Consider the following 121060-nt stretch of genomic DNA (forward strand, 5'->3'; position numbering starts at 1 on the left):
AATTTATACTGAAATTTGTAACATGATATTTATAAAGTACTTTGTTTCAAAAACTTATGTCAAACATTTCGTTATTATGGAACGCCATTACTGCATTGTATTGTTATGTATAAATTTATATGGCAAGTCTAGTACCATGTATATATTATTGTAATATGAAATTGTGTGACAGTCTATTGCATACACATACAATGTCCGTTTTAGTGTATGGCATTAGATATTATATGGATGCCAACTATCATATAACGTTTGATTTACATTGAATTTTGTTAATTTGTAGTTGTAAATAATGGCTGCAGTTTATCATGTCCGTATCTATAATGTTTCATCATATACTTTTCATATTTTTCTCATACTTTAACTTTAGTCTTTTAAGTAAGTAATTTTTGTAATAATGGAAGTAATAAGTGACGTATTTTAATCATGTGACGTTTGAACTTAGTAGCACATATATTTTGTATAAGTAGCACGTATTATTTATGGGAGCCTACGGAGGTATGGTGTACCCAAAGGAGCAGTTTTATGCCCTGACTTTTTGTGTTGCTATGGTGCTTACCATATGTTATATATTTTAGCTTCTTCCGCCAGACGATTTTACCTGGTGATGTCATAACCCGGAAGTACAATGCCCGAGGTTCACTTGTCTTCACTCGCCTGGATGTGATATTCCCAGCGCAGAGCTTTCGTCCCATGGTTGTGCCGTAAACCGCAAAGACGATGATTTTTGTTATCCTCTGAAGTCAGCTCAGGGATGCAATCACCTACCACCATAGGGAGCCAATACGGAATCAACGTATTCACGGTTTAAAGGGACTGTATTTTGAATTTAGAAGCTATGTTTTGTTTGTGCTACTTAAAGTTCACAATTACATTAAAGACCTGTGTCACGTCAGATTAGAATGGACTATAAGAACTTTTGTATCTAGAGATACTGAACTTTCTTTTTTTTTCTTTCTTCTAATCAGTTTTTTTTTCTTTTCATATCTATTCATTGTTAATAATCATCTTATGTAAATAAATTTGTAAATATTGTAAAGGGTGTTGATTTGTTCTGATGGTTACTGTCGCCGGTACGGCCTTTCCTGTCACACAAAGAAACCGTCACTACTGTCACCCAAAATGGAAACTGTGCTGTCCGCATTTGAGTGATATAGCGTTACGCCTTTAAATGATACGCAAGTGTTTTACTTACAAGTTTAGGATACGGCACTAAAACAGTATATCATTCAGTAATTTCTTTATTTATTTTTTTTTTCATTCATGGTATTATATTTATTTTTTGTTTTCATTTGTAAATAAAATTGTGAATATTTTTGAGTGTTGTTGATATTGAACCGATTTGCTGTTGTGGTCTGTTTGTACGTCTATCTTCCGTCCACCCGTCCTGTGTCAGTAACCACAGATCAATACTGTAGTCTGTTACGGTCCTTATCGCACTTCAGTCACTTTTCAAAACAACTCATGCTTAGGTGCGGCGTTTTTAATTGTTGATATTTAAATCAACTGTGCATTTGTACAAAAGTTTAACATTTAGCCTGCTGGCGGCATATGATTCTGGCTTTGTTGCCAATGCAGACCAAGATCACCAAAATAAAATAGATAGCCGTATACATGCAAAAACATCGTTTAGACATGCAGTGCCTTCAAGTATATAATTTTTCCACTCAGCAATAAATAAAATAAGCATCCATATCGTTTCACAACAGATATGAACTAGCACCTGTTTGTTACTGTTCGTTGATATGCGTTGACAACAACCAAAGATTTATTTTTGTTCTGGTTTAAGGTAGAATTTTATTAATTTGCTTACGTAAAGAAGAATAAATTGAATTTCCTTGTGATCGTATTGTAGTCCGTCACAAAGTTGTTAAACACTAGATCTATATGTATTGGCAATATTGCGTTCTTTTGTATATAGTTACCCAATACATGTACTAATAATCGATTGGGTTTATCATGTTTATATTAGGGTAGATTACTCCAACATAATATGAATTATCAACCATATGCGAATTACTCCTCATTGATTGAAACTCATTTCACGATGAGTAAGTTCAACCATTTCTAAAAGAAATTCTAGAAAGAAAATGTTTAAAGTATCAAACCCGAGAGATTTATCATAAACGAACGAAAGAAGAAGGTGGAGTAGATCTAGTACTATTTTTCAGAAAGGATGTCGGTCATTCTTCCTGCTTCGTGCCCAGACTTTCTTTGAATTTGATCAACAGCTTCTTAAAATTATTCACAGAGCACGTCTTCTTCCTTTCTCATATTTAGCTGGCAAATCCTAACAATATCCTCAAACGGTCATGATATCAAATTTTAAATATCTTAAATTCATTGAACGATATCACACAATTGTTTTATTTTGTGATATCACACAATTGTTTTATTTTGTGATATCCTTTAATTTTCTTTACTAGGACCGTAAATTCATTTTGTGATATAAAACCCCCAACTTTTAAGTATGTTAATTTGCTTAAATTTTTACTTTTCTTAATTAAGCAAGGTAACGTACCTGAATCAATTAACAAACTTAAGTATTTTCGTGAAATCGGGACCTAGATATCAACGTCCAGTTATATCTATATTTCTTGCATACAAGACTGGGGTTTCTGGTGATTTCACCGATGCTGGAAAACTCCATCTTAAGATGACTCTCGTGCTGTAAATGATGTATAACGAACTACATATGTACAGAAAATTTGTGTAGTAATATTAATGTTTTACGTAAAACGGGATAAAAATAAATACTTTGATAGTTTCTTTTTGTTCCTTATAACATATTCCTCGTTTAAAAAAAACCTCATTTTACGGAAATAACATAACGTGTCAATGCAGACGATTAAACAAAACCGGAACTATTAAGTTGTTTTCGACTTTGTAACGTCATGACGTACTTCCTGTTTACGGACGTAAAGTTTGTTAGTAGGCCCTACGATACAATAAGAAAAAAAGTGCTATGAGAAAATAATTTGTTTGTACTTCCTGTTTACGGACGTAAAGTTTGTTAGTAGGCCCTACGATACAATAAGAAAAAAAGTGCTATGAGAAAATAATTTGTTTGAATTTATTTTTACTATTATTTGTTGAATATGGCATGCAAGAAAAAGATTCAATCACTGGTTGTAGGTGCAGATGGGAATATCTGGCTCTCGGGTAACTGTTAACGCGGTAACTCGGCAGGAGCCTCGTTACCGCTTAAACAGTTACCCTGAGCCATATATTCCCATCTGCTCCTACAACTAGTGAAAGAATCTTATATATCTGTATTTCATTTTGTGATATCTTAGATGTATTTGATGGTATCTAAAAATAATGAATAATTTTATAAAATCAATTTGAGATATAAATGCACGAATGAATTAATGTTATCACACACAAAAAAATGAATTTATGATCTAGATTCTATTCATAAATTAATTTAGTAGAATTTAGGCCTATATCACAAAATGTAGCGAATAATAGTCAACTGCACACGTTACTAATTGGCCGTTACAATACAAAATTTAATCGCAATGCCATGGAAAACAAAATACATTTGAAGATAGATGTACGTGATATATGATTTTATCATTATCATTAAATTACCAAAGGTTTGTTTTAAACACTAAGGGGCATGTCACGTGTCATGAATACGTTCCCGATTATTGGTTATTGCTGTTGTCTCCCCTGCATTGTGTCGTCAGAGCGTGCACAGTGACGTAATCATTGTGTGTTGTATTTTGAGCATACATATTTTGTGGCGGCCATTACAAACGAGAAAGTTCGATGAGGTAGATTATATAAGTTTTTTTGGCATTCTTCTATTTCTTATGCCTTTAAACTAGTGAAGTAAGTTAATGCACAATTATTTCATCATTTTTGAATTGTTTTGGAGATTGTTTAAACTCTTGACATGTTACAGATATAGAATCAAATAACGTTTCGTTTGTGAAAAATGTTACAGTGTAATGTACTCGTTTAACTTCGCTTAATAATCTAGTTCATCAGTGAGTAGCTACCAGGATAAGTAGAACCAGAACTTGGGTTGAAGAGGTATTTTCATTCTTAGCGTATCAGATATCACGCTTTCTGAAATTTTACTCGTTAAAATCTTCATTGACTTCAAAGGTGTTTTCTTTCTGCTGTAGGCTAGCCTACTAGAAATTATACACACATGTACGTTTAGGGAATGCCTTCAACATTGGTCAGTGTCTCTATAGCTATAAAAAGAATAAAAGTATGAAATGGTGGGCTCTCGAGTCTGGTGCATTTTGTTATCTAAATTTTGAGGTACGGGAGGTGGGGTGGGGTGGGGGAGGGCGGGGAGGGGGGGGTAATTCTATCATTTTTAGGGGGGTCAGAGTGGTCTCCCTCTAGAAAAAAAAATGAAAAATCGGTAAGAAGCGGTGGCCTCTGCACTGGTGCATTTTTTGTCTTATATTTGAGGTTGTGGCAGAGGGTACTCTTAAACTTAAGGTGTGTAATTTGTGATATGCTGTCTATAGACTATGTATAAATACCAGTTTTAAAGATCAGATATCAAATCTATTAAAAAGAATTCGGTCTGGTAAAATATCAGACAGGCTGTCCTGTGAATTTTCAGGGTCTTTCGTGAACGTTGTCTTGTGCATTTTTTGTCTATATTTAGAGGTACTGGAGGGATACTCCCATCGTTTTATGTGGGTCAATGCACCCTTGTTATCCGGATAATACGAAATGCTGTGATAATTCCAAAATGCTAGAAACTGGATGAAATGTCAAACTTGGAAAAGACATCGTTTTTTTCAATATTTTCTAATTACTCATTCTGATTGTTCAAAGTATTATAACTGATTCAACATGTTTTAGAAGCTGTACCATTTGGACTAAACAATTTGCATGTGGGACATATTGTTCACTATGGAAAGCCCTATACAATGTGTACATTTTGCTTTTGAGAATGAGTTTGGCGATTCAAAGAGTTATCAACATCATTTAATGGAGTTTCGGTAATGAATATTATTTTTTTTTTATTTTTCAGTTATTATATAACCACTGATATGAACATGTTCAGAAGATTTTATTTTAGATTAAATAACCCACATTGACAAATATATTAGCATATGTAGTAGTCGATAGATACTGACCCAAGTGTTCATAGAAGTTTCGAAGATAAAGCCCGAAATGTTAGTGGATAATAGCAAATATTGTAATTTGCAATTTTGCATATGCTGTTCTAAAGATACCGATTGTTGTATATTGAAGAAGTATACTCGTAAAATGTGGTAACTAATTGCTGTAGCATGCCCACGGTAATGTATTATACACGTAGTCAGTACCAGATGTTCCTGAAAAATATTATCAAAAGGGTAAATGTCTATATCTTTGTAAAATGTGTAGTGTTTTAAATCAAGTCAGCTGTCAGAAGGTTCTAAAGTTTATACGTCTGTATTTTTTCTGCCAGATTTTGGTAAAAATTTAAACAAGCCAGAACAGGTAAATTTAACACATGAAATGTGCAGATTCCACAGGAGGAGGGGGTACACCCATATTTACAAATTAAGTATGCTAGGGGCCTGTTAGCATTTTAAGAGTGTGAAAATAATGGCACTTTAACAGGTCAGTTTTGCTGGACTATGTTGAATACTGCTGTGAATTCATAGAAGTACACTCCCTTAGCTGATAGTAGTTTGATACTGTACTTAATTTAGTACACTTGTTAACTTTTCCATACAAAGTTGTCCCCCTTAGAATGTTTACCCCACCAAAGTTTCATCTGCAATACAAGACTGTTATCACATACATTTCTATACTGAAATATAAAGAGTTGGTCCCAGAGATGTATAGGAAGATCTACATTCATTCACTTTTATTTTATTTTTTTTATTAGTTTTTTTTTGAACCACGTTTAAGACCCGTTTATTTGTCACAATATATACAGTATATATTTACATTACATTTCAATATTATACAAATATCTTGTACTATTTTTAACATGTACATATAGTAGTTGTTGGCCTTTAAAGGAACGTAAAACTTAGTACACTTATTAACTTTTCCATACAAAATTGTCCCCCTTAGAATGTTTACCCCACCAAAGTTTCATCTGCAATACAAGACTGTTATCACATACATTTCTATACTGAAATATAAAGAGTTGGTCCCAGAGATGTATAGGAAGATCTACATTCATTAACTTTTTTTTTTTTTTTTTTTTTTGGACCACGTTTAAGGCCCGTTTATTTGTCACAATATATATTTACATTACATTTCAATAATATACAAATATCTTGTACTATTTTTAACATGTACATATAGTAGTTGTTGGCCTTTTAAGGAACGTAAAATTTAGTACACTTGTTAACTTTTCCATACAAAGTTGTCCCCCTTAGAATGTTTACCCCACCAAAGTTTCGTCTGCAATACAAGACTGTTATCACATACATTTCTATACTGAAATATAAAGAGTTGGTCCCAGAGATGTATAGGAAGATCTACATTCATTAACTTTTTTTTTCATTTCTTTTTTTTTTTTTTTTTTTTTTTGAACCACGTTTAAGGCCCGTTTATTTGTCACAATAATTTTATATATTTACATTACATTTCAATAATATATAAATATCTTGTACTATTTTAACATGTACATATAGTAGTTGTTGGCCATTTTAAGGAACGTAATGGTTAAAAATAATAATAATATGTTAGTAGGTGAGAGAAGAAAAAAAGAACAAAAGAAAAGAAAAGTAAGAAGACTACCGTGGTATGTAGATTTTGCTGTTTCAAGTATAGGGAGGAAACATTTCCAATCGTTATTGAAATTATCAAGACGATCGTTACGGAACGCTGTATATTTTTCTAGTTTTTTTTTTTAATTATCTATTCAATATCCCCTTCCCTCTTCTTCTGTAAGTTCAATACATTAAGTTGATGTTATGAATTGTAATTGAGATCAGCTTTTTTGCTTTGTTTCTTGGGCTATAATAACCATAGTATTTTTGACTGCTGTTCAAAATCTGTGGTATAATTTTTAGTGGTGTTGAAAATCCTGGGTATTTTTGAAGACCGTATTATACGTCTCGTAGATCTCGGTAGGTTGAAGAGAACCTCCAGCCAAACTCCAAACTCTAGGCATTAAGAACGTGAACAGGGTTTGTGATATCAGTGATTATAAAAGGTAGTTGACAATTAAATAAATGCATGTATTTTATGAATATGGAAACCTTGGGGTAAAATGGGACAGTGAGGGAAAATAATATTTTTGCACATGTCTGCTTAATACCAGGAAGATGCAAATTGTACGCTGTGCCTGTTACCAGTATAAAAATCGTTAACAGGTTCATATCATGATTATCATCATGTTGTTACAAACTCATTCACCAAAACATGTCCACACACACAAAACTGGTCAATGTGTAATGGAATGTAAATGAAAAAAAAGAATGACGGCTATTATCCACTTTCAAAGACAACGCATGTAGGGTATTATCCATGGTCATTTTTGGCTATTATCCATTTTTCACACAAGTATCAATATAAATGGTTTTGACATAAAAACGGCAAACGTAAACAACTTACTCAAAACTATGTCAGTTATGAAATGGTAGAGCCGTATATACAGTGAATTACAAGCATAAAAAACAACTCTAAATATTTTTATGAATTTTCAAACTAAACTTACATGGATTTTGTAAACTGTTTAACATTTTGTGTATTGTATTCACAAAAATACGGTAAAATAGTTTGAGTTCCATGGAAACAAATCACCATTCGTTCTTTTTGCAACATGGTGGTTAAAATCTCTTATCAAACGACAGCAACTTACCGAAAAACCTGAAATAATCAGAATCGTTCATCTGCCATTTTGTAGCATTTTGGAATTATCACAGTATTTCGTATTATCCGGATAACAAGGGTGCCAGTGGTCTCCCCCTGGAAAATTTTGAAAAATAGGTATGAAATGGCCAGTGGTGCATTTTTTGGGTCTAAATTGTGAGAATATATAATTCCTTTGCCTCAACTTTTCCTCAACATTGATGAGTATATGTCACTCCTCAGCATACTGCGAGGGGGCGGGGGAGGGGTGCACGCCGCCCCCCCCCCCCCCCCGGATCCGGGCCTGACTTACTCTGACGGCCCGTCTACAGATAGACTTACATGAAACTGTAAATTACGTCAGTCAGTTGTCAAGTCTGACTACCAAAAGTTATACATATACCTCTTTTTATATATGATTATGTTATTCACTGCCTGGGCACACCCTATAAACGACTGTAGCCCCCCTCTTCCTCTTGCGAGTGATCAAAACAATAAACAGACACGCGAAAGGTAAGAATCGTCTTCAAATTCATTATTTTGCTTTACACTGTATGTGTATTAAAGTTTAACGTTAAGTCTAACATAAATATGTGTATATGGTGATATAATAGATGAAACTGACAGGTAATGTTTACAAAATATTGACTGATCACACTCATTGCATGAAAATTCACTCGACCAAGTCACGAAACTGATGAATATCACGCCAAATTGACCTGTAATCCAATTATGCATGATGCTTTCTGTAATATGTATGCATACTCCATAAATATATGTAAATAAAATGTTTCGTATTTATTGCGTTTTTGAATGAAATTGATATTTATCTAGTCAGTGTAAAATCATTAACTGTATGCCGACTTGCCAATTTTGATATTTGATCTGAACGCGTATTTGCGAGTGATACTGTATTCCATCTTGCGAGTACAGTAGGCGATTTATGTCCTTTAAAGGCGTAAATGAAATTTTAAAAAAAAATGCATACAAAATTGTCTCTTTTAATCAGTCGTCATGTTTATAATGTCATTTAATGTCGAACCCCTCGTGCGATGCTTGTACTAATCCATTGGAGGCGGGGATGGAGTGTCTGTGACTCGCTATCCTGCTTAATTAAATAATTAATTGAATGCTTCAGCGTCGTTTACATGCAAGTACTCAGTGTTGGTTTTACACACATATGTCACAAACTGACATACGGGCCTCAATGTATCTGTAGTGTAAATACAGGTATTGCATCATCTTTTCGTAAATTTTTGAGTTATTGAGGTAAATGTCAGATTTTACGCATAAAATACCTCTCATGTTTTTCTGTATTTCATAACGGCATAGCCAAGATAAAGGGTACCCCTGATGTTGCACATATGGTGAATTTTAAACTCAATCAAAATTTCATATCTTATCATGCGATTTCAAGGTACATCCTTTGCGCACAAGAATCTATCAGGGTTTTCTTCAATTATGCGAAATAAAAAAGTTACGGATGCTCAAGGAACCACATCTCTTAGGGCCTACGGACTCTACATGCCAAAGCATAACATACCTAGATAACACAGAAAAAGTTATTCATAGTGTTGAAAATAAGTTAAATAGTTGCATTAAGATGTTTTCAATATTGCTTTATGGAATATAAAGTTGATTTTATGAATTTCATAATATATCCAGAGCTGGATTTCAAAGTACCATCAAATGAGACAATATGCGCAGCCTTCCAATTTACATTCTGAACAGAAAACTAAGAAGAGTATGGCAAGCTTCCTTGAAACCTATTAAGAAATATGTATATAAATTGAACTAAAGGTTTCAGATAATAACTTTAAACACTTTTCTGATACAGAACCCAATACAAATTGATATCATGGCCTACGGACTCTACATCCATGTATGGTTACTAGTAAAATAGTTGCTGCAGTATAATATTTCATAGTCAGTTTCCAGAATTAGTGATATTTTCTGACAGTTTTATAATTCTTAGACCATTTAAGAGCATTATTAACTAACAGTTTTATTTTATTTCTTTTTTTTTTTTGCATTTTGATTATTTAAACTTTGTAAAGACACAAGTGAAGAAACTGTTTCATCATAAGAAGAACATGAACAAATCATTGAAATGTGTCAGTGTACCTCACTTTTGGTTTTAACAGGAAGATTAATCACATTCTAATATGACTAACAATGCTTTAATCATCACAACGATATTATGTTGACGTCTCGTCAATGTGATATTTAGCGCCGTGTGCCCATCAAGAAATAGCACTTTCAAATGTCATGAAATATTTAATTTAATAATATGTTTTAAACAAAATGTCACATTGCACAAATGTGTTGATTAATTTACAAACATACTTAGTTATTCGCTTTGCTGAATAATTCACAATAATTTTCATCCGAATTGAACTCTACCGCAAGACTTATTACCATTTCCGGTCCTGGCGTGTATAAACAAAGACCTACTTTTGGCGCCATGCTTGCACGAAGAAACAGTTCCATTATGATTATATTTGATATAATTTTTACAATAAAGAAATTATTAGAATCGAAATTAAATTATAGCAAAACAGTGCTTTATCAATATCACTATTTATACACTCGGGCGGTTATACGTCGTCCAAAATAATTTCACTTGGGCTGTGCCCTCGTAAAATTAATATGTTCGACGTATAACCGCCCATCTTGTATAAATAGTGATAAAGCACTGTTTTGCTATAAATATTTCTTAAATAAAACATGTTTAAACCTGGAAAAGAAGTTCCTGAATTCAAATATAGAATGGTTGCATATTTAAAACATAGACTAATATAGGGCTACGGACTCTACACAATATGTTTCATCCCTGCTTCAGTCAACAGTACACAAAATTATGCAAAAAATTGCTCTCTTCAGCTATTTGGTTCCTTGTTACAGGTCTCATGTTTGATATGTTTGTTTCTTTAAATTATCTGGAAATAGACTGGTAAATGTAACAGAAACGACACTCGTTATGGAAGTGTAGAGTCCGTAGGCCCCTTGTATAACATTTTAACTTGTATTTATTATCAATATATAAATACTTTGTTAATGCAATTTTTATTATAAGTCTGATACAGTGTATCCTTAACCGTACTTTATGATACTAAACAAACATCAATATGCATTAGATCTGGAAATTGGCAAAAATGTAATTAATTTATTACAATTATCTTTTTTCCCATTATACTGTTTACTATCAACATCTTAGATGTTTGAAAGAATGAAGCTCTTTTGATATATCATAAATGAGAAAAAATATTAGTATTAGATATGATTATTGCATAAAAAATTCTGATTTAGTTGCATGAATATGGTGGGGCTACGGACTCTACAGGGCTACGGACAACCATTTTTTGTTCAAAACTTTTTTCTGCTTCTTCTCTGAAGAAATGTCTTTTCTGTAGTTAGTATGTAGGATAACCCGAAAATAATCAAAGGTTCATTTTTATATTGCTCTTGTTTTTGTGCAAGTGGTACACTGTTGAAAATAGGGCTACGGACTCTACATAAAAATGTCAAGATTCAGCTATCATTTTTCAGAAAATAATGTAGTGCAAATCAATATCTTGCTTTTAGATGCTGGCAAATGTGTTTCTTTTTCATGATTATAATGATTATATCTGCCAGTTCAAAGAATAACTTTGGTATTCCCTTTGTAGAAACAGAGCAGGTAAAAACCATCAACGCATAACGAAGTGATGGATTTAGTTACTTACAAATATCTTGAATATTTTCGGACCAATTTCAAATCTGTAAAAAATATGTCTTACCTGAATGCCAGTTGAAGTTTGAAAACTTGAAATAAAAACTGTAACAAACTAAAATAGTAATTAAATAAATGGTCAAAAAAGTAATGAATTTTTCGTGCAACAGCATAACGATTAAAAATGAGCCATTTTTCGACTCTCCAGCCCTTGTAAATAGAAAAAACCTGAACAAAAGTATGATAAACCATACATCACCAGAAAGCCCTAACAAATATCTTTTTAAAAAAGAATAAGATGATATTGTATTCCTTAAATGTTGTCAGAAAGCAACATATAACACAGGGGAATATGAAAGTGCCCATTTATCTTGGCTTTGCCGATAAGTTAAATTTCCATGTAAACTTCATTAAATTCGGTTCAGTAACAAGAAAGTTGATATTTTATAAACTTTAATAATTCATGTTTTTATCCCCAAAACCACTATAACGGGCCTTAAATTGTAAATTTCAATCCGCGCCAAAGTAGTCAGATTTCCTGGCTATATCGTGATTCCCGTGAAAATGCAAATAGTCAGAGTACACGCATAAGCCGTGAGTCCCATGAAATTTAGTATTTGGCGGGACATTACCGTACAAATAGACTGGACTAGAGACGCCTAGTGCACACCACTTTCGACATTAGACGAATTTACGTCAAATTGATATTATATTCATGCTAACTTTTGTATTACGTTTATTTCGAATTGCATCGTATTAATTTGTGATTGTAAATAATAGCTGCAGTTTATCATTTCCTTATCTATAATTTTTCACTATAAACTTTTTATATCTTTTCCATACTTTAACTTTAGACTTGTTAGTAATTTTAGAAATAATGGAAGTAATAAGTGACGTATTTTAATCACGTGACGTATGAACTTAGTAGCACATATATTTTGTATAAGTAGCACGTATCATTTATGGGGGCCAGTGGAGGTATGGTGTACCCAAAGGAGCAGTTTTATGCCCTGACTTATTTGTTTTGCTATGGTGCTTACCATATGTTATATACATGTATTTTAGCTTCTTCCACCAGACGACTTTTACCTGGTGATGCTGTCACGACCCGGAAGAACAATACCCGAGGTTCATTTGTCTTCACTCGCCTGGATGTGATTTTCCTAGCGCAGAGCTTTTGTCCCATGGTTGTGCCAAAAACCGTGAAGTCAGTTCAGGGATGCAATCACCTACCATCATAGGGAGCCAAAACGGAGTCAACGTATTCACGGTTTAAAGGGACTTTACTTGAAGATATGTTGTAATTTTGTGCTACTTAAAGTTCAAAGTTAACGGAAACATCTGTGTCAACGAACAGTCAGTATTAGAACTTTATACTTCATAAAAGAGTTACTGAGCTCAGATTTTTTTCTTTCTTTCTTATAATAAGATTTTCTTTTTCACTTTTCATTTATTCATTGTAAATAATCATTTTCTGTAAATAAATTTTTAAATACGGTAATGGGTGTTGATTTGTTCTGATAGTTATTGTCCCCGGTACGTCCATCCTGTCACAACATATACTACCATAAAATACGAATAAGAAACTGAAAGTATAAACAGGGTCCCTGCTATTTCATGCAAGAAATTAACCGTCGATTCCCTACGGAAATCACGGTTACCTGACGATTTTAAAATAAATATGAGATGAGACAGAAGGGGACTATAGGTTGACACCCGTCTGTCTGTCCGTCTGCTACAAAATGATCCTCTGATTTTTAAAAAAATACTATTTCACCCGCAAGTATCCTGCGAATAAACGTATATATAGAAATGGATAACGAAAACATTACCGGAAAAGTCGATTAAGTCCTTATTAGTAATTCAGAGTTTACTTCATGGTAAACCAGTCAACATGATTCAAAAGTAGTACAATTATTTTGTCACGAATGGCCTAATGGTTGAACTACCTGATTCTCCCTTCCTCAATAATAACATAAACATGTTATCGTTACAAATACCGTGCGCGAGTAGTACAGCCGTCATGATTACTACCTGTCAAGATTTACTGCTATTTCTCAGGTTAGAAATAATTTATATTTGATAGTGATAACACGTCAGGAATCTGTCCTTGCGGATTTGACCTGGTGACCTAGCTTTTGAGCCCAGATGACCCAATATCAAACTCGTCCAAGATTCTATTGATGGTAACATTATGACCAAGTTTCATTAAGATTGGACCAAAAGTGTGACCTCTCAGTGTTAACAGTCAAATTGTTGACGACGGACAAGGACGACGGACGACGGACACAGGGTGATCACAAAAGCTCACACTGAGCACTTCTTGCTCGGGTGAGGTAATAAACCCTCATTTTTTCCTCTAATGGCACTTCTACTTGTAAAATGGGAACTTATTTCATTCGCAGAATGTATTTTCAGTAAAATAAGACAAGTTTCATGTTAAAGTTCGTGTGTTTATGGCAAATACAAAGAAAAAACTAAAATAATGTTGTTTACTGTGCGACGCTGTCAAGAAAGCGATCCACAAAGGATTAGTGGATTCAGTCTGGCGCCGTTTCACTCCAAATCACCCCCTTCACTGTTCATATTTTCACACCGTATTAATTGTAGTTGCAATTATATACTGGTTTCAATGGTTTGAAATTCTAGAAAGTATAGAATTGTATGCGACACATCGTCTAATTATGGTCTCATGATGGTGAACATTTATGCCAAGTTATTTTAAAATCCCTTAATGCATAAAGAAGTTACGGCACTGACACAAAAATGTAGACCATGTTTCACCTTAAAGTGTTACTTTAAAAAGAAAAAGGAAAATAATAAGATGGACATTAAGTATATATTGCCGATGTTTGTACGTAATCTTTGAGAGAGGTAGGTGTAATAGCATCGAAGTAATTGCACAACCAAATATATGAGGACACATATATAAACAGACCGAACAGACAAACCGCATGTTGCCTGCTATATTCCACCCTCTTTCAAACTTTGTTTGCGGGTTATAATTATGAAGAAGTACTACAGGAGCATAGGAAACGACGATATTTTATAAAGAAGTCACTCACAAACAGGCATACATTCTTTTTACGAAACTCGCAAGGACTTGTACAGTATTTAAGCAAGCATGCATACAATCAGGAAATAACATCAAATCTTCTTTCATTGACGGTTATAAACAAATTGGAGAATTTATCAATGATTTTATTTTATTTTACCAAACTAGTACTGTTTCTTTATCCATGAAAAAGTGAAATTTACATGTAGGTCATTCTTCAAGCAAGAAAATAAGTACTTTTGACGCCGACAATTTACAATTCTGGACAAAATCAGTGATCAATCGGGTTTTTTGCTACAATTCTACCTGTCATCAGACTAACACATTATATACAGAAACAAATCATGTTCAGCTTCCAATAAAATGTAGATATACATACCTTCAAAGCAAATCAGTCACTTTAAAATGTTATTTTTTAACTTTTAGCTGTCAGTTTATTGTTTTGATCACTCGCAAGAGGAAGAGGGGGCTACAGTCGTTTATAGGGTGTGCTGGGTAGAACCATGTTACAAAAATAACTGTACCAAAAGGTCATACAAATGAAACAAATCTTTCTTTTTTATTCAAATATTTCGACTCAGTTCCCCCATGCAGGGGCTGGTGTATAAAATGCAGTAAAAAATCGGTATGGGGGATTACACCTACCTGGACCCTAGCAATAAGCTTTCATCAATGTATATGTATTCTAACTATCAAAAGTACATGTTTAAGGTACGGTACCAAGCTTTAGTTTCTACCATTTAAATGCATCATATATTAAGTGCATATTTAATTGATTGTAGCATCTAGAAAATATACAATATGAACAATGCTTACTGTCATGTAATATATACAACTGATACAAACAGTAAGCATTATACATGTATTAAGCACTTCAGTCTCTTAATCAGATAATATTAATACAGATTAAAACATACATTTTGTAGATAGTGGCATATTACTTTATTAAATACATGTACTAGAAACATATCATGTAAACTTGCATATATGTTTATTATTTAGAATTAGTTCTTTATTTCTTATACATAACAAACACCTAGTTGTGCTTACCAAGTGATGGACTATATGCAATAACACTCTAGCGTAACTCTACCTTAGTGTTTGCAAGCGTTATCTTTCCTGTGGTTGTTGCTAGTAAAAGAAATAAATGGGATAAATGCGATTTTGTAGAGCTTGAAAATGTGGAAAAAATCCTTGAAAAGTACTTGAATTTTGTTTTGAAAGTTCTGTATGAACCATGACCTATTTAGTTCCAAAAGCATGTCCGCTCTCTAAGTCGAACAGTTTTCATCCGATCTTCACCAATCTTGGTGACAATGTTTGTAGGCATAATATCTCGGCCATGTTTGATAACCAGCAAAATCACCCCAGACACTCCTGGATTATGGCTCTTTAATCACTCAAAATCTGCAAATTTAGCCTTGTCCGCCCTCTAAGGCAAACAGTTTTAATCCGATCTTCACCAAACTTGGTGATAATGTTTGTGGCGATTTTGTAGAGCTTGGCCAAGTTCGATAACCAGCAAAATCGCCCCAGGAATTCTTGGATTATGGCCGTTAAATAACTCGAAAAACTGCAAATTTAGCCTTGTCCGCTCTCTAAGTCGAACAGTTTTTATCCGATCTTCCACAAACTTGCAGATAATGTTTGTGGGCATAATATCTCAGCAAAGTTTGATAACCAGCAAAATCGCCCCAGACACGCTTGGGTTATGGCCCTTGAATTACTCGAAATCAGCGAATTTAGCATTGTCCGCTGTTTAAGTCACTTGCTGACAATGTATGTGGACATTATAATATCTCGGCCAAGTTCGATAACCAGCCAGATCGCCCCAGGCACTCTTGGATTATGGCCCTTGAATTAGACCAAGTTCGATGATTGGCGTATTTTGTGACAGTCTGCCACTCTTGTTATATTTTATTTATTTAAAAAAAGCACGGAATAAAAATAATCCAATACCCTGACAGTTTCTCTTTGTTCCTGGATTCAAAAAATGTTATTTTATAAAAAATTCATAACGTTACGCTGCAACTGATAAAACAAAACCGGAAGTAGACATTTTTCTTTTTCTTTGAAAAGCCACTGTGTTCCTTTGTTTGTTCGTTTTGTCCTCGTGTGTTGACTTTGTGTGCGAGTGTGTGTGTGTGTGTGTGTGTGTGTGTGTGTGTGTGTGTGTGCGCGCGCGCGCGCGTGTGTGCGTGCGTGCGTGCGTGCGTGCGTGCGTGTGTGTGTGTGTGGTTTGTACGTCTGTGTGCTGTGGGTTTCGTTTTGGGGAGGGTGCGTTTTTGATACGTGGCATTCCGTTTGATATTTGTCTTTGTGTTTTTTTCCTGTTTACGGACGTTGGTTTCCCGCTTTTTGTTTAAATACGCTGCTATAAGAAATAGTAATAAGAAAGCCGTTCGATTGATTTTATTATTATTATTATTATTTCTTGAATATGGTATGCAAGAAAAAGATTCTATCACTGGTTGTAGGTTCAGATGAGAATATCCGACTCTCGGGTAACTGTTTAAACAGTTACCCTCGAGACCGGAAATTCCCATCTGCACCTACTACTAGTGAAAGAATCTTATGTCGAAATAATTAATTAGAAAAACACTATTTTTAATATTGCACATGAACTGTTATAGTTAGGGCCATAAAGTGAGGACTTCAATAAAACATTGTAGTATATTCAGCAATATTCAAACCTTTACAAATGTTAAAGAAAGTAATTATCAGAAATTTAACAAGAAATCAATGTATTTTATGTTCATAACGAAAACTATGGCAACCACATTTTAAACAAAGGCATTATGAGCCTTTAATAATTAATGTTAAATTGATAGGTAGACCTATATCGTTATACAGAAACAAAAACAAGCTTTTGTTCCGAGGCATAATCGCAGTGTAAATCCAGTTCTTTCCGTTCACTCAAAATTAAGCACATGTTACATGTAACTCAGTCGACATCGATAATAAAAGAAATCGGGGCGTGGCAAAACACATATTTTGGCATGTCGTAATTTCACCTCGTTGGTTTTCGAACTAGCCTCGATCTCCTTCTTATTGAATTACAGCCAATATTCAGTTTTTTGTCTTCATTTCGCAAGCAGCAGTGGATATAAAAATAACAATAGATTTCAGTCACTTATTGAATATACTGGCAAATTAAGATCCTAAGTCAATGAGTGTTTATTTTCAGGTTACTTTCATGCAGAAACTTGTCAGGCGAGACGTACCATTCTCCGCCCAGATATCTTTAAAATGCATTCAAAATTTCAAAATGATGACATTGAGGTCGTAGCTAGACGAATAAGCAAACTACTGATAGGCCAGAAGACACCTATCTCAGTGGACCATATATGTCAGAAATTGAAAGATGTAGAAAGCGATATGCTGAAAAAGGTCATTGACAAGTATCAAAACCATTTTCATGTTTTCCAGCAGCCAGTGGTAAAACTTATGACAAAAATTGACATCTGTAAAATTCATTGCTCTAAAAATAGAACTTGCCCAGGTACAGAACCTCTTTGCACCGGTTTGCACATCTGTAAATATTACATTTTGTCAAGCAAATGTCACTTTGACAAACATTGCACATTCGGCCATGATGTAAGAACTGATCATAATATGAAAATTCTACAAGAAAACCTCTTGGCCGATATTACAGTGGATGAGTTGAAATTCTTGCTATCAAGTGCAGACAATAGGACATCGTTAACTGTCCCAAGAATTTGTAAGTTCTACAATGTAGAAAATGATAAATGTAGACATTCTGAAAGAGGATCTCTCTGCCCAGATATACATATTTGCAAACATTTTGTACTGGGTACATGCAAGTTTGGCAAGGATTGTCTCAGAAGTCATGGTGTACTAGAGAAGAGAAATGGTGAAATACTAAGTAAACACGGGATTGATGTAAACAAAACAGAGACAGAGATCGTCAAAGACCTTCGGAAAGGTATTTCTGGAATAGCAAGCAGGTATTATTTATAACGATGTAATTTATGCAAGTTGTAATTTGTTTAAACAAAAACGCTATCCGTCTAGTCCCATACCTTGTAAGTTCCATATACAAATTGTTTGCTTTTTTTTATTCGGTAATGTTTAGTGTTGTGACTGAAAAAAGATCTGGTGCGCCTGTGATATATTACAGACTCCGGTGTAAATACCGAATGTCTAGTATTTTTAACGTATATACATGTATTTTGTAACCATTGTGATACTAGCCCTAACCTTTTGTCGCGCGCACCGATGGACAATCACTTCCGGACATGCGCAGAACGACTGCACAAGATCTGTAATGAGAAATATCAAATGTTCAGAGCCAACTAATGTTATTGCGAAACAAAATCATACCAATATTGACAATACGACCAGGAATTAATGAATTCAGCAGAATATTCTAGAGCATGGTCTTTACTATTTCTGTGGTACTAGTCTGTGATTGACTTTAGCCTTTTAATATTTTTTCATAGTATGGCAGAAACGGAAGGTATAAGGCTCTTCGACCTGAAGTCTGAAAGTGTTGCCAGCACTTCTGTGGAAACAGTGTCTGAAATAGGTATAGTAGTAAAGTCTTTTCAAAACTTGCATTGGAAATTCTTTAAACACATTTAGTCAAGCCTAAATAAAGTTTCAGATGCGAAGGATTTTTTACAACCAGTGAAAGAGTCTCAGATTTATAAGTGATTTTAGTATACGGGTTTCAAATGTTCAAAATAGATTTTTGTAGTAAAGGTAATCTCTCCCCCTCTCTGTCTGTCTGTCTGTCTCCCATCACTAATGTATTTTTTCATTACATTCAGCAAAATCAATTAGTTGTCTAGAGCTTGAGTTAGAAGTGACAAAGAAAGAAGAATCTTTCAGAGAAGAGACTATTCACCGGGAAGCGGACATCCCACAAATACGTGTGAATCTAGCTGTTGATAATGTACAGTTCCGATACATGTCCGAAATTACCGAGAAGAAGAAGAAGAAATCGAGGCAAAACAGTGTAGCAGACGTCATGGTAATGCTAGTGTTTTTCAAATTTTAAAAATTACATTTTTGTTCAAAATGAATTTTCTGGAGAAGAAGATTCACTGAATGGTGTATGTTAGAGTATATGGAGTTTTCGGAATCTTAAATAAATAATTTAGGTAGTTTATGTGTTTCGAAGTTCCATTTACATGTAGCCTTCGCCATTATTTCCTGATAAATCTCATTTTAGATTTGATTAAATCGTCCTTATATATGGAAGCGCCTAGGTGACAAGTGCATGCATTTTTTTAAATCTCATAGCCACAAGGTACTAATCCGTGGGAATTTAATACGGGCCACGAGACTTTACAACTTGGCACCTCGGAGCTTTCGTGTCCCAGGGTAGACGCAAAACTTTTAGATGTGCATAATTTTAGTAACATAACACTTGGTTATGAATAAGGTACTTCGTAAAGCGTTCGCTCTTTGTTGTATATGTGCATATATTTCTGCCTCAGTTTGAAAACTACCATGGTTATGCCACGGTCATTGCTTACTGTGTTGACTGCGATGATAAAGTACACCCATACTACCTTTATGGGGACAACTGCAAAGACGGTGTATATGTCAAAACCAGCAAACTTGAACAAGAAAAATCTGTCATGTAAGTAATATATATGTATAGATATATAAAGCATGTTTAAATTGTTCAGTACTGAATTTTTAGAACAAAATGGATAAATCAATACAAGTGAGCTATATATGTCTGCCCTGATGATTATGATATGAAACGGGTAGGCAGACAAAAAAATATATAAAGGAAACCCATTGGATATATATATATATATATATATATATGTATATATATTCCGAATGCAATCAATTCAGCTGTAAAAATAATAGAATTTTCAATTCTTTTACATGTAATAACATTTACACTGAAATTCCGAGGGCAAAAGCAACCCTGTCAGGTAGGAAAGACCTTGTACTCCTTGAACTGTCTAGTGACCTGAATTTATGGCGGAAAATCGTTTTTATCTAAGACGGCAAATCTGCAGACCCCCTAGCTATGATAGGCACATCCAATTTGCAGACCCCTCTATGATAGACAAAGCTGCAGAAAGTTTATGCGCATTGATTCACGTTTTCTATTGCGTATGACTTTGTCCAGGCTCGTTTGCGTAATGCGGATGTCGCTATCATTTTACAGAGCTGGAAATATTAAAACATTGCGAATCAACTCCATTGTTTTTCATTTTAATTATTTGTCTGATTTTTATGGGGTATCACTGGCCTATGAATTAATTATATTTTTTTGTTGTACGACACACTTTGTAGGATTCAAGGAGTATATGTGTGCACACCAAGGATAGTTGACTACCAAACCCGCATAGACAGTACTCGGTCAAAATTGGTTGAGAATGGAATCACCGACGTCGAAAAATGTGAGTTTAAGTTTTATTTCTATATACATAAATTCACAAGACAGTGTATCTATTCACGGCATTACTTAGTCTATAATTGTACCCCCCGACAACAAAGTTGTAAGGGGGTGGGTATACTGGTTTCAGGTTGTCTGTCTGTCTGTCCGTCTGTCCGTAGACGCAATCTTGTGCGCACCATCTCTCCTTATCCCCTTGACAGAATTTAATGAAACTTCACACAAGTGATCAGTACCAACAGTAATTGTGCATGGGGCATGTTAGGTTCTTTTAGAAAAAAAATTTGCAGAGTTATGGGACTTTGTTTTTTTTGTTACTATACTATATACATAGACACAATCTTGTGCGCACCACGGTGACCATCTCTCCTCATCCCTTTGACACAATATAATGAAACTTCACACAAGTGATCAGTAACAACAGTAGTTGTGCATGGGGCATGTTAGGTTCTTTCAGCGACAAAAATTGCAGAGTTATGGGACTTTGTTTCTTGTTAACATACTATGTACATACAATCTGCATATGCAATCTTGTGCGCGCCTAATCTTTAAAACCCTTGCACACAACTTAATGAAACTTCACACAAGTGATCAGTGCCAACCCTAGTTGTGCATGGTGCATGTTACGTTCTTTTAGATAAATATTCTGCATAGTTATGGCACTTTGTTTTTGTTACTATACTGTATACATACAGTCTATATACATAAAGTCCACATAATTATGCAATCTTGTGCGTCAAATTGCAATGTACTGTGTCAGTGCATGCGGGGGGTACATTCATCACTTTTAGTGATAGCTCTAGTTTGTTATGCCTCAGAATACATAGAGGTATTGAGCAGTCATTGTAATTTCTTTTAAGGGAATGATGCGGATTTTAATGGACGTAAATTAAGACTTGCACGGGATTAATAGGGACTAAAACAAATTAAATGGAATAAAAGGTACACGTGCTTTAAAAAAGTACAGGTGCGCATGCATCAAACGCAGCAGGTATCTATAAAAGAAATAAACAACAATTTATCTTGGTTAGTTTGTGATGAAAGCTTGACGCTCATTTTAATCAGTCTGAAGCCTGTACAATATACCTCCAAATACCAGTACAAATGAATATGAGAAGTTGTAGTCGGGACTCCAGTGGGTGATGTACGTGAAACGAGTTGGCGCATTTGTTTTACTATTAAAAAGAACGAGTTTATATTTCTACATGCAAAGCTGATAATCTTTTTTATTACATACGTATCTTCATGTATAAATATTATATCAAAATCATGAACTTGTTCAATAGCCTGAATAAAACTGACAGTACTGACTTAAATAGAAATACAAATGCAACGACATGCATTAAAATGACGTCACGCTCCCAGTATGAAATTTAGACGTCAATATGGCAAAGTATTGACGTTCCGGTTCTATTGTAATCGAACCAAAAAATAAACACGAGTATGTAGTAAAACGCACATCAATATTAACTTAATGTTTATGATGTGGTCAAGCTTGAACATATCATAAATACTATTTCAGGTGACGAGAAGACTGTTGACAAGCAGTGTGTATATTTGAAGGTTGTTGTCGTTCTCGGAGAGTCCACAAAGAAATTAAGTGTGACAACTACAGCATTGCAGAACAAAAGTACATATTCTGTCATATATCTCACCAAAGTCTGTAAAACTTGTGTTTAACTTATTAATGTAGCCTATTACTGCTTTTGATATAAAAATCATATGGGCAAAATGTTGCACCACTTAGAATATCTGTCTCGTCGAATTGACCGATAACACCCTTGACAAGTCATATGATGCAATACTGTCCAACGTGACAAGCATACATAATACCACAGTCACACATACGGCGCGGATAGCTACGTCAAGCTACGGATAGAAACGTAGTAATCCATATCGATCCGTACCTGAGCCGTACGGATTGGCACGGATTGATACGGATTACTACTTTAAGGTACGGCTCAGGTACGGATCGATACGGATTACTACGTTTGGTGTCGGCCCAGTACAATTTCCCCTTCTTTGCTGTATAGTAAAACAAGCACTTTTGGACATGGACTGTGAATTTCACAACAAAATTGCAGCATTGACAGCTCTGTATTTTTGAAGAGTAATACTATCCCAGTCAATACATCACAGAAAAACACCACCATCAACAATGAACTTTTTTGCTACACATCAAAGTATCTAGTCCATGTTTAAATTTCCCACTGACATCTGTCATGGCCGCCAGTCTGATGTAGTTTTTTAATCCTTCCGCACAGAAATGTAGTCCTGAAAAACACATAAAACAACTGTTAAAGACATCAGAAATGACAAAAAATGTACACAGTATCAATAAATACATTTGGAATTTAACATGTCAAAGTAGGGATAGCGTTAAATTGGGAACTTCAAAATTTCAAAGAACTACTTCCTAGGATACAACGACCCGGAAGTACTTCAATACCGGGGTGACACCGTTTCTATCCATGGCTGGACGTAGCTATCTGCGCCGTATGTGTGACTGGGGTATAAGGCTCAAGTGAGAAAGTGGGAATCCAGGAACTATTTACAACTGCTAGTATTTACAACACTGTTCTAATGTTTTTGCTATATAAACATTGTTTTGCTGATTGTCTCCATGTCATATGCTGTTTGAAATATTTAAGGTTTCATTTTCTGATAGGGATGTTATTCTTCTTTCCAGAGAATCTAAAAGTAAAGGATGTACAGTCGGATCATGCTACGATTCCTGGACAAAAGAGGACGTCGTTTGATTGCAGCCAGAAAAATGATGTTAAACGAAGACGAAAATCGATTGCTAACAACAAAGGCGGTCAGTAATACATTGCTTAGTCGTTAAAAATAAATTTTAGTTAATCTTCATTGCTAGCATTGTGACAGTAACTCAAACTCTTTCGAGAAAAAAAAACAACAAGAACAAAATTTGAATCAGACGATTTATAATTGCTTGTTTATTGTGTTGTACTTAATGAGTTTATACGGAGGCATTGCTGCTTAGCCGGTGGAGGAAGACTGCGGATGTCTCTGTGGATATTTCCGGCACAGGTGGGTGGATGCACGGATAAAACACCGACAAGTAAGTCAACTGCATTTTTCTCACACTTAAATTCTATATTCCAAATGGGGCTTCGGACTTACAGTGGAAAGGGACAAGAAAGTGTCTGGTGATTTTATGCACAGAGAAGACGAGATTTAAGGCTACAGTACTGTAATCTATATTGAACTATCATTGGTTATCATATTTTTCAATTTTTATAATGTATTTGTGTTATGTAAGAACTAAATACATACTAATCTTAAAGTGAAGTGATCAGATAAGAAAAATTAATTTGTTAGATTATGATGCACAAATGACGAATATATACTTGTCCTAAAAGATAAAAGGTAAGGGTAGATTTCCTGGAAGCACAGAAGCAGCGTTCTTTCTTATATTTTGGTTCATTGATTCCTTTCAGATAAATGAGCCGTGTCATGAGAAAACCAACGTAGTGGCTTTGCGACCAGCATGAATACAGACCAGCATGGATCCAGACCAGCCTGCGCATCCGCGCAGTCTTGTCAGGATCAATGCTGTTCGCTTTCAAAGCCTATAGCAATTAGAGAAACCGTTAGCGAACAGCATGGATCCTGACCAGACTGCGCGGACGTGCAGGCTGGTCTGGATCCATGCTGGTCGCAAACCCACTATGTTGGTTTTCTCATGGCACGGCTCAAATGTTTTAAATATTTTATTACGTTATTGTTCACCAAGTGGTCCCACGTTGTGCGAAGATTTTGGCTTTGTTATTTTCTTTCTGATTGTCTGTTGAACTGTCATAGCCTATATTCATGATAATAATCATTTTAGTTCAATATCTGTTCATGTAATTATCTCCATTTCGTTTAACACTTCAGATGCCCAACCACGTTTTTTCCAACGGTTTTATAGTAGACCAGACACGGAGCAACCTTGGGGTAATTTTATTGACACAGCAGGGTATCAAGAATCAGCGCTGACATGGAAAGCCCAAGGTGAAGCGCTACATTCTGTTTGCATGATATGCTACCCTGGTGGATGTGCTACAGGGTTTAGAGTCGGCACTGGCAAAAATTACATAATGACTGCAGCACACGTCTGTAGATTCATTTTACAGTCAGGTTAGTCTCATTGTTACAGTTACATTTTCAAAAGCAATTTAAAGTTTCCCCATATCGCAACAGATTAAAAGAGATTATAAATCACTTTCGATGATAGCAAAACTCGGCTTTATAAACCTGGAGAAAATATTTGCTCTTAATTCAGTTCTTAAATTAAATCATTAGTGGCACTGAGTTTGAATTTTGATAAGATGTTTTAACTAGAATGAGCTATGAACCACTTCACGAGTCCGCCCGATTCCTAAAAAATAGCCCCCCCCCCCCACACACACACACAAACACACAAAAACTACCGACATACATATTTTAATATCCATTCACAAGTTAACCATGTCATGGACAAAATAGAACAATACAAGTAACATAAACAGGGAATGGAGAAGTAAAGAAATGCGTATTTTTCTATTCAATTACAGAACGCGGTCGTGTTGGATGGACAACACGAAACGCACTGAAGAATCCCGATGTCTTTGCGGCCTTTGACTATCTGAAGGAAGGAGAACTTAAAGAGAAGAAAAAGTTCCATTTTAAGGAGCAGGTTCATTTCACAAATGATGAGTTAGATACAGCGGTGCTCGAACTTGAAGAACATCCAGATGGTACTCCAATGCCACCGCCACTCAAATACTTCCAACAGCCGGACTTTACTAAAGAGTTCTTCTTCATTGGTCATTCGGAAGGAAAACCTTTGGCAATAAACAAAGTTGACAAAGTTGTAGATATGCAAAGTGACAATGCTAAACAAGATATTATAAATATTAGAAACTTAAGTCTACTACATACTGTATCTCAAGAATATCCTAATGGAAGAGGATACGAACTGGAACCATATCACACTTTAGAAAATCAACATAGATATCTTTTCCATTGTAAATTTACGCAAGGCGCATCCGGATCGCCAGGTTTGGTTTTTCTGAATGACGGTCGGAAGGTTGTTGTGAGCATGTTACTGTGTGGATATCCGGTGTGGTATTATGATCCAGATATGGAAAAGTTTCGAACCAACTGGTCAAAGGATTGTCACTGCGTGGAACAAGGCGTTAACCTTTCATCAGTACATGCATTGATGTCTAAAGAGAATCCAGAACTTTGTAATGATATATTTTGTCAATAAATAGACACAAGAAAGGACAAAACGAAAGGTGCAACAGCGAGGTCCCCTTAATGTATCATATGTTTGTCGCATGCAAAGTCAAAAATATTTATGAAATAACAATTGTGTACAAGAGAAGCTTTTGAATGATAAGATATCTTTCATTCTAAAGCTTTAGGGAGATACCATAATTCGTATTAAGACATAGTTGTCCGTCGGATCTTGGAATTATATTTCAGTAAACAGTTTAGTATGAAGATACAAAAATTATTTTTGTTAATATTCAAATGTAATGGATATTTTATTTCTTAAATGTTAATGAATTGATAAGTTATAAACTTAATTTTAAATTTTAAAAATTGCAAATTTTACGCATTTTGTAATATATTGAGAGAATAAACGATGTGATTTTAGCGTATGTTCATTGTATGTTGTTTTTTTCAGCACACTCTAAAATGACGAATAATCAATACGTGTCCAGACTTTATATTGCCAGTGCAAAAATACAAATCATGGGTCCCCATATCTACCCCATATTCATCAATGTTTCAAGTCTGAAGTAAATACCTAGACTTTAAAATTCAATTTTTCCCCTGGCATTTTCAAATAAGCATAGACTGCAAAGGAAGTTTGCAGCGATGGAATCTTTATTTTGTAGCTATAGGTGACTCAGTAAAATGTTTGCAGACGAAATAGCAAACTATATAGTTGCTCTTTTCAGGTCGCAAGTTCAAAACTTTAAACGATGATGAATATGGACCCTGTTTTTATTTATTTATTACACGTTTGACGCCGTGGGAATGAAATAAAGCCTTTACACAAATTTGGCAGAAATGTAATAAAACTTAGACGTTGACGCCATTTTGAGCATGGAGACGTAATAGGTAAAGAAAGAAGAAAATTTGATGTTTTAGTAGGAAAAGCTAATATGTGATAAACATTACATATGTGCCATTCCACTTCAAAGTTATCGAATTGTTTGAATAAAATTGCCTCGCATTTCATCAACTTTATTCAGCTCGTTTAATAACTTGGTATGAAAAGACACTCGTGTAACAGCCTTTATATAATTATCTGTTTTAAGCAGTAATCAGTAAAACTTTAGTAACCATAATACATATCACTGCCATAAAAAAACGTTGATGCTTGTGCCCAGTTATTCTCTATGTCGGAGAAAGGACGTGAAATACATACACGTCCATAGTTATGGTTTGGAAGATAATCACAGTTGACAATATGAAAATGTACAAGTATTTGTCAGCAGCTTGTAAAAGTAACGAATAGAATGTGCCACGGAAAGAAGAAACTTTGCATGAAATGGTTGTTTGTTAAAACTCTGTCGAATGAGAAATCTTCCTTTTTATGATTTAAATGATAAGACTCGCAAGGAACTAAATATCTCACTAGGACGAAAGTCCTTTTTCTCGTAATCCACAAGTCACAAGTACCACCTTCACTGGAAATGGTCGCTTCCTCAGCCCCACAGAGAACAATTTAAAGAAGTAACTTGTTATATCTGTTTATTTTGGATTGTTAGAGTGCGTTTATTATCTCTCATAAACAGACTCCAACAAACCGAGTCTGTTGAGTGTTCTATGCTTCTAATGGTCATTTTAAGTTTGATTCAAAAAAAATAAATACTGCATCTAAGCTAAACGAGATGACCAGAAAGAGACCTTGATTTTCAGCTAAAGTAACTCTATGCATTTGAGATACATTTGAAGTGAAAGATCATTTCTTCTGTACCGCCAGTTCTGTAAAATGACAAAGATGACATGTATAAAGACAAAACTGGATCTTATTTTAAAGAGCTAAGGGCATCTTAAATGTTAATAAATATTATAAAGTTGTTAAAAGGGTTTGACCTTAAAACAACGTGTTTTGGCGGCCCTTTGTTCGGGCCTCAAAAAAGTACTTGACCTTATTTTAGAAGTAAACAAATTAGCTCTTTAGTTGGGAGGGGAACCTAACTTTGTTCATGTGAAATTTCAAGCACTAGATATATCTTTTACCCGAGTTATCCTGAAAAATATTCCAAAAGTGTCCGATTGTAGGACGCTAGCCAGTAACAGGCTGAAAAATACTTCAGGCCTGACCGTGAATCGAACCCGGGACCTCTCACACCTAATGCGGACACTCTACCACGTTGCTATAAAAGCTTACTCAATAGCAAGGAAGTATAAGTGCACCCTTATACTCGACCCTACTACATACACCCCCTCCATTTTATCATTCGTCCTCGAATTCCAGGAGTTTGAACCTTTGTGGGGCGTTCAAGCTGTCCATTGATATCTACTCGTGAGTTATATACGCTGGGTGCCAAATGTAACAGGCTGAAAATACTGAAAAACGGGATGTATTATGTGATGGCATGTCCGTGTATCCTTCTATCCGTCATATTTCGTGGCCGGAGCATAACTTTAAAACCATTCAAGGTATTGACATTTATCTTGGCATATAGGCAGTCTGGCGATGGGAAGAGCGCATAATCTGGGTTGATAGAGGTAAGATTAAGGTCACTCATTGAGATCAAATCTCAAATCGGACTTAATATTTCGTTTCCGGAGCATAACTTAACCCATTTTCATGCCTGAATTTTTGTGCTCCCGCCCCCCACCCCACCTCGTTTGTGGTGGGGACATATAGATTTGCTCTTGTCCGTCCGTCCGTCCTTCCGAGAATGTTGTGTCGCGCCTAGCTCCCAAAGTATTTGACGTAGAGTCACAAAACTTTACAGGAATGTTGGTCAGCATGTGTAGTTATGCACCTGGGCTTTCGCGTCCGGATTCATTCAGTCGTGTAGGAGTAATGGCCCCTGACTTTGTAAAAATTGGTCATTTTAGTGTCATGTCGCGCCTAGCTCCAAAAGTATTTGACGCAGAGTCACGAAACTTTACAGGAATGTTGGTCAGCATGTGTAGTTGTGCACCTGGGGTTTCGCGTCCGAATTCATTCAGTCATGTAGGAGTTATGGCCCCTGACCTGGAAAAAAATTGTCATTTTAATGTTTTGTCGCGCGTAGCTCCGAAAATATTTTACCTACAATCATTATTTCTCTACACAAGACCAGACTTCTTGTCCAGACTTACTCAAAAAAAAAAAGTTTGTGAAACATGTATGTAAAATGTACTTGACCTAGAATCATAAAATATTAGAAGATTGTTTTATAGCCTGTGGAGTGTACTATTTAGGATTTTACTCAGCTAGGCCAGAGTTATGGCCAACTAAGTGAAAAATACACATAAGGTTCTTAAAAGTTTGTGTTGCAAACATCTTAAAAATTGTTTTAACCTGAGTCATTAAACCATGTTACAGTGGCAGGAGTTGGGGCACCTGTGTCCTATGGACACACATCTAGTTATTTTAGGGGAAACTTTAAGCGTAAAAAATGTTTGTTTCCGGTAACATGCTCAAAAATATTAGAGTAGGTAGGTCGGTATTTTTTCTTTATTTTTTTTTTCTTTTTGGAATTTGTTTTTATCAAATGGGATTTTTTGGAAATTATTTTTAGTCAAAAATGAATACAAATAAGGGGGTTATGCCTTAAGAGCATTAGTAAGTTGATTTCTAACATTTCTGTCCGTGTTAAAAGCATAAAAAGTGCAGTTTTGAAAAAAAAAACATTCTTCAAGACCACAGAAACATTAATTTTAGTGTCGGGTCAAAGTTTAGGGTAGGTCGGGATACCGGAAACATTTTTGTCAGAATAATTTGTATATTTGATGTATTGCTAACATAACACATAAGCACAGTTATTGCTCGACTCCCTTTTCATGCTATCTTTGTTACAATTATTGTTGAATTGCTGTTAATAATAGACTTTGGGTCATTTGTGCCTGATTTGGGTTCATTATATGGATAGCTGGGTCCCAGCTTCGCACATTATGTCATTTACAAAAGTTAAAGGGAACCAGATATTTGATACAGCAAGTACTCGTTGTAAACTGTTATGTTTAAATTTGGACCAATCAGAAACAAGTTCTAAAAATAGCACGTCTGCTGGGGTATAAATAAGTAGATGGATGACAGAGAGTGCATTCAGTGTCCAGCGGTAGAAGAAGATACATCGAGGATTCAACTAATAATTTATCCCAGTAACTTGATAAGGAGACTATTGCAGTTACCCTGTCAGAGCGGATAAATTATTAAAAAGAAGACTTAAGAAGTTCATAGACTAAAGAAGAGTTGCAGAATTTCAACAAGTTTTCGAGCTATAGGGCCAGCGCATAGGAGTTTTACCTTAAGGGTAGTTTAATGTTATAGACGACAGCAGGCTGAGCATCGGAACGCTGAGACAGAGACCCATAGTTTGATAATCTACTGAGATAGTAGGAGAGTTCCAGCTTATAGACGGTTCAGCGTTATTGGCGAAGTACAGCCAAGGCATCGGAGATATACCTATATGGTAGTTGAATTCTACATATGATAGCATATAGGCGCTGAGCATCCAGGAGTCAGGGCAATCATATAGAGTTGAGAGGACAGAGGCCGAGCATCTATGCGATATGACTCGTATTTTGTTGATTCAAAGACATTGTCTCACAGGAACTTCAACAAAAAGACCAGTCAAGTATAGAGTCTCCAGCTTATAGGAATTTGAGCTAATTATTTTAAATTGAAGATTGTTAGTTTGAAACATTTAGTGATTTGCCTGATCCCTGAAATCGACTAGCTCATAAAAGAAATCATTTACGAATCATTGGTTCACGTATCATCTAGGCAAGGTAGCCAGAGGAAAATTCTATATACGAGATATTTGGTCTCACCAGCTCTACGTTTTAACAAAGGACATTCTACATCGTTTGTCAGCTAGTCTAAGCCATAGTCACCTTAGCGATTGGACCCAAACCATTGTTCAAGATACTAAAGGCGTAGGCACTTCCCTGGGTCATATAACCAGTATCCTGGCAATATTGTTACGCCTTACATAGAACTGAGCGAAACAATTAAATATGAGTGTATCAGAGTTTATTTTCTTTAGATAACAAGATTTATTGACAAGCAGGCAACTTTTATGTGCGTCCCCAAAAGGGGACGCTAGGTACGAGGGTTGTCAAAATACTTTTTATGGCATGTCCATGATGATTATTGTTGATCATTAACTGATAATAAATTAAGTGCAAGTCCATTGAATAATATTTCCTTATATAGTGAATGTACAGTTATGATATACATGTATTTGTGTAAAACATGTTATCTGTTGCAAGCTCAGTTAGATCTCGTATACAACTCTGGTCTCAGTCTCAAAATATTTGTAGTGCAGTCTGACATCGCATTTCGTACAAGCAAGTATGCAATGTTTCTTACACAGGGTTCATCTTCTTTGTTTTGATGGTGTTCCATAATGGTCTTTTATATCGTAGCGAATGCTGTCTAGAACACGCTTGACTTACAGCAACTCGGTGCCTTTTAGGGCGATCGACAGGAACTCGTCTAGTTCATCGTAAAAAGGACTTTGACAATGGCTCTGCGCACTCCAAAGAGATCTAAAGAAACAGCTTTGCCAGTTTCTGTGGCTCTGTACAAATACCATGTCTGCTGTACGGCTATGTCAAGGCAATACGCAAAGATCGACCACCACCACTTCTTGGAACGGATCGCAACTTGTACTTTTCAACATTCTGATCTATACGCCTGGTTGATGCGTATCCTCTGTCTGTCAGTACGAGACCATCGTGATGCTGACAAAACGTTTTAACTGAACTACAGGAATATCGCGTTTTAGGCTTTTACTATTGGTTGGTGGAGGACGTTGTGCGGACTTGTTTGCTTGGTTTGACTCGGGGCAATGAATACGTATGGGTCTTGTCCCCGTCGATGTTCCAGCAACTGGTATGTTACTTGGTATCTCATAGGTGTCTGTGTCAGATCCTGATGTATCTGCATCATCCTAAAGTATAAATAAGCCATATCGTGACAAAATCAACGATCAGGATCCATACTGTTCGTCTGTCAGTCAGCATGGGTGCGATGATGTGTTCAGCGAACAGTATGGGTCCTGATCAGACTGCACACAGATTTTTCTATGCAAATGCACATTTACATGTAAGGACATCCAGTATGAATACTTTTCTTACGGTACAGGAATAAACAACATATTGTGTTGTATAAATTATACATCTTTGATCAATTTAATCAAACAAACGTCAGACTGCAACATTACTTCGGAAAAACGTATTCACATTACCGTGGACAGGACAGTTTCATCGTCTGACAATGACAGTTCGTCCCTCAGGTCGAATAAGTGTAACTTACGCATCAAGTTGTCTCCCTGGAAGATTGTTTATATCCACTTTTCCATCCTCTCCAACACTATCTTCATCTGTATTGTTGCAACCGGTGGTGGTTCTATATGTGTTTCAGCTCTCTGCAATGACTGGTCATCCTCCAGCATTGATAACACTTGATCCAAATTAAAACGCCTACAAAGTAATATGAAACAATAAATACAAGTAATAAAAAGCGTGTACCCACTTACTCCTAGCGTCCCATTTTAGAGACGACTTTCCAAGGAAATTATACTGTTGATTCTTTAAGTAACTGTTTTTAAATTAAGTAACTAATATAAAACAATGTTGTTGTTTTTTTATTACATGCTAGTATATTATTTAAAACTGTCATAAGGTTATATGAAAAATTCACTTACCTTTTATTTCTAGCCAATTTTAAGTACATTTTCTCTAAAAATAGTCTATTTGCTCACTGTATTTACTAATTAGTGGCAAAATCATCATTTCCCACATTCTGATGGCTCAAGTGTCTGCTGATGAGCCTGTCAGTTATCATAAACATAAACATACAGCACTAATAATTGTCCACAGTTGCGGAAAATAGCCATAAAAGTGCAACAACTAACATTGCTGTCCCATTTTTCGTCCACCGTGCCACAACAACTCCCATATTAAATTACATTTTTACATTTTCAGTTTCTTGTGCCTCAGTATCCCTTCACCGCCGCCACACAGAACCCAGCCACCACCCAAATGCCACCCACCACTACATTACCACCCCCTCCGAAAAACACCAAAATATTTTTACTTCATTGTGCACATATTACACAGAAAACAAGATGTGCTCGATTGGCAGGTAAATTCACTATGAATACTTAGTTGATGAGTTATATTATATTAGACATTGTGCGTTTCATTAATTGGTCAAATAAATTCTATGCTAATAATTCAACTTAGCTTGGATATATGGCTACGTCCTCGTCGTTGTCCATGACCTTCCTTGATCTAAAACTTGGGCCGTACATTGTCCTGCATTGAGTTACTCCTGTTCTGAAGTTACCGACCGTTCAAGGGCGACATCCCTTTCAGTTGCAAACTAGTTTTATCCACACCGTTCAATATGCATTCTGTCTGTTATGTATTTGGAAGAGTCGTGGTTTGTGGTGTGTGACTTCTATATAATGTTTGTGCTAAACGTTTCAATAGTTTCTACTTAATAGCAGTGGAATCACCGGAATCATTAAGCACAGCAGCAAGCGCATCCAGAGTGAGAGTCAACGTACGTCCAGTCATTCACGAACATGCACTATAATTGAGTGCTTCCTGTACCCATCAGGTAAGATTGTTGACCAACACCGGGTTGTACAAAAATAAAACGTTCAGATTCGCAAATAATTACACACTCCGATTACCACTGAATTGAACAGATTGAATGAAATGCGTGCAAATGCCCATATGTCAGTTTACAAATGTGTCATAAATGCATATAAAACTCCTATTTTGAAAATGTGTTTCATCAGTTTTTAGCTCGACTATTCGAAGAATATGGGAGATATCCTACTCGCCCCGGCGTCGGCGTTATCGTTAGTGTGAGCGTCACACAAATGTTAAAGTTTGCGTACCACCCCAAATATTTTCAAAGTCCATTGAGATATTGCTTTGATATTTTGCATACTTGTTTACCATCATGACCCCAGTCTGTAAAAAGGAGGAGGCAACTCTATCAAGAATTTTGACTGAATTATGGCCCCTTTTCAACTTAGAATATGCTTATTGTAATGTTAAAGTTTTACTCATAGCTTATATTATACTATCAAGCACTGAGAATAGTCGAGCGCGCTGTCCACTGACAGCTCTTGTTTTAAATACTGTTATTATATCAAAGACTCTTTCATTTTACTACAACAGTATTTACACTGATATGATATTAATATACTGCTAACATTCTTAAATTATGCCGTACTGATGTACAAAACAAATATGTTCACTATATTGTATGAAAAATCAATTTACATCCATTGAAAAGGTAACAAATTCTGTGAAAAGTCTTGCAAATATTCAACGTACTCGTTCGTTTATATTTGACGCATATATTCTGCTCTTTTGCCAACTTGATTTATAACTCCAAGGAACGACAGTGCGATAATACGATGCAAAATCGTATTGACGGTTTTGGATGCAGTGTTTTACGAATGAAAAAATATTTTTATGCGTTTAAATGGGTATAAATCACACTGGGACTTTTTTGTAAGTCCATAAATCGCGCTAGTTCTGTTTGCCTATCTAGAAGTATTGGGACTGCGACATAGGTCAAGATTTCTTTAAGACGGATCGATGGAGTTTTGTTTATTGCACTCGACATAAGGAAATATAATTTCATGAAATATGTCATTAATATGAACTTTAAAAATTCAGAATGGTATGAAATATCTTCTCGGTGTACATTAGAATTAAGAGTTCTTTTTGTCCTCGCGGAGCGGATGAATTTTCAAATCCGTAAAATATGAATTTATTTATTTATTGCTTCAGAAGTCAATTTTACAAATTAAGAGGTGAGAAGTATGTTGTTCTAGGCAGGTTGTGTGAGCTTCATCATAAACAGAATAATTAACAGACAACTGCCTTTTGATATCAATGTTATCAGGCTCGGCAGATATGGACGAACTTTTCGTAATTTTGAATGCATATCCTATACAATCAGTTCATATCCTGTCTTCAAATGGGCCAGTTATACATTGACTGAACCCGCAAATGTATTGAACGGCCCAAATGAAAAAGATCAATGAAATTAATATTCTCGTATTAAGGCAAAAATGATAAATAACATCAGATGAATTATTATTTATTCAAATAAAACAATCGTACCAAATATTTTCGTTTGCCTAATATACAAATTCAGATATAGCCTGTGAATTTCAACTTTCGGTTTCAGTCAAATAAAATAACGACTTTCGGTTTCCGAGGTATTCAGTATGAGTTTATTAACAAAGCATAAATGATCAGCTTATCCAGATTTTAAAAAATACACTCGTCTGATCCGCGGAGTTAAAAAACATAATTCAAAACAAACGCTTTTTATCTCCAGCGAATCATGCAGTCGCCTTTCCAAAATTATTAACGGAGCATGCGCAGTAATGTAGTTTGCATTTGGTGGCCATTACAAACGACACAAAATCCTGAGGTAAGCATTTATCATCCTGTCTACAGTTAAAACGTCTACTGCTCACATTTGATTTTTTACTAGTACGGAAGCATGTTCATGAAAGCTGGGCAGTTTAAGAAGATACTTATGTAAGTGGAATACTTGCTGTTTCAAGTTTACATACAGATAAAATTTACTTGTTTGTGACGAACTTGTATACTATGACTACCGAAATATCCACAGATACGATGTATAAGAACAAGACAGTAATCAATTAATTTCAACACAAACTTGTGCGACTGCGGATTAACATTATGTTACAAATGTTACATAACATGTACTTCTCAAACTGTTGCAAAAGTGAAAGTAGAACTTTCAATAAACATGATAAATGTAGTAGGATCAGCTTTGAAAATCAAACTGGTCCTGACACAAAGTTCACCAAGTCTAAAAATATCACAAGAGTTTTTAAGAGTCTGACACTTTTCATCTACTGACATGTTGTAGTTAAGATTCTATTACCGTTATATTATTATAGTTACAAAATGCTTTATTGACCTCTGAAATACAGCTGTTAATCAGTCCATACCAAACTGATCTGATGTGGTAGATGTCTTTAACCATTTTCCAAAAAAAGCATTAGTGTTCTTTTTCAAGTCAGTGTTTTAACCTATATTTGCTTTTATAGTTTTTAGACACAGGCCAAGATTAACAGATGCATTCAAGGTTTAACCATTTTTGTATGTATAACTCGTGTATTCCAGTGATTTGCTAATGTTGTAACTTTATTTAATAGGTACACTTTTATTATGTTATTAAATATACTTTTGTTATTTATATCGGTCAATAGCTATACATAGCTGATGTTGTCTATACCGATTATAGAGAATAATAGGTTAGTGCCGTAGATGAGAAAGTTTATCTGGCGAGGTGGAGGCGGTTATCGGGTGAGCCGAAGGCGAACCTGATAACGTCCGGAGCCGAGCCAGATAAACTTTCTCCATCTTAGGCACTAACCTATTATTCTATTTATCTTGTCATTACTTCATTTTCCGATATTTGGCAATTTATTTTACGAAAATAAGTGTGCGACAACCGCTTTAATGACGTCATATTCGTAATGACGTCACTTATATAATGACGTGATTATCGGCAAAATCGCAATAATTTCTTCGTTTTTGAATAAAAACTCATTATTTGACCACTCATTTTCTTAGTTCGGACATTTCCAACACAATGATGATGGTTTCGTTGCAAAATTTCTTATGACAACAATATCGATCATAAGGTCACATGATCAACTGACCGTATATCACTGGTCACATGATCAACTGACGGTATATCAAGAAAGATATACGGCACCCTGATATCGGGTCGAAAATACTGCAAGTGACAGGATAAATATCTGTATCTGAACTGAGTTAAAAATACCAAATACATATAATTTTTTTAAACTTGTTTTTTTTTAACAAGTTGTATGACTAGTGTTTTTTTTCTGTTGTATAGAACACTTGTGGTGAAGGTGTATGTTACAAGAAAAGAAAATTTATAATTTCAAACAATTGTTCTAAAACGTTTTATATATACATGTTTTCAATATATGCTGTATACAATTTATGAAGATGTTTTACGAAAAACACACTTTAAGCTGTCATATAAGCAAAGTATTCAAAGTCAGACTTATATACGTTATAAAGGCAGCCATGTAAGAAACTTATTTGAATGGGTACGTTAACTTTTTTGTTTCAAGTCTGATTACGACCAAACAGTTCACTTAGCTTCTAAGTCTAGCTATGGCTGTGTATATTTCTGTCCTCTAAAGTTTATATGTAGTATCATTTAATGGACATGTATCAGTCTCATAAAAGTCATGCCCTGTTCAAAGGGGTCACAACCGTTGGTCAATTGTTAAACATATACTTACATAGGAAATATCTTAAAAAAAAGACTTCAATCTAAACCCCGAATGGCATGAAATAATGTATTTGGTTTGTAGCAATGGACTTGTATCAAATTAGGGTCACTTATTTTACAAAGACTTACACTAAAAAAATATTTTTCTCCGAAATAATTATTGTTGGGTCTTAGAATCTATGTCCTGTGGCATCATTAAACCTATACAAATCGGTACCCCTGAGCCAACAGTGACAGTGTCCTGTGGTTCACTTGTTATAAAGGAAAACTTTTATGATCTTTTCCTTGAAACCACAACAGCTGGAGGTAGATCTAATATATTTTGTATGTAGTATCATCTTATGGACAAATATCAACCTCATACAATTCATGGCAATGAGTTCAGCAAACTTATACCAATCTGTATTCTTGGTCAAAAGAGTAACCTGTTAAACATTGAGTTATAAAGGAAGTACGTTAACAATCTTCTTTTTTAAACCCACAATAGCTGGAAATAAGATGGTTGGTATGTCATCAAATGGACCTCTTTCAAACTCATACTAATCGCAACACTTGCAATATGGTTAAAAGTTGTCAGCAAGTAGAGTTTGTTTTTATTTTACACAACTTTATATTTGGTAGACATAACATTTTATTAACTGAAGGAAAAATAGTTGGATATTTTTTAGTTAGCCTGTATATCCTGATCATTTATTAGGTCAAAGGTGACAGTACCCCTGTGGTCACTTGCTTAACATACACTTTCATAGGAAAATATTTATAAACTTATAGACCTGTATCAAACGTCATAAACCTTGGGACAAATATGTCCCTGTCCTGTAACTATTTGGGTCACTCGTATTACACATACATATACAAGTCATATAGAACGTCTATTTTTGTGAGAATATTTTATTAGTAAAATGAGCAACGTACTAAGTCAAGCTAAGAAGTTGATACAAAAATAGCAAATGCTTAGTCCTGCTCCTAAGTGCTGTTGTTACTATGTAAGCAGTTAATTGATCTATGTTTATACTGCATATTTGGTAAATCTCAGCTGATTTGGGAGTGTGCATCCAGAAACGTTTTTGTATGTCATTATTTCAAATTATCATGTTCTGAACATTATACTTTATGTAATACATTCTATCTTAATATTTGAATTATGTCTCCCAATTCCAATGGTGGGATTTGACTGAAACTACATGGGAATGATCAGTAGCAAGCCTATTTACTTATATATTATGGGTATTACAGCTGCAAGTGTTATAACCATTTTATTTTTATATCGCACCATTCATAATGCTCAGCATATATTTCCCTACATGAGTTAACACTTACGTCTACGTTCTTTTTCTATAATAACTGCCTTATCAAGATTGGGGAAAGCATGGGGAAACATATAATTGTTTAACCCAAAACACCTATCTAGTTTCTTACTATATTGAAAAAAAAGGTATATCTAACTATACATTTTGATCATATCTTTTAAATCTTTAAACTGATCATAACGCTTACTACAGGAAACAAAATGATTTAAACATCATTTATATTGTATACAGTATTCCCTGTTGCAGTGTTATATAGTTTTGATACCTGTCTCCAACTTTTGTTTATGCAGTGACAGATAGTTATATCTCTTAGTCATACAACAGGTCGTAAAATTGAAACAAATATTCTTTTTTCCTTTTAACATGGTTCCCTTAATTTGTTATTCTTTTTGTCTTAATTTGGCTCAGGAACAATCTGTTTCAGATTCGTGCAGAATAATATAATAGATTATGTTGATATTTCAACTATACTTTACAGGTTTACTTCTGTTTCTAGTGTTAATGTTTTTGCTATGCAGGACTGCATGAAGCATGGCTGGAAAAGACGGTTCCAGTTTAGTAATGCATCAAAACGAAGGACAAAATGATGACACCGACGTTGTCAGGAAAATTACAAGCATAATCTTAAAAGAAAAAAAACCTGTGTCGCTGGCATATATTTGTCAGAGTATCAAAGATGCAGAATTCAAACAGATATACTCTGTCATTTCAAAATATCAAGATAATTTCTGCATCCTTACAACAACCATTTGTTCATCTTACTACAAAAGTTGTAATTTGCGAAACGCATTGCTCGAAGCAAAGTTGTGACGGTGTTAAACCCCATTGCTCAGGTTTGCACATTTGTAAATACTACCTACTGTCCGGAAACTGCCGATTTGGTAGAAGATGCTCTTTTGGTCATGATTTGAACACAGATCATAACAGAAAGCTTCTAGAAGAAAGTCATTTGAACAACATTACAGTTAATGATCTCAATTTCCTGTTAAAACAAGTAAATAACAGGACAACGCTGACTAGTCCAGGAATTTGTAAATTTTACAATATAGAAAATGATAAATGTAGACATTCAGAACATGGTACAGTATGTCCACTTTTGCATATATGTAGACATTATGTTAACGGCGATTGCATGTATGGTAAAAAATGCCGAAGAAGCCATAATATACTTGACGATGCCAGTGTGCTTATACTGCAAAAGCACGGTATAGATACACGCAGGAGGCCAGCAGAAATACTGAAGGAACTAAGAAGCCTGGATGTACAAAACCGAGCAAAAGATGGACTTGAAGCGGATATCAAAGAAAGGTTAAAATATTTTATAGTCTTCATAAACTTAAACTATTTGTCGTCATGATGCATGATGTATGAATGTTAAAGTGTTAACAGAAGCATAAATTTAAATACATACATGAAATAACTTTCAATATTTATGTCACAAACATTTTCAATTTCTTCTTGCGATATAGTTGTAACCTATCAAAGTAAGCATACATCAGTTTATAAAACGACAGTATCCTATAGAAACAATTCAACCTTATTAGAATTTGAAAGGTCACCTTCATGAAAAATAAATATGCATGTTTTTATACATGGTCATTTTACTTATACGGCAATTTTTATGAAAACTGTAATTTTTAATAGGGAGTATTGTAAAAACTTTCTAATATGAGTTAGGCTTCAGTGGACATAAACATTTATATCTTAGAGTTACATCTTGAAAATGTTATTATCTTCTTCTTCGTTCGCCAAAATATCTTGTTATAAAAATTATACTTTTGCAGATCAGCTAGGCCTACACAGGAGAAGAATGGCTTACAGTCTGAGCAAAACATTTACCAAGAAACAATCCTTTCTTCAGGTTAATTAGTTAACATGTTACTGTAGATATTCCTCTGTCTTATACTCTTCGTATCTGAGCGGCTTAGGGCATGTGGGTTCCTTTATCTACTGCAATGAAGTCCCATTCCTTTATTAAAATTACATCAGACTTATTTTCATATTCGGTTGGTAGTTATAGCTGTAACTGTTAATTATGTCCATGTCTACTGATGCATCTACCTTTATTCATATGCATAGTTTTTCAAATCGATCAGGTCAAACATTGTTTTGAATATGAACGGTTTTCATACACTTTATCTATTAGATAATACATATTGCTGTCGCTTGGTATTATTTTTTAATTGAAAGATGATTTACTGTGAAATTGATAGTTAATAGGATGTACAATATTACAGATGAAGGTGCCAATTCATCAGATGATGCCTTGTCAGTAAAAAAGGAAGAAATTGTCGATGAAGAAAATCCATATCAAGAAGTATATACTCCTCAATTGCATGTAACTGTTTTATCTGATCATGTGCCATTTCGTTACATGTCAGCTATTACTGCCAGTGAAAAAAGAGCCAAGGGTAAACGAGACAAACTGAAAAACGCTGACATAGGAAGTCTCGTAGAAGTTCATGTGAGTTGTTGAGCTAATAATTTTTACCTCCAAACACATGATTATATTTCCAGGTACCTTAATTATTGAAAGTACCACACTTTATTCTGATGCAAAACGTAGCGAAATTATTGAAAGAGATAACGTTATAGATACTCATTCTAAAATGCTAAACTAAACGTGTTTTTCTTTCATTTTTGTTTCATTCAACAGTTCCCTAAAAAGATATATTAAGATAACTGAACAAATTGTACACTTAAGAACCGATTCAATGCATTATTGGCAGGAGACAGAATTGAACTTTATGTTTCTTATGATATAACAAGGAATGTATCGTTCTTAAAGCATATAAAATCATCTTAAAGGCAAAAGATAAGATCAAACATTATTTAAGCCCGCCCGCTTAGCTCAGTAGGAAGGCGTTGGTCTACGGATCGTGGGGTCGTGCGTTTAATCCCTGGGCGGGGCGTATGTTCTCCGTGACGATTTGATAAAAGGCATTGTGTCTGAAATCATTCGTCCTCCATCTATGATTTATGTGGGGAAGTAGGCAGTTACTTGCGGAGAACAGGTTTGTACTGGACAGAATCCAGGAACACTGGTTAGGTTGACTGCCCGCCGTTACATGACTGTTGAAAAATGGTGTTAAAACCCAAAACAAACAAACAAACAGTGTTTAACTTGTCTAACGTACACCATACAAAGTTCATGAAGTCCACTTTTAGCTTAGATATATTTGAAAAATCATGCCTTTGAAATCAAAATAGGAGCCAAAAATTGATAAAACTGCTACAAATAGATTTTGGAAGAGTTTCCAAAAAGTACAAATGTATGAAGAAAACTACAATTTTCTTTCTCTTTTTTTTTGTTCGTTTTGTTTATTTTTTGTTATGGCAACTCTGGTCAACAATAAAGCTCCACAGCTAGCGAGGAGAATGCAGAGCTATGTATAACCTGCAAAGTAGCACTTCAGTGGATTTCATCCCATTGTGGACTTGCAGGCAATGAAGAGGCAGACCGACTGGCTAAGCTAGGAGCTCAGTCGGAAGAACCAACAACACCTGTGAGCTGCAAGGAGAAAGTCACCATCTAAAGGCACTAACGAGACCAAGGATAGAGTAAGATGCTTTCATCTCCTTGATCGGTCTAAACAAGTGATGCTGGTCAGGCTTTGCTCAGGGCACAACAAGCTCAATGCTCACATGTATAAGAAATTTAGACTGGCACCATCACCAACCTGTCCGTGAGGAAGATCAGACTACGGAGCATATACTCCAGAATGTAAAAGGCATGACCAAGGGCGAGCTGCAACTTGGCCGATAGATACCTCAATCCACCAGAAAATGTATTGAGGCACTGAGGATCTGCGGCAAACCACAAATTTCATCGAGATTACTGGTCTGGCAGTGTAGGGCGAACGAAGAAGAAGATTTTTTTGATTTATCAATACGTATTAGTTACTGTGCGTTCAGTAAACGAAATGCTTCCAGCCTTCATTTTTAAAGCACTGATTGAATCAAGTTTACTGATTACAAATGAAAAATTAGATTTATATATGGGAATAATAAATACAGGTTACTTTGTATGAATTTTATTGATATTTTTCTTGGTTTTTTTATTGTGTTGTAGTTTTATTTTCTGTGTTTGTTTTCGTTGGTATGTTTTGTTGATTTTGATTTCGTTTTTATTTAGGCGACAGATAATCCCACCTATGGTTAAACAGCTTGATATAGTTTCTGGCCAGAAGGCTTTGTCCAGTTTTTAATTTTTCGCAGCATAACAATAGTTAGAAAAAAAGACTGTCGTGTAATTTTTACACGACTGTCAGTGACCATACGGATGATCTGTAAAGATAACGCCTTTTTCACAAACAGGATGGAAGTTTAGGTTCCTGAAAATTTTCATTAAATTCTTAACAGGTTCTTTCGTCTTTCCCTTGTTTAAAAAAAAACAACAAACAATTCTTATTGCTCGGATAAGAAACTGTTTGTGACTCCTAATGCATTTCAGGTTGAGAATTATAGCGGAAATATTACTATCGTTGGATTTTGTGCTGACTGTGATGGTAAGGTTCATCCATATAATCTGTATGGGGAGAACTGCAAAGACGGTGTTTATAACTACAAATGCAAAACTGAATCTGGCTCACCGATAAAGTAAGTTAATGAAATCCTTTCATTATTTTTATAACTACATACCAACAGAAAAATGATCTCATTTTAAACGATTCAATATTTGCCACTTAATTGCTAAAAGATACAGTCTGAGACTGTGAAATGTCTAAGTAAAAGGGTCATGAATCAAATGGAATTAGCACCAGAGTTATGAATTGTATAACATACGACGAGAATGGTGATGGCAGCAATACGTTTAATGCAAGTTAGCGAAAGCGTGAAGTACAATCATAGGAGTAATTCATTGTTTATATATCTTGTCATGAATATAAATACGACATTTATGCCATCCATTCATATGATATAGAATATTAGCGGTATTCATTTTTACAGTAGAATTTAACCTTTTCTTTTCAGGTTGTTTGGAGTATCAATAATTACTCCAAAAGTTAAAGAATATCAGGACAGTCTGAATACAACGGTAGCTTTTCTCGGCAAATGTGGTGTTTCTGAAATGAAATTATGTAAGTATTAAAATGTAGTTTGACGGTTTTACATTGCTATAACTTTGTAACAACTTGATATAATTTGGATGCTCCCTTACCGAGAGGTAGGTGAAAGTCGCTAACCACATTATACCCGTCACTTCAGTGAGTTTGGGCCCTTCGTCTTGCGAAAGGTAGCTCTGCGCAGAAATGATACCAAGAAGAGGGACAGCTTGACTCCTCCTCCGTCATTTAAAGCAGTAATTTTATTTTATGTCCCAAAATAACGGCAACAACAATGATTTAATGACATTCGATGAATTTCGAAGAAAATTGCGATTTTCATTACTACTTGTTGAAACGCAAAAATGTGATGACAATTGCATATTACATGTTACTTTATCATTGTTCTTGTCATTATTTTGGGACACAATAAAATAAATGCTTTAAATGACCGAAGAGTCAAGCTGTCCCTTTTCTTTGCATCATTTCTGCATAGAACTACCTTTCGCAAGTAATGATATTTGATGAATTTCGACGAAATTTGCGATTTTTATTACTACTTGTTGAAACGCAAAATAGCGATGACAATAATATTTCGAGCATTGCATATTACATAGTTATTTGTAACAAATGTATGTTATTGGATTTGATTATATGAGTACATACTGTACATAGAGAGTCTAACATTCTCTCCCTTTACATAAAATTTTCAGGTGAAACAATCGAGGATAAACATTCTATTTATCTGAAGTTCATAGTTTTTCTTGAAGAGTGTGGCAAATCTATCAGTGGGATATCACCTGTCATACGCAGCAGAAGTAAGTACATACATTTGTGATCACAAAAAAAAATGTTTCCTCCCCACCCCACACAAACACACTCGCACACTTTCATCCCAGTTCCATTAACGGGGTCAAAGAAGTATGTTTCTGGTGTAATCCCTCATTTCACTTTATATTTATTTCATGATTTGATAATACGAGGGAAATTCAGAAAATTTTGAGACTGAAAAAAAACCTGTACTTAAGCATATTGCTTACACCACTCCCTCAAAGTATTCACCCTTAACTGAAGCGTACTTTTTCGATCCATGACCCGAAAGCCGCAGGGCAGTCTGTTATTTGTACACTTTGCAGACACTGATACACTGTACTGCTAAGGACACTTCTGGAATTGTAGCGGCGCCCAGCCAGCATTTTTCAGCAAATGAAAGAAAACAAAACACCACAGGGACTTAGGTCGGGCGAAGATGGAAGCTGTGTCAATTGCTTGATCTGCTGGTCCTGTAAAAACTGCTGTACAATTTTGTTTGTATGTGCAGATGCATTGTCATGAATATGGCAGATGCCCCGTAAACCTGTTTACGAGGCGATGTTTAACGCAATGTTCTATAACTGATTGTAGATACTTGTCTTGTAAAACTTTCCAGTAATAGATCTGCCGTTTACACTGAGTATTTGCACAACAGTGCCTTTGGTGAAGAAAATTGTGTGAAGAACCATTTGCAACTTTGAGTTTCTTGCGATATCTGGTCATTCTTGCTCTTCCCTAAGCAACTATTTGTTTTAGGGCGCCCCACAGGAGGTAAATCTTGGACTCTAGATTCTCATTACCAACATACAAACAGTGGCTTTGAATGGGGAAAAATCACTGTATATGTGTTTGTGGTATGACTGTGCGATAACAAACCCATTTGTCTTGAAATTTTCAATGTAAATGGCTATTGAAATCCCCTAGAAGTCGATAACAAAATCGTGCTTGTACCTGTAATAGTTTCTATGGAAGCATGTTAATCTAAAACATTCTGAATTCCCCTGGTACAAACATATCATGCTGACGGTTATATGAAGCTCTTTGTTTGCTATATATTCGTGTGTGACCTAGTAGCGATATGTTGCTCTGGTTGCGTTTCATATCCTGAATGCTTGCAGGTATTCTGCTGTTTCTTTTTACTTTGTTTACATTGCTTAACATATCTTTTCTTTATACGTTACAGAGAACCAAGCCGGTAAAGAAGATGGACATGCGGAGAATTGCAAAATGGCTGGTCAAAAAAGAGCATTTGAATGTCCCGATGGTGAAAATGCAAAACGGCGAAAAGAATCCAATACAGGTACACTCGAAGAGAACAAAATTTTTTTAAAGCTCATGAATTTTGTATTGCTGTGATATATATATCTGAAAATAATCAGCAATTAAGAATTGTTTCCGAAGTCAAAATTGAATATAAAAAGGAGCTAATATTTAACATACCGTATATGCATATTAATAATAATAAAACCGTTTATTTGTAGTTACATTGCCAGTTCGAAAAGTGTTTGAACGATGCTACAGTAGACAAAGCCCACATACATGGGGAAATTTCATTGACACTTCTGGATATCAAGAGTCTGCTTTAACATGGAAGGCACAGGGCGAAGCTCTTCGCTCTGTTTGCATGATCTGCTATCCCGGAGGGACCGCTACAGGATTTCGAGTTGGTTCTCAGAAAAACTACATAATGACAGCCGCTCATGTTTTAGAACATATACGGCAACCAGGTTGGTATTGTTTGTTGATGCATCAATAAATGAACAGAGCAAATTTACTTAAACCCTTGACATAATCATTTATGTTTATTGGACAACCGATCTTTTAAAACGCTGAAATGTGTCATAATGAAATTGTGCAGGAGAATTTTACACTTACTTTCTTTTCAGGACACCGCCGTGTTGGAAGATCCAAGCTAAGCCCACTCAACAATTCTGAGGTATTTGTAGTGTTTGATTATCTAAAGGAAGGAGAAATTCCAATGAGCAACAAGTTTCATTTCAAAGCAGACATCCACTTTGAAAATGCTGAGACAGACACTGTAATACTAGAAATTTTAGAAAACGGCCATGGTACCCCAATACCACCTCCACTTACATATTTCAGAGCACCAGATTTCACAAAGGAGTTTTTCTTCATTGGACACTCTGAAGGAAAACCTTTAGGCATTAACAAGGTGAACAAGATAGTGGATATGAATAGCAAAGAATCCAGGATTGATAGAAAAAATGTAAGGCAATGGAGTTTAACTCACACCAAATGTGTAGTGTATCCGAAGGGCCGAGAATATGAGCATGAACCGTTTCAAACTCTAACAAACAAACATAGGTTTCTTTTTCACTGTAAGTTTACAAAAGGTGCCTCTGGATCCCCAGGTGTAGTTTGTTTAAATGACGGCCGAAAGGTTGTTGTTACTATGTTACTTCGTGGGTATCCAGAATGGTACTATGATCCAAACATGGAAGAATTTAAAGCGAACTGGTCAAAGGACGGTCTTTGTGTGGAACAAGGGGTAAACTTAGAGTCTGTGTACACGTTCTTGTTCAGAGACAATAAGGGGTTATGTATGGATATATTTGGTTCCGAAACAGACTAAATAATGCACAGACTGAAAACGTTTAAATACCAAACATGTACATATTGAGAGTTCAGCTCACGGACTAGGGTAACTGTAGTAATCACTATTCGTATCTTCCTCATAGAAGAGCTGTGCTCTGAGGCAGGATTGGCTGGTTCCAAGCTTTTGATGGTCGTGCAGAATGAGCATGGGAAGAGCAGTTTACTAATTACCAAGACTGTGATTGGTATGTTACTTATAGGTGGGAGTAATTATATTAGCGTGACAGCCTACCCTACCCAGAGTTTTTCAGCTGAATTAGAGGATTATGTTTCTCCACTTTAAACTAGGTCGCTGACGAAATAAAATAACTTCCACCTCGCCAAATATTTTAATATGTTCAAAGAAGCGTGTGAGATCATTTGTTTGAGCCCGACAACGAAGTTGTAACGGGGATAAACTGGTTGCCTGTCTGTCTGTCAGTCCGTCCGTCCGTCCGTAGACACAATCTTGTGCGCACAAACAACCTCATCCCCTCGACACAATTTAATGAAACTTCAAAAAAGTGATCAGTAACAACAGTAGTTGTGCTTGTGCATGTTAGGTTCTTTCAGAAAAAAAAATGCAGAGTTACGGTACTTTTTTACTATACTATATACATATGCAATCTTGAGCGCGTCTAATCTCCTGAACCCATGCACACAATTTAATGAAACTTCACACAAGTGATCAGTAGTAACCCTACTTGTGCATGGTGCATGATAACTTAACTTAGTTTAATTTAGTTTTAGGAAATCATTTGATTGTTTGTTTTATGTTTAGTGTTGTTTGTGTTTTTATACATCAATGCGTTCTAGTTGTTGTTTTTTCCACATATAATGCATGTGACCGTTTACAAACAGGCAGTATTTTGTTTGCAACATTCTACACGCCCCTAGCACCGGCTTAGGTGGAATTCTTATATAGAAAACTTTCACAGATCTAATATCCATGATCCAAGTGGACAAGAAAATATAACAACACTGAGTCCAAGTATGTGGAAACTTTTTATAGCCGCCGATTGGTACTTAATGACCAGTTTCTTATCAGTTATTTGAGCTGAAGTGAGTTCACATGCATCAACATGACTATTTAATTGCACATGGACATTGAATATTAAACTGAAACTTCTTATAAAGACTTAATTGCAAATAAGCATTTTTGCTCTTTAGTGTATATTTGTAAATTTGAAATGTTCTTTTGTAATTACTTTGAAAATTCTTTGACACACGATCATACTCTACGGGGTGAGCATATAGCATCATTTTATAGAGGTTTGTACTTCAAAGGTCATAATCACACTGATCCTTACCTCTTAGCTGGAAAAAAATATTGAACTCGATTTATAAAACTTCATGGAATGATTGATAAAAATACGTTTAACCTCTATCGTTTTCAGACTTGAAATTACTCTAACTTTATTTAATCGTTAAGTTTTCAGGAACTCGACATTTCAAACTTTGTATTATTGTATTAATGACTGATTTTGAATGAAAGATTAGAATAAATTTATAACACTGGACTTATTCTTGTGTGTTCTTTCAGTTGTGATATCTAAGTGGTGTAGTGAGACTTAAACTGGTGAGTGGTGGTCAAGTGGTTAAGTGTATCGGCGCTTAGTCTGGGGTTGAAAGGGGTCACCCCACTCTCATACCACACCGTCTGTTTCCCAGAAGCGGACTGGTTTTTCCAGAAGAGACTCAAGCTTATAAATATAATTAGTATAAACTAAACTGGCCAATGGCGCCTCTATCATATTAGTCACACATAATGATACCAAAATGTACGACATGCAAACCAAAGAAATGCTCGTGCAAAACAACACACACACACAAAAAGCCACAGACACATGTGCTAAATTACAATAAACAACAAAAGAACCACTATAATTGACCCGATGAAACAGACAAAAGACAAATTATGGAAGGCTGATGTGCAGTGTTTATCGCCAAATACTAAATACCATATATTTGATGCTAAATGCCAAATGCAAAAACTGAAATGATCTATGGCATTATGGTAATACTAAATGCTAAATTTCAAACATTAACACTAACTGCATATGAATACTAATTGTAAAATCCTTTAACTTTATGAGTAAGGATCCAGTAAATGTAATTTCTATAATTTGAAAATATACTATGTTTTAGCTTGACTTAAAGGAAAAACATGTTGTACCTGTCATGCGTTACTGTAATACGAGCATGAACTGAACTGGTTTTCTTAAAATGTTTTGGTTTTTTAAGAGACAAGTTATGTAATGAAGGTCAGTTACGAATTAGATTACAGGGTGTATTTATTCACTCTTTTGTTCAACTGTGTACCTACTTAAGAACATAGAAATAAGTAGTCGGCGTTTTTATCGCATTCGTAATTAACAATAAGCATATTTTTAACAAATTGCCACTTGACAGTCGATATTTGACATTAACCATTTAGCAATTGTCATTTTGGCATTAAAGTATTTCTCATTAACCATTTGGCAATTAGCACGGCGCATTTGCCGTCCACTTTAAGCACTTTCGTGTATTACATTTCACAAACAGTATGAATATTGGAATTTGCAGCTGGGTACCAAACAGTTTTAGCCCGCCCGCTTAGCTCAATAGGGAGAGCACAGATCTATGGATCACGGGTGAGTTCGATCCACCGATGCGACGTATATTCTACGTGACGATTTGATTGTGACATTGTGTCTATAATCATTCGCCCTCCACCTCATATTCATGTGGGGAAGTTGGCAGTTACTTGTGGAGTACAGGTTTGTACTGGTACAGAATCCAGGAACACTGGTTTGGTTAACTGCCCGCCGATACATAACTGAAATACTGTTGAAAAACGGCGTTAAACCCAAAACAACCAAACAAACCAAACAGTTTTCGTGCTCTCATAAACAGGCTCAAAGTGAGTCCAAATTACTGAGGTCGCGGAAAGCTTCAAAGTTTTATTACACATGTATCATATAAAACATTCATTTGATCTAATCCATAGATATACAACATGCATACAATAATAATAATAACATATCACAGTTGCAAAGTTTTTACAGAAGGTTTTTCGACAAGTTTTGTCTATAACAACCGAGTGTGCTATTTCAGGTTTGATGATACTTCACACCTCCAATATATAGCTCTATTTCAAGAAAAGTGTTTTTGCAACCACGGCGTGTTTTCTTCTGTACATTTAACCCTGTCGAACGTTTTGTTTTGTCTTCAGATAAAAGATATGCCCAATTTAAGGTGACTGAATTTGAAATGGAAACGCTGATGGAGGTGGTGTTATTGTAGAGCTGTTTATTGTACGCCAAGAAATTGAAGTTCCGGTATAGGGCATTGTTGACAGTGTTCTCGGCGGTCCTTCCGTCGGTGCGGCCGTCGGCAGGACGTGAAATACATATACATCTGTCGTTATCGTTTGGAAGATAATCACAGTTGACAATAGGAAAATGTACCAGTATTTGTCAGCAGCCTGCAAAAGTAACGAATAAAATGTACTTACGAAAACAAATAACTGTTTGAAATAATTGTTTATTAAATATTTTTGTTTAAACTTTATTGAATGTAGTTTAAGTTACAGTGTAACCTGAAACGTCATTACTTTTCCATATTGACGTTCCAGTTTCATATCGGGTAGATGACGTCATTTGTGAAGTCAGTTTCATGCATGTCGTCACGTCCAACAGCTCTTTAACGACGATAATTTCAGTTTTACTAGGCTAAAAAATAAAATAGAAAAAGTGGAAACTTCATAGGTCGCTCAACACGACAAAAACGAAAATGTTGCAGGCTCTGTTTGATTGAGCCTGTTCATGGACGGTAGTGGAAATACATGCTGCCGTCCACGCCCTCTAGCCCCGGGTTGAGCAGAACTCAACATTTACACATGCTAAAAGTACAAAAAGCAATTTAGAGACATCCGCAGATGTATTCAAACGGCGGTGAACATGGAACCTTCAATGATACACGGGTTGTGGCGTGTAATTCCATGAAAAGCGGCGTTTGGTCCCCAGATAAAAGTAATGGGTTTGCCCCAAACGAGAAAATAATGGGCAGAACTAAACAAACTGGAATTTAGAAAGGGGATCTGAGGTTATGGAGCCTGCATATCACAGGAACTGTCAAAAGACAAAATTAAAAAGCAGGCACCATATCCAAGGGGTGATCACACAATACCAAAGACAATGAAAGCGGGGGTATTGGAACCACCCAGGCCGAAATGGTCATGCTGAGAAACTAAACAGTACCAATAACACGACATAAAAGTCGTGCTAAACGATCTGAGAAGTCATATCTATGTAAAAATTTCAAATGTAGTATGTGTATGAAATATGTAATAAAAAGATTATTGGATGTGCATCGAGAAATATGCGCTCCTTCTTTCGCGCTCCTAAAGTCGCAAGGAGCGCAATATTTCCGTTATAGGCCTAGAACTCGCACATATTTCGCAATACAAATCTAATAGCCTATATAACTATCTCGCCCATGAGCCTTTTATGAGTGATTGAAATATTTAGACTCAAACTGAACTAAATATCTCATAACCCACAAATCACCAGTAGGCTACCACCTTCACTGAAAATGGTCGCTTCCTCAGCCCCACAGAGAACAATCTAAAGTAGAAAGGACTAAGTGCTGTTGTTATGTTTGCTGCTAAATAACTATATGCATTTTAGATACAATTAAAGTGAAAGGATAAACTTACAAGCTCATTTTTTCTGTACCACCAGTTCTGTAAAATGATAAAGAAGACATGTATTGAGACAAAATTGCTCTTTTAAAAGAGCTTCCTAAGTATTGTTATCATAAAGTTGTTACAAAAAGGTAATCGTTGTCGCAAACTAAAGGAGGACTACGCTAAATTCTGCAAATAACGGATGTTCGCTTCAGGAGAGTCATAGCTCTTGTTGCGAGGTTTGTGTTTAGTACTTTCCAAGATAAAAAATAACAACAGGGTCCCTAGAACCATTCGGTATGCCAAATACAACTGGAGTTGTATAGCGTAAATCTTGCCAATCACTAACATACACCGTAACTATAACAGGTTACAAGAAATGCGTCAAAAACGACACGAGCAAGTTTCAAGTTGATACACTTAAGCGTAGTACTAGTAACCGGGTTTGTGGCTAACCAATCTTAACAGTGTTACCTAAAATTGAACTGAATCATTACTGGCTTTAGCTGATAGATTTGTGGCTAAATACTTTGTTGTATGAAAATAAAATGTTCAAGTAAGATTTGCAAATAACTCTGCCTACCAATAAATAAGTAAAGTTACTGCAAAGCTCGTATGTCAGTTAAATTTAATGCATGTAGAATGTGTTGTATCGGTTTATTCTTTTTTAAGAAAACGATTCTGTCATTTAATACTTTCTGTAGGGGTTTCTAATCTAACCGCAACATAATTTGCACTGACACGAATGTGAAGCTAGAATTATGTAATATGTCATACTGAGGTACCAAACAAATATGGTTACTGTTTGATATGAAACATCGATTTAAATCAATTGAAAAGTCTTGCAAACGTTCAAAATATTTGAATATATGTATTTGTATCTACGGGTGTCCCATTTTCATTTAATTTTCAACTACGTCTTTCAGCAAGTGTTTTACAAATGGTTGGACGGACCTCATATTCCCTGTATAGTCTATACACAATGTGAGCTACCACACATAGCTAGACCCATTTCAGAGTATAAACTGAGAAAAGGCTATCCTAAAAACTGAAATAAAACTAGGAGAAAAGTAAGGGTCATATATCTTCTAAGAAATATTTTTCTGTAATATTGACTTACTGAAAATCACATCAAAATTATAGTGCTGTGACCTGGTATTACTACTCATAGTAAAATTTGACGTATTACTTCAAATACAAGCCTCTCATTTTTTTCTTAAACTACCAAAATGTCAAAAAATATCAAATGTCAATGACATTTAAACAAAAACTAGCCTATGTCCACCTATTTGAAAAATTAGTGTTCAGTAATCTTGACGCCATTACACGATAGACCAGATGGCGTCCGATCTGTTTCCTTTAATACTAAATTAGACCTTACATGATCAATCGGGGTTTTTTTCTCAGATATTATCAGTTACCGCATCACACTGTTGAATGTGGTAAAAAAAAGGCCAATGAATCTTAATCCTTTTAAATCGCGTATTACACTATATAAAAATAATCTTACAGTGGAAGCACTGATTTAAATTTACTAATTCTTGTAATAAAATTTTTATATCAACAACAAACACTTTTGAATATGATTTCATTTTAATCGAATTACAAAATAATATATTCTTTTGATAATATGAAAACAGTGTAATCAATATTCAACGAGCCCTTCTGAATTTCTTCGGTCTGTTGCTATGGTCACAGACCAGTCTGGACTCCGAGCTACTCGTGCTAACACACACTGTTTCCTCCTCATCTCTTTCTCTCTTTCGTTTTCCAAGAACCACATTGGTATCACTGTTTACAGCTCTGGGCTCAACGGTGGAAATGAACTTCTTCGGCTCATAAGGATCTCTAGATGTGAAGCCAAGCAAATCTTCCTCTGGGCTGGCAGTGTACTTGTTCAGCCAGCGACTAACATGGACTTTGGTGGGTTCTTCCCGTTCATATGGACAGTAGAAATGGGGCTTACTCTCAAGTCGTGCAATCAGTGCTTTTGTTTTGCGTTTTACTCGCGGAGCTCTGCTCAATGCAGCTGAAAAATTAAACAAACATATGGTAAGTTTTAAATTTATAACATTACTACCTCTTAACCATGTGCTTCATCCGAGTGGTTTCAACTGAATATGGTGTACACGTATAGAGTGTTATCAAAGTAGTCGCAAAAAATGGTGATCTTGTACGAAAATTGTTAGTGTTTTAGGGGATTCAGTCCGGCTTGAAAAAAGTCTGTGCTCACCCTAATCGCCGTGATGTTCAAAATTCCAGACAAATCCAATTTATTTTTTAATTACTTTTTCTTACTTATATATAGCCAAACTGTTAATGTGTGGAGCAAATGAACTGAATATATGGTTAAAACAACACGTACAATCCATATGTAATAGTAGGACATTAAATATGCAACACGTTTTGTTTTTGTTCTTGTTTTTTCGGTTTTTTTTCTTGGTAGTCCTGGTGATCAGCTTTATGCTGAAGCGGTATGAAATATTCAGTGTAATATTGGGAGTAACTTATGAATAACTAGATAGTGGACATGCCAAGCCACTCATAACAAGGAAAGTTTTTACCACATGTCCTGTAGTTTCAATGTTATTTGAAAATGAAAATGATGCTACAAGCAAAATGTCACGTTAAAATCGGTAAACTCGGTACGTTTTGTCATGTTTTCCACATAACTACAAAACGAGTAAAACTAATTGAACAAAAGCTTGTAGCTTGATTGACAGTGATGACGCTCCCTATTTGGACTGGCAGAATGCTTGATTAAAGTTATATTAAAGACTTCTTTGTTAATTCATGCATATTGATATACCAGATCGCTGAAGAAAAAACAACATTCGTCTTATTAAGTCTTGGTAAACAACAGTTTGCAAATAAATGTACTATTCACTTACGTATTAAATATAAATCATATGCCTGTTCAAGAAGATCATCAGTCTTTCTGATTTCCTCAAAGTCGGCTTCAGCAAGCGGGGTGTACCGTCTGAGTTCAGCTTCTAAAAATTTACAAAAAAGTCTGTATTCTGACACATGTTTGCTTGTTTTATTCTTTGCGATTACATCTTTTTCCATACATAGTGGTGCTCCAATGGACAATACTGGCCGTATTCAATTTCTTCGTTTTGCACCTCTTTCAAGTTAGTTCATCCCTAATATATTGAGTATTGTCGATATTTTAAATGAATATTGCCTAACTTCTTACTTGTATACAAAACTTTATCCGAGATCGCATGTACGTGTATTTAAGCAAAGAAAAATGCAAGGCAACTTTGCTTGAAATTAGTTATTTAAAATGTTTATAGTGTTTGATAGGTATTGTTCCATCAACTTTTCCATTTGAGTAGTAAAAAAATGTATGGTCCTTTTAAAAAATATATGTAAACATAGTACGTGTGCTGCCAAACCAGTATCTACAATATAAAGATGCTTTTCTTTTGTTTTCATTATAATGAATGATATCTCACCGTCAATTTGTCTAGAATTCATATTTCTTCTAGCTTCCGCCATATTTTCTGCAATTCTCTGCAGATCAAGAATGTCACGTGTATCTGGCAGGTTCCAGTCATATGCGGCTAAGTTTGTTGAGGACAAGGAACCGTGAGAAGTGTCGTCTAACCTTACAGGTGCTGGTTTAGATATATCTGCATAGTTCCAAGTCTCAGCTAGAAAATTAATAAAGACAAAAATGAATTAGCTAAAAGTATAAAATGTTGCAGAAATAGTCAGAAATAAAAGTTTACAAAAAGATTTAACTTTAATGTAATGTGTGCTTTGTTAAATATATATTACCGTGTTAATATATTCCATTCTGTTATGTTAAGTTTTATGCAGCACAGTTTGGTGAACAGACAGTAAAAGCTCATTAAATAAGATTTTACACTGCTAAAACTGTTTTGAATAAATAACTGGAAACAAGTAAATATGTAACGCTAAAGGAACTTGGGTGGCTGGAATTTTCTGAAAAGTTGCAGTTACTACATTCTAGTACTGATATATGAAAATTTAAAACAGTCTTGTCCCATCTTAAATGACCAATATTTTAATTCGTTATTCATATTATTTCGGGATCCTTCAATAACGACTGTATTGAAAGGTTTAAGCAGGGCAAAACAGTTACAACACTACTTATTTCAAATAAATCAAGCAATCTGATTATAAATACTGTTGATATAAACCAGGATTAAACACATTTATTCTACATATTTTTTTCAAGTTCAATGAGAGAAAGTCGTTACATTAAAAAAAAACACTTTGAAATCTATATAAAATATGAAACAAACCTGTGGAATTGTTCCAGCGACGTGATTTTTCTCTTTCTGAACTGTTGTTGCTCATATTTTATTGTTATGTTGTGTTGAATTGGTAAAAATGTTGCGAATTTTCAAACGCTGTCAATTCTATGCCTATCGAAACGACGCGGTTCCTAAGCAATGACGTACTATAGACATTGACGTCAAAGACGGAGACGTTATGACGTCAACTTGTTTACCGATGTACACTGCATTTGTCCGGTTATCAAGGAAATATGCTATCTTACACCTCGGGAAGTAGTGAAAAATAAGTTTCCTTCCTGCCGGCGTGTACATCATGCTGTTTGATGTTTAACATTGATATTTAATTAAACTGTCTGTAACTATGAACGGTTTCCCATTTGAATATTTGCGAAATTAACAATGATACAGAACAAAGAAACTTTAGCATTGTCTTTGGAGATCAGTCTCAGAGGGCAAGATAGCCATTGGTCAATTTAAAGGCTAGTCTAATCATCAGCCAATCAAACACCTTAGTTTTGAGACTGGTCTACCATTATAATTCTAGAAATCTGATTTAGTCTTGGTGGCAGAAGAAGATATATTTATTAATGAAATATTTCCATACTTCCTTTTATCTGAAATGTTTATAAATCTAAAATTGTACTTACAATAACTATTGCAATTAGTCCACTGACTGAAAAATGAAACAGTATTTGTGAAATTACATTGGCTGAAAACCGAAAATAAACATACAATTTTCTTATGTTATAATTTATTTGAAATCGTTAATATTTAATGTAAATTATCAATGTATAAACTTTACTTCTTATCAAATTTGTAATGAGAAATACAATTTAAATTGTACATACGCACGAGATTGCAGGCTAGGAGATAATTTGATTCGCTTTCGTGTCCTTTTATAAGACATATGGTGAAAGCTATCTGAAATAAAAACGTAAACTTACATAGCCAAAAGAAAATAAAGAAAGAACATTGGTTATGCATTTATTTGCCGTTACAGTAAACACTGGCTGTCGTTGTTAAATAATTAACAAATACTGATATTCATCTGTTATACTCGCTGTTCTTTGATAAATCTTAACAAATATTCAATTTAGGTAGATACATGATCACATGATGTCATATAAATAAATTATATGACATTCAAAGGAAAAAGATGGATGACATTTCTATTGTATTGTCAGATTATTCAAAATTTATGACACTGATATTGTATTATGATTATGTATGAAGATGTGCGGTATATGCAATAACTAGCATATCAGCATAATAACCAGACTGTTATGTGTCAGTCTCTCTTTCAAAAATGGGGGCTACATGTATGCAAATACTATAGTAGCTAAACATTACGTTGCACTTACCAGAACCATTAGCAATGTCAAAATGTTGTACAGCCGCATGATACAAATCTGAAAAATGTAACTGTGCCTTGAAAACGATTTTAAGGATTGACATTTTAAAGTGTTCGTGCTACGTAAATAAATTCATATTGATTTTTCGAAGAAGAAAATAATATACGTAGGATTCTGTTTTAATAGACTTCACCACAGCTATAAGAGAGCAATACTGAAAGTGTTAGAAATGTGTAACTTTGGCAAAAGAGATATATTTATATAGAAAAGAATGAGTAAGACAATACCTTCTATGCTACTTTAGCTATACAAGGTCGACAACAATCGACTTTAATTTAATTGTATACAGGAGTACTCAAACGAGCATGATTTTATGAAATAACACTACAATATTTTGACATAAAATAGTTGAAAAATTGATAAAAATTTTCTTTCTACAATGTTTAAACTTTTTGCTATAAATCTTTCATCAGTCCCTGAAAACATTAAATAGGGTGATTCGGGCCTTAACACTTTGCACAACGGGGAAGTTAATCTAAGTATTTTATGCGTCACGAAATTGAAAGTCATCATGTGATCATCATACCGCCATACGGTTGATAGATTTTGCTTTTTATAAAAACAGCTATATGAAAGTAACAATACAAGAAAAGAGAAGTTTAATGTACTTTTTAAAACATGAGTATGAATTTTATCATCGTTTCATTTGTGTAAACATTTGATCATTGCTGTTTGCTTTGATAGATAAAGTAAAAATTTATACATGTTTAATTCATGTATGTATTATCGCTTATAATGTTGATAGGTAAACATAAAACTTAGCCGCTGTTATTTCGTGTATACAATCTAACATGTGCCGACTTTTTAACATATATTTTCATAAATTCAAATATCGGACTTACAATAGTCGGTGAAACTTCATAGTAAATAGCATTACTATCCAGTCCGGTTACTTTTGAATCGGTTGTCGCCATTTTAGCTCGTCTGCATTTATCACGTGATGTAGTAAGTCACCATCACATGATATAAATTGAAACAAACAATCTCATTGGATAGTTAAGAAACAACCAGCTAATCAAAGGTGTTGATATATCTCTCAATCTATTCAATATGGCGGAGTAATTAACTGAGCTAGTACAAGTAACAATTAAAGTGTGTTTGTATTAAAGAATATATCCTAATGAAGCGTTAAGACGCTGGATTAATGCTGACAAGTCAAAGTTGAAATTAATTACTGTAACCATTTACAATGTCTGAGAAGGACGCGTTGGCACCAAAGAGACCGGAAGTGGCCCCGGCCTCGAGTATACCGGACCAAGTGTTGTATCATGACAGTACACAGACACCCAGGGCGGTTAGTTCTATTTGTTCATTTCAGCTTTATTCCTTTGACTTATTACTGACATTCTTGTTAAAATTTATCATATATAAAATAAATGTAACTGCCTTCTTATATGTGCTTATAAGTATTAAGCTGATGTAAACATTACATTTCTTAAATTGCGTTCAGTGTTCTAATGACTATGAATAGTGTTACATTAACTTCTTATTGATACTCACTGCTTTTGCTTTCACGTTTATATACTATTTTTAATGTATTTAGTCGGCTTTAAAAGCTCATTAGAGCTTTTAATATTTGTAGTTTAACCCAAACTTGTACATAAATAAAGTAGCCTTGGCTTGATTTGACTAGCCTTGATGATTCATTTTACTCGTCAAATAAGGAAAATATGAAAACTATATCTACCGCTTATAAGGGCTGGAGTTGTGTTTATGGCCTTCCTTTAGGTATTACATATCATAAATAACTCAATGGTGTCCTCCTTCTGTCCTATCTCGTACTTTATATACATGAAGTTTGTTATTTACTGCTTCTAATCTCAACTTTTCCTTTTTCATATCTCAGAGACTACTTCAGATTTTGTTCGTTGCCTTGGTTGTCATTATGGTGCTTGTAAGTATATGTTTACACATATAAAGCTATTCCTCAAATAATTAGACAAAGCATAGCTATATGTATAATTGTGTACGACTCTTTTTTTAGTTAGACCTTCTGGAAAGTATGAGTTAAGTACTTGGCACATTTTTACAGTGCTACGATATGAACAGAACTAATGTATTTAAAAAGTTTTATGTTATTTAAAAAGTTTTATGTTATAATAATTTCATTTTTTTGGCAGGTTTGTATAGTATTGAGTATAGTTCAAGGTGTAAAGAATGGTTCATATGGTGCAATATACTTCATGCTAGGTCTGAGTCTCATAGGCTTTGTCGCTGTGGAAGTTATTCTGGTAGGTAGTGATTCTCGCGTTATTATAAATGTAGTGTGACTGTTATTAAGGAACTTGGCATTTCCTTTGTGTATTCGTCCTTATTCAACTTTCCCCTTCGGGTTCCCCCCCCCCCCCCCCCCCCCCCCCCCCCCCCACCCCCACGGCCCAATTTTGCCCCTTGCCTTCTCCTCCATCTTTAGCATAAATTGATACGTACTTTTGTTGGATGTTTGAAGCAACCCGTCTGAAATATTTTTCCATTACGGCTTCTTTTTGTTGTGGGCCTAATATGCAAATGCGTGGCTCTGTGACTGTGTTTTTGGTGCTCTGTGCTTCCGAGAAATCTACCCTTACCTCTTATCTTACTGAGTAGAGTATAAGAACTCTGGTTCATGTTTTATTTGCTGATCGATATGCAAGCCTCTGCTTTTCCGAAAAACTTTTCGTTTTCAATGTCTATGTTATTGTTGGAAACCTAAGCAGGTTTGGACATCCGTAGATATGTTCTGGATATTAAAATTAACCAGCTCTTTTTAAATTCATGTTTATAACTTACTTTTATTCTTGACTCTCTGATATTACGTTATTTTGCGAAGTTTAATGATAAATGCCAAAAGGTAAAATGATACACTAATCGATAATTCTAACGCCCCTCGAAATAGTATACACACGTTACAGAAATTACAATGTAGTAGGATAACGCATGTTTTTTCGTGTTATATCGTTTGCAGAATCCCGAGGGATTAGTTGGTGCCCGAGCCCGTAGGGCGAGTGTACCAACGTATCCCGAGGGATTAAGAAGATGTTATAACACGAAAATAACATGCGCTAACGCTATTCTAGCATATAACGCGAAAAAACGAATAAATGAATACATTATCCCTCAACGTCATTAAATTCTCATGAAATGCGCGGGAATATCCGAGTTGTTTTTTCACGTAGACGTCATTTACATTTGAATTATCCGTTTTGGGGCCGTAATACGTTTACGCTCTGCCACGGAACGCGCATATATAAAAAGGTGTTATAACAGCACGTGAGCGCGAGAATCCCTCTGTTAACACACGTGTTCTCTCCTGTTAAATGCTAGAATTGTTTCTGATATATGATTAGATAACAATGCTAATAGGATATGGAAGGATAAATAAGTCATTTTTGTTTTGCCGTATAATGAAAACTGTTGTTTTTATATTCTGAACACTAATTTGTGCTTTATCGACCTTTTAAATTGGGTGAATGTCGTAAAATAAATGAAACGATATCTTAGCATTTTCTTCGATTTCGTTGAAATTTCAGTATGTCATTTGAAACATATTGTTCTAAACATAAGATAAGTTTGATAAGAAATACTGTCTGTAATATCTAAGCTATGGGGCGTCAGAAGTTCCGATGCACACATTGTTTAAGCAAATTGACAGGTTGCGCATACATTGGAAGAAACCGTGGAGTGACTGTTCGATTCGCATAGTCCACGCTGGTTTCTCTTTTGTTTAATATTATAACCTGACTGCAATGATGTTAATGGAAAGTTTTTTAGTTTGTAAGATATCTGGTATTGTCTGAAAACGATTATTGTATTGCGGTATTTTCCCATGTAAATTTCAGCCATTTTGCCCTGCAATATTTCGAGAATCAGTTTCTTGCTAGTTCCATATGATACTTTCAGAATATCTCAGTCGGCATAAAAACAAGGTATTCATTAAATGGTATATAATGTTTTAAAAAATATGACTTTAGAAGGAAAGAAATCTGTAAAAAGGTGGAAATAACATTTTGCCTAGAAATGAAAAGGATTCACAATGATATCCAACTACCGCTATTGAAGACATGTACAGTGGTGTATAATTTACTGTTGCAAACTGAAGAAAAACATTACGGAAGACATTTAAGGCAGTGTCATAGTGTTTTGTTCTAGGAAACATTTTATCATTTAAAAATAATTTTTGATATGGAACATTCGGAATAAGACTAGAGAACTGCTATGTGTGTAAACAAATACAGTGCATTTTAGGACTTGATCTTTAACTCTAAAAAGCCTAATTACAATTTAGTCACCATCTTAATCAAACAATTGTAAACAAATCAAAAGTAATAAATACTGATTATGGCACCTTTTAGTCAATTATTACCGATTATTGCAGTTACAAGAGATGTTTGGCGCTGGTCTAGTGTGAATCAATCAAACATGGTCACACGCCAATTGTTAGTCACTGTGGGAAACGAATAGAAACGGTGTCTTTAGTAACGATAATCCCGCTATAATCCTGTCTCAGTCAGAAATTCAGTGTTTGGATTAACGTTGATTGCTATTAAGCCGGCGGCCGACGTGCCATTTTTATCACCAGAATTTATTTCTTGGATGGATTTTCATATTAATATGTATGCTCAAATTATATTTCTTTCTTAATCATTGATTATGTCCTTTTTAAATCAAAATGAAGACCCATACATTTAGAAGTCGCTGTTTGGCTACTAAGTAACTGTTTCTATGTTACACTAACAACCATTCACGATTGAAACGGGAAGTTTGTGAATTACTCTCATAAATATATGTACATAAAAGCCAAAGAGAAACTTCTTTTATAGAAAGAAAAATATAGTTTTTGCAATTAAGAAAGATAATTTTATGTATAAATACCGTTTTACTAATCTTTTCCCAGCGATGTTTTTAACTATTTATGTTGCAAACAATGTAATGGAACTACTATGCTTGGTTCCATAACAAATATTCCAGTTTTATGTATCCATTTACATCTTTTCATCTATCTGCAAATTCAATCTCCATCACCTGAATCCAAATAACTCTCATTTACAGGTTGTGTTCATACGCCGAGACCATCTGGACAGAGGAAAATTGTGGTTTTTATATTTCGTCGGCGGGATAGTTATTCTTGAGTCAGTTTTCACCGACATCTTGTTGTACCGCTGAAAGGATATTTAGTTTCAAGCTTAGAAATACAACACAGAACTTTCACAAAAAGTAACGATGCTTCATCGGAACATCGTGTCTTCATTGTATCTTGTAAAAATGCTTATGAACTGCATGTTGTTTTGTTTAATAGAAATAAATATATATTTAAGTATGTAATAAATCACATGTTGTAGTTACTTTGGTTTATAATTGTTTTTTTTAAGGAACTTGCAGCCGACATTAAACTCTTTCAGACTGTGTCGTACCAAAGGAGCTCGTGCATGCTTCTTCCAATCTTACGGACTAAGGAGTTCGTGTTATGAACATACAATATGACTGAACTGCTTTAATGAATCCATTTATACTGTTCTATAAGTCCGTCCTAAAAAGTGTTTTCAATTGTCAGACAACATTGCTTGAAAGTAAAATATACAATGTATACGGAATGTGTGAGTGACAGGCATGTATTTAAAATTAGGCTGTGCTTCTCAGTATAAAATGCCTTTTGAACACTCACAGTACGTTCGCATGAAATTGTTAGTTTAAATGCTTTAGATCGAATCATCTCTGTCAGGACTTTGAAAAATAAATGTGAAGTACGCGATTACAGAATATTTTGCCAATCATTTGTTTGAATAGTAAAGCCTGCTGATGGATTATGGGGACGTATCAGGGATTTAGAGAAACTGATATATGTATTGTCATCCTTTGTAGTGAAAGTAAGTGGATAAAATTACCTTAGATGATAGATTATTCTACTATGACATCATTTGTTATGTCATATACCACTTTTTGCAGGGTTATCAGTTTTGCAAGACGTTAAGGACTTAAATCTTCACATATTTATCATACCTTCTTAAATTTTGTTTCGTCTGTAAGTGCTAGCAGTGATACGAAGGATAAGGACTTGTGTGCTGATATATATGGTTATGAATACAAAATGTATATATTTAGAAATTTAACCCTTACCATGCTAAATTTCTATTATGGACTAGTCCATCTTCCAATTTGGGCAGTACCATTTATCATTTGAAGGGGTGTTTACTAAAAATTTACTGACTGAATAGCGAACAGTGCAGACCATGATCTTGGTCTGCACTGGTCGCAAAGGCAGAATCACTTGCCGCCAGCAGGCTAAGGGTAAGGACCATAGCTATATTCAATTCTGTACGCCTTTTCTCGGAAAATCTTAAAAAAACTTCTCGTAAGTCTTAGCATACCAGCATACCATCTGATTTAGTTCCAATTTTGGAGATTTCCAGCTCAGACTCGAGTATTCTTAACTTCGTTATATTAAAGCGGTAAAAATCAGACAATTTTCTTTTAGATTAACTTTACTCTCGGTCAATCAAAGCAATCTATTTACCCCTTAATAATGTTATCAGAGATTTGATTGGTTGACAACACTAATTTGGACCAATCGGATTAGTGATAAAGTGTAGCCACCGCCAGATAGACGGACCTTTATGCAAACATATAATATGTCCTCGACTTTTTTTAATTTTTGATATGAAAAAAATCTACATCTATTTATTATTGCTGTTTTAAAGTAAATACATATGTAATAAGCAATAGTAACCCTGTTTATAAGTATATAAACAAGTTAACTTAGTAGTGGTACATTTTTGTAGTTTCTGTAAAACTGTAGGTGGGGTGTGGGGGTGGGGGGGGGGGGGGGGTGCGGCGCTATCCGGATATAGATTTCGTTATGGATGAAACAACGGTGACTTTATGCCCCATCCGACATTTTTCTGGAATCATAAAAGCCAGTGAACATTGTGTGCATCCGCTTCGGGTGTTTGTCCTTATGGAGGCCCTGCTTTTCTTTAAAAATACAATGTAAGAATATAATGGTCGCAGAAATATTTATGCTTTTGATTACAGTTTGAGATTTTAAACTGGGAGTCCATGGTAAAGTCCGAGTAAAATGAAACCATGTCCCAAGTAAAATTAGTTTCATTTCGCAATGTTTCAAACATGTTAAAATTATGAAAATCTATAAAAAGGTATTTACATATAAAATCACATTTATTCATTAAAAGGAACATTTTCCCGTTAATTAATACAAGAGTAGTTTTGGCGAAAATCAAGATCTAACAAGACACCGACGTACAAAATATCATGGCGACACAGCGGATCTTCTTTTAAATTAAAATATATTCTGTCGCGTGAAGCATTAACGACTTTAATAACACTTAATGTAACAAAGTGTCACATACATATTGCCTATACATTACACTAATTACAATTAAAAGAACATCATAATAATCTTGTTTCTTTAATTCTTTAATCCGCTTATATATAAAGCACGGCGCCCACATCTCGAGACGGAAGGACATTGCTGCATTATCAAAGGTATATATAACCAGAAAAAAGTATCTGAAAATTAATTCGTTTAAATCATCAGCACTGAGAACTCGAATTTTATCTCCTAAGTTTTGACAAAGATTTCTGTTCTCAGGGTCATATGACACTCTAAAGACATCTCTAAATAGGAATCAAAACACTCTTAAATTTTGTGGGCGACATCTCAAAAATCGAATTAGTTTAAGTGATAACATTGCGATTTGGAGAGAAAGTTTAAATCCCGCTAAATCTGCGGATTTAGATTCATAAATTGTGTTACCGATTGCGTTACAGTACCATAGGGATAACTTTCATTGCTGGAATGATACCGGTATATCACAGCAATAAGTACGAATGTTTGTGATTTTTTAAAATTATTTAACAATTTAGACATTTTGTGACAATGAATAGTGCAATATTTGGACTTCTACTGGTGCAAAGTTTTTGCACATCATCTGTAGCTGCTATTGAGGGTAAAAATGTTTTGCCGATGTCTATCTCGGACTACACTGGAAACTCTGCAGGAAAAGAGCTAGACGGTACTGGAATTAAAAACTTTGACATTAGTAGAAAGGAAGGATCGTTGTTATTAGATCTCGTGCGAAATGGCGCGCTACAACTGCAAGCAGAAGACATTGACCAACGTGAGGTAAAGGACATCAAAAGGGATAAGGTGTACACACATTTGATTCAAAATGGCGGGATTCGAACCGACTTCACCAAACCATCCATTGGATTCATGCTACAGGTATGTGTATATTGTCTGGCGTGTTAGATATACAGTAATAAACTTTACAGTATAAATAAGTAAACGAACGAATATACTTAGACCTCCAATCAGTTTTCTCTTTCAAAGTGACCTTTGGTAATATTACAGGTCCTTGCAAATGCATTTTTTTCATACGCTAGCTGTTATTTTATTGTATTATTTTTGTTTTGATTTTTTTTTTGTTGTTTTTGTTTTTTTTTCCGTTTAAACGATTAGCGTAGAGCTACTAGTGTGTGAAAAGATAGATGGAATTACAGTAAGACCTTCAACATTATCTTTATTTATTAAACAGGTTTTCGAGAATTTATTAGATGGTGAAGACTTAGATACAGCAGTCGGACACACGGATGGACGCACAAGAAATGCTATTCTTTATTCTGATACTGTCAGAAGCTTTACCGCAAAAAGTAAGTGCTATATTTTTTTTTGTGTTATTTTGACTGGTTTTGTTTCCACCCACATTATATATAAAGACTGTTTGTATTCCAAAGTAAGTTCGAAATATCTTTCGCCTAGGTGCAATTCATATTTTCTTTTTATTTCAAGTATTTACAATAGTTTCTTCAAACCATATACTACACATTTTGTAGTTCCGTACCAGTAAAAAATGCGAAATGATGAGTTAGTTTTTACTGTTATTTTTCAATAATTCACTAAAAAGTGTGTACTAGTCAAATAAAATAACAACAAGAATAACCACCCAACTCGGTGGCGTTATCTACTTAATTTCTAAACAGCAGCTTAGGCACCTTTTAATGTCGGCAAATTCATAGAAACAAATATACAGAGAATACAGTACAAAATCGAAATATGTTTCATGGAGTGAACACAAGATGTAATATTTTTACGAGTGGCGTAGCTACGATTGAAATGTAAGATCTGGTGGTGACTAGAGATTGCGTGTAAAACAAACACATTTTTTTGTATTTCATGTCCATGTTTTCCACAGTTTAAAACTTTTACATATTATGTGTTGTTCTTAACTAGAAAAATATTTCACTCAAAAGATTTGGGCACCATACTTTAGTTGTATTTTCAGACGTTTTTCATACATACTGCAGACCGCTCTTAAATGGATATTTTATAAAAACTATTTTGATATTATATAACACAAAAAGTCATATACATGGACGATAAAATCAAATTTTGCTTATACACTCCAAGACGTGTCAGAATGAGATGACATATATAGTAAAACGCCTTGACATTGATATCAAACATATTATTTTCAGGATACAAAGAAGAGCATGTTATCTTCAGCATCCCGTCTTTGCCAAAGCATGAACACATCACTATGGCTGAAGTTCGTATCCATAGCAACAAGAATACAAACAGACGACAGCGTTTTGTGTTGCTGGTAAGGCGCGAGAAAACGACCCTGGAAAAAGTCTCACTGAAAGCAACAAAACGGAACAGTTTCATATATATTCCTGAGAAAATAATTACACGTATGAACCGTTTCCATGGAAATATTTCAATTGTATTACGCGAAAAGACGAAAAAGGGCAAATCAACAGTTAAAGGAAACACACCAATATTAGTAATATATTCATCCGATAATGGATTTATGAAATCCGTTTACAAAAGTTACACGTCAACTGAAAATTCAAATGGTAACCATGACAATAACGACACAACAATGAGAAGCAGACGATCAACCAGAAATGATCAACAAAAGAAAAAGGGCCGAAGGAGAAAGAATAAATGGTCTAACCGGGAAGCAGAACCGTGTAAAATGCACGACTTTAAAGTAGACTTTGATCTCATAGGCTGGGGCCAATGGATAATCCATCCAAAAACATTTAATGCACGTGTATGCTACGGGCAATGTCCTTCGCCAATAGGCCACGAGTTTACGCCAACAAATCATGCAATGCTGCAGACATTAATGAAAATGAAGCGCCCCAGTTCGGCGCCTGAACCATGTTGTGTGCCAACTAAACTACGCCCACTAAGTATGTTATATTTTGAATATGACGACATAGTAGTACGTCATCACGAGGACATGATAGTTTCAGAATGTGGTTGTCGGTGAAACATTTATGTATATAAAGTAATAGCCTACATGTTTCCTTTCGTGACAAAAATGGCACCAAATTATGACACGTGTACCGAAATTAATGTTACACCATGTTTTAGACCTTTTCATGACACCTGTGGACATTTAAATCACATATGACTATTGGCAGAGCTTGTCTTAGAGACCAGGACACAGATTTATCACAAAAAATGTTAACTCAAACATAACACACTATTAAAATGTTTGTGTAAATGAAAAACTACTTCTCAATAAATGTATGTGAAGAAGGGCATATGTCTTGTATGTCATCTGTAACTGGAATGTATCATAATGTGAATTCTACAGATTATAGTGCTAAGTACTTTGTTATTTCTGTTGTGTACTGTAGTAGTGTCAATGTATTCAACAGTCATTGTTACATCTGTGTATATTTTGTTGTTTCATAAATACAAGAAAGCAAAAACGTTTTATTGTTTATACCGATTTTTTATTTCTTTTTAAATCCACTGCAATATTTGTGCATTAATACATGACAAAAAATATCAAAATACCAAAATCAAATAATCATACCACATGTGATTTTTAAAAAATATTTTTCCAAACTTGGTATTTTTTACAATGTTCTAATTATTAGATTCTGTTTAGATACTATATAACCTGTATAAACATAAGTTTTATGAGGGTGAGGTTAGTTCTATGAAATAAGCAAGACACACATTCAAAAAAAGAAGAAAAAATATTCCCTTAACCAAACAATGACTGCAAGATAAAATTACAAAAAAGCCTACATATTTAACAAATGATAGGAACTTCAGTCTAACGAAATAATATACCATTTGATCAAATGTTTCTACAAACATCATATTATTATAATCATCCGATCTTTGCTTTTTGAATTTACAGGTTTTTTTCTGTTTTCGAAAGATTACGAAAAACATGTAAATTTCAAATTCTTGCAAGATACATGACTTGTATTCTAAGCATTGCTTGTTGCCTAAAATGTATTTCTGTCTTTGATAATATGGACCATAGACTTCTGACAAATATTAAAAGATAATGATTTAATTGAGAAACATTCCAACTATAATTTAATACAAAACAATGGTTTATTCATAAGACGTCATGAGAACTGCTATCATTTGTGAAATCTGCATTAAAATATATGCTAACCTGGTAGATAGAATCATAGAATGTACATGTATATAATAAACAAACATAAAGTATCACAACAGAGCTTTCTTTAAACGAATTACAAAAATAATTTAAAATTTAAATTTGCATACATTTTACTAAGAATATCTTCACTTTGTTTTGTATCAATATCAAAATTATTGATTGGATTATTATGAAAAAAAGAACAAAAAAACATACAACAAATCAAAGTAAAGGTGCTTCCTTTGTTAAAATAAATATGATGGTTGAATTGTATGCATATAATTGAATCGACACTGTTAACAGGGTAAAACATGAAATGATAGAAAAAGGAAAGATAAGAAAACATGATACATATTTACTAGAAATATAATAGGTAACTAATCTGTTAGTGGCTGAATGACTACCACAATATAGTCCACTGGAACTGCGTCAATTAAACACGTCCACGAGTGGTATTAACATGTTTAGGTTTCCAGTGACAGCATGTACCAGTATAATCTTAATTTCACAGGGTTAGTTACCTGAATCTTACATCTCTAACGTGCAACAGTATTCAATTTGAGAATTCAAAGGTATAAAATTACTCAACTTGAGAATTATAAGATCAAACTTAAAACTGTTAAAGTCCAGAAGTCTAACATTAACCTGTACTTTCTAAGTTTTATAGTTTATTTCAACTGATAGTTCACCCCATTTAGGGGATATCCGTATTCAAGGTTTCCTCATGTGATGTTTACCACAAAGTTATTACCTTGGCCATTTTCTTGTCTAAGTAGACAAGATAAATAATCCAACTGCATGTTTAATATGCTCTTGTCTTGCTCTGCTGCTATAGTAATAATGTTGGGTAAAATGCCAACAAAAAAATCTGAAATTCTATAAGGAAACAGGTAGTCTTTCTACTTTCCTGTTAATACAAGAGAAAGTAAAATAAAACTATTTTTGTGCAAGTATATTAAAGATTTGTCTAATGTTAAGGAATCAATATTTTTTTCATAAGATGTTATACTTACCTGTGTATCAAGACTGCACATTAGTAATTATAAGTGTAGTACAAATATACAGATGACATTTTTTAATGCATAGTAAAACACATAGAAGAAAATTATGCCAGCTTTATCTCAATATCTAAAACTTACCATTTAATGCTATTGTAAAAATAGTTTTAATTACAAATACATAATTTTCTTGTAACTTCCGTATCTAACTTTATTACATAATAATAATTACATCTTTATTTTAAGTTTCACATAATATACTTTACATCATAGACTAATTGTCAGTATTTGAGTGAATCCTCTACACCAGACAACAGCTACAAGTACACAGTATTAACCCTAAAACTGAAATGAAGTGCATGTAGTTATGTTTAGTAAATCAATGCTTTCAAACTAATTCTCTCTATGTTCTATTAATTTAAAGTAATCAGACAATTTCTAATACTGTCCTTGATTAACATCTACATGCACTGCTAAAGATCCAAACTTTTAACCATTTTAAAATTTCATTTTACATTATTTCAATCTTATCATGTAAAAGCTCACAAAATTCACAGTCCTTTGGAGGCTATAATTCAAGTTTGGTGAAAAAAATATTGTAGAAACATCCTTAGCTTGTCCATATCTACACAGTATTAGAAGTTGCCTAAACCAAATCAAGAAGGTCCATATCTTATATGTCTATTAGTCTCAATGTTCACAATCGTAATTATAGTCTGAACTTCTTCCCATTTCAACTTATCAGATATAATGTGAAAATAGTCTTAATCATAAATCCAACAGTTGCCCTGAAATAATCCTTAAAATGTGATGTACCTCGTGTAGTAAAAAGTAACTTTTCATAAATCTTATCAGTAAAATGTTCAATGTAACAACACAAGAGCTTTATTTCTGTTCCTCTGTTTATTACAGCATAAGACAGTCTAACTGCAACTGCCATATCTATTTCAATATCCAGAGGTTCTGAAACACATTTACCGCAATGCAAGAGCCTTACTTCAATATTAGTGTCTCAAACACTAACAAAGTGATCCAAAAGCTTAATTCTTTGAGACAATTTCTGAAACACATAAACTGTAATCAAAGATTCTCATCTGGCACATATCTAATGAAATTGAAGATTCGCATCTGGTACATATCCAATACTGTCAAAAAGCCTAAGTTCAGTATAACTATCATATACAATTTAACTGGAGAAGCTAATTCCAATATTTCTTTCTAGAAATATTCAATGTTACTGGAGAACCAAATTTCAAATATTTCTTTCCGGAACAATGTTAATGAAGAACCTTATTCCAATATTCCTTTCCGGATTATATCCGTGTTACTGGAGAACCTTATTCCAATATTCCTTTCCGGAATATATGCGTGTTACTGGAGAACCTTATTCCAATATTCCTTTCCGGAATATATCCGTGTTACTGGAGAACCTTATTCCAATATTCCTTTCCGGATTATATCCGTGTTACTGGAGAACCTTATTCCAATATTCCTTTCCGGATTATATCCGTGTTACTGGAGAACCTTATTCCAATATTCCTTTCCGGAAAATTTCAAAGTTACTTTAGAACTTTATTCCAGTTTTCCTTTCCGGAACAAATCAATTTGACACTTATGTTATTGGAGAACCTTATTTCAATATTTCTTTCTGGAACATATCCATGTTATTGAAGAACCTTATTTCAATATTTCTTTCTGGAACATATCCATGTTACTGAAGAACCTTATTTCAATATTTCTTTCTATATTTTAATATTCCTTTCTGAACTATTTTTTCAAAACATCTGACAAAATATTCTGAAATATCATTATATACACTAGAAATACCTCAGAATGCACTTGTTAGAAGAAAGAAAAATGTCATGCATATTGATAATGAGAACATCTTAGATAAATTGCAACACTATACACTACCAAAGATAATGCTTCATGACAATGATTAGCAATAATCAAATAAAACAAAAATTGTAACTATCTTCAACAACATTTTTACATATTCATCATTTAAACACTACTTTATCTCTGGGTAGAGCCCAGAATTCACATAGAAATAACTATGCTATTCTTTCATGGACCAATCTAGATTAGTGGCCATTCACTGTTTTGCCTACAAATGTCTCTTCGCCTTCAAGCTTTTCATTCTTTTCTTGACTGGTGCCACTTTTCCCTCCTCGAACTAGAAGACTGGTTATCTGTTTCCTTTATCAGGATTGATTCAGACAGTGTCCTGATCTGACTCATTCCCAAAGTAGTCTGGTTTTCAACATCTCTCACTAGAAGCCAAGGAAACCATCCATAATATTTAATTAGTAGAAACAAGAGAAGTGACAGAAGAAGTATCTTCATAAATCAACAACAACACTGTTGTTGTTTTTTTACTTGAAACTTACTTGTAATTAATGATAAAATATTTTGCCATAAATATTTTATCAGTAGCAAAGTCCAGTAGAAGTGTAGTAGCTTAAAAAGTAAACTTCGTTCTAATGTTTTCCCTTTTTCTAATTATTTTTCACACTTCTTTCTATATAAAAAGTGGCAAATCCTTTTCTTCTAAGTAATCTAATATATTTAAAGTCATTATATTTGTTTGTTGATAGTTCATTATATTTATTGTTTCTGTATAGTGCTTCCTTTATTCCTTGGCTTCTGAAGAGAGGCCCATTCAGACTAGTGTCTAACTGATGTGGATTCAGTTGGGTGAAGTCCGGTTCAATACAAGAACTGAAAAATACATATATAGACAGCCCGATTAGGTTGATAATAAAAGAAAATATTAAATCTATTCCTTTGAAATTGCTACTACAATGTCATAAATTGTTATGCATAAAGAACAGCTTTTTTTGCAGCAACTAGTAATTTTATTTTTTTAAATATAGACAAGGAGCTGCATTCAATAAACGATTGATGCCCCCAGTGGCATCCTTGTCGATACAAAGCAACCTAAGTCCAAAACGAGGTCAAGGTCAAACTGAGGTCAGGTGATGTTTGAAGATGAGGAATGGTCACAGGTTACATTTGTATTAGTATCAATTCATTCTTGTAAAGGGTATTGATGCTTGATGAAACGGTCCCATTTGGTTCACCAAGAGATGGACCATATAAAGCAACCTAAGTCCAAAATGAGGTCAAGGTCAAACTGAGGTCAGGTGACGTCTGAAGATGAAGAATGGTCACAGGTTACATCTGCATTAGTATCAAGTCATTCTAGTAAGGGGTATTGATGCTAGACAGAACGGTCAAATTTGGTAAACCTCGGACGGACGGACGGACGAATGAATGGACGGATGGACAGGCCAATCACTATATGCCTCCTGCATCAGTAGATGCCGGGGTGCATAATAAAACACAGAAACTAATACAAGATATTTCCTTGACATCACGGTCAGTCCAAGTATGTGAGAAATCGCCGAAGCTTCTTGTTTAATTATTCAAAAACAACAACTATCATAATTACTGCTAAAAAATCTAGATAAATATTTCTTGTACTTCTCTTTATGGAGTCTATAAACAATGAACATGTTAAAATCAAAATAATGTTAGTTAAGTCCTTACTAACAAGAATAAGGTAAGTAATTTGGTCAAACATACGCTTCCATAAAGGCAAAAGGGATTAGATCCTAATTTTTCCATTTTTTGGAATTTTTTTTGTAAAACTGGTGCTTTAATCACTCTTTTTCACTGCTAGGATGCATTTTGCATGCAATGAAATGGTTTTTATGTTTATATTCCAACAAGGTTTTGTAAAATATATGGACAAAAGCCAATGCCATTTTTAGGGTAGCAGACCATCATATATATCTAGACAAAAGCCAATGTCTTTTTTTGAGTAGCAGTACCACTGACTGGCATTTCACTAGGAACTAATAAAACACTTCTATTCTTTCTATTTTTTGTTCATTAGTAATAAACTATAAACAAAGAGTATGTGTAAGAAAAAGTGATGTTTTTTAAAGATTCAGAAATCAAAGAAGTGTTTGAATTAGTGACCTTTAACCTGTAACAGTCTATTATAATAAAACTGCCAATTCTGTACCTGGACTACACTTGTTTTATTGGTAATTAATGTTGTCAGTTGTGATATCTCTCTGTGCTGACGATCCGCCATAGCCATATGGGGGTTGTTGTTGTTGTTGTTGTGGCTGCTGACGCTGAGGTTCTCCACGCGCATGTAAAGTCTTAAAAGTTTAAACAAATACAAATGGTAAAATTCTATTTAGTAAAGCCAAGATTGTATTAATATATATTGTAACAAAATATCAGTATTATTGTTCAGGGCATTACAAGAACAATTTAGTCTGAACACATCTGAATCTGCAGTATTTCCAAAATGAAGAAAATATAAATTGCTTGGAATGAATCATAAAATTAAAGACTCTTTAATATGTCATTATCTGGTATGCATAAATAATTTTCCTGTGAGCTTATATCATTGCAGATACAAGGACAAGCTAGTGCAGTCAAGTTACCAAAAATACTCACTTCATTTCCATTAGGTCTGTAAACGAAGTTGTTTTGAGCTGAAAAATAAATCATTTTATCAGAAAAATGAATAATTACATTAAAACCACTGCATATTTCCTGTAAATACAAGTGTGTATTTCACATTCTTTGTTATAAAGTATGCCAGGTAAAATTTTTAATGACTGTAATCTTATTATAGGATATTATATGTCTAAAATATAAACTGATTAATCTGCAAAGTAGGACATACCACCAAATATTCCCATAACTAGAAGCTAACATCCATTACAATACTCACTATTTTTACATGAATACTTGGATACAACCACCCTGTTTAGATTGCCACATTTTGACTACTCACGATTAATATGAATGAAACAATCAGAGATATACGACTTTAATACACAGGTCTGACTGTTTACCACTTGATTTGCGTTACATCCATGTCTCAGAAATGCTGTTCTCGTTTGCTAACCCCCAAAAGCACAACATCTTATTTTTAAACATATTATTCGTAACTTGTGAAAGATTTAAACCATATTAAATTGAATTTTACACATTAATCCCACAATGAAATGATTTACAATTATAAAACGGAAAGCAAAACATTATACTTACTTGCTGAGGGGCTTCGGATATAGCCACATAATTCACACACAGTTCTGCCAGGATAGTTTGTGTATGTGCATTGGTCACATGACCAAGAGCCGACTTTGACTTCTGTCTGTCTCCCGGCTTGATTTGCCTGATAGTATGGTGAAGGAGGGTTTACCACACCCTGTTGTACTGGCAGATACTGGGCACCAGGCGGCTGTACATTGTATCCAACCATTCCGCCTGTAAATTAACAGAACCATGTTAAAATAAATCTGGAGAGTATTCACAGATACGACTGTGTTAAATGGAACTAATAGCGAGTTGTTAAAATCTCACAGATTAACAAATCACCAAAAGTGACATTTTGGTTAAAGCTACACAAATGAAAACAAAACAAGATTTGCAAACTTTAATAACTTAAATTAACGCCTACCATTGAGTTGTGGAACTCGCTGCTGTTCATATGTTGGTTGTATTATGTACTGCTGTGGGCGAGGTTGTACCTGCTGACCAAATATAACTTGTCTCTGTGGCTGCATGCCAGCAGATTGGACCAGCTGCGGCTGATAAGCCAACTGGCTTGGAATGTAAGTACGAGTTTTCTCTTGTTCTCTCTGCAGTTGGGCTTGCAGAGATGACTTTTCTTGCTGTAGAGCTATTTTTTCTTCCTGTATGCGTTTGTTTGAATCTTCTAGAGTTTTTATCTGCCAAGAATAACAAAAAAATTTTAAGTTAAGAATCTAATCATTTTCTCAGTGTTTTAAGCATGTCAAAAATATCAATATTTGAACAAAAACATGCTCTCTTACTTCGAAAATCATTCCTTTAGTACATGATTATTAACATGTAGTAGGCAAAACTAGTTTTATAGCTACAGTCTAATCCTATAAAGTACATAATTTAATTCATTCGAACTGTTCAGCTTTAATAGTTGTAAAACATATTTGAAGCACAAGTGAATGAAATTTCTGCAAAAATGATAGTATTGGTGTTTTACCAGGAAGCCCGTTTGTTACATTTTATTAAGGAAAACCATCTCAGAAAATAGACAAAATACTCTACCTGTCTATCATAATTTAAATTTTTCTGTTCCAGGTGTCTAACTCGTTTTTTATATTGCTCATTTTGTTTTTTATAATCGTCTTTGAGTGACTGAGCCTTTGCCCGATCCTGACGTTCTCGGTCAAAATCCTCCTGGAACACGAGAAGTTGTTGACGGAGCACGTCATTCTCTGTGTGAAGCTCCATCTGGTTCCGTCCAGTTCTAGATGCTTGTGGAGCAATTCCTGAAGATGTCACAGGTCTTTGCTGAAATATAATTATACAATTAAAACAAAATATAGTAATTGTTCAGATGCTTTATTTCAAATAGTTTCTATTCTTTATTCTCAAGTGTTCAATAAAAGCTAACTAATCAAGGTAATTCTTTAATCTTGTAATTGAAGAACAGAAATTAATGTGATTTTATCTATTCTTCAATCTTTTACAAACCAATACTTCACGGTAAATAAAGGACAACGGTCAAAGCAGTTGTACCGGTAAAAAATGCTTTAAATTTTATACCTATTTTACTTCAGCTGAACTACTACCAAGAATGTTACGTTAATACTATTATAAAAGTGATCTCAGACAAATCATTCAGCGTTTACCAACATTAGCAAGTAAAACAGTATCTTACCCTCATAACGCTGAGTTCTGTTTCAAGAACTTGTTTTTCACGTCTAAGAGCAGCTATGGTATCCTCGCTTTCTGCTAATTGCATCTGAAGAGCTTCAGCTCTGTTATTAGCTGACGTCAGCTGGAGGTAGGCTTCCTCTTTAGCATTCTGTTAAAATAGAAATAGTTAGTCCAGAGATTTCAGAATCAAGACCTTCAATAAGAACAATCAAATGATGCATCAATATATGGTAGCTGACTTTAAAAACAATTTTTTTTCTCCACCAAGCGGTAGATTTCCAGTTTTTTGCCCTGATTCTTAGTTATTTTTGCATCATCCTCAGTACCTATGTTCAATCCAGTATCAGCTTAAATACCCATTACCTATAACAATTATCTGCAGTAAAAATGACTTTTTTCATATAATCTTTAATGACATTGTTATCTGTATCAATATGTTGTCTTATAAAACTGTCATTAAAAGAACGTAAGATGTGTTTCATAAGACATCATTTCCCCACACAACTATACTACCATTGTTTCAGACAAATCTAACACAGATATAAACAAACCTCCTCCTCCGAGGATTTTTTCTTCGAGTTCATCAGCATTTTTTCATAGTCTCTTTGCTTAGCTTCCTCAGAGATCTTGAATTCAGTCAATTCCTTCGCCATCCTGTCCCGCTCTGTCTGCAGGTCGGCGATACGATCGTCATAATGTGCAACCAGTTTGTTCCACTCATTGCTCCACCTCTGATTGGCTTCTGTAAGCTGAAAATACAAAATGTGTCTGAAAAAATGGACAGTCAAATCTGAACTTTTCAGAGTATCTTAATTCAGCTATGCATGTGCTTCTTTCTTCGAAAACAAAATGGCATCACTGAAACTAATACATGTATTCTCAATTGAGTTTGGGCTTCAGCTGGCTCCAAACAAAAACTGTTTAATAATGAAAAATATGATAAAAATTGAAAACAGACTTTTAAAAAAAAATTCTTAGATGCACAACTAATATTTATATTGAAATACTAAGACTTGAATTAGAGAGTACAACTTTTATGTATTTACAGCACTTGTAAATAAAACAGAATAAACAAGAGCTGTCAGAGGTCAGTGATGCTTGACTTTTCAACAGATTTGTCAAATGAATGAATATAAAAATTAAAAAGGGGCATAGTTTTATAAAAAAAAAAAAAACACACACACACACACACTAAAAAAACAGCTAAACAGAGCTATAGAACCTGTGCAATGCAATTACAGTAAATAAGTGTGCGAAGTTTCAATCCATTCCCATAGGTGGTTACTGAGATAGCAGCTTACATATATAAAAACTTAATCAAATCAGGACACCAACACAGCAAATGGTTGAGTCCAATAACTCTACCTATTCTTTGAATAGTCAAGTTAAAATTCAACGTATAAATTTTGTTATAAGTGAAAACATGTTATAGATTAGTCCTAGCAATTATATTTTCTGGAAAATCTTGTCAGAGGTAATGGCTACAACAGACATATTCATTAATGATGGTATCAATTTGATACTATCAAAAGAATCTTTGAAACACTGTATGAAAAGATTTATGGTTTTTACAAGTACTGTTATATTGTGGCTCTGCTAAAATACATATATTCAAATGATGCAGCTCACTTGAGATAGGTTATACCTAACATGTCAAAGCCAATTATTGGCTATGAAGAATTTCAAATTACTAATAAAAGCATTTACTAGGTATAACACATTTTACATTCCTGTCTAAGCTAAGTTTCAGTACTACAAAGAAAGGGAAGTCTGAAAAAATTATTTCTGATTATTTTTTCCTTTTGGCGTATAACAATAGAGCACTCGAGCATTGCACTGAATTAATTCAAAAACAACTCATCTCAATAGATAAATACAAAAAATATATTATAATTAGATCTTGGCTGGAAAATAATCAGTTTTCTCTATATAAACTGTTAAGGAACACTGCCTCTAAATGAGATCAGAGCATGTAATCCTGACTTGTTACAAAAAATAATATTCTAAACATAACAGCTATAGAACAGGAAAGTAATTTGAGGTGTGCAAGAGTCAAAAGAATAGATTTGTTTACTTTATTCATCTATAAGCATATTGTTAAGCCAATTCATTCAACAATTTTACAATGTGATGTTAATTAGAATGGGAATAATTTTATATATGCACCTAAAAGGAAGATATCACATTACATTTATACATAAAGCACCAAAGATACAACCAATTCAAGGCTTTATTCAAGGTTTAGGTTTGACTGCCAAAAAAATCACACAAAGATAACTGGGTTTCATCGAAAAATTTAAAGATTCTTTGCCCGAATCTTTGTTTGTCCCAGCTTGTATTGATAACAGAAAATTCAAAAGACTTTATATTTGACAGAAAAATAGCCTACAAATTTAAAACTACATTTTTAGTAACTTTAACTCAACATGCTACAAATAATGTGCACTAATTACCTGCTGATTCTTCTGCCTCAATGTTTCTAGTTCTTCATTGTTAAATGTTGATCTCTGTTGTTGCTCTGTTGTCTTGGCAACCTGACCATTCTAAAAAAAAGATTTCAACTACAAAAGTACATCTACAACAAGGCTTCTTACCGATTACCATGTTTGCAAGTTTTTATTTTCAAAATGTCTAAGATGATAATGTTTTATTTTTCTTCCTTGTTACCCTATCCATCTAAAATGCTTACCATAATAAACCTGCTTATCATAGTTGTAACATTGAATTGTTTATATTATGTATATTATAAGCATTTCAGTACACCCATGTTCAAACAAAACAAAACTTTTCACATTTTAAAACTTTGTGAAACACCAACAATCAAAAAATATTGACATAAAATACCTCTGACGGTTTTTGAACATGAACCCAGCCGGCTGCTGAGCTGTCTTTGGGGGTCATGGACCTCGACATTGAAAGGTCATACAGCTGCTGTTCCAGAGACCGAACTTTCTGAACCAGACGTTGGTTATCTTCTCTAATCCTCTGGTTTTCTTCTCTATAAGAGTGAAAGATTACATATTCTCAGTCACATTTTACAAGCACTGTTTACCCAGCTTATATTAGACAAATGTCTGTCAGGCTCATGTGTGAACCCTAAAACAGGCATGTGATCACCATGACAGACAGACAGAAGGAAAAATGTTTGAACTTATTAATCTTCCACCTGTGGGGACCTCCATGGCCGAGTGGTTAAGGTCGCTGCCTTTGAATCACTTACCCCTCACCAATGTAGGTTCAAACCTCACTTGGGACGTTGAATTCTTCATGCAGCTTGCTTACGAAAGGTCGGTGGTTCAACCCAGGTGCTTGCCAGAGATGAAATAATGACCAGAGGGGCACCTGGGGATCTTCCTCCAAAAAATTTGTAAAGTCGCCATATAACCTATGACTGTGTCAAAGGGACGTTAAGCCCAACAAAACAAACAAAACAAAACTTGAAAGGAAGCTGTCATTTACTTGCAGAGTAGAGATTATTAATGGTATGTATAAACTTACTGCAACTGTTTGATCCTATGCTGGTATTCACTGCTTTTGTCAACAAGAAAAGCATTTGTTTTCTGCAATGAAATGAATGTAAACAAGAGATCACAGAGTGATCTTGGCGCCCACCAATGTGCCATTTTTGAGTGTTCCAAATTTCAAGACTTACTGACTAGCTCAAGGTCAAATTTCATTTCCGTACACAACACTTTGCATGTGGTCCAAATTCGAAAGCTGTAGCTTGAAAAATGTGAAAGTAGGTCACTAGATCAATTTCAAGGACGAAATGTGAAAGTAGGTCACTAGGTCAAAATCAAGGTCAAATTACACTTCAGAACACAAATTTATGCATGTGGTCCAAATTTAAAGCCTGTACCTTCAAAAATGTGGAAGTAGGTCACTAGGTCAAAATCAAGGTCAAATTTTATTTCGGAACACAGAACTATGCATGTGTTCCAAATTTGAAGCCTGTACCTTCAAAAATGTGAAAGTAGGTCACTAGGTCAATGTAAAGGTCAAAGTTTGTTTCGGTACACAAAACTATGCATGTGGTCCAAATTTGAAGGCTGTAGCTTGAGAAATGTGAAAGTAGGTCAGTAGGTCAAAATCAAGGTCAAATTCCAATTCAGAACACAAAACTATGCATGTGGTCCAAATTTGAAGCCTGTACCTTCAAAAATGTGAAAGTAGGTCACTAGGTCAAAGTCAAGGTGAAAGTTTATTTCAGTGCACAAAACTATGCAAGTGGTCCAAATTTGAAGGCTGTAGCTACAGAAATGTGAAAGTAGGTCACTAGGTCAAAATCAACGTCAACTCATGTCAAGGTTCATCTTGCCACTCAAAACCATACATGTGGTCCAAATTTGAATGTTGTAGGTTATTGACAAGGCGATTTTAAAATCTTTTCCCTATATAAGTCTATATGAACCATGTGACCCCCCAGGGCGGGGCCATATTTGACCCTTGGGGGATAATTTGAACAAACTTGGTAGAGAACCACTAGATGATGCTACATTACAAATGCCAAAGCCCTAGGCTTTGTGGTTTGGACAAGAAGATTTTCAACGTTTTTCCCTATGTAAGTCTATGTAAACCATGTGACCCCCGGGGCTGAGCCATATTTGACCCTAGGGGGATAATTTGAACAATCTTAGTAGAAGACCACTAGATGATGTCATATACAAAATATCAAAGCCCTAGGCCCTGTGGTTTTGAACAAGAGGTTTTTCAAAGTTTTTCCCTATATAAGTCTATATAAACCATGTGACCCCCAGGGCGGGGCCATATTAGACCCCAAGGAAATATTTTGAATCATCTTGGTAGAGGACCTCTAGATGATGCTTCATACCAAATATCAAAGCCCTAGGCTCTGTGGTTTTGGACAAGAAGATTTTCAAAGTTTTTCCCTATATAAATCTATGTAAATTATAGAAATAAACAAAGGGCCATAACTTACTAAAAAATTGTTGAACCAGTCTGATTTTCAGGGGGACACAACTAGGGTACCAATACATCATTCTGACAAAGTTTGGTCAAAATCCCCCAGGTAGTTTCTGAGGAGATGTGATAACGAGAAATTGTTAACGGACGGAAGGACGGACGGACGGAAGGACGACGGACCACGGACGCAGAGTGATTTGAATAGCCCACCATCTGATGATGGTGAGCTAAAAATTAATTGACTGGCAACATAATAATTATGTGCACTAATGCAGTGCATCTTAGAACAGGTAAACAAGTCAACATATTTAAGTGTATCAAACATTCAGTCTATATAACTGGTATATTACTAACAAAACAGAAATTATATTTTAGCAAATGTGTGAAAATGCATTTATATATTTCTTCAGTTAGCATTTATAAGGAAAGTTATAAGTTATACCTGCAATTTTTCATTGTGCGAGTTTGAATAAGATTTAACTGTTTCAATCACTTTCCTAAGTTCTACTTTATCTGCACTGTCCAGCTGAACTGACTTCAGAATGTTTTCAAGCTCTTGGTTGTCATTGGTTACTGGAATCTGCAGATCAAATATATTACTCATCAGAAAAAAATGATTCAGTCTCATAGATAGACCTTATGATATGTTGTGGTGTTGTGGTTTTGGGCGTAATGTCAGTTACAGTTTTAATATATGGCAAAATTTAGGGTATTCAAAATACTGTCATTTTACAAAAATAAGCTGCAAATCTGAAACTGAAACTAAATCTTAAAAGTATCTTTATAACATGGATGTTTCTCTGTAAATTTTCTGGAAATTCCGACTTTCTATTTTGATACAACTCTACCACAACTGAATTGCGTTGTTCCGTATTAATGCATACACAGAACTTCATTACACTATAAATGACTTTCCGCTGGAAATTCCAAATTTTTAAAAAAATTTAAGATCTTAATGGATATTCCAAGATTCAGAATTATGACTTATTTACCTCAAAGGCTACAATAAACAAAGATTAGAATATCTGGTGTTGATGACACAAAAATGCCCATCAAAAGTCACCCATTTAAACTGGTTAAAAAGGGGGAGAAAAAGGCATAAGACTATAAAACTCAAATTCAAGCATGCAATTTTTTTCATTACTGCTTAGTAAATGTATTGGTGCAATGTAGATCTAAGCTAGTTTATTTCATTAGATTTGCATAGAATAATGTAAAACATACTAAACATTGTTTTTACAAAAACAGAAAGTGGAATTTCCTCCTGATCTTAACAAAATATGCCTTAAATTTCAGAAAACAAAAACTGATACTTGAAATTTAAGTAATTTAAACCTTTTTTTATACTACATGTAACTATCTGGTAACCTAATTTTCTGTAAATGTACACTGGTTTTTCATTTAAACTTTACAATACGGTTTAGCTTACACAGCATATTTATCTAGACCGGTATACATAGCTCGACAAACTATTAAACAAAAAGCCTTATTATATAAATGAAACTTAAGGAGAATTATACAATCATAACAATGTATTTAAGGAAATAATATTTTCAGAACCTTCCATGGAAGTTAAAATTTAGTTTCCTTTTGATACAAAATTTCCTTCCAAGGTTTGCATAAAAGCAATTAAAACAATCTGCTTACAGATATTTTATAACTTCTAAATACTCAAAAAGTTTTACAAGAAATGTTAATGAAGTATTTAAAATCAAATAAAATCAATTAAAACTGATACAAATTTAGTAGCGTACTGCTTTAAGCTGTAAAAAAAAATAAAAATATAATTATTAAATTGTCTTCCTTAATAATAAAGTAAATAACATACACCTGTATGCTTCAAAATCTACAAATATCAAATTGTTAGAATGATCATAAACTGTAGTATTGTCTAGGGGACAAAAGGACATAAATATATATATACTCCATAAAAATAAAAAATTAAATTAAAAAAAAAAAAACACCAAAAAACATTTAAAACCATTTTTTAAATTTCTTACCCAATTATTGGCTTTGTTTAATTTCAAACCCTATTTCAACCTCAGGTTAATCTAACATTAAACAATTACTTTAAGAATGTTGAATTTAAATGTTACTTGCAGCAAATCATTTCAAACTTCCTCAAAACCTGCTCCGTTCTCAAAGACAAAATGATGTGTTGCATGTTTTATATATCTTTCCTGTCTGTTTAAAGGTTCAACAGTATATGAGCAAATAAAGAGATTTGTAATAAGTAAAGTACCATAAAAATATCTGGAAGAATCATTAAAAGCCCCCCAAAAAAGCACCCAGTAAACATTAACCACAGGTTACAAAATTCAATTCATGGTGAATAAGGGAAAAAGTAAAAACATTTGAAACTTCTGGAAACAGCTTTCTAATGATATTTAAAGAGAATATTTCCTCCCATGTACCTTCTAAAACTGATTGCAGTTACTCAAAACAAGTTACAAGGAATGCAACAAAAGGCTTTAAAGCCCCGCGTTCACAAGGCATTTTTCGGTCTCAGCTGTGTTTGAGTTTAAAATTTAAGTATCAATTTTACTAACACTTTTACTTAAACTTCCAACTCAAAATGGCCATCAATACTGAATAGCCACATAAAAATATTTATTAACTTAAAATTCAGTTTTAAACATGCTATTTAGTTATTAATGACAAATGAAATTTCCTTATCAAACTCAGCTAAGACTGGAAATGTTTTGTGAACAAGGGGCCTGAACTTCTATTAATTAATTTGCTGGGAATATATCACATAAAACTTCACACTTTTGATACTGCAATTTAAATTTCTCATTATCCCTTGTGTAGTCAGTATGGCAAGGTCTATTGTAATTATTAGTTCAAGCAAAATTTACAAACCCCTGTCTGTAGCTGTCCCACATGCCTTTCAGATGGATATTCCATGTACACCTTCACATATCCCTTCTGGTGACAATTTAATATTCCTGTTAAAAGGGTAGTTAGTGTAAATCTTCACTTATCATCCCAAATGTAAATCTCCATACAGCTGCCTATCTAATGTAAACCATGGTGGTTATTTAACAAAAATCTCTGCATAACCCTTTCTGTTGGCTATTTAATGTCAATCTCAGATATTTAATGTCAATTTTCACATATACTTTTGTCAAGCGTAGCTGGAGTAAATCTTCACATATGCTTTTGTCAATGACTTCTAGTGTAAATCTTCATATACACTTTTGTCAATGGTACCTTAATCTTCACATATTTTTTGTCAATGGAACCTAATGTAAATCTTCACATATTCTTTTGTCAATGGCAGCTAGACTAAATCTTCACATATGCTTTTGACAATGGCAGCTTGTGTAAATCTTCACATATGCTTTTGACAATGATAGCTTGTGTAAATCTTCACATATGCTTTTGTCAATAGTAGCTAGTGTAAATCTTCACATATGTTTTTGTCAATGGTAGCTATTGTAAATCTTCACATATGCTTTTGTTAATGGTAGCTAGTGTAAATCTTCACATATGCTTTTGACAATGGCAGCTTGTGTAAATCTTCACATATGCTTTTGATAATGGTAGCTTGTGTAAATCTTCAGATATGCTTTTGACAATGGTAGCTTTTGTCAACAGTAGCTAGGGTAAATCTTCACATATGCTATTGACAATGGTAGCTTGTGTAAATCTTCACATATGCTTTTGACAATGGCAGCTTGTGTAAATCTTCACATAGGTTTTTGACAATCGTAGCTTGTGTAAATCTTCACATATGCTTTTGACAATAGCAGCTTGTGTAAATCTTCACATATGCTTTTGACAATGGTAGCTTGTGTAAATCTTCACATATGCTTTTGACAATGGCAGCTTGTGTAAATCTTCACATAGGTTTTTGACAATCGTAGCTTGTGTAAATCTTCACATATGCTTTTGACAATGGCACCTTGTGTAAATCTTCACATATTCTTTTGTCAATGGCAGCTAGACTAAATCTTCACATATGCTTTTGACAATGGTAGCTTGTGTAAATCTTCACATATGCTTTTGACAATGATAGCTTGTGTAAATCTTCACATATGCTTTTGTCAATAGTAGCTAGTGTAAATCTTCACATATGTTTTTGTCAATGGTAGCTAGTGTAAATCTTCACATATGCTTTTGACAATAGTAGCTAGTGTAAATCTTCACATATGTTTTTGTCAATGGTAGCTAGTGTAAATCTTCACATATGTTTTTGTTAATGGTAGCTGGTGTAAATCTTCACATATGCTTTTGACAATGGCAGCTTGTGTAAATCTTCACATATGCTTTTGATAATGGTAGCTTGTGTAAATCTTCAAATATGCTTTTGTCAATGGTAGCTAGGGTAAATCTTCACATATGCTATTGACAGTGGTAGCTTGTGTAAATCTTCACATATGCTTTTGACAATGGCAGCTTGTGTAAATCTTCACATAGGTTTTTGACAACCGTAGCTTGTGTAAATCTTCACATATGCTTTTGACAATGGCACCTTGTGTAAATCTTCACACATGCTTTTGACAATGGTAGCTTTTGTCAACGTGGTAGCTTGTGTAAATCTTCACATATGCTTCTGTCAATGGTAGCTAGTGTAAATCTTCACATATCCCTATGCCAGTGATAGCTTATGTAAATCTACACATATGCTTTTGAAAAGATGGCTAATGTAAATTGTCAGTCACATATCCGTCTGCCAATGGTAGCTAGTGTAAATCTTCACATAGGCTTTTGACAATGGTAGCTAGTGTAAATCTTCACATATGCTTTTGCCAATGGTAGCTTGTGTAAATCTTCACATATGCTTTTGACAATGGCAGCATGTGTAAATCTTCACATATCCTTTTGTCTGTGGTAACTATTGTAAATCTTCACATGTGCTTTTGTCAATAGCAGCTAGTGTAAATGTTCACATATACTCTAGTCAGTGGTAACTAGTGTAAATCTTCACATATCCTTTTGTCAATGGTAGCTAGTGTAAATCTTCACATGTTCTTTTATCAATGCTAACAAGTGTAAATATCCACATATACTTTTGTCAATGGTAACTAGTGTAAATCTTCAGATATACTTTTGTCAATGGCAACTAGTGTAAATGTTCACATATGCTTTTGTCAATGGTAACTAGTGTAAATGTTCACATAATTATGCTTTAGTAAATGGTAGTAGTGTAAGGCGTAAAAAAATTTGTTTTCAGTATCCCTACCTACCCTAAATTTTTGGCCCAACCCTAAATGTTTTTTTATGGCCTTTGATAATCTTTTTTTCAACTTTTTAACAAAAAACTGCACTTTCTATGTTTTAAACATGGTCAGTGATGTCAGAAATCAACTTACTGCTGATGCTCTTAAGGCATAACCACTTTATCTGCATTCTTGACACGAAAATAATTTCCGAAAAGTCTAATATAAGAAAAAACAAGAGCTGTCTCCATAGGATGACATATGCCCCCGATGGCACTTTGAATGAGTAGTTATGGCCGATGTTAGAGTTTAGGACCTTTGACCTACAGAGCTGGGTCTTGCGCGCGACACGTCGTCTTACTGTGCCACACATTCATGCGTAGTTATTTTAAAATCCATGCATGAATGACAAAGATATGGACCGGACACGCCCATCAATGCACTATCATGAAAAATGACCTTTAACGTCTAAGTGTGACCTTGACCTTTGAGCTACGGACCTGGGTCTTGCGCGCAACATGTCGTCTTACTGTGGTGCACATTCATGCCAAGTTATTTGAAAATCCATCCATGGTTGACAAAGATATAGACCGGACACGCCCATCAATGCACTATCCTTTAATGTCTAAGTGTGACCTTGACCTTTGAGCTACGGACCTGGGTCTTGCGCGTGACACGTCGTCTTACTGTGGTACACATTCATGCCAAGTTATTTGAAAATCCATCCATCGATGACAAAGATATGGACCGGACACGCCCATCAATGCACTATCCTTTAATGTCTAAGTGTGACCTTGACCTTTGAGCTACGGACCTGGGTCTTGCGCGCGACATGTCGTCTTACTGTGGTACACATTCATGCCAAGTTATTTGAAAATCCATCCATCTATGACAAAGATATGGACCGGACACGCCCATCAATGCACTATCCTTTAATGTCTAAGTGTGACCTTGACCTTTGAGCTACGGACCTGGGTCTTGCGCGCGACACGTCGTCTTACTGTGGTACACATTCATGCCAAGTTATTTGAAAATCCATCCATCGATGACAAAGATATGGACCGGACACGAAAATTGCGGACAGACTGACAGACTGACAGACCGACAGACCGACAGACTGAAAGACCGACAGACGGTTCAAAAACTATATGCCTCCCTTCGGGGGCATAAAAACAAAAAAAAACTTACCCACCTACCTACCCTAATTTTTTTATACACCCAGTACCACTGTAACTATACATACTACATACCTGGTAAACTGAACAATAATTATAGGTTATTAGCTTTGTATCGGGAAATATGCACGAGTTCTTCTGCGGAAATATTGCGCGACTTAGGAGCGCAATATTCTTCCGCTGAAGAACGAGTGCATATTTCCCGATGCAAAGATAATAACTTTTTTATTACATACACATCTACATATATAAATATTATGTAAATATCATAAATATGTTCAATAGCCTGAATTGGATTGACAATACTGAACTAAACAAAAAAAATAGTGTGACGACACACACTGAATTACGTCACGCACCCGATATGAAATTCAGGCGTCAGTGTATGGAAAAATATTGACGTTTCCGGTACCAGTGTAACTTAACGGGGAATTGAAACGAGTATGTAATAATCAACCTTACCTTATGAATGTGAGCCTGAGCTTGAGGAACACTGAAGTTCATCAAGTCTCCAGACTGTTTGTGTCCCAAATTCCCTGCAGACTGTCCTAGTGCTATATCATCAGATGGTACATGCTCGAATCCAAGACCTAGTGCAGAAAAGAAAATGCTAGAAAAGTAATCTTGCAAACACAGAAACAGTATTCTATTCTCAATTTACCACTGGCTTCTACTTTTTCACAGAAATATAAATATTTCAGCATCTGTTACGATATGAATAATATGTTTGACACACTTAAATATAAGTAGCTGTCCCATAAACTTGAACAGTATACTCAAACATATACCAGACCTCAAGGAAACTTTCTTTTTACAAAGTGAAGACTTGTGCCAATATAACTTTAATGTAAATACCTGTGATAGATTTGTTTGGCTCATCAGCCATGCTCTCTTGCATTGGATATTTATCATGATATGGAGTTGACTCTATACTGTGTGGCATTGACTTTGTCCCCTCACTAGACTTTGGCGGATCTTCAACTAAATCGAAAAGCTCTTTAGTGCGAACAGGTACATCCTTTTCTCTAAGAATATTTGAGGCAACTGAACCGAAATTGTTGATTGATGTTGATGCGTATGATTGATGATGTTTAGGGTCGTGAGTTTGTGTACGTTGTTCATGCCGCTGTCCATTAACCGTTCCGAGGTCGTTGTCTGGTGTAGGGGATTCACTTCTGCGAAGCTGAAGTCAAATGTTAAAAAAAATTAAGATTATGGAAAATAAAAAAACTTGTTTTAAATAGTCTAAACTTTATCATTTCAATGGTACATATGTAATATCATACTATCCCTACCATTTCTTACTGTCTGCTCAAACAAATAAATACATAAAGGTTTAAGAGATTTCAAGGCAAGAAATGCAGATGTACAGAATGGATATACACAAGCATACCTGGCTGGCCATACCAAAACTGCTGTGTGCTTTGACTTTCTCTTGTAGTTTGTTGTAATCTTGTTGAAGCTTTGAAAGTTCTTCTTTATACTCCCGGCAAATATCACCTAAAATTTTGAGCAAATGTTAATCTGACATATTCTTTAAATCCACTTAAAATGAATTTCCTCAAAATTATCTATTGAGTGCCTGAACAAAGAGCTTGAGCACTTCTTACTTAAAGACCCACAACAACCTAAAGACCTACTTTTACCTCCCACATGAATTTCGAGAAAATCATTCCAGAAATACTGGTAACATACTGGTAACATACAGCTATAATACAAGGTGACAGGTGGACAATGTAGGTCCTCTCTGAATTAATGTGCTTTCACAACTTCACCTGCAAATGCATTCAGTCAATCTCTTTTCAGTATAGTTTTAAACACAAAGATGAATAACTATATTACAATTTTTAAAAGAAGGGTGGTCTAAACTCAATACATCAAATTCTGTGCATACTGCTTATATCCTTTCAATAAAATGTTACGACATTAAACACATTGTCTTGGCCTAATATATGTCACTGTCAGTTTGTAACTAGAAGCTTGTATGTCTCAAGTATTTCATGCAAATCACAGATACTTACCATCTTGGAAATACAAAAGAATACAGTTATCCTGTGGCACATCTTTAAGCTAATATTTCCTTTCTGAGGTAATACAGTGTACTAGCTTAAATGAAAAACAATAGGCCTAAGTATGCCTAAGTCGCTCACCTGAGGAGGACCTTTTAATCTTGCCTCTGATCAAAGTTGGAGAACATCTATTAAGCAGTTCAATAAAGCTGGGTTTTTTTTTCTGTTTTTGCTTTGGTCCCAAAATGCAAAACCATTTGAACAAACATTTGAGAGAGGTCCAACCAAGGCTTGACATTATTACATTCTTCCAGAAAATCAAATGTGTATAAAATTTATAATACACTACTGTAATAAAGCTTTGATGTCAAAGTCGTTTAAAGTATAGGAGACATTGGTCAAATTGACTTCATTATAATAGTTGAAAAGAAAGCAGATTTTTTTATGTTTCAGCAGGAAAAGCTAACATGTGATAAAAAGAATATTATGCCTGTGACTTGCAACACTGAATTTATTTGAGTTGAATTAAATTGATAAAATGCTCGGCAGAGCCTCGCATTTTATTATTTTATGCAACTCATTTAATAAATAAAATATGAAAAGACACTCTTGTAATATCGTCTATATATTAAGTTGAATTCTGCTATTAACACGACTGAATTTGACTATAAAAGAAAGTATTAAATTCATGAATAAAGCAACAGCTGCTATCTATATTTTGATAGTCTTTACAATAATTTAAAATGAATCATAAATGTTAACTGCATTTATTCGCAAAAAAACTGACCATCGCAAATATTTAGTGTTGAGCAGTATAATTCCTACTTACTGAGCGTCAAGTATCCTCGAATTTTTCCTTCAAGTAATGACTTGTCCTCGCGCAATTTTTGAAGTTCTTCCTCAATTTGCCCACGAGTTTCTGGACTGAGATCTTCTAGAGATGTCTGTACTTGATGATCAATTTTTTCTATCTCCGGGTGAAGCATATTATTGTTTATGAATAACACTGTCTGTATTTACACGCTATGTCTACCTTATTTATTTTTTATTTTTTTATTTTTTACAAGATATGTTTTCAAGTTATTTCACTGTTTATTTTACCAAACACCAGCCTCTCACAAGTGAATCTCCAATAGTATCCTGCAAGAAAAAAACACATTAATTATAGTAATAATTTTACATTTTATGGGTTGATATTTGAAACTTGCATCTACCTTAAAAAAAACAACAGAAAACAATTAGCCCACAATTTCTACCTAATGTAAGAAACAAGTATTCAGACATGAGGTTTGTGATAAACAACAAAATTTTATAACAAAAATTACATATCAAAAAAAAAAATTTATGTAAGATACATAATGTACTAAAAACAGTATAATATCTATACATGCATTCTACTTGTTAACCTACATTATGTTTATTAACTTATCAAATTGAAAAGTAACCTTGTGAGTTAAATTTTCTCTAATATAATGTCACAGTTTCATTGACAATTAATAAGTTTAGTATCTTCAGTCAAAATTCTGTATGTTTATATATACTTACATATTTATAGTTTCTGACTAAAAAAAAATATCTTAACAGGTTATTATGTATACTTTCAGAATATTGTGCAATGACATCATGTACATAACATGTCTGATTTGAACAACTTTGACTAAGATACCTTTTACATAATATTCAAGTAAGGTAATATTATCCCTTACCCTGCTAAATTTCTATAATGAACTTGTCCATTTTTAAATTTGGACAGTACCATTAACTGTTAAAAGGGGTGCTTACTAAAAATATACTGACTGAATGGCGAACAGTGCAGAACATGATCTACACTGGTCACAAAGACAGACTCAGTTGTGCCCAGCATGTTAAGGGTTGAAGCCCTTCAACTTTTCATGTAAAAGAAATAATAAAGAGACATTTAACTTCCTTGCAATTCTAAAAATATCATGAATTTAGGAGCTTTTGTAAAAATTGGAGATATTGAGCCAGGAATATGATGAAAGAAGCAGTTTTTATGTATATTTAAACATATTTTTATATCAAATATTTTGTGAATGTCCTAGCACACATTACACAATAATCTTTTTAGTGATGTTGACATGGAGTAAACTGGCAGGGTTATTCTAGGCAGCAATATGTTACTGGTGTGTTGCTTATGATCTTAATATATTTTCCATTATTGCACTAGAAAGTATCCAGTCGTATGGGACAGTACAGTTGAACAGGTAATGGACAGGTAGACTAAAATTTAACTGTTGGTACAGATTTTGTGTTTTGATGATATACTCCTAAACCTTAAAGTAACACAACATCCAGTGTCACAAATGAATGTTCCTTAATTGGTCTAGCACTGAAATATCTACTCGATTACACAAGAGTGCAGAAAGACTATACTGGCAACTGGCATACCACTGTAATACTGTTCTTCTCATTTGATTATTTTTATTCAGTTATCTAAAAACTGATACATATATTACTAATGCCTGTACATAATATATGTTCTCAGGTCTCTGGTAATCTACTTGCCCAAGGTATAACAAATGTTTCAGTTACTGAGTAGATATAAATCTTTTAATTTTGGTTTGATGGCACATCAACACAGTACAGGTCATATGGTGCAAAACAGGACTAAAATTTTTTATTTCAAATCTCATTTTAATTACATCAAAATAAAAATAAGACATACGAAATCAAAACTTTTATACCTGCTGGAAATCAGTGTTACAGCAAAAGCAAGTTGTTCAACTGTAGTATGTTGCTTTGTACGATAATGCAAGGGTAGGACAGTACTTCCGATTCTTTTCAAACACAAGTTGTCCCAGAACCATATGGGACGTGAAATAAATCAATATGCACTGTGATTGTTACTAGTAATTTACTGAAACATTTACACATTTCTGCATATGTTAATGGGTTGGCCCCAGTTCCTTGACACATACATTATGTAACATAACAATAATTTTTATGTACTTGGGGTGGTGAAAATTCCTAAGTGGCTCTTCATATATTAAAATGTGTTTATATGCTCATATGATTTATGACTTCTACAATCATTATTTTTCATTTTTTACCAAACATCATTTTCAGCCTCATAAGTAACATTTGATGCGTAAATGACTATATTTTAAAATATAGATGAATCCTATACTATTTACAGTTAAAATTAGAAACCAAATAATTTTTAAGGAATTCTCATATATTGGTTATAAAATTGATAGTTGTTGTTTGATATGACTAACATTGCATTCCTTTGAAACAAAATTTAAAATTATATATGAAAAAAAAAAGGTAACGTATCTGGTCATCATGTACCTGGTGTAACAATTTAAATTCTTCTTTCATGTTCCTTCCATTTACTTATTTTTAAGGTACAATATTAAATGCTAATGAAAGCATGTCGACAAAGTTTCATTTTTGTGATGGAAAAACACAAGATTTGTTTGCTGATTGTGAATTAAATTATGCAGCAATCTTCCTGTAACGTATCTGATATTTGTTATCGTAATATTCAGTTTATTGAGGTTTAAATTTAAATCATGTGACAAATCTTTACTGTAATATGTGATATTAATACTTTATTCACTTGACTAGACTTATATCTTTCAAAATACTAATAAAGATAAGGTTTTCACCTTTGTTTTACTTCAAGCTAAAGGTAACATCTGGTCAATGTCATGGTCCCCATATATATGACTGAATGTATGAACAATAATTGTGTACCACTGAATGTAGTATATTTAATGAAACTTCGCCGCAAGAGCTAGGCAAAACTGTTAACTGTATGAAGCCTAACTTGTGGCACCTATGGATGGGATGTCTGCAGAGGTTACTACAGAGTTACAGATTGTGAAGTGTACCACTGTATGCAAAGCCATATGCCTCAAGATTAAAGGTAAAGCAACAATAAAGGTAAGTTTTCTCTGCCATAGCTTTGTGAAACAATGAACATAAGCTCTGTATCCCTATTTTAAGAACAGTTAATACCAATTACACATGACCCCAATTTACAGCTGGGTCGACTGAGGAAAACATGATAAAAGTGCCTTGCCCAAGGACACTCCGCAATGGGAGTTACTTGAGCCAGGGAATTAGCCTTACTCATTTGGCTTATTGGGGTGACTTATTTTATGATCTGATCAATATTTTATAGTTGTGATCCCGCTAATGTTAGCACACTGTTCCGAAACATCCTAAAATTTTTACTACCAGGGAATGAACCCGTGGCCTTTAAGAGCTTAGAGGCCCCTGCATATAAAAGCTTCCAATGGGTCCATCAAGTTCTTTATATTTACGAGGTATCTAGCCTCCTAAAAAAAACCCCAAAAAACACTTCAGTGTCAGCATATAGTGACTGTTCAATCGAAGTATTGTACAACTGGAGAACAATTTTAATTTGAATTTGTACGTCCATTCTACAGATAGAGGAGCAACTTCAATTTAAACATGTCGGCACAGTTCAAATTTCTATACTGATTGGTAGTATCACTATTTTGCTTTCAAAATGAAGGAGGCATATTTTATACTGTCTAAAATAGCACTGAAATGTCCACTAGAGATAACTAATTTTCGAAATCAGACAAATAAATACATGCACATTATATCAAAAATCTATGTCGGCGATCTAGGGTTAAATTAAATTGCATGGTACTGAAAGTTTAATATTGGGACAATTACTGAACTGTTATGCTCAAATGATTAGTTAATGATATACATCTTGAACAAAACATCACCTTTTTCAATATGTGTCAATCATTTGTATACTGACCACCTGCTTTTTGTGTCGGTAATTTGGACAACAGATACGTTACAACATATATTCACTTCAAATACTCAGGTGCATAATGCATGTTCCGGAACGACTATTGACAGTTTGAATGTTAAATGATATGATTATCAAAAAAATATTCATTTATTAACGAACAAAAACATATTGTAGGAAATAAAATAAGATGATGTTCAACTGCCACTGTGTTTCAATTTGTTTTTAACAGATACGTTACGAAGTGTTTCATTCAACATACATTTATATTGCATTTATCTAGAAATATTACTGGACTGTGAGTGAGTGTAGTAGAACACGTGTTTAACTTTGTATCTGAGTTAAAGTATTTTACCTTTAGTCCAAATTTCATATTTTTCACTTGAGAAAACATATTAAAAACAGATACGTTACAAACAACAGATACGTTATACGACTGTGCTATAAAAGTGTAAAAATGTTTGAATAATCATCACCTTAACCTAAACTTTTAGAAAAAAGTTGATGACGGTTTTATTATTGATATCTGAAGTTAGTAAGACTTCATAAATATTGAATAGAATAGATACGTAACAATTTCTATTTTTTTATGTAAGATGTTCAAATTAAAGTTTTCTATACAAAACATAAACATTTTGTGTTATATCTCTTTATTTTCAAATAGAATCATACCAAAATGTATGAAATATAAAGCAAATGTAACGCCAACTAATCAATTTAAAAATGTGACAGATACGTTTATACGAAATGGGTAGACAATTTTCACCAAAAAGACTGTATTTTCGGATATATCTAAGAACCAACAGTTATATTGTTCATATAGTATGTTTCCCTCATCAATTCAAGTACTTTAAACTACATGATGATATAGATCTTATTTCATAATCCAATATGAAGTTCGTTTTATGACAACTGATATTTGTGTAAATTACATTATTTTTCCATACAATTTGATTCATTTTATCAATCATAATATATAAATAACTTCATTTCTTATTATAATATTAAACTATAAAAAGTATTTAGTCTGAACAGGTAAATAACGGACACAACTATTGTTGTGTTATATTAAAATATTTTTTTGAATGAAAATTCGCAATGTATAATGCATCTGTCGCTGATTTACAGCTATCTTTGCAAAATCAATGAAATAACAAAAAATTGTTAATAGTTAACTAAAATATTTAATTTGTGTACTCCAAAGGCATGAAACAACTAAATAAAAACAAATCTGATTATCTCATTATATTTGGGAACAAGCCCGGCTGCTTAGCTCAGTAGGTAAGAGCGTTGGTCTACGGATCGCGGGGTCGGCTCGCGAGTTCGATCCTCGGGCGGGGCGTATGTTCTCCGTGGCTATTTGATAAACGACATTGTGTCTGAAATCATTAGTCCTCAAATGACTGGTACAGAACCCAGGAACACTGGTTAGGTTAACTGCCCGCCGTTACACGACTGAAATACTGTTGAAAAACGGCGTTAAACCCAAAACAAACAAACAAACAAATATTTGGGAACATCAGACGTGGGCACATTTTTACTGTCCAATCTGTAGAATGGACGTGTATCATTTTTACGCTCATGTTTCGATTCGTTTGGGCGTTTCATTGTGAGTAATTGGAACGGTTTTAACAAGAGTGTAATGCAGGAACTATTTGTACTCGAATACTGACCACATTTAACCTGGGCTTGTCATGTACTTGCCCATTCTCGCAATATTTGCAGGATATTCGTCACTGACGTTCCCTTTTTTCTGTATTTATGAAAACTGGTTCCCGCTTTTGCATCCGTTTTTTTAGCTAAAAATATTGAAACATCCTGAAAAGCCAGGATGAAGACAAAAATTGGAAAATCCGAAAATGCCCAGTAACACTACCGTAGTAATTTTTTCCGGTAATATTCGGTACTTTCCGTAAAATTTGCATTCTGGCACGACTGGTTTGGTCACGGTGGTTAATGAGTCTATATCTCTACAAACTAACCAAGTTAATACGAAGAAAATATATATAATACTAGATATAATACAAATGCCAGAGACGGCCTGTATTCATTTATAGCAAGGACGTAAATATTTACGTTCCTGGATCATAGATCTATTAACTTTTTCTTTTAAATGCCTTACCAGTTTCCTTCTTTTCTAGAACTACATCTAGATTATAAGGAAAAACCCAGCCAAAAGGCTGGATTCTAAATTTCAACTAATGTACCGAACATGCTTGGCAATTTTAATCCTTTTAAAAGGAAAACTGAGCAACAAAATATCCGCTATTCAAAATGGAAAATACTTAGGGAATTCCCCTAACAATAACAACTTCCGTTAATGCGTTGCGGTATAAAGATAGACAGAGGATATGACAGAAACCACCTTTTGTTACAGACGGACGGACATTCATACATATGGTTATCTATGTGGCTACTCTTTTGTTTTCTCTATTATTTTTTTAGCCAAGTTTATGGAATGAATGACATCAAAGAAAAAGTACAGTCACCTAAGTATGCAAAGCGAATAGGCAAAATAAGATCATCATCATCATCATCATCTTTGATAATGGCAAGCAGTCCTTTTGGACTATAATGGCCATGCGTGGGGGTTAGTAAAGTGAAAGATTATCAGCCTCCCACGCTACTCAATCCACCCAGGAGGACATTGACAATGTGATAAAAAATAGTGCAAAAACCTACTCAAGCCCTTAAAGCCTATACATTGCATAATCTACTATGTACAAATATGATATCGTGTGCATAAACAACAAGAAAAGCCACTTTCAAAGAATGCAACTATATATAGATACATGTAGGCCTAAATAGAGTAGATTCTACATACATATAGCTTTGTACACATTGTTCATTTGTTATCAACGGACGTAAACACATCAAAAAGTCTGTCTCATTTTAATTGTGAACAGACATCGGAAAGATGGACGGACGGTGATGCGCCATTTTTGTTTTATATTCGGTGTGTTTATCTAATCATTTTTCCTTTTGCTGACGTGTCATTCATGTCCACTTTTTCTTTTATTAAAGAACATGCTTGTATGGATCCCGCATTGTAAATTAAAACGCCTAGAATATGTGTTTTGATCCTACTCATTTTCAGAGCATGGCGCTGACAAAATTTCAATATCCTGAGGTTTGCGCGCACCTCCTTTAAAATCTGAAGTTGAGACATATGAATCTAGGCCCGCACATCAATATTATTTTTAACAGCTGAAGAGAATTTTACAAGGGATTGAATGGCAGTTAAGGTTTAGCTGTAGGGTAAAATGGGGTAACTGGGACACTTAAAGAATCACTGTTGAGTAATATTTTAGAAAGACAAAATATATACTTGATTTATTGATATTTCAGTATGCGCAACCTATATAATATATGACGAATATAAACTTTTTCAAATACCTGATAACCTGTGATTAACTATAAATTAATTAAACATTTGTCAAGTGTCCCAAGTTACCCCACCCAGTTGGGGTAACTTGGGACATTTTAGTTTTATTAGAATTTATGTATATTACAGTCGCATTTATGACAAATGAAACCATTCATGTCCACAGATCAAAAACGAATTCTAAACTGAAAATATAGCTCCGTATTAATTACAATTTATGACTGTTTTGTAAAACAAGGATGCATAAAGAAATCAATATGTCCAAGTTTTGCCTAAATTATGTCATTATTTGTTTCAATATATGCTTATTATATAAATCGTTTAAAATAGAAAAATGTTATAAGTGTAAATAACTATGTATGAATTAAACATAAACTTGACATAATCCATTATGTACTTATATATGTGATTTTTACACTTGAAACTGATCAAAATTTTAAACAGTCTTAAAACATAGATTTAATCAATTATTAACGGGACAATTAAAATGTGTGTCTTTTTCACAAAGAAATAAGGACATTAACTAGCTTTTTGCATACAGGAAGACTCGGGGAGGAGGGGATGAAATGTGAGGGGAATGAAGGCAGGGTTAAGGAGATCTAGACGGACACATGGGCATACGCTCTCGGAAACTATTGGCAACTGTACTTAAAATGTGTTGTCTGGCCATTTAGCCTGAATATTTGACACAACGTCATCTTTTAAAGGAGTAATTAACTAAAAGAACTACTATGTTGGATTGACTGTCAGTTGGTTCCTGTGCTTCACCTAGTATAAATACTACTTATTAATATAAGATTTGCCGACAGTTTCTTTAAACATGAAAGAAATATCAGTATTAGCCTATTAGACTATCAAAAATTCTAAACTCACCAGATTTTACGCGGAATGAGTGGGAGGGGTTCACGGAACGATATCCCTTTAAATAAACGTATGTGACTAAACAGTGACTTAGATCATGTAAACTTGGTATCGGGTAGAAAATTCAGTAGTTGCACCAGAGTTAAGCTAATATATATTATGACCACGCATGTGAACTAGTGGTATACTTACAAAATATCAGAGTTTCGTCATTACTAGACTTTCTTTCCTATTTTCATTTCATTTGTGGAAAAAGATTAAAAGTTGACAATTTATAGTGGTTATGTCCAGTTATGTACAACATTTTATGTACTGTCCATTGGAGCATATCCCCATTTTCTTCCAGCATCCAGTTCGTTCAAAAATAAAATCATGGAGAACTTTGTTCTTAACGACAGTGTCCAACTTGCCCCAATACATTAGGGTAAGTGGGACACTTTTGAAAAGGAACGTTCAAAAATAAAGTATGTTGTAATTTCTCAAAAACAAATCCCATTGTATGAAATAGTAATGTGATACCTACAGTTTTGCAACTCTTCCCATAACTGAAGGTATCAACACATAATAATATAAATATTTTGGACAGGCCATATTTCACAAACAAGCACCTGTTTTATAACGTCGTTGTCTGACGTCAACGCAACGGTTCATGGCAGGCCACTTTATTATTCAAAATGAAAGTCAATAAAACAAAATCATTATACTTTTTTATAGAATTTTTAAAAAATAATGCCATGTCCTTGATTTGCAATGATACATAATACGCTTCAATATTTCAAACAAGTTAAATGCGATATTTTGTGTATACGAGAACCAGCTTCTTGCGTCACAATTGACGTCACATTTATGATCAAGCCGTTACGGTACCGAAATTAAATATCTTTAAGATCTTATTGATATTCCGACCACATATAAGCAAATACATCTATAAAGTCAGACGACTATTTCTACTGTGCGTTTCACTAGACAGGAACATAACGAGAATATTTTAATGCACCATCTGAAAAAATAGGCATAATTATTTACAGCGTGTAATTTTATGTTTTCTTATTTTTATTTAATTAGTAATACTCTCAACATATGTCTAAGAAAATCGATTCTTAAAATATTTTCCAATCCATCGGCAGAAAAGTTTTGTCATATTAGGCTTTAACACTGAATGTCCTTTTTCAACATATAATCTTATTTAGGGAACGTAACCAATATTTACTCCAATTTACTGAAAAGTGTAAAGTGTCCCAGTTTCCCCATTGTCCCAGTTACCCCATTTTACCCTATATCACAAAACAATAGATTTTTTTAGCGAATGAACAACATCTTGACACACAACTTATCTGTCCAATGCATGTTTTGCTGTTCTGTCCGACGGAGTTGGATACTTAAAATATTCTAAATGTCCCCCTTTAAATAAGAATGCCATTTGTAAAGAAATAGATGTAAACAATTGTCAAAACGATGTTTTACCTAGTTATGTAAAGTTTAAACACTCTCACGATGTTGCAAATGCATCAAAACGAAGACATGTAACAGCTTTTTAAAAATGGTGAGTTTTTAAAGGCGCTGGACTGTCCAGAAGTGTGGCCCCTTCATGTAGTCCCTTTCCGGAATTCAATAAATATATGAATAAATTGACAATGGTTTTGTACAATAATATAAATGTTTTATATGCTATTATATTTTCATGTAAAACAATTCTTTCTTTCTATGATTTGAAGACGTTTGAACTTTTTTCTCCGAAACATGGACCTATACCTTAAATTTAACAGCTGTAATTCCAGTCAAATTGTTTTTAATTTGCGAATTTAAAGAGATGACACTGTATATAATATTTAAGTCATATGTTTGTCAAATACACGACAGTTTGAATAATTTGGGATATATTTGCGAACGAATTTTCCGAGTGGTTGAAGGGCAGAGCATGTACATGGAATCTGCTATAAATTCCGCCCTCCCTCCAAAGTCTTGAATCCACTCCTGTGTACGAGTATATATTCATCCATGATGATGGTTTAACGAATATATTTCTTTTTCGTTTTAATGAACAAATACGAAAATCGAATGTCTTCCTGCAAAACAGTTTATTTTTAGGCATTTAGAAGTTCCTGTGTAGTTTTATCGCCGATAATGACTAAACGTTTTAACATTCCCTTCACATATTTGAAAAGTTCTGTTATTTTAAGCATTAAAATGATATATATAAGAAACTACTGCAATATTAGCGTTTACTAGGCATCATTTTTCTCAGGTCAAACAGAAACCGCCGAACCAAGTTTGCGGGTGTAACATATTAGTTCTACAGAACTGATATTCCAGCATCTATAGGGTTTCAGTAACATGAATGAGTTCTACGGAAAGATCTCGTACCTCGCTGGCTAGTCCGTGTCTATACAACTGTGTGTGTCTTCGGATCAAGTCCCACACCGAAGACTGTGTATCAGTCTTTTCTTTTAAAATTAATTTAACAGGTTCACCCAGGTCCCACACCGAAGACTGTATCTATTTTTCTAAAATTAGTTCAATAAGTTCACCCAGGTCAACAGCTTTTAACAGTAACTTTTGAAAAGATTTCTTACAATTTAGGAATTCTGTCTCGCTAGATCTGAATAAAAAGAAATAAAACTTAAAGCAAATAAATAATTTTCAAGCGACAGATTGATTTTAATTCTTATCATCTTATACCTGGGAACGATTACACGTATACACCTTCCTGGTTATACAAACATAGCTGTCTTCAAACATTTTTACGTAACGCTAACCGGTCGAAGCATTTATCTGTTCCAGTAAAGGAAGTTAAAATATTTCGCAGTGTACTATAATATAACTAAAGTTCAATCAAACGGTTGTACTTCGGCAAAGATCGTGCAAGATCTTGTGTTCACCAACAGGATTAAGCCGGATTTTATTGCAATTTCAACGGGATAATTCCAGTTAATATTTTATTTAAACTTCGCCAGTGTCTCTTAAATTGTTTTTTTCTAAAAAAAAATTCAAGAGTCGCAGACATGCTATTATTCTGGAGTTACAAAGGAGTAATGGGTTTTGAAAGTATGAAAGATAAATCCTTGTGATCCAAGATAAAAGTTTTCTAACATTTCACAATAATATTGCAAACTCAGACTAGTTTATTGCGTTAAAGACCTACAGCCCATACACATATACGATACAAATATATACTGGGCGTCATTGAAAAGTTACCACTTAATATATACCTCTTCACTTTTTAATACAATATCGACGTCACTTTTTCATGGCCTGTGCGCGGTCAATTACTCATAGACCATTTCTGATCATGTCTCCTAACCCATTGCATGACTGTCAGATGAGGAAAGTAACGTGGCATTCTTAGCAAGAGTATTCTGGGTTGTTTTTTTTTTACGTATTCCTTTTAGTCTTTCGGCTATCTTTCAAGTGCGATGAATGATTTGCGATAGAATTTTCGTACATGTCGACATTGCTGGAAAAGGCCATTTTGCACGTGTAGCCCGTGCCTCAAATGGAGTTTATCGAATTTGACAAATCTTTACACCAGTGACGTCTCAGTTGCGTCAAAAATGTAGTTGTGTTATGCTTTTAACACAGTCCCATGCGATTTTGAAAATTTAAGGGCCATTAGGATGGTAACTTTTCAGTGACGCTGAGTATAAATAAGAAACACAAATCTGTGTGTGACTGCACATAGTATATAACAAACAAATTAACTTTATTAGCAAAATCAGCATACACTATGCCTTTGGCTAATACATAACTAGAATATACAAACAAAAATATATATGCACATGCATAACATGACAAAGTAGAATCATTTGTACATCTATATATGTCTTCAAGTGGAAAAGACATAAAGATAAATTACACTACATTATCATTCTTACTTTGAAAGCTTCATATAGATATTTTGAAATTTTTACTGTTGTCGACTGGTTTTTACTTGACATTAGATTGTCAAACATTGCTCAGGAAGGCCATGAAGTGTTTGGAAAATATTTTTTGAGTATATTGGATTAATAGAAAATGATATTCACTTTCTACTGCATGCATGATTAGAATACTCACATATTCTATTTTGTCTCTCACGACCATGGTAACGACATGTTTCAATTGCTAAAATGTGACTACTTAATTTAAAGGACGCAAACTGTTTTATCTTCTTGTCGCTTTTAGTTTTGTTTAAATATTCCTCAAATTCAAAGACTGTTTTATAGTTTATGTAGTATGACAACTTAGACATAACTCTAATCGTTGTATGCCAATGTTGAATAAACTAATCTCTTATTCTTATAGGCAAAATAGGAAAATAGTTCACCTGTCTGATAAAGTTATGCCATAAATCACTGAATCCTAAATCGTCTATCAGTTTCTTAACACTGCTCTTTCTTGACGAATAAGTGAAAGGGTGACTCTCCCGAGCGAAAGAATGTTAACTGTTTTAGACCTATTGGCGTTTGAGAAAAAGTAACACCTAGCTAATAGAATCTATCAATAATTTCGATAGCTTCATTATTAATGTGCCATTGGTGTTGAACTTGGAACTTGCGTTTCTCAAATATACAAATTTTAGTCTTATTGACATTTACTTTTAGGTCTCATTTTTAAAAATAATATAACTAAGATGTAAAGTATTAGCATTCGTAGAAAATAATACCATATCATCTGCAAAGAGTAACATAAATAAACATATCTGGTTCAGATCGTAATATGACAAATTATTTAGATCAAGATTGGTACAAACATCATTTATAAAATGTATGGACAATGTAGGAGAAAGTGGTTCACATTGATTTAGTCCAACAGATATATCAAAGAAGTCAGAAATATTACAGGCAGTTTTAACACATGATGAAGCTTTATTATAAATTGTTCTAATCATGTGAACCATTTTACAGCTTATGCCCTTGGCCGCTAGCTTGAACCATAGTGCTTCTGTAACATCTGTATCAAAGGCTTTTTCATAGTCTATAAAAGCACAATATAATTTTCTTTTATCATAAAACACATTCTGGATAATACAGTGAAGTAGAAATATACAGTCTATTGTGCCTTTTTTATCTTTAAAACCAAACTGGTTATCGCTAAATATATGTTCTGACTCACCATTTATTTAATCTGTTTCTGAGAACAAGGGAGCGAATACTTTTGCAATGCTATTGACTAAAGTTATCCCCTTATAATTGCATGGATTTGATTTGTCCCCTTCTTAAATATAAGTACGATGATTCCCTTGGTCCAAGATTCAGGATAAATGCTTCTGTCGTAAATAAAGTTAAACAACCGAACAAGATATAGAGTAATAAATTTATTCGCATCAATGAAAAAATCCGGAACGATTTTGTCAATTAATGCTGCTTCATTTCTGTTGCCTGAGAGATTGCTTTCAGATTTTTGGTTGCGGGTTTATCCCGCTACCAAAGTTAAAGTGTATTTCTGACAATCATAGCATTTTTATTTTATTCCGAATCACATCCAAAGGATGTTCATGTGCTACACAAAATAGTCCCATTCATGAACAATGCGGGTGAATTATCAATGAACAAGCAGTTCTTATTCAACCTGTATCCACTCAGGCTGACCATTCAGATTATATAAGATCTATCAATGATAAGTTATTCCAGCCCATGGTTACATCACAAGCTAGATCAGGCAGAGTTCATCTTAGATATGAGGCACATTAAATTTGTACATGTATTTGTTTCTCATTCATGTATATTCATAGACTGGCATTTGAACAGAAAATAAATCTGCCAAAAACCCCGCAACCATCAGACATTTCAAGGCTTTGATTATCTTCCGTTATAGTTCTACCTAAAAATTCAACAGAAGTAGTATCATCCTTTGCAGCAAAATTATCTTTGTCTTCCGCAGGAATATACACCAGACAGAACAAGAGCTGTCGGAGGACAGCAACGCTCGACTATTCAACAGCCTTGTCAATTGAATGAAAACAATGTAGGGATAATACACGTTTTTTGTGTATTAACGTCTGCAGAAGCACGCGGGATTGATTGTGACCGAGACCGAAGGTCACGTGTTGCATAAAAACATTACACGACGACTAAATGCATTGTTTTCATATGTGATGACTTTACGATTCCGGTACATTTTTAGTTACCATTCGGTTGTTCTTGGAAACGGTAAACCTTTGGTCTTGGTCACAAACAATGCCGCGGGCTTCTGCAGACATTAATACACAAAAAACGTGTATTTTCCCTACATTATTGTCACATTTCGGGGATGCTTTAACAGGAGAGAAAACGTGTGTGAGATTCTCGCGCTCACGTGCTGTTATAACACCTTTTTATATATGCGAGTTCCGTGGCAAAGCGTAAACGTCATTCGGCCCCAAAACGGATCATTCAAAACGAAATGACGTCAACGTAAACAATAGCTCAGACATTCCCGCGCATTTCATGGAAATTGAATGACGCTGAGGTAGGATGTATTCATTTAGACTGTGACTCAATGCAGACTTGGAGCGCCGGTATAAATTACAGACTCCGGTTCATACCGGATTAACTAAATTTGAACGAAAATATCATAAATGTATATATTTTGTAACCATGGTGATACTAACCCTAACCTTTAGTCAGTATTTTATGCATATTGTACACTAAATGCATGCGGACATGCAAAAATATGCATATTTTTGCCGTGCGCTACAACTGACAATCACTTTCGGGCATGCGCAGAAGACCGCTCCAAGTCTGCAATGAGTTACATCGATTCATTTATTAGTATTGTTTCCGCGTTTTATGCTAGAATAGCGTTAGCGCATGTTCATTTCGTGTTATAACATCTGCAGAATCCCTCGGGATACGTTGGTACCCTCTCCCTACGGGCTCGGGCACCAACCAATCCCTCGGGATTCTGCAGACGTTATAACACGAAAAAACATGCGTTATCCCTACATAAGCAAAAAAAATTCAACAATGTTAGGTGTCAGTTGTATACCATGTATATTACTTTGTATAATAACATCATATAATTCATTTATAAACAGAGAAAATAGGACAGGACTTAGATTATATCCATGTCTTAAGCCAATAGGGCAATCAACTATTTCACTGTGAATAGTACTATTTCTAGCACACGCTTCAACAGATTTATAAATACCCTTTATTGCGTTTAATAAATTACTAGCACCCTGGACAATGTAACACGAAAGTGCAGTGTACAGTTTTACTCTGTCGACACTACTAAAGTATTGGACCCGTAACAGAGTACCTCTTTTTTGAAGAGTATTCAATTCCTACCATAATCCTACTTTGACTGCAATTTTCATGGGGGCGTATAGGTTCAAGCCCCACTGGGACCAAATTTCTTTTTCTATACTTTCCTTTTTTTCTAGTAAGTTTTTACTTCTTTCAAGACTTATTATGGATGTACTGTACAAAAGTGGAAAATTTTCATTCTATAAGCGATTTCTTGGTGTTCAAAGTGAATTTACCTCTGAATCAGGAGGGGTAGAGTTAGACATCTTTAAAACTTCTGAGTTACATGTGGTAAAAGTTCTCTATTTTGCCTTCATTCTTTAGATTACATATTGTGGAAGAAATGCAGGTAGGTTTTACTTCTGCCCCAAGGTTATTTTTGAATGAAGTGATCAAAATTCAAAACAGACCCACAGGATTCGACCTTAATTTTTCAATGTTGGAGTTAGAATTCTGTCTCATTTAATCTGTTTACTTGAGGCACCCTCGAAAAAAATTATATTTACAGTTTTATTTTGTGTTTTATAATTGTTTAACTATAGTTTGATGTTTCTTTTATCAAAATTAATGCTGTAATAAATTCTCTGCAAACATTTTAGATAGTGGCCATCACATTGAAGTTTGTCTCTACTTGAGCTTGAAGAAATACCATAAATTATACAAAATTTACAAAAAAAAAACGGCACGGTAAAAGTTGTCTAAAATTTGCCACACAGTGCGAAACATGGTCAACTTTAATAATATACCAAGCAAATGCCATTTTTAAACATTAATATTATGGTTCCAATACCTTAAAGGCTTTTTTTGAAATCTTTAAGTGCTACGTACACTTTTCTGTGCTTCTGGCATAAGTATTTCTTAACAATGGAATAATAAAAGCATTTTATCAATCGTAGAGTAACCTGACCTAAATCCACACTGAGTTAGATCTAAACACATTAGCATAAAAAGATAAACGTTTATTTAAAATACTTACATAAATTTTGCTTAAAACTAAGAAATAATAAGTTCCCAAGTGTGGTTTATCGTAGAATAACCCGTGTTTTGAGTTTTTATGCGTAAGAATATATCACGAAGGCCGTACGTAGGCCTGAGTGATATATCGTTTCGTATAAGAACGAAAAACTAGGGTTATTCTACAATAAACCATACTTGGGAACTTGTTATTAAGATTCTAACACGACATACTAGTATCAACAGTGTAAGAAAAATGGTAACTACTTTTTACAACCGCGCTACGCACCTGGATCGGATGACGTAATTGCACGCGAGTGGTTTATTGCAGAATAACCCGAGATGGTCGTGTTAGAATATCTAATAATGCTACACCTCTGTAATTATCCAGATTATTCGAAGAACCTTTTTATGTACAGGAATAAGAACTGCAAGAGACCATTTGTCTGGAAAAACTCCGTCGACAAAAAATCTTTTTTAAAATTTACTTAAATATGGCTACACAATATCAACAGTGTAAATAATAAGCTCCGGTATTACATTCCCTGGACAGGCTTTTCCCTTTTTTTTTAATTCTTTAACTGCATTTAATATTTCACCATCGGTTATAGGATCATTTAGTAAACTTCCGATTCGGTAATATTTTCTATGTTTGAATTTCTCTTTCTTCGGGGTAATATTTATCAGGATCATTCCGGTTAATATCTTATCCAAACTTCGCCAATGTCTCGTAAATTGTTTTTCTAAAATTTTGCAAGAATCAGAGACATGCTATTATTCTCAAGTTATTAAGGAGTATTGACTTCTGAAGGTATTAAAGAAAATATCTCTGTGATCCAAGATAAAAGTTTTCTAACATTTGACAATAATATCTTAAGAAAGGCTCAAAATGCTTTTGTTTAAAATATGACTGCCTCTTTTAAGTTCAGACCAGTTTGCCTTATCAAACAGTAAACTTCTGTGTTTTGCTTTTGGAGTGATTCTAGCTGATGAAAGAATGTGAACAAAAGTAATGCAATGATCAGCGAAACCAAAAACAACTTTTACAGTTTCCGGCAAAGTAGGATTTGACAAGAGTACAATGTCAAGTAGATTACTAGTAGCATCAGTAACTGTATTTGGTTCAGTTGTCATCTGTGTGAAACAATAGGAATCAACAAAATGTAAAATTTTGTTATATTCTTCTAGGTCGGGGTGGGGGTAACTGTGTTTACAGTTTTTGATCGCCAAGACTATCGGTGATAGTCGTTCTGTTTGGTTGATCTGTAAGGCTATTTGTACGTTGTAATTCATCAAACCGTTTAAAAGTCATTGTCTGGCATGTATGAACTACAAACAAGCAAATTTCACCTTCCTTTCTGCTTAATATTTACCCATATATTGTTTCTGAGTGAGTCAGACTTTAGTTCAAAAGATGAAGAACATTTTAGAGATTAAAATGAAAAACGCCATCTCCTGTTCTACCCTTTTCTATCATTCCTGTAAACATCATAATCTGTTGGGGGAGGGAGGGGGGTCGAGTGGGATTTCAGAATTTTTTATTTTTGGCTTTAGTCAAGATTCATTGCCAAGTACTATGTTAAGTTTTACTGTAGCTAGCATATATAAAAATCCTAAATATTTCTTCTTTTCAGATTTGCAATTCACAGTAACTATTTTCTAATGTTGTAAATACTGATATCTATAAATTGATGGTTTTGGCGGCTGACGTTTTGAGTTTTTGCTGTTTTCTGAAAGTTTGTTGATTGGTGAACTACGTACAGTGTAATGGCTCAGAATGATTTACTCCACATGGTGCTGATTAGATGAATTGTGTGTACTGATGGAGGATATTGACTGAGATATAGATCTAGTGATTTTGAATAATCAAAAAATGAAAAATTAGAATGTGGTACACCATAATTTGCACATTGCCATGATTCATTTGAATGATCAAAATGGTACTGGTATATTATAGTTCTCATACCCTGGAATTCGGCGTAAAACCAAGTATTACTGTCCGCACAAAATATGCCTGGTTCTGGACTTCAAAATTACAAGTGCACCAAAGATCTGGTTCGGGATTTTAATGTACATATGGGTAAATTGTCAACTGTTTTGTAGTCATAATGCTGTTCAATTTTCATGTAAACAGCCCTTTCTTTGTATGAGTTGGCGTTGTTTGAACTTTTCCCCCAAAATATAACCGTTAACGATTTCCAGTATTAAGCTATATAGCTTCAGAAAGTGTTGTTCATTGCATATATTATTTGTTTTAAGTTCTATTATCAATAAAATAATAAACCATGAAAAGAAAATAGTGTAGTTCTATGCAGGAAATGTTTCGTAGTATGTATATCTGTCTGAAAGCTTGTGTTGGAGCGAATTGTTCCCTTTGACAGTTAGTGGAACCACTGTCATCTAGGTGTATATTTTTTTCAGTAATGACACGTACGAAACTTGCAGACATATTTACATTAATTTTATACACATTAATTTTTTATTGTTTGCCGATAATCATGATAATATGTATGTAGCATTATTTTCCTTTTCCAAGGAACGATTACAAACGCTTCTTAACAAATTGCCTTCTTAGTGTACTAAATGGGATATAAGTGAATATGAATAAAACAGTTGCTTTGGTTTTTAAATCCGGAAATAAAAATGAAAAGTAGAAGTTTATTATAAAATGTGCTACTTAAGGTTGTTAGGACATTCACATAATTTAGTGTTTCATTATGGTCTACTGACTTGAATTGTTATCAAATTTAAAAACATTTACCAATAAAGCAGCGCTGTAGTCTAAAAATTCTTTATTTAATGTAATTGCTTCAGCTGTTACAGAAAGGAAACAAACTACAGTTGAAACTCGATAACTTTAACTTGCTTATCTCAAAATTCCAGGTATCTCAAAGAGAAGACATTTTCAAGTCCCGTCCCAAACACACGTGCACAATATATCATTTTAAGTCTTATTTAAGTAAAACATTTGGTCGCTTAAACTGGTATTCGAAATACCGAGCTTAAATATATTTGGTTGTATAATTTTACAGATTTTTATATATGGATCAGAAGTATGGGATTTCCATAAAGCACCTGGCATAAAAAGGATCAATTAAAAATCTTGGTGTACGTCAACAGGATAAAACATTGTAGTTCTTGGTGAATTTTGAATATTGCCTATATCAATGGTATGAAAATTCAGAAAATACATGAAATCTCCTAATTCTCTCTTACACAGGGATACAAACGGAAACCTGTTGAATCACTGGTCAACAATGTTAAAAGATCTTTGTCAGACTTAGGCTTTTTTTTATTTATGGAATAATGAAAATGTTTAAAAATTGTACTCATTCATAAAGAAGATATGATCATCAACCGCAACAATGGTGTGCTGAACTGTGCACCTTTTCGAAATTAGAAAATTACACTTTATTTAGAGATGAATTAATTCAAGAAAAAACTTGCTTGTCTTAATAGTGTGAACAATCGTATAGCACTGTAGAACCACATTCGTAACAGATCGCATTTGTAACAGGTGTTGTTACAAATGCGATCGCATATGTAACAGGTGTTACAAATGAGATCGCATATGTAACAGAAATCAAGCACATTTGTAACATTTTTTGAGACAAACATGATCGATACCGATTTTTGATGTGACATCTGATCACATTTGTCACATGTCATTTTCAATCGGAAAAATGAACAAAAAAGTGCATTTTTACATCTGAAACACATTTGTAACATGTTTTAGCTCACTTGTACGAAGCAACAAAGTAAGCTATTGTGATCATCCTTTGTATGTCGTCCGTCGTCCGACCGTTCACATTTTTCTTGCGAATACGATAGAGACAACATTTATCATTTGATTTTGACAAAACTCGCACAGAACTTGTATACGTCTATAATATCTTGGTTCCTTTCAAGAACCAACCATATCACCTTATCCGTCTTGGACTTATGACCCCAGAAATGGCAATAATAACTGATTTTAGCCTTGTGAACGCTTTAGAGACCATATATTTTGTTTATTTTGACTAAACTTACACATAACTTATATATCTATAAGATCACGGCTCCTTTCAAAAACAACCGTATTGCACCATTTGACTTGGAGTAACGGCCCTTGAATTGGCAAAAAATGCTGTTTTTATCCTTATCATCACAATGGAGACTACATTTATTATTTGATTTTATTAAACTTATAAAGGATCTCACTTCCTTTAAAAACAGTCATATCGCGCCATTTTCTCGGAGTTATGGCTGAAATGACAAAATGTGCTTATTTTAGTCTTGTGAACACAACAGAGACCATATTTATTATTTCATTTTGACCAAACTTTGTATAGAAGTTATATATCTATAACACCTCGGTTTCTTGAGAAAACCAGCTATAAAGCACCATTTGCCCTGGAGTTATGGCCCCTAAAATGACAAATTTGCTGACTTTAGCACTGTGAACATGACACAGATCACATTTATTATTTGATTTTGACTAAACTTGCTTTGAAGTTATATATATTTAAGATCTTGCTTTTTTTTCTCGAAGAGTAGCCACATCACGCTATTTGTCTTAGAGTTATGGCTCATGAAATGGCAAAAATCGCAGATTTAATAACATGTTTAGTGTAGTATTACTCATGTGAGCGATAGTTGGCCATGACTACCCTCTTATTGATTAGAGGGATATTTCCGGTCAGGTTAATATCTTGGTACTGGTTTGTTATCTGGAAAATTAAACTTGGCAAGAATACCGTTATCATGACTGGTCTGTTCATAGTAGCATGGTACTACATGCACATGTTACTTATAAATTTCCCATATCGGTTTTGATTTGTAAGATTTCATATTTTACTAAATGCATGAATATATGAATATGTTTAATGATGCACACCGCATGCAATCCCTGTTCAACTTCTATAATCAGCAAATGACTGGTTGTATCGCTTCAACAACAAATAAAATGCACTAAAATCAAGATCAAGGCAGTCTCAACTAACGTAGAATATCTTGTAAAAGCTTGTTTCCGTAGAACACCGGGTATGTATACATTTATGTATGCTTTAAAATAGTGACTAGCTTGACTATTCGAAGACTTCTCATGGCTATTGTTCTGATCCTGATGTCGTCGGCGTCCGCGGGTTGCTGCAAGATAGGTTTTTCGTTTTCGTTTTGTTTATCTTTGTCAATTCCCATTGTTTTAAACATCAAAAAAAAAATATAATACTGACGACAATGGATACATCAAATGAAATATGTCCCATTTAAAACCCTGACGTGAACTTTATTGGATTATAAATAAGAGAGTTTACTTGCCAGGCCTGGTGTCTTCATTCGTATGGAAACACTCTTATTTTGTATCCCTATAGGAGCGACATAAGTTACTCCATCGGTGAGGGGTGCAGTGGATAGTTTTGCAGATTATGAAACCGGCGGAGCGGGTTGAATTCCCAGTCAGGGCCGGAATTTCCAGAGATAATGTGTCTCTCATCCACCCAGTTAAGACTTTACGTGTATCGGTGCGTTTTACCAGACCCGTAAACGAACGTATGCGTGTAAACTCGTTGAAACAATTGAAATTAATTAGAAGAACTAACCATCGAGACCGGGTGAAAACTACTCGTATCTGTTTCGATTTTCGCCTATCAATGCTGTTTCAACCTGGGATGTTGCTAACATAAAGATAATTTTATACTGATTTTAATGTTATTGACATTTTTATCATCATCATCATCATCATCATCTTGGACTGGTCCGTTGTAGGATCAATGGTAAGATTAACTGCCCTAAACTGTATTACTTATATACTGTTGAAAACAGGCGCTTTGAATCCAACAAACAAACATAATATTCATCAAAACCATTCTACAGGGTGCCAAACTTTGAGAAAATTGCAGTAACAGGTGTAATATGATCACTACAGATTGTCAATAAATGGTGGTTATTTGTACCAAAATATTTGGAAATCTGACTAGAGCGAGTTATGATCCGGACACAAACGTATACCGGTATATTACAACAAAATAACTGAAAGCTGTGACCTTGATCTTGGATATAGCAAAATGGATCATAATCGCAACAAACCTTCTATCCATGCTGATCATTTGTACCAAATAATTTGAAAATCTGACTATGCATGTGCAAATTATACCAAGGACAAGAACCTATTTATATAACTGCACGAACGCTATTTCACGGTGGGATTATAATTAAAGAAGGCCTATTAGCTTATAAGCGGGCTCATTGAGGTGAGGGTGATTAAAAACTAAGGTGTATTATCTTAGAATCTCATAAACATTAGTTCGCAGCATGCACAAGGTCGGGCCCTCCTAGACTTAAGGCTAACGACTCCGTCCATGACAAGTTGTATATAATTTGTCCCAGAACATAGCAACTTCCTGTTTGTCACCCACTTGAAACAGCTCTGGATACCGAAAGATAGCTGCAAATGTATATCGCCACCGAGTTCGAACCAGTGACCTGAGCATGTGGGTCTACATTTCAGCTTGTCGAGGAAACAGTAGAAGTAGATGAAGTTGTAATCATATTATAGTGGTAGTGGCAGTAGATGCAGAATAAAAAATAATAATTGAGCCGCGTCACGGGAAAATTGGCATTCGGATATTTTCGTGAATTTCCGGAAAGTCTATATTTAGGCTGACCTGTGCATTTATGCATCTGAATTAGGGTCCGAAAACTTCAAATTCAGGTAGAATAAGCCTTCTTTGAAATAACAGCGAACGGTGTGTGCCATGATCAGACTGCGCGGATGCGCAGGCAGATCTGGGCCTACACTGGTTGCAAAGCCTCGAAGATTCCCAAAGGCCCATTTTCTCATGATGCGGCTCAAATAATTTTATGACGTCAGTGATGTCAACGACGACGACGCTAACTTGTGATGGTGCTTATAGCAGTCATTTAATGATGTTGCGATGACTACCAACTGATTGAACATTTGCAGTGTGAAACTCAACATGATACATATTTGCTTCTCATGTCAACCCCCATGTTGGCCAAACACATTCGTAACACATTTTACCTGTTACGAATGCGATCGCATACGTACGAAATCTGTTACAAATGCGATCTGTTACGAATGTGGTCCTACATAGCACTATCAATGTTTCGATTGAAAAAAAAATGGCATAAATCTAGCCTGTCTTCTTAACCATTATGATGCTGAACACGATTGATTTAGTGTAGGTCATGATCAGCCTGCACATCCGTGCAGTCGGAGCATGATCTGCACTGTTCGCCATTCAGTCAGTATCTTTTTAGTAAGCACCCCTTTAAACAGTAAATGGTACTGTCTAAAATGAACGATGGACAAGTTCATCACAGAAATTTAGCAGGGTAAGGGTTAAATGTATCGTACTTACCGTCAATTAAGTCATCACTGCTATCCTCTCTTTAATAGAGCAGTTGCAGCAATAGTGTTCTTGTAGTTTTTTAGTTTTTAACATCCTGAAGACAAGATAAACTTAAATGGTACTCAGTACAGTATAATCATTGACTTATACGCAGTTATTATTAAATTATCTCATTGATTTTCGTTTTGCATAAAACATCATAGTTCCTGTCAAAACAACGGGTGAGACGGACTCGATATCTTTAACACAAAATAAACAGGACTTATATTTGCTGTTTTCTTGGACGACTTACGTATCTGAGTGAAAACGTCGGCCGGAATTCTAACTTCACTATAATTATGTTTTGATTATGTATCTATTCACTTCCGTGTTTGGAAAAAGGAACGGTCCTGATTTACACCAAGGATGTTATAACACCAGTGGAAATATTACAACGTCCTTCATGTAATAAGCAGCTCAGATAAATGTATTGATATGATATATTCAAATATTCAAAGTGGAAAAAAAACATAATCTAAGCCGGAAATGCCACATTCAAACAAAGCAGTTGATCATACAGCACTAGAAATGACGATGAATGTTGAATGCAAACACATCTGCTGGGTTCTTGAAAGAACTGCAAACAAAATTTATCATTTCGCTTGATAATGAAGAAACTCCAGAAACACGAAATGCTGTTCAGACGTAATACGAATAGCAAGATAGATAAAAAAAGATCATCATCCTACTTTTTATTGTTTGACCGACTTCAGTCTAACAGTAGAGGGAGACCCCGTTTGCCGCTTAGACAAGGACACGTGGCAAGAAGCATTGACCTTTCGCAAGCCAACATGGTGGTTAATTGCGTTAGACCTTGAAATGTTAAAGACTTATGCCAGTGGGTGATACAAGAACTGAAATATTCAGTTATCCAAACAAAAAAAGTATGATTCAATCTTATGACTAAAAAAAAAAGCAACAACACTTTTAGGAAATGAAAACAAAACTTTTTCAGCCTATATTTCAATAATTTACTTTTATTTACTAGGACTACTAATATTGTCAGTGAGACAAACTGCTTCCCTTTCATTCAAGTATATATTATGGTATTGAGGATAGTCTAATGACCAAATATATTTGCAACATGCAATAAAAATGTTAACACTTTCTTCAGCTACAAAAAATCAAAACAACTCACCTCGATCATTTTGCATCGTCATTCTAGTCTCTCAAGATAATGAAATCGCTACCTGAAAATGTGATGGTCAACAATTTTAGTGCATGCGTTTTCAGAAAATCTCATCTAGCGCTTACACAATAGCGCTGAAACGAAACCAGAAATGCCGAGCCGCAATCACAAGACTGGCATCAGTCCTTAGAATCCTCTTTGCCGTGAACGTTTTAATAGCACTTCCAGGATTTTATAATACGTAGAGAATCAGGTTCAATGTTAGTATGAATAAATAAATAAATAAATATATATCAATTTAGATCATATTCATCAATCTATTAAGTCTGTTCGAAGTTACATGCATTTGACTTTCCCTAAAACGTACGTCCATTATTCAAGTAATTTTTAAAGCATTTTATCTGCATTTACCTATTTACTTACTTTCGACAATCTCCTGTGATTTATATGCAAATACATTCGATTACCAATCTAATTTGCATTTGTATACAATTCATTATTAACAAAATTAATGTAGATCGATTTATCATACCTGTAATGCTCCAGATTATTCGCAAAATATTTATGTTGTCTCTTTAACAAGTTAAAATTTTAACTCTAGATAAAATAAAGATTCGGCTACATAATCCATATACCTATATCCTGAAGAACATATATGAAATTAGCTTATGATCTAAAGCGAAAGTAGAAAATTGAATTAATGTTGGTAGGTATACCACTATACAGGTAAATTCATCAGATATATTTATAGGCGAAATAAATAATACACAGTTTTTACTGCGACGTACTTTTGGAATTTATTATGCGTATCATAAATGCGTAATATGATACGCATTTTTCACATTCTAAAGCAAAATGAAATGGGCCTTACAATATTTCTGTAAATTCATTTGATTTCTTTATCTTTTTCACCCTTCTCTGTAGTGAAATGGCTTTTACTAACATTTTATCGAAACAAGAAATAGTCTTTCGCTTTCTTTTTGCAATTCACGGCATCTACTCGCTCTGCTTCCTTTTTGTGTAACAATACTCAAACACCTTGTTTATAAATTCTCTGATCATTGATATGAATATAAATGCACGTAAACGTAGACCTACTTCCGTAAACAAAAGGTTTCAATGTAATGAAACGAGTCTAATTAAAACAACACGTATTACTTCCTGGCAAAACATATTCGGGGATTTCAGTTATAATTACATTACATATAAAAGTATCCTTATATGGTAAAGAATAGTTAAGGTCCTTGATTTTTTTCACTTTCCGTAAACGGGCATGCAACCTGATAAATATACTAGTATTACATTTACTTTTACTAAGAAGTAATTTCGTCTGTCAACACGAAAAAAAACTTTCCATTTAAAGATATAATTACATTACAGATAAAATTATCCTTATAAGGTAAGGAATACTTAAGGTCTTTGATTTGAAACAAGTGAATTCAACTGAAACATACATCACATTTACATTTAAGACACGGGATATTTCGTCTGTCATCACGAAAAAACTGTTTATTTAAACTGATTTTCCCAGACATTAGAATGCATATTGTCAAATGAGCTCAGGTTTTGATTTATACTGCAACACAACGTATATGACGAGTTGTATATTAGGAAATACGATGAGATAATATGTGATTCTACTTATTACTTTACTTTTAGTGATATTGCAGCAGGAAGACCCGTTGGTAGGATGGGAGAATCATTATTTCCATAATATTTACATTTTCGCTACAATATAGTCGTACGTTACACTTAACTCGCAGTCTGGATACTGGCCAATGATGAATAGCATTTGAGGAATGTCCTTACATTGTACATGGTCCTGACAGATGACAGGTCCGCCTCGGGATTATGGCTTTCTTCTTGTTTCCTATCAACAGTTTTATCTTATAGAGTCCCTCTCCTGATCTCATTATGAGGAATGTTAGAATCACCCCCACTAATTCTACTGACATGTTTACAAAAATATACTACAATCCAAAACAAAACTGGTTTTCTTTCGTTATTAATTTCAAACAGTATATTCAAAGCTGACAACAAAGATTAACAGTAACACGGCATTAATTTTATTTCGTCTGAAGTTATAAAAACAAACCTAAAAATTTTACCACAGAATATGTATTGTTAAATATTCCATATTTTATTAATCCAAGATTAAGCCATTTTTTTAATGGAATAAAAAAATCCAAACGTATATAACAACTTCTTTAGCAACAATGAGCACCTGTTACTAGGAACACATGGAAACAAGATTCTTATAAATTTTACTAACCTAGCAACGAGTAATTGACAACATGTGACATAAAAAGTATTGATTTCGCTATTGAATTCACATATAAAATGGCAGTAACCCAGGACGTTATTACCTGGTGTTAAAAATATTCTGATAACAAAATATTCCATTGTCGTTTTTCGTTATAACTTTATATATACACAAAAATATTAGTAATACTTGTTTTTATGTTCTTTTTATAAAATTCCTTAGTGAAAAAGTAAAAACAACATACCTTTTGCGAATTTTAAATCAGTAGTTGTTCACGTAAGCTTGTGTAATTGTAAATGATTTATTTTTCTTCCTGAATGCTTTGCAAACATTAGCGGAGAAGGGAAACAAATTAATTTTGTGGTTTTATGTCATGCAACGTTATTGTTTGAATATTACGTTTTATAGGAGATGAAGACTGGAATAGCAGCAAATGATACGCCCAGTGGTTAGCAGGTTGGACTACAACGCTAGCGATCCGGCAGATACCCGAGAAGCGTTCAGTGTTTCAAGCGATGTCGGCCGAGACAGGATGCTCGGGAGGTCAACCTCCGCGCAAGAATTGAGAACAGCAAATGCAATATTTTCAATTTTAAAACAAATCGGGCCACCAAAAGGCGATAACTTGTATGTGGCATTTGAAACATCTGAAGGGAAATGCGTAGGATTAGAAACATGCAAATAAATATATAGTTGTCTTGCAAGCTATGAAAGTTAAAATCATAGAGACCTACCTATACCACCCAACAGACTGAAGAGAGTTACTGAAATTTTTCACGTATCGCTTTCCGGGTACTAATACGCGAATGATAACTGGATTATGGAAAAAGTAATGTTCACTTTAGCAGACAAAAGCACTTTTATGAAAAAAGATAAAATTCGTTAGGCTTAAAAATCTAAAGGTAAGCCATAAAGGTCAGAAATGATTTGTCGCTTCGAAAACATGTTTAATAAAAATAGAATAATATCTGTCACTACCATTGTCACATAGCATGTTCAGATTACCATTGTTTCCTGCATGACTGCTTCAGTTTAGTTTAATGGCTAGATAGCGGAATCCACAAGGTTTTCTAATAAATAAACGCCCGCGCCATATTTATGTTTTACGTAAAAGAAACGTTTTAGTACATGAACCTACATACTTCCACTGAAAAGGATTTGGTTACTAATTACATCACACCAGCTTATACTTTAAACAAGAGGACCATGATGGTCCTGAATCGCTCACCTGTTCCCACATGACCCAGTTTTGAGTATGACGTCGTTTTTTCTATTATTTGACATAGTGACCTAGCTTTTGAGCTCATGTGACCCAGTTCTGAACTTGACCTAAATATCATCAAGATAAAAATTCTGACCAATTTTCATGAAGATCCATTGAAAAATACCCAGTTTTGAACTTGACCTAGATATCATCAGGATAAAAATTCTGATCAATTTTCATGAAGATCCATTGAAAAATAAGGCCTCTAGAGAGGTCAAAAGATTTTTCAAATTTTAGACCTACTGACCTAGTTTTTGACAAGTTGACCCAGTTTCAAACTTTACCTAGATATCATCAAGATGAACATTCAGACCAACTTTCATACATATCCCATGAAATGTATGGCCTCTAGAGAGGTCACAAGGTTTTTTTATTATTTGACCTACTGACCTAGTTCTTGACGGCATGTGACCCAGTTTCAAACTTGACCTAGATATCATCAAGGTGAACATTCTGACCATTTTTCATGAAGATCCATTCACGGGTATGGCCTCTAGAGAGGTCACAAGGTTTTTCTATTTTAAGACCTATTGACCTAGTTTTCGATCGCAGTTGACCCAGTTTCAAACTTGACCTATATATCATCAAGATAAACATTCAGACCAACTTTCATACAGATCCCATAAAAAATATGACCTCTAGAGAGGTCACAAGGTTTTTACATTATTTGACCTACTGACCTACTTTTTGAGGACACGTGACCCACTTTCAAACTTGACCTAGATATCATCAAGATAAACATTCTGACCAAAGTTTATGAAGATCCATTCACAAGTATGGCCTCTAGAGAGGTCACAAGGTTTTTCTATTTTTAGACCTACTGACCTAGTTTTTGGCCGCACATGACCAAGTTTTGAACTTGAACTAGATATCATCAAGATGAACATTCAGACCAACTTTCATACAGATCCCATGAAAAATATGGCCTTTAGAGAGGTCACAATGTTTTTCTATTATTTGACCTACTTACCTAGTTTTTGAAGGCACGTGACCCAGTTTCGAACTTGACCTAGATATCATCAAGGTGAACATTCTGACCAATTTTCATGAAGATCTTATGAAATATATGGCCTCTAGAGAGGTCACAAGGTTTTTCTATTTTTAGACCTACTGACCTAGTTTTTGACCGCACGTGACCCAGTTTCGAATTTAACCTAGATATCATCAAGGTGAACATTCAGACCAACTTTCATAAAGATCCCATGAAAAATGTGACCTCTAGAGTGGGCACAAGCAAAAGTTTACGCATGGACAACGGACGCTGCGCGATCACTAAAGCTCACCTTGTCACTTTTTGACATAGATGATATGCAAGATGAACTCGAAAATATGTAAAGGATTTCTAAATTACATGAACAATCATAATTAAGTTCTTTGGTAGCTCCCTCAAGCTCTTAAACAACTACTCATTGAATTAAATATTCAATCTCATGCCCAACTGTTCTTAAAACCAACAATAAACGATACTGCGATTATGTATATAAAAACTATAGTAAACGCCTTTTTGGTAAGGAAATATGAAATCAATTATAGGGTTTCTTATGTCAGTATGATTTCTTTACATTATTTTCCCTTTGTTACATGTCAATTGATACAAGCATGTCAGGAAGAATATACCAACCCTTACATGTAACTTCAGTTTAGCATTTCTTTCTTACAGTAGATAGTCTCAATATTAAAATAAACAAGAGCACCGCCTTGCGGGTGCTGACGCTCATCTGATTTTTTTTGTGTAATAGAAATATTGTCCTACCCATGATTTTCTAAGTCTAAAAAGGGCCATCATTCTTGCAAAAAGCAGGATAGAGTTATGTTTCTTGATGTACAGTGTCCACTTATGATGGTGAAAAACTGTTGCAAGT

The 121060-nt window shown here is 34.3% G+C and overlaps 8 protein-coding genes across 14 annotated transcripts; 5 read left to right on the forward strand and 3 right to left on the reverse strand.

The window, feature by feature from the left end:
- The first annotated feature begins 3704 nt into the window (after window positions 1-3704).
- LOC128551904 (protein mono-ADP-ribosyltransferase PARP12-like) lies at window positions 3705-18539 on the forward strand. Of its 2 annotated transcripts, none has more exons than XM_053532857.1 (2): window positions 3705-3776; window positions 17731-18539. In XM_053532857.1, the coding sequence occupies exon 2, from the start codon at window positions 17793-17795 to the stop codon at window positions 18522-18524; it is 732 nt and encodes a 243-aa protein (XP_053388832.1). In that variant the 5' UTR covers window positions 3705-3776; window positions 17731-17792; the 3' UTR covers window positions 18525-18539. The 2 variants fall into 2 exon arrangements, with proteins under 2 accessions (XP_053388832.1, XP_053388840.1); XM_053532865.1 differs by having other exon boundaries at window positions 3766-3834.
- Window positions 18540-18964: 425 nt separating this feature from the next.
- On the forward strand, window positions 18965-26573 carry LOC123563542 (uncharacterized). The gene is made up of 8 exons (XM_045356390.2): window positions 18965-19092; window positions 19337-19539; window positions 20009-20154; window positions 20829-20935; window positions 22454-22561; window positions 23621-23749; window positions 24832-25074; window positions 25491-26573. The coding sequence occupies exons 1-8, from the start codon at window positions 19008-19010 to the stop codon at window positions 26186-26188; spliced, it is 1719 nt and encodes a 572-aa protein (XP_045212325.2). The 5' UTR covers window positions 18965-19007; the 3' UTR covers window positions 26189-26573.
- Window positions 26574-35505: 8932 nt separating this feature from the next.
- On the forward strand, window positions 35506-48736 carry LOC123563543 (uncharacterized). 2 transcript variants are annotated; one of them, XM_045356391.2, is made up of 10 exons: window positions 35506-35578; window positions 39282-40071; window positions 40548-40624; window positions 41001-41227; window positions 43217-43362; window positions 43738-43844; window positions 44522-44626; window positions 45805-45921; window positions 46103-46348; window positions 46508-48736. In XM_045356391.2, exons 2-10 carry the CDS (start codon window positions 39440-39442, stop codon window positions 47212-47214), a joined length of 2364 nt encoding a protein of 787 aa, XP_045212326.2. In that variant the 5' UTR covers window positions 35506-35578; window positions 39282-39439; the 3' UTR covers window positions 47215-48736. The 2 variants fall into 2 exon arrangements, with proteins under 2 accessions (XP_045212326.2, XP_045212327.2); XM_045356392.2 differs by lacking the exon at window positions 35506-35578 and adding an exon at window positions 36222-36279.
- Window positions 48737-50143: 1407 nt separating this feature from the next.
- On the reverse strand, window positions 50144-58545 carry LOC123563545 (uncharacterized). Its single transcript, XM_045356396.2, has 6 exons — window positions 58411-58545; window positions 57518-57565; window positions 57005-57077; window positions 56804-56829; window positions 51916-51942; window positions 50144-50682 (listed from the first exon to the last, which is right to left on the reverse strand). The coding sequence occupies exons 1-6, from the start codon at window positions 58480-58482 to the stop codon at window positions 50449-50451; spliced, it is 480 nt and encodes a 159-aa protein (XP_045212331.1). The 5' UTR covers window positions 58483-58545; the 3' UTR covers window positions 50144-50448.
- Window positions 51949-56797, reverse strand: LOC123563544 (uncharacterized). Its single transcript, XM_045356395.2, has 4 exons — window positions 56163-56797; window positions 55347-55544; window positions 54777-54878; window positions 51949-53914 (listed from the first exon to the last, which is right to left on the reverse strand). Exons 1-4 carry the CDS (start codon window positions 56215-56217, stop codon window positions 53538-53540), a joined length of 732 nt encoding a protein of 243 aa, XP_045212330.2. The 5' UTR covers window positions 56218-56797; the 3' UTR covers window positions 51949-53537.
- On the forward strand, window positions 58436-62889 carry LOC123563547 (uncharacterized). 2 transcript variants are annotated; one of them, XM_045356397.2, is made up of 4 exons: window positions 58451-58862; window positions 59415-59462; window positions 59689-59799; window positions 62597-62889. In XM_045356397.2, exons 1-4 carry the CDS (start codon window positions 58758-58760, stop codon window positions 62708-62710), a joined length of 378 nt encoding a protein of 125 aa, XP_045212332.1. In that variant the 5' UTR covers window positions 58451-58757; the 3' UTR covers window positions 62711-62889. The 2 variants fall into 2 exon arrangements, with proteins under 2 accessions (XP_045212333.1, XP_045212332.1); XM_045356398.2 differs by lacking the exon at window positions 59415-59462 and having other exon boundaries at window positions 58436-58862.
- Window positions 62890-64380: 1491 nt separating this feature from the next.
- Window positions 64381-68283, forward strand: LOC123563549 (derriere protein-like). The gene is made up of 3 exons (XM_045356404.2): window positions 64381-65786; window positions 66100-66214; window positions 67040-68283. The coding sequence occupies exons 1-3, from the start codon at window positions 65442-65444 to the stop codon at window positions 67840-67842; spliced, it is 1263 nt and encodes a 420-aa protein (XP_045212339.2). The 5' UTR covers window positions 64381-65441; the 3' UTR covers window positions 67843-68283.
- A 9-nt stretch (window positions 68284-68292) lies between these two features.
- Window positions 68293-118280, reverse strand: LOC123563548 (TNFAIP3-interacting protein 1-like). 4 transcript variants are annotated; one of them, XM_045356399.2, is made up of 19 exons: window positions 118179-118280; window positions 115681-115732; window positions 114513-114597; window positions 90817-91127; window positions 89372-89478; window positions 88834-89161; window positions 88441-88568; window positions 82081-82218; window positions 80214-80275; window positions 79560-79713; window positions 79169-79258; window positions 77267-77464; window positions 76717-76863; window positions 76101-76346; window positions 75472-75742; window positions 75060-75278; window positions 74460-74497; window positions 74014-74155; window positions 68293-72701 (listed from the first exon to the last, which is right to left on the reverse strand). In XM_045356399.2, exons 4-18 carry the CDS (start codon window positions 90971-90973, stop codon window positions 74030-74032), a joined length of 2409 nt encoding a protein of 802 aa, XP_045212334.2. In that variant the 5' UTR covers window positions 90974-91127; window positions 114513-114597; window positions 115681-115732; window positions 118179-118280; the 3' UTR covers window positions 68293-72701; window positions 74014-74029. The 4 variants fall into 4 exon arrangements, with proteins under 4 accessions (XP_045212334.2, XP_045212336.2, XP_045212337.2 ...); XM_045356401.2 differs by lacking the exon at window positions 118179-118280 and adding an exon at window positions 116204-116334; XM_045356402.2 differs by lacking the exons at window positions 114513-114597; window positions 115681-115732; window positions 118179-118280 and adding an exon at window positions 96869-97030.
- Between the last annotated feature and the right edge of the window lie 2780 nt (window positions 118281-121060).

The sequence above is a fragment of the Mercenaria mercenaria genome, chromosome 2 (assembly GCF_021730395.1).
Source record: "Mercenaria mercenaria strain notata chromosome 2, MADL_Memer_1, whole genome shotgun sequence".
In the NCBI taxonomy this organism is placed as follows: Eukaryota; Metazoa; Mollusca; class Bivalvia; order Venerida; family Veneridae; genus Mercenaria; species Mercenaria mercenaria.

Excerpts from the sequence above, each read along its gene's own strand:
- LOC128551904 (XM_053532857.1), top strand. The coding sequence starts at position 17,793 with ATGCATTCAAAATTTCAAAATGATGACATTGAGGTCGTAGCTAGACGA.
- LOC123563542 (XM_045356390.2), top strand. The coding sequence starts at position 19,008 with ATGGCAGAAACGGAAGGTATAAGGCTCTTCGACCTGAAGTCTGAAAGT. Across the intron at positions 19,540-20,008 it reads ACAGTGTAGCAGACGTCATG|TTTGAAAACTACCATGGTTA; the intron begins GTAATGCTAGTG and ends TTTCTGCCTCAG. Across the intron at positions 22,562-23,620 it reads TACAGCATTGCAGAACAAAA|AGAATCTAAAAGTAAAGGAT; the intron begins GTACATATTCTG and ends TCTTCTTTCCAG.
- LOC123563543 (XM_045356391.2), top strand. The coding sequence starts at position 39,440 with ATGCAGAATTCAAACAGATATACTCTGTCATTTCAAAATATCAAGATA. Across the intron at positions 40,072-40,547 it reads GAAGCGGATATCAAAGAAAG|ATCAGCTAGGCCTACACAGG; the intron begins GTTAAAATATTT and ends ATACTTTTGCAG. Across the intron at positions 44,627-45,804 it reads ACCTGTCATACGCAGCAGAA|AGAACCAAGCCGGTAAAGAA; the intron begins GTAAGTACATAC and ends TATACGTTACAG.
- LOC123563544 (XM_045356395.2), bottom strand. The coding sequence starts at position 56,217 with ATGAGCAACAACAGTTCAGAAAGAGAAAAATCACGTCGCTGGAACAAT. Across the intron at positions 55,545-56,162 it reads TCGCTGGAACAATTCCACAG|CTGAGACTTGGAACTATGCA; the intron begins GTTTGTTTCATA and ends TTAATTTTCTAG. Across the intron at positions 54,879-55,346 it reads GAATTCTAGACAAATTGACG|AAGCTGAACTCAGACGGTAC; the intron begins GTGAGATATCAT and ends GTAAATTTTTAG.
- LOC123563545 (XM_045356396.2), bottom strand. The coding sequence starts at position 58,482 with ATGGCGACAACCGATTCAAAAGTAACCGGACTGGATAGTAATGCTATT. Across the intron at positions 51,943-56,803 it reads GACTAATTGCAATAGTTATT|AACTGGTGGTACAGAAAAAA; the intron begins GTAAGTACAATT and ends ATCATTTTACAG. Across the intron at positions 50,683-51,915 it reads GGTACAGAAAAAATGAGCTT|GCTGCTGACAAATACTGGTA; the intron begins GTAAGTTTATCC and ends TTACTTTTGCAG.
- LOC123563547 (XM_045356397.2), top strand. The coding sequence starts at position 58,758 with ATGTCTGAGAAGGACGCGTTGGCACCAAAGAGACCGGAAGTGGCCCCG. Across the intron at positions 58,863-59,414 it reads GTACACAGACACCCAGGGCG|AGACTACTTCAGATTTTGTT; the intron begins GTTAGTTCTATT and ends TTCATATCTCAG. Across the intron at positions 59,463-59,688 it reads TGGTTGTCATTATGGTGCTT|GTTTGTATAGTATTGAGTAT; the intron begins GTAAGTATATGT and ends TTTTTTTGGCAG.
- LOC123563549 (XM_045356404.2), top strand. The coding sequence starts at position 65,442 with ATGAATAGTGCAATATTTGGACTTCTACTGGTGCAAAGTTTTTGCACA. Across the intron at positions 65,787-66,099 it reads CCATTGGATTCATGCTACAG|GTTTTCGAGAATTTATTAGA; the intron begins GTATGTGTATAT and ends TTTATTAAACAG. Across the intron at positions 66,215-67,039 it reads CAGAAGCTTTACCGCAAAAA|GATACAAAGAAGAGCATGTT; the intron begins GTAAGTGCTATA and ends TATTATTTTCAG.
- LOC123563548 (XM_045356399.2), bottom strand. The coding sequence starts at position 90,973 with ATGCTTCACCCGGAGATAGAAAAAATTGATCATCAAGTACAGACATCT. Across the intron at positions 77,465-79,168 it reads TGAGGCAGAAGAATCAGCAG|CTTACAGAAGCCAATCAGAG; the intron begins GTAATTAGTGCA and ends TTGTATTTTCAG. Across the intron at positions 74,498-75,059 it reads TATCCGAAGCCCCTCAGCAA|CTCAAAACAACTTCGTTTAC; the intron begins GTAAGTATAATG and ends TTTATTTTTCAG.